The sequence below is a fragment of the Sus scrofa genome, chromosome 1 (assembly GCF_000003025.6).
Source record: "Sus scrofa isolate TJ Tabasco breed Duroc chromosome 1, Sscrofa11.1, whole genome shotgun sequence".
Taxonomy (NCBI): Eukaryota; Metazoa; Chordata; class Mammalia; order Artiodactyla; family Suidae; genus Sus; species Sus scrofa.
Genome location: NC_010443.5, coordinates 74,771,248 through 74,915,426, shown reverse-complemented (window position 1 = coordinate 74,915,426; position 144,179 = coordinate 74,771,248). Strand labels below are relative to the sequence as shown.

The 144,179-nt window shown below is 44.4% G+C and overlaps 1 long non-coding RNA gene across 2 annotated transcripts; it reads right to left on the bottom strand.

Annotated features, from left to right (window-relative positions):
- On the bottom strand, window positions 79,327–143,660 carry LOC106508915. 2 transcript variants are annotated; one of them, XR_001306053.2, is made up of 6 exons: window positions 142,114–143,660; window positions 127,050–127,200; window positions 125,883–126,079; window positions 121,403–121,560; window positions 80,405–80,613; window positions 79,327–80,132 (listed from the first exon to the last, which is right to left on the bottom strand). It is a non-coding gene; the product is annotated as an uncharacterized LOC106508915 (long non-coding RNA). The 2 variants fall into 2 exon arrangements; XR_001306052.2 differs by lacking the exon at window positions 125,883–126,079.

Genomic DNA, 144,179 nt, shown 5'->3' with positions numbered 1-144,179 from the left:
GGTTAGACCTTTTGGAGGTGGCTCAGTTGCAAGAGCCAGATGATGAGGTCCAAGATATGGCCTGGCTGGCTGGCCACTGCCCTCGAGAAAGTCAGGGTGGTTGGAGGCCTCAGGGGGCCAGAGGAAGTACAGTTGAGGAGGGAGAGGGGGAGAAGAAGTGACCTGTCAAGTTGTTTGTTCCTCAAACCCTTGTGCTGTGCCAGTGACACCTGTGTACAGGTGTCTCCCCACAGAACCTGGCAGCCCAGAGAAGGCTGTGACCCTGGGGCTTGAGGCTCTAGGAGAGAGAGAGAGGCTTCTCAGCTTTCTTGGGTGATGACAGCAGTGAGTTCTTCTGAGTCTGGAGACCCATGGCTTAGAGGGGGTCACCCAGGAGGCTTTGCCACTTCTCGAGGCTCTCACATCAGTTTGTTTGATTTTCAAAACAGTGTACTTCTGTACTATTGAGTTATCAGCCTAAGGATATATTACCTTGGCAGTATAAGAAACAAGTTAAATAGAAGAAAAGAAAGTTTAATTTAGCTATGAGAATTCAAGTGTTCAAGGAAATGTAGAGTCCAGCTTTAGGTTTCAGTATTCAGACAGAATCCTAGCAGGTCCCAAATCTAGCTGACAGTATCTGCTCTTCTAATAGCAATATCTTGAAGAGCTAAAGATGCTAAGCTCCTCGGTTCATTGAGATGAGAAGAGTCATACAATGCTTTATGCTCTTCACATAAAAGATATGACATAAATAGGGTTCACAGCATTATCTACCAAGGCCACAAGCAATGGAAACTTTAGAATAATCATGGTGCACTTACAAAGCACTTTGCGTTAGAGCCCCAAACACTTTACATTTCATAGAGCTAAATACACACATAATAAGCACACAGCACAGTGCCTATGAAACAAGAAGTCTGATGATGATGGCTGGTGTCAGTGTCACTGTCCTGGCTGTGATGTCGTGCATAGTCCTGCAAGATGTTATCGCTGGGCAACTGAGCAAAGGACACATAGGGCCTCTCAGGACTTCTCTCATTTCTTACAACTGCATATGAATCTCTAGGACCTTAAAATCAAAAGTTTAAAATAAACCACTTCACTTTCTCACTTCCTACTTCATCTCTGCCTGGTTCATAGAATGAAAAGCTATGATGAGAGTACAGAGGAAATACAAATTCGGAAACAAACAGGATGATTATCCTGTGATGCAATGTGGATAAGACACTTTCGTCTGAAACTTGAAAACCAGTGGACCAGCCTTGACTGATAAGAAATGTGAAGTTTCAGCACTGAAAATCACAATGAAATTATTCTTCCTGGATGTTTTCTAAGTTCATACCCAGAGATTATCGCAATAAATGGTGTGTCAATCAGGGTTGTTTTTTTTTTGTTTGTTTGTTTTTAAACTTCATTGTGACAGTTCTTATTAGGGTATGGTTAGAAACAGCAGCTTTTCAATTTTTGAACCATTTTGATTTTGAGAGGTCAAATGCAAATGAAGAGAAGAAATTTTAGGCAGAGATGGCTATGTCTGCCTGAAGGAGCGGAGATCCCCTGGCTTCTCCAGGCCCCTGCTACTCTCAGCTGCAGCTGCTTCAGAAGCCCCACAGGTCCTACCTCCCCTGCCCTCTAATTAAGCTGCAGGAGCCAAGCCCCCAGCCTACCACTGCTCACCATACAATATGGCACCTCATTTCAGCCTAGCACCCGACCCTATAGATCTGCCAGGCTTTGCACTAAGTGGCTTAAGTTCTTTGGAAGCCATGTGATTGCATCTGGTACCAGCTGGTTTCCTAGGACAACTCCAGGCAGAGTGCACTGTAGTTCTCCAGCTGGGCCCCACCCTGAAGTCATGATTTGCCACAAGGAAAGCTTATCCCACATGGAACAGCATCATTTCATGTTCCCTGAACCCAGATAGTCCTTGCTCTCAAGAATTTCATCAAAAAGATTAATGCCTCTGTAAAAAGTTTTTAGAGATGCTCCAAACCATTTTTTTTTTTTTTTTTTTTGTCTTTTTGCCTTTTGCAATTTCCTTGGGCCGCTCCGCGGCACGTGGAGGTTCCCAGGCTAGGGGTCAAATTGGAGTTGTAGCCGCCGGCCTACACCAGAGCCACAGCATCATGAGATCCAAGCCTCGTCTGCAACCTACACCACAGCTCACGGCAACGCTGGATCCTTAACCCACTGAGCAAGGCCAGGGATCGAATCCACAGCCTCATGGTTCCTAGTCGGATTCGTTAACCACTGAGCCACGACGGGAACTCCAAACTATCTCTTTTTGATTATAGTTTTTCTTGCTCACTTTATATTACATTTCTTGTTCATTTGGGTCCCAGAGAGGAGAACCCTGAGAAGAGCTTGGAATTGTGTAGCTAAATGGGACGGCAAGCTGCTTGTGAACAGAGGGCTTGTCTCCCTTGCACACTTTGGGTGTACAAGATACACCTTTTCCATATAAGCATAGTAGCCAGTCAGTGGGTTACCAACCCAACTAGTATCCACGAGGATGCACTTTCAATCCCTGGCCTCACTCAGCAGGTTAAGGATCCAGCGTTGCTGTCAGCTGTGGTATAGGTTGCAGTCACAGCTCAGATCTGGTGTTGCTGTGACTGTGGTGTAGGCTGACAGCTGTAGCTCCGATTCCACGATTCCTCTGCTAGCCTGGGAACGTCCATATGCCACAGGTGCAGCCCTAAAAAGCAAAAAAAAAAAAAAAAAAAAAAAAAGAATAGTAGCCAGAACATATAGATCTTCAACAAATATTTGTCGAATAAATGAATGAGGGCTTGAGAACACGATGTTCAGGGTCAGTGTCACCATGTGTCACCCATATGTACCAGGGTATCCATCCCCTGACAGGCACTTCCAGCCCCCTCTAGTCCTGCCCACCACCAGTCTCTTGCCAGCTGTGTCTGGGAGTTCTTGCAGCTGTGCTGCTATCTCACCCGTGCTCAGGAACAAGTCCCATCATCGCCCTCCTGGCTCCTGCCATCTCAAGGGCCCTTCGCTGTCCTAGCCTCAGAGCCCTTCCTCTGGGAGAGTGTAGTCTGCCCTCCCACCCACTGGTGCCACCCGGAGTGGGAGTGCTGGGGTGGGCACTGCTTCCGCCCAGAGTCTCACACAGCCATTCATCCTCGCGTCTCACTTGCTCCTCCCTCGGGGCCTCAAAACCAGCCCACAGGCCTAAGGGGCAGATTCCCCTCCATCCTTCCCATTTCCTTCTTTCCACCACTTTTGGCACAAACCACCTGAGCCAAAAGTTCTCCTGCAAATCAGCTCCTGCAGACAGGCATCAGCAGGGGTCACCACCCTCCCAGATCCAGGCAGCAGAGGCTCCACGTGAACTACCCAGGAAAGAGCCCTCGGCTTAGGGCCTCGAGTCTGAGGTCAAGCCTCACATCTTTCTCTGAGCGCTTTGTAAGGTGGGAAAAAGCAATCATGGGAGCTCCTTGGACCTCCTTTTCTGGGTCTGTGAAGGAATGTGGGTTCTAGCGGTCTATGGTACCATGAGATATTTGAGGGAGAAGAAAGTGAGGATAAGAGGCCCAGGAAGGAGACGGAGGCTTGGGAAGTCAATGGAAAGGCCCCTAAGGGGGTGTTCCTCTGGGCCCTGGGAGGAGATAGCCCATCCCCGGAGCTAACAGGGGTAGCTTCTGTAGCAAGTGTGGAAATAAAAGATACCTCTTAGGTAGGGTCACCTCTTAGGTTCTAGGAGCTTCTGCAAGATAAAGAACAGATGTGGCCCTTTTGTGCAGTCATACAGGATGGCTGGCCACACTCCTCCTAGCCAAGACTTTTCCTTCTTTCTTTTGTTGCTTGTGCTTTTGGTGTCATAGCGAAGAATCCATTGCCAAATCCAAGGTCATGAAGATTTTATCCTGTTTTCTTCTAAGCATTTCATAGTTTTACCTCATATTTCAAAGTCCTCAACCCATTTTGAGTTATTTCTTGGATGGTGTTGGTAAGAGCCAAGCTTCATTCTTCGGCATGTTGAAGAGGGGTGAGAGACTTTGGTGAGTCAGCACCGCATGGTGTTACTTAAATGTCCTTTGATCTAGGGTCAGGGGGACCTGTAGTTTCTCAGGAAAAGGGGCTATAAGATCCTGAGGGTATGAGCTTATCAGAGAGTGACTGCATGGTACTTGCCATAATGGGTTGAGGAAACAAATCCCTCTTCTCTGCAGAACAGCTTCTGCAGAACAGCTTCAGCAGACACCTGAGGCTGGCTTGAAGGTGCAGGCAGGGACAAAGGGCAAGTAGCTTTGGGGCAGTCACAAAGTCAGACTATGTGGAGGCAGCAGCAATGGTAGCCCTGGGCCACCAGGGGGCAGAGCAGAGGAGGGTACCAAGTGGGAGCACATGAAATGGCTACTCTGACGCTGGTGTTACCCAGAGGGTCATCTGCCAGGGGAAGAAAAGAACTCAGAGGACCTGGATTTCAGCCTTTCCATTGGTGGGCACTTGGAGCCAAAAACTATTTTTGTTAGGTTTTGCTTTTCCTCCCCCAGGATGGCACATCCTGGAAAAGCAAGAGTTACAATTAATTTCCCTTTTCAAAATGGAATTCAAAAAAGAACACGCTATTTTCCAGGACCCCAGCTTTCTGCAAGAAATTCTAACCAGCATTCAGAATTAAGCAATGTTTGCCAAAATGTAAATTTCTTTTAAGGACTAATTTTTTTTTAAAGTTACTTAATGTTCGCAGCAGAGAAAATAAGAGAAAAAGAGGACTCATTTATCTAAAAAAGAGCAGTTTTATTTGGGGGATGGGATGCTCACAGAGAACCAATGTAATTCTGTAATATTAATCTATTTCAATTTTTTTCAAAGGTCAAAAACACAGTTTACATTTACTGTCACAAATTCAGTGAACATTTTTCATTATGCACCAAGCAAAAATTTGAAATGAAATGTTCAGCAGTGTTCAAACAAATGAAGAAATCCCCTCCCCCAGGCCATCCTTTGACATAACTAGGACAATCCAATATAATAACCCTCTAAAAGGATTAATTCTGCCTAAAACCAGCTCCTGCAAAAAACCACATGGCACTTTCTGAAACATTCTTAATAATATGCACCTCATTATTACATTTACAACCCGTGAGCCCGGTGCTGACTCTGTCTTGGAATATTCTATGATAATGCTGCACAAGGGAGTCCTCGCAATCAGAATTGTGGGAAAACCTCAATAATAATTAAAATATAGAAAATAAAAGAGCAATAAGGTTCCATGTTGCTTTAATCAAATTATTAAAATATTTAAAACTTACTCATTGCTAGCAATGATAGTGTAGCACAACAGGTCCACACTTACACGGCTGATGGCAACGCAAAACAGCAGTGCCAGGCAAAGCCGTGCAAAATGTTGATCTCATTCAGTGATTTGCATTATTCAGAGAAAGGGCAATGTTTTACACCTGCTTAATGCAACATTAATATAAGAACATGTGTAAGCTGGAAGCTTCCTGGGTATCTAGTGTGGGGGGGTGCTTGGTGGTTAAGTAAAATATGTGGTACCCACTTAATGAAAGACATTGAGACATGCAAATAAGACAATGTTAAGAGGCACAAAAGCTCTGTCAACGGCAGGGGGAGGGGCAGAATCGTAAGTGCAGTTTTACCGCCTGTTATTGAAAATTTCATTTCATTAATTTGTTTAATTAAAAAGTTAAATACATCACAGGGAGGGTTCATTACCTTTTAGTTATCTGTAAGAGGATATAGAATCACGCATATACAGCATCTCATTTTTTTTTCTTTTCACCTTTTTATTTATGTTTGAAGTGACTTAGCTAGACCGGTCTGTGATTTCTTCCACACAGTATTAAGTTACACCTACCCATTAGGCTGGGGGTGGGAGGGTGTGATTCTCAGAGTATGAAGCCATTTGGAAATGCTACAAATGAGAGACAGTAAGAGCAGATTTCCAGGGAATGGTAGTAATCCTGGAGCCATCCCACGGAAGACAGGAGCAAAAGGAAGCCAAAGGTACATCTTCTGGGGCATCGTTGGCAGGTCACTCTCTGTAAGTGGGTGCAGCTCACAGAATCCAGACCCTGGTGTTCTGCAAGGCCGACCACCTACTGATTCCCTACTGCAGTAGACACCGCTTGGCCTCCCCAACAGCCATCCACTTCAGGAACTGAGTTCTTGGTAATGGGTAACAGCACCAACTCAAGCTAGTTTAAGCTAGAAAAGAGTTTATTTAAGGATACAGGCAGCTCACAGAATGCCCAGGAGGGCTAGAAAATCAGGCTTGAAGGCTATCTAACCTGGAACCATATCCAAGTTATACCACTAAACAGCTCCAGTGGAGACCCGTGACACAGCCCCCTGCAACACAGATGCAACGCACGGGATGTTACCATTCAGCTGTTTCTAAAAACCACACCATCTTTCTGAAATGCTCCTCCAGCTTCACTGGAAAAAAGAATCTGCCTGGCCCCTAATTCCTCATTTTGCTCAGTTCTAAATTCAAGTTGTGTGCAAGTGTATCTGATGGATGGAGTCCAGGTAACTTACCTGATCCCAAACTCACCTGCTGACTGGGAAGGTGAATTTTGCTTCCATCTTGGGGATCATAATGTGGGCAATTTCTCAAAAACAGGGAGCCACAAAGGTGGCAGATGTCTACAAAATGACACCCAATTCTGTCCAGTTGTCCTCTTTACTCTTTGTGGCCATGAGCTTTCAGGAAGCCTGGCCCAGTCCCCAGCTATCTTGATTAAGCCAGTTGTGGAAATGCCATTTTCTGTCATGGTAACTGGCCCCAAAAGGCATGTGAGACCAATGATGCATGAAAAGACATCTGCTGAGGGACTTCTGAGAAAAGTTTCTTAGCTCTTAAAGAGAGACACAAGGACACAATAATCCCTTTGTTCTGCCTCTGGATGGTGGTGTGTGGGGATTTGAACCTTGGAGCTGCCAAAGCCATCCAGTGACTGGCGCACTGAAAACGGCAGAGCAGAAAGATGGAATTTTTCTGGATCCTTGATAACATTACTTAGCCACTGCCTCAACCGACCCATCCTATTTCAGGATCACTTGCTGTGTGAAACAATACCTTTTGCAATATTTGAACTAGCCCAGTTGAGGTTTTCATGCAGCCCAAAGAATCCTGACCTCCCCACTCTGTGTCCAGTATTGCAAGGATGATTGAGAATAAGTAGAAACTTAAAGCATGGTCATCTGCTTGAACTGGAGGAGCCTGAGGATGTATCAGAGAAAATGAACTGGATGGGTAACGTGTGGCCATATTAGGAAAGTCCCTTCTAAACATCTTTCTTTGTCTGAAGTGGACCCATCCATCAAGGACACCCTATTTCCTTTTGTGAATTTCATTTCCTCCATTATGTTCAGTAATTGGAGACGCTCTGTCCTGCCACTGAAAAGGCTGAAGGAGTTCCTGGAGGTTCTTTCTGGCAGAAACTTCCTGTCACCACCCCTTACCCCTAACCCCCATAACCCCCAGCAGCCAGGGGCAGGCTCAAGACCTAAGTTCGGTCAATCAGACTCTTTCAAGATTAACCTCTCCAACCAAATGACTCCACGACAGGAAATAGGAGTAGGTGTTCATTCATTCCAGAAATTCTCACTCCAGCCCTACGACCTGGCCAGGACTGCTGAGTCATTCCTGCTGTCTGGTTGCCCAAACCTGCCCTGGAGAAATACCTGTTCTGTTTCTTAAACCACCATGCCCCCAGGAAACCGTGATTTCAAAACCACCCCAGCAGCCTAGCCAGAGACATTGCAGTGTGAAGAAAATCCAATTAAAACATTAAGAGGAATTCCTGTTGTGGCTCAGCGGAAACAAATCGGACTAGTATCCATGAGGATGCAGGTTTGATCCCTGGTCTCGCTCGGTGGGTTAAGGATCCAGAGTTTCCATGAGCTGTGGTGTAGGTTGCAGATGCAGCTCGGATCCCACGTCACTATGGCTGTGGTATAGGCCAGTGGCTACGGCTCTGATTCAACCCCTAACCTGGGAACTGTGGGTGCAGCCCTAAAACTAAAAAAAAAAAAGTCTGTTCTACAATCCACCTCTTTCTCTAAGGACTGCTTCAGTGAATTTATTCTGAAATATTCTTTATAAGAAAGCCATGCTCTTTCTTCTTCGTCTGGACCCTCACCCCAAAATGGGGGTTTTAAATTGTGAAATACAAAGGCTGATATAAAACAAGCTGCTAAAATTAAACTCATCAAGAAGTTTATAGATGAAGAATGTCTATATATGTATGACTGGATCATTTTGATGTACAGCAGAAATTGGCCCAACATTGTAAATTACCTATCCTTTAGTTTAAAAAAGGAAGTTTATAGATGAAGACACGGTTCATGAAGAATTTATGCTTATTAATTTCAGGGGCTATTGGTATCCTGGATCTTTGCTTGTTGGAAACTTGAGGACAATTATTAGAAGTACTTTTTAAAGTATTTTATTTCCAGGAACTATAATAATGAGTACTATGCGACATGCAAAAGCCAGAGAAATACATATTGAGTATGTGGAAGAAAAGGAAAACCATTTCATCTCTTCATTTGGCACTTGTTTGCTTATATAAATGTTTTAAATTGAAGTAAAATACACATAACATCCCATTTTTAAGTGTAGAGGTCAGTGGAATTTAAAAAATTAGACAATTTAGGGAGTCCCATTGTGGGGCAGCAGAAACAAATCCGGCTAGTATCCATGAGGAGGCAGATTCGATCCCTGGCCTTGCTCAGTGGGTCTGGGATCCTGTGTTTCTGTGAGCTGTGGTGTAGGTCACAGACGAGGCTCAGATCTAGAGTTGCTGTGGCTCTGGCATAGGCTGGCAGCTGTAGCTCCAATTCGACCTCTAGCCTGGGAACTTCCATAGGCCACAGGTGTGGCCCTAAAAAGCAAAAAAAAAAAAAAAAAAAAAAAAAGGCAATTTAAAGTTTTAGGTTTATCAAATATATTCCTGTACAATTTGCTAACATGAATGCTTGCAAATTTTCTAATAAAATTAGTATTCTTTAGTCTGTTATCTGAGGAAATGTTAGTTATAAAGTTTAATACTGAGAGCACATTACAGCAATGACCTCCCCTCTATTTTTGAACTTTGAAGCAAATGAAAATGATCTAAGAAATAAAGAGAAACACATTCATGAGGGAAGCCACTTAATTTTTCATTTTAAACCTCCAGCTAATTAAAAATACTAGATAATGTTCAGTGGGCCTTGCTATAGTCAAACGGAATTATATATTAACAATTATATTTTAAAAACTTTTATCATGGAAAATTTCCAATGCATACAAAATGAACCCCTGTGCACCCACACTCCTGCTTCAACAGTTATTAATATTCTGCCATTCTTGTTTCATCTGTATCTCCACTCCCCACACACATACTCAATTATAATTGCCATCATTAGTTCTTTTAGTTAATTTCTACACATTAAAATACTCAAATCTTAACTGTACACCTTTGACAAATGAATACTTCCATGAAACCTGCACCCCTCGCACAAAATAGAACATTTCCATCTCCCCAGAGTGTTCCCTCCTGCCTCCTCTTACTCATCCCCCAGTCAAAGATAAGCCATTGTTTTTGAGGGGTTTTGGGGTTGTTTTTTGCTTTTTAGGCCTGCACCTGTGGCACATGGGAGTCACATCAGAGCTATAGCTGCCGGCCTGCGCCACAGCCATAGCCACTCAGAATCTGGGCCACATTTGGGACCTACACCACAGCTCCTGGCAACGCCGGATCCTTAACCCACTGAGTGAGGCCAAGGATTGAACCCGAGTCCTCATGAATACTAGTCCAGTTCATTACCCACTGATCCACGACGGGAACTCCTCTTTCAGCTTTTGGCTGATCTTCAGTGCTTGCTCGCTTTCTCTTTTTACTTTTTCTTTCTTTCTTTCTTTTGCTTTTTAGGACTTGACTTGTAGCTTATGGAAGTTCCCAGGCTAGGGGTCAAATCAGAGCTGCAGCTGCTGCCTGCACCACAGCCACAGCAACTCAGGGTCCGAGCCGTGCCTGGCAACCTATCCTTAACCCACTGAATGGGGCCAGATCCTTAACAATGGCAATGCCGGATCCTTAACCCACTGAATGGGGCCAGGGATAGAACCCATGTCCTTAAGGATACTAGTCAGGTTCGTTACCACTGAACCACAATGGGAACTCCATCAATGCTTTCTAATAGTCATTTTTATTTAAAAAATTTCCCCAAATATCATAGTTAGTATTTGGGAAGGCTTATCTAACCAAAGTACTCTGTCACTATTGGCTATTCTTTTTTATTTATTTATTTATTTTGTCTTTTTGCCTTTTCTAGGGCCACTCCTGAGGCATATGAAGGTTCCAAGGCTAGGGGTCAAATTGGAGCTGTAGCCGCCAGCCTATGCCAGAACCACAGCAACGCGGGATCCAAGCCGCATCTGTGACCCACACCACAGCTCACGGCAACACCGGATCCTCAACCCACTGAGCAAGGCCAGGGATGGAACCCGAAATCTTCATGGTTCCTAGTTGGATTCGTTAACCACTGAGCCGCCACGATGGGAACTCCTTGGCTATTCTTTTAAAATGTGTTCCAAATATAGGAACTTGTTTATTGAGAAGCTCAAAATTACCCAAGTACCCATATCTGGAACCTAGCTATACATTGGGCAAGTAGAGCACAGTTTGTGTCTCAGTACAAAAAACTGCACCAAATGAACATATGATATGTATCCACAAGGTGCTGTCCTTTGATGATCACTGCTGACAATTCCGCTCCCACTGGCAACAGATGCAGGACAACGCCGTTTGGGGTACGTGGTGAGCAGTGAGTCTTCCACATCTAATCCCTTGGCACAACTAGCCAACCATCAGGCTTATAGCCTTGATGAGGAGACCACACCAATAGGAAAGATTTCTGTGGAAGTTGGACAGTGGAATGAAGATACATGAGCAGAGCCAGTATATTGTCAGGAAATAGCAACTTCAGGCAGGGTGGGAAGAACAGTGCTTTTGAGGACATAGAATTTCAAGCATGAAACCAGGTGTTTACCAGGTTTACATCTGACAAAAGAGTGAAGGAGGGAGGCTGAGTGATAGGAAAGAAGGAATAGAAAGTACTTCTATTTCTTTCATGTCCAGATTCCCTAAAGCAACTTCCGTTACTATTCCCCCTTATAAATGAAGACTGAGGCATAGTGAGGTAACTACTTAAGTGACTCCAGTATGTTTCACATATCACTAGGGCAACAGGAGTAAATTTTTAGAAGTTGGAGGTCAAGTTGCTAAATCCTTTGCCTTTGATGGATGATGAAATGGTCACTAAAGGCATGCAAGACATACAAAGAAGGTGCCATTGTTTTAAAATCTCTAACTCGGCTCTACAGACATAATCTATTAATCAATCAACCCTCTAGTCAGTTAATTAGAGTTTTAAGTGGGTTTAAAAGCTACTCTTAAAAAATACAGTCTATTCCTGGATGGCCTATATATCAGTCATACACATCATTGTATTAATTATTTTACTTACATGGCTTTCCTCCTAATGGCTCTCCGTGAGAAATGTGTCATCTTTCTTTTTTCCCTTTGAAAAAGGAAGAGAGGCAACTCTGGAGCCAGGGCACTTGGCAGCGGACTCTGGGGAAAGCAGCCAGGGGTCTTAGGTGCCAGAGAATATCATGGCTTCCAGAGGGGCAAAAAGAGGAAAGATGTTTATTGTCAAGAATATGTTAAAAAAAACTCTTTTGCCTCTTTGGACCTTTCTAGGGTCTTTTTGGAGGCAACTCTCATGACTGTGACCACTGCTGAAAACCCTGCTGTGATGTTGGTGTGGAAAATGAGTTCTCCTTCTGATCTGTCTCTCTCACAAAGCTGCCCTCATTGGGTTGACTCTTGTAAAGAATGGATGTTGTTCTTACAGATGGCTGGTCCACAAACTAAACCAAGGACCTCCCTCTCCAGCCTATGGTTTCAAACACATGAGGCTCATCATGGCAGACACCAGAGACACTAACCCAAGTGAGGATTCCACTGAGGGGCAGGGGGTACCGTGTCTGGCAGGCAGACAGTAAAGAACTAGGCTTTGATTTTAAACACACTGTGAAATTTGTAGTCACTAGTGTTCCATTCTTTGCTTTGGTCCCTGGGAAACTTAGATTCTAACTCAAAAGTTCCAGAATTTCTGACATACATTCCTTTTTTTTTTTTTTTTTTTTTTTTTTTGTCTTTTTGCCATTTTCTTGGGCCGCTCCCGTGACATATGGAGGTTCCCAGGCTAGGGGTCAAATTGGAGCTGTAGCCACCAGCCTACACCACAGCCACAGCAATGCAGGATCCAAGCCGTGTCTGCGACCTACATCACAGCTCACGGCAACACTGGATCCTTAACCCACTGAGCAAGGCCAAGGATCAAACCCACATCCTCATGGATCCAAGTCAGGTTCATTAACCACAGAGCCACAAAGGGAACTCCTCTTCATAATGTTCTTATGAAAAAATTCTGAGCTACTATCATCCAACATATATTTATCGAGTGTTAACTACATTCAAGATATTCTCAGCACCCCAGTATACAACAAAGATAAGTAACCCCAATTCTTGCCCTCTGAGATCCTATGACATGGGACTTGGGAGATGATGTGTGTAAAGAAACAGAAAGATAAGTAAATGCATATACTGCAAGACAAATTGAGAGCAATATCAGGACAAGGGAGAAGCATTGTGAATACAGAGGAGGAGAAAGTCTGGTTTGGGGGGCCAAGGTGGACACTGGCTTCATGGAAGTGTCCATGGAAGTGGTTGTTTCCATGTGGAGAGCAGCAAGAAGGAACAGTGAGGCCCACTGAGGGCCACCATGGAGATCCTGGAACTCAGGGTTGGGGTGTTGATCTTCAGTGTTGTAGTAAAAGGGACGGGGTGTGGGCACTGAAGAATTTGCAACTGGGGACTCTGACAGCAAGGACATGTTTATGTCATTTAATTTGGTTTTGTTTTTTTTAATTCCGTTGAAATTTACTTTTTGGCTCCTCTTCTTTGCAGGGAAGAGAAACATTCAACAGTTAGATTCTTCACCAGCTCAAAAACTGCTCAAGCTTCAGCCACAAGAACAACCAACAGCATATTGCTCTAAATCTTGTCAGTGACCTTATGAAGCTTTATAGCCACAAGGTCCTCTAGAGGAGAGAAATGGGAAGAGTGGCCCAGTGCTCAACAACTGGATGGCAGGCTGAGCTATGACATTTGCCCGTTGCCTTTGAAGATAACTGGCTGATGGTGAAGCACTTTGACTTTTTTATTTCATGTAATTTGAATACCTCCTACCTCCTGATTAGATTTTGTAATGACGAAAACATAAAACTTTTTTTTTTTTTTTTTTGTCTTTTTGCCTTATCTAGGGCCGCTCCTGTGGCATATGGAGGTTCCCAGGCTAGGGGTTGAATCGGAGATGTAGCCGCTGGCTTACACCAGAGCCACAGCAATGCAGGATCCAAGCCGTGTCTGCGACCTACACCACAGCTCATGGCATCGATGGATCCTTAACCCACTGAGCAAGGCCAGGGATCGAACCCACAACCTCATGGTTCTTAGTCGGATTCATTAACCACTGAGCCATGATGGGAACTCCTAAAACTATTTTGTTTAAAAAAGAAGTGGAATGAAAAAGCCCCCACTTACACTCCTGCACACTGATAACAAACCAGCCAGTTCTTGAGTTTCCATGGCCTCTTTTGGATTCTACAAGGTGCATATATAACTTGAAGTGTGGAGAGAAGAAACCAGAAGTCAAACAACATGTTTGGGAGGGCAGTTCCCCGTAGCTCAGCAACCTGACATTTTAACCTGTCTGCTCTCCTTTCAATTGCCTGGGTTTAGCTCCAAGAGGAGTGAAGACATTTTAATAGTGTGGTTGCACAACAAACTTCCTCTGATTTTACCACCTCTTCTGACCTGCAGCTTTCCTGACACAACCAAATCCCCCATCAGAAAGAGCCCTCCAATTAAACTGCTTCCTTCATTTCTCCAGTTTCTGAAGTTAAGGAAACAGTATGTTCCTAACTTCTCTTTTGGGTTCTTATTCTCACGTCAACCCTCCTGCTCTAGTTATATTATTGATATGGCATTTTATGTCCCCAACATGCCTCAAGGCTTTCCTATAAAATAATACCTTTATTAGCAAAAAGAATGTGGTTCAAATGACATTTTTTGGACAGACTTTTTTTTTTTTTTTTTTTGTCTTTCTGCCTTTTCTAGGGCTGCACCCAAGGAATATGGAGGTTCCCAGGCTAGGGGATCTAGGAGCCGCGTCTGCAACCTACACCACAGCTCACGGCAACGCCGGATCCCTCACCCACTGAGTGAGACCAGGGATCGAACCCACAACCCCATGGTTCCTTGTCGGACAGACATTTTATTAATAGAGGGGAAACTAAATTAGGAGGAGAGGGGAGGTAAGGTACAGGAAGATTGATACAAAGAAATCATTAACTATGATCTAAAATGCTGTCATTTTATGATAATGTATGTATCTAGGAGCCTTGGGGTCAAAGCTGGAGAGGAAGGGGTAGATGTGAGGAGACAGGAGGAAGTAGGCTTGTCTTGAGATAGGAAAGTGACCATGAGAGGCTCACACAAGGAGGCTCAGTTTCCCCTTGCATTGGCTCTCTTGGCATCAGGCTCCATCCTGTTGGACCCCCTTAGTTGGAGGAAGCAGAGGCCTCTTAGGCTCTGGCTCACAACCCAGGGTTCCCTAAGGATAAACCTACCACCGCAAGGCCTGGGCCCATTCCAAAACACCTATGGGCCTAGGGCCACCACACTGAGAATGGAACATCTCCTCCCTTAGCTATAATTCTGAAACTCTGTTAAGGAGAGAAAAAGCCTTTCATTCCTGTTGATGACAGAAGGCTTGAAATGCAAAGTCTGGAAGGGTTAACACTTTTTTGTGAAAAACCTGGTTACCTTACATTTCCCTACAGCCAAAAGCAGTGACAAGGAACCCCAGTTCTATCAACAGAGAGGAAGGAGCTTGGAAAATGAAGAGTTTGCGACACAAGAGGGACCTGGGAGTTACCCTGTTAGTGTCAGAGGACCCAAGACAGAATATGCTGTGCCTGAGGTTGGCACAAGGAAGCAGTGCTGGGTCACATGATCCTTCTTTTCTTATTTATGTAAATTCACCCATTCATTACAGTTGGTGATGTTTCCAGTGGGGGAGAGTCTACTGGTCCTTCCATCCCTTCAGGTGTCTGATGGCTGACTTTATAGTGGAAGGGATGGTGTTGGTCCAGGCACCACAGTGCCAGAGCCCAGGCAGCTCATCTCTTCATTTCATTTTTGCCACAGAAAGAGCACATGTACTTACTTGGCGTGCAGGTTGATCTCAAATTTCTTCACCATTTTCCTGAGAGAGACTCCATAACCAGTTCTGTATTTGCTGACATTGATGTGAACCTGCCTGGTGCATTCAGCCATGCCTCCACACACTGCCTCTGAGCCCAGAAAGGAAGCAACCCCCTTCCCTGGAATGTCAACAGATCATTGTACACATCGACTTCATCCCCAGTAGAGGTGATGATTGAGGGAATATGAAATTTTCTATTTTAAAAATGACTTATTGGCCAAATCCAAGGGTGGTATTTCAGTCACTGAAACATTAATTGGCACATGCTGCATGGGGATGGGGCAAGGTCACGAGGAGAATTCTTCGGGGGGAGTCCTATCACCCCCCTGCTTCTCTAGCAGAGGATACTTCTTTCCTCTATAACACTAGTTTTCCTGCCTCAAAAAGGAATTGCATGGTGGAAAGATACACCATATTCTTAGACTGGAAGAATCAAAATTGTCAGAATGACTATACTAGCCAAGGCATGCTGCTCCCTATCAAATTATCAATGACATGTTTCACAGAACTAGAACAAAAATTTTTAAACTTGTATGGAAATATGAAAGACTCGCAATAGCCAAAGCAGTCTTAAGAAAGAGAAACAGAGCTAGAAGAATCAGGTTCCCTGACTTCAGACTATACCACAAAGGCCCAGGCATCAAAACGGTATGGTACTGGCAAAAAAAAAACCCCATAAATTTAGATCAATGGAACAGGATAGCCCAGAAGTAAACCCAGGCACCTATGGTCAAGTATTCTACGATAAAGAAGGCAAGAAAACATGATGGAGAAAAGAGAATCTCTTCAATAAGTGGTGCTGTGAAAACTAGACAGCTGCATGTAAAAGAATGAAATTAGGACTTCCTGCCATGGTAAAGTGGGTTAAGAATCTGATTACAGTGGTTTGGATTGCTGCAGAGGTGCCAGTTCAATCCCTGGCCTGGTGAGGTAGGTTCAAGGATCCAGCATTTCTGCAGCTGTGGCTCAGATTCAATCCCTGGCCTAAGAACTTGCACATGCTGTGGGTGTGGCCATAAAAATGAAGAATGAAATTAGAACATTCTCTAACACAATGCACAAAAATTAACTTAAAATAGATTAAAGACCTAAATGTAAGACCCAATACAGAAAACTCTTAGAGGAAAACATAGGAGAACACTCTTTGACATAAGTCACAGCAATATCTTTTTTGCTCCACCTTCAAGAATAGTGAAAATAAAAATAAACAAATGGAACCTAATTAAACTTAAAAGATTTTGCACATCAAAAGGCAACCATCAACAAAACAAAAAGACAACTTAAATGGAAGAAAATATTTGCAAATGATAGGAACAACAAGGGACTGATCTTCAAAACATACAAACAGCTTATACAGCTCCATATCAAAAATTTAAACAACCCAATAAAAAAAATGGGCAGAAGATTTAAATAGACATTTCTCCAAAGAAGATGAAAAGCACATGAAAAGATGCTAACATCACTAATTATTAGAGAAATTCAAATCAAAACTACAGTCAGAATGATCATTATCAAAAAGTCTACAAACACTAAATGCTGGAGAGGGTGTGGAGGAAAGGGAACCCTCCTACACTATTGGTGGGAATGTAGGTTGATACAAGCACTATAGAGAACAGTATGTAGGTTCCTTAAAAAACTAAATATAAAGTTACTATATGATCCAGTAATCCTACTCCTGGGCATATATCCAGAGAAAACTATAATTTGAAAAAATACATGCACCCCAGTGTTCTTAACAGTACTATTTACAATAGCCAAGACATGGAAGCAACATAAATGTCCTTCAACAGATGAATGGATAAAGAAGATGTGGTACATATATACAATGGAATATTACTCAGCTATAAAAAAGAATGAAATAATGCCATATGCAGCAACATGGATGGACCTAGAGATTATCACACTATGCAAAGTCAGTCAAAGAAAAACATCATATGCTATTACTTATATGTGGAATCTTAAAAAAATAACACAAATGAACTTACTTATAAAACAGACAAGATTCATAGGCTTAGAAAACAAACTTATGGGGGAAGTTGGTGGGAGGGATAAATTAGGAGTCTGGTATTAGCACATATACACTACTATATCTCAAATAGATAACCAACAAGGACCTACTGAAGAACACAGGGAACTCTATTCAATATTCTGTAATAACCTATATGGGAAAAGAATCTGGAAATATATATCATTGTATCACTGAATCACTTTGCTATGTACCTGAAACTAATACAACATTGTAAATAAACTCTACTCCAATATAAAATAAAATTAATTTTTAAAAAAGGAGCTGTTTGCTTTATAGAAAATCTCATTGACTATCACTACATCCTACAAGGTGTATATCCTTCTCCTGGTTAGGCAGCAGTCAAGGCTCTGGCCTGAAGCCACATCACTGCTAAGTGAAAGCTGGGGCTGGGAATTCCTGTTGTGGCACAGTAGGTTGAGAACCCGACTAGTATCCATGAGGATTTGGGTTCGATCCCTGGCCTTGCCGAGTGGGTTAAGGATCCATTGTTGCCATGAGCTGTGGTGTAGGTGGCAGATGCAGCTTAGATTCTGAGTTGTCATGGCTGTGGTACGGGCTGGCAATTGGACCCCTAGCCTGGAAACTTCCATATGCTGCAGGTGCGGCCCTAAAAAGACAAACAAAACAACAACAAAAAAAAACCACCTGGGGCTGTGAGACTGTGGAACCCGCACTCCTGGCCCTGGTGCACACCCCCGGGACCTCGCCTGTTCCCCCAGGGCCTGAGGAGGCAGTACGCCATCTCCAAGGCAAGTCTACTGTCTTACCCTACCTCCAAGATGTTTAGGGCACAGGCAGAGAGAGGGTCTAGCTTGCATTTGGAGCACCCTTCTGCCCCTGCCCACACCCTGCTCCCTGAACAAGGACACCTGTCAGGGCTTGTCTGAGGCTGGGGACAAAGTAACCCTGCAGCCCAGGCTGTGGGTGGTAGCCTGGCCAGGGTCTGGGGGAAAGGGTGGCAGTGATGACAGGGAGAGGCCAGAGGACCCCAGATGAGCTGAGAATGAACACACCAGCAATTTATAGGCAGCTGAGACCAGTAAAACACCAAACCAGCCTGACCACAGCTTAGTGATCACAGAGAGTGTTCACACATGTGGACCAGCGTGAGCACAGGGGGCCCTTCCCACCCCCAGCTGCCATGACCTCTGGAAGGCCTCTGCTGCTCCTCCACTGGGCAGCTTCTAAGAGGTGGGTAGAGGAAAGCAGGAAGGAGCTTGGAAGATGGAGCTGCATGGAGACCCCAGTCACCCTAAAGACAGAGGGGTAATCATTGCACAGAAGTCTTAAATTGACCGGACCCCATCTGGCTTCTCTTATCACCATCCGGTGGGGAGGAGCCTCATGAGGACTAGAACAGATGTCATCTTTGCACGTGTAAGGCAGCGAGGCCATCAGAAGCCCCGCCCCTCATTGCCGTCACTCACCAGGCACCACCAAGGCTACACTTGGCCACCTCGGCTTGTTTATCTTTTCCATTATTTTTTAAAATTTTTGTCTTTTTAGGGCTGCACCTGCAGCATATGGAAGTTCCCAGGCTAGGGGTAGAAGCCATCAGCCTATACCACAGCCACAGCAATGTGGGATCCAAGCTGCATCTGCGACCTACACCATAGTTCGGGGCAATGCTGGATCCTTTAGCCCACTGAGCAAGGCCAGGGATCAAACCTGCATCCTCATGGATCCTAGTTATGTTCCTTAGCACTTAGCCATGACAGGAACTCCTCAGCTTGTTTATTTTGCATGAAGTATGTCACATGCCTCTGCTAGAGGATGCTTGGCTGACACCTGGGATCCAGGCAGGTTAGCAGGTCTCTCCAGGTGCCCTCTTCAGGATGGGGGCGTTGGGGGCAGCAGCAGGGGTGGGGGATGCTGGACTCTCCCAGGGTCCTAAGGCCCCCCACTTAGCAAGTTATATTTTCAACATGCACTCCCGCCTTGAGGCAGAGGGGCCCTGTGTGTCCCCTGGGCTTGATAGGCCAAGGGTAGAGGGTGTGGGATCTCCGGGTTGCAAGGTAGCTGGTTGTTGGAGGCCCAAAGCACCAAGAACTCCAGGCCTGGGAGGCTCATCCACTCCAACCCCATCACTTGCATAGACTGGGAAACTGAAGCTGACTAAAGTGTAAAGCCAAGACCGAAAGCATGTGTGGGGACGCCCTGACCTTTGCAGCATCCCCCCCACCCCCAGGGGCCCAGACAGGGTGTGCTTGGAGGCCTCACAGAATAGCTGGTGAGGCAGACCAGTTCTGCTCATCTTTCCTTTTCCTTCAGCCCAGCCTTGACCATGAGCCACACATACAGTTCCAGTTTGTTCTTGTTTTCTTAAACAAAAGTTTAAATGAACTTTCCAATATTAATTAACCTTTTCCACTGTTTGGCACCATCCCGGTCTCTGGGCTCTGTATCCCCCCAGCAACAAATCATACTGTTTGCCGATCGATCGGCTGTAAGTCAAACCTTTTACAGCCTATTAAATCAACGGGATCGACTGGGTCTTTTTTGCAAAGTCAGTGGTTTGGACAAGCAAGGTTATTCCTTCTTCTCTCCCAGCCTCAGAGATGGGGGAGAGTTCTCTCTCGGGGGTATAGGGAGCTGTTGGCTTCAGAGCTGACCAGTGTTTAAGGTTCCAAGCTAAATTTAGCAGGAACCTCCCAGCTGGTTGTTATTCCAGCAGCTAAGTGTGGGCTTGCCCAGCTGGATTTTAAGCCGAGCCCCATGTTTCCCTCTGTTTGCTTTTATTATGTTCTGCAAGAGTTTGGTTTAGTTACCAAAAATATAAAGGGTTTTCTTGTGGGCTTTGACAGTGAATAAGTTCACCATAGAGAGCAAGAACAAGCCAGTGTGGCACTGACATGGGAGGTTGTGATTTAAAGGGACGTGTCCAGCTGGTGTCGAAGATTCTTCGACCCTGCTCCCCTCACCTCTTCAAGTTAATTGTCTGAGGCCAGGCAAGAAGGAAGAGCATGATTGCTAAGTTGCATATGCAGAAAACTTACTGGTTTTTATGTCAATTATACCTCAATAAAACTGAAATTGAAAAAAAAAAAAAAAGAAATCTTACTGGTAAGATGCACTTCCAAAATGTTCAAAACCCCCTGCTTAAGTACCAAACTGTATACATAGTATGCTACCATCTGTGTAGGAAAATAGAAAATGGATGTTTGCATATGCAAATACTATTTCTGGAAACATTCACAAGGAACTGGCAATGCTGGTTGTGTCTGGAGAGAAAAATTGAAGGACTATAGGCCAGAAGGGTTGAGTTAGAATTTTTTCCTGTGTGTACAGATTACTTACAGTTTTGATGTTTAAAAATGTATTATTTGGAGTTCCGTTCGTGGCTCCATGGAAATGGATCTGACCAGCACCTCCATGAGGATGCAAGTTCGATCCCTAGCCTTGCTCAGTGGGTTGAGGACCCGGCGTCGCTGTGAGCTGTGGTGTAGGTCGCAAACACGGCTCAGATCTGGCGTTGGTGTGGCTGTGGCGTAGTAGGCCAGCATCTGTAGCTCTGATTCAACCCCTAGCCTGGGAACCTCCATACGCCACGGGGGGCGGCCCTAAAAAGACACAGGCAAAAAAGAATGTATTCTTTGGCTAGTGCGCTCTGTACACTGAGAAGTACAGTCACAGCTTCATGATTCCATTACTGCCAAAGCAGAATCTGTAACACACAACTTCCAACTCAGAAACTCCACGAAAGAGCAAGACAAAGCCACACATGTATGAGCAAGTTATGTACATGTGAGTTCACAAAGCGCACACACACACACACACACACTGACATATGTCATTTTTCAGCATGCAATTGCACAGTGTAGGTTTTAAAAACAGAGCACTGAATGAAAAATATCTGAGAATAAACAGGCCCAGTGTGAACAGTCCTTAATTCTGTCTGGCGGGAACATAGGTCATTGCTATTTTCTTCTATGTGTGTGCTCTTAAAAAATTTCAACCCAAAGTTTTTACACAAAAATAAATCTTGGTCCTTTGTCTCTAAAAAGCAGCATCATATATAAAGGAGTCCCCAGAGCTGCAAATCTCCAAGTGTAAATACTCAGTCTCTTATAAGAAGTATCAGGATTTCTTCTCATTTCACTTATTTGACTTCGTTCGGGGTGACTCATATTTGCTCATGTCTTATTTCTGCTCAACAAATGCTTATCGGACAGGTATGACGGACCAGGAGGTAGGAGTGTACAAACCTCTGCCACTTTTCCCATCTTAAAAAAGCAGAAAAAGAAAGAAAATACTTTCTTGGGCTCATCTCTCTCTCTAGCTCCTTGCCTCACCGCTTGCCTTTGCAAGAAAAATTTCTCAAACAGTTGTTTAAACTGCCTCAGATTCTTCTCTTTGAATTCTCTCTTGCACTTTCTTCAGTCACCTTACATCCACCCCCACTCCACCACGATGCTCCAGGTCACCTCCGGCTGGAAACACTCGGGGACACAGTTCTCTGCTTTTCCTCCTCTCCTGCCCACCACTCATTCATTCTCCTTTTTCTCCCCTGCTCTAAAGGGTTGGGGGAGGAGGAGCTCCAGAGCTCAGTCCCCAGATGCCTTTTCTCTCTGCATTTTTTCCTAGGTGATCTCATCCATTCTCACAATCAAATACTACTGATCTGCCAAGAACTCTCTCTTGTGTGTATTCAGCCTGGATCACTCCCCTGAACTCTAGGCTCACATAGCCAACCACCTGCTCGCCATTTCCACTTGGACATCTAAGGGCATCTCAAAGCGATCATGTCTAACACCCACCTTCTAAATTCCTACCCCAAACTGCTCTCCATGACGTCCTCCCCTTTCAGCAGCGCCATTCTTCCTGTCGCTCCTGCTAAAAGCCACGGAGTTATCCTTGTTTCCTTCTTTGTCTCATATGCCACATCAAATCCATGGGCATACTGTGTTGGCTGCCCTTGCAAAATATATCCAGGATCTGGCCTCTTCTCATGTCCTCCACTGCCTCCACCCCAGCCCAAGCTCCCATCACTGTTACGGCAATAACTTCCTTAATGTTCTCCCAGCTTCTCCCTTGCCCTTTAACCATCCATTATGAATGGAGGAAACAGACAGTCAGTTTAAAACACAAATCAGGAGTTCCCGTTGTGGCGCAGTAGTTAACGAATCCGACTAGGGACCATGAGACTACAGGTTTGATCCCTGGCCTTGCTCATTGGGTTGAGAATCTGGCATTGCCATGAGCTGTGGTGAGGTTGCCGACGCTGCTCAGTTTTGGCGTTGCTGTGGCTCTGGCATAGGCTGGCAGCTGTAGCTCTGATTAGACCCATAGCCTGGGAACCTCCATATGCTGCAGGAGCGGCCCTAGAAAAGGCAAAAAGACAAAAAACAAACAAACAGGCCCCCCCCCACACACACAGATCAGAGTATATTACTTACTCCTTTAAACAAACTTCAGGAGTTTCCCAAGTCACTTAGAATAAAAGTCAAAGTTCCTCCAATGGTCTGCTGATGAGATCTTATGTGATCTGTCCACCACCTCCCTCCTACCTCTCATTACCTCTCTGACCTCTTCTACCACTGACCCCCTCACTCGTCCCGCCACACTGACCTCGTTACTGCTCCTCTGAACACAAGTATGGTCCCACCTCAAGGCCTCTGCCCTTTCTGTTCCCTCCATCTGGATGGTTCCCCCCGAGGAGTCACAGTCATCTGGAGCCTCCCGAAGGTCCTTTGCTCAAATATTAGGTCCTCAGCAAGGCCTACCTTGACTTACTCCTGTTGTGAAAATTGGAACACCCAGCATTCCCTCTCCCCTTCCATGTTTTTCCTCTCAATCACCACAGGGCACACTCGATATATGACATTTGTTTCACTCTTGATTCTTGTCTACCTCTCACCATGAAACATAAACTGCTTGAGGGCAGAGACGTTTGAACATTTCTTGTTCAGTCCTGTACCATTAGTGCCTTGTATGGGGTAGGTATTCAATAAATAGTTGTGGAATGAGTGTTGCTGAAAAGGACTTGGACTTGGTCTTGCAGGGATGAGAGGGGACCAGAAGGAACCCAAAAGCTCAGGCTCCCACTCTTTGCCCACCTATGTGGCTAACCACCTCTATCTGGATGAGCTTCACATCTACATAGTGATCTGATCTCCAAATGCGTTTCCCCAGCGCCCAATTAACACATCGATGAGAAACTCGGAGGCACATACTGTGAGTTCATACTCCATGCATTATGTACTTTTTGGCGTTTCTCCTCTCAGAAATAGTAGATTATTACCTGCCATCTGCCCAGCTATCCAGATGAGGAACAGTGACAAATTGCATTTGTGTAAATGTGTCTTGAGCACCTATCTTGTGCCACCTGCTAGGCCAGACTGGAGTCACACATGTCAGTTCTTGTAGGTAGCCTTTCCTCGAAGAAGCCAGTTTTGCTGCAATAATCACTGTGACAGAAAAATGTACAGAGCCCTGTTTTTTCATTTTTTCAAAGTGGAAATATCTATTTTTATTTGTGGAGTTTTTTTTTTGTTTGTTTTTTGGTCTTTTTAAGGCTGCACCCATGGCATGTGGAGGTTCCCAGGCTAGGGGTCAAATTCTAGCTGAAGCCACCAGCCTACCCCACAGCCATAGTGACGGGGGATCTGAGCTGAGTCTGTGACCTACACTGCAGCTCATAGCAATGCTGGATCCTTAACCCACTGAGTGAGGCCAGGGATCGAACCCGCATATTCATGGATACTAGCCGGGTTCATTGACCACTGTGCCATGACAGGAACTCCTCTATCTTTATGACTACTAAAATAACATATGCTCATTATAAATAATTAAATAAGTGAAATAAAAAAATGAACGGCACCTGTAATCTCAGATTCAAGAGAGAACTGTTGTTAATAGTTTGGGGCATATACCTCCAGACATTTTTTTCTCTACATATTTAAAGGTAACTAACACTAAATTCTTATTATGAACTAAATACCACACAATGTGCTTTAAAATTAACTTAACCTTGATGCACTAAGGTAGGTGTATTATTATTCCCATTTTATAGACAGGGAAACCGAGGTTTAAAGAGGCTAATAAGATCCCATTGATTGTCAGGTGCCTATCAGTTGACCCAGACTGAGTAAGGCCATAGTCACAGCATCTCAGACATTCCAGTGGCCAGCACTATCGAAGGTTTGTTTCTTGCTTATGCTAATGGGCCACGCTGACCGTGGTTGGCCCTGTTCCATGTTGTCTTCATTCCAGGACCCAGGCTGAAGCCCGAGCAGCACCTCTGTGTGGGGCGCCGCTGATTATCAGACTACAGAGAAATGAGAACACAACGGAAGCAACTGAGGGTCTTAAAGTGTCTGCTCAGGAGGCCCATACCTCCCTCTGCTCTCATCTCATTAGCCAAGGCAGGTCACAGGACTAGCCTGGGACCAATGAGCAACAGAGAATAACCTTCCCCCGGGGAGGGAGAGAAAATATTCTCAACTATAACACAATCCACTGAAAGTACTGAGCTTCATGTGTAATCTAATCTGCACTTAGAGTTTCCTATGCATATGCACATACATATATACATATATATACACACATATATATTCATATATATATATACATGTATACTCTAATTGTACACACACTGAACTTAGAGCTTCAAAGCTCAACACCCATGCATATATGTTTGTGTGTGTATATATATATATATACAGTCCAATTGCACACACGTTGCTGAGCGGCTTCCTTTTACATGGTCCATATTGGACAGTGTGCTCTATTCATTCATATAGACTCGGAGTATGAAGTATTCTTTATTGAAGGCTGCAGGGTTTCACATATGCTATCCACCATCCTGCCTGTTGAAATCCTCCTCATCCTTAAAGGCTCACTCAGAGGCCTCACCCCTGGAGTGAATCATTGCTTCTTCAGCTCTCTTGTTGCACGTGGCTTATGCTTTACTTTGGTCAATGTATGCGCTTGTCTTCCAGTTATTTGTATACCATGTCTGTTTCCTTCACTAGCTTTCAAGCACCTGGAAGCAGGAATTGTGTTTATCTAAAGATTTTTATCTCTCTGTGCCTGGGCATGCTTGACAGAGATGAGATATTATCTGTCGATTTTGCAATATCGTGGAATTATGTTCTTTTCTATGTCCCATATCTATACTGGATCTTTTGTAACATCATTTAAATGCATGACCTCTTCAGAGTTCATGCAGAATTTGTTGGTTAAAGGGGTCCTCAAATAGTTTGCCTTCCCATAAATGTTAAAATTACAGCAGCAATAACAACATTAGAGAAACCAAATGGCAAATAGATGTTAATACCTCCCAGCTTACTCCTTAAAGGAAGAGCATTGTAGGAGAAACCCAAAGCAAATATAATAATTGCTCTAAATTCATATTATCACAAAGTTTTCCCCTCCCCTCTCTACAGCAAAAGTTACTACATGAATGGTGGTTAATCTTTAAGAACAGAGCTGTGGGAACAACGCTGGGGACGGAAGCATGGAATAAAGCCGAAGTGCCAGGAGCACTTGCTAATTATCTAAGAGAGGGTCTTGCCATATGTACTCAAACATGCAGAACGCTCTCAGGGTTGAAAAGCTCCTTTTCTTGTGCCAAGAATGTTTATTTTGTAAGAGTGGCAAGTAAAAATGGATCCCTGATCTGCATTGTAACTGCGGAGCACCAGACTTTGAAGGAAAGCCCTTCCCTGACACAAAGGCCATGGCCATCTGGAAGAAAAGCCACCCTCCTAAGCAGATCAGCTGGAGGTCCCATCACACTGGGCAGATTTGCCCGGAAACAGACATCTTGCCGTTATTAACTTACCCCATCATTAGCAGTAATCAGTGTGTCCTCTGCATCAAATTCTTATCGAGCACCTGTGTAAGTGGCATTGTGAGGCCCCTCCCTCCCTGAGAGACCCTAAGGAAAAATGTGCCCTCTTGTCCCCAAGCCAGCATTGTCTACAGGAGGTGCTTTGGAAAAAGTAGGAGTGACCAGGGCCCAGAACAGCTAAAACCGACACAATTTTAAAACATGATGTGTGTATAGTGGATTGTCAAGTCCTGGCTGATAAGATGGTGCTTTCAGGGGCCTCACCCTCCTTCTCAAGGCCTGTACCCTGCTCAGGCCCCCTAGGGCATGGCCAGATTTCCGAACGAGCCTCCCAGGCTCCTGATGCCCCTGGGGGCTCAGGCTGGGGTGTGAAACCAGCCCCCGCCTGGCCCCGAGGAGCTGTTATCACCACTCACCACGCAGTTTCCGTCGTGTATCCTGTGCCAGCCGCTGTCAGGCCCATCTTACATTTTTCAAAATGTCTTTAGCATCATTTCCTGAGCTTGAACAATTTTGCTCCGGCTGCAAAACAGCATCTAAGCTGAGCACCCTTTTTGCAAGTTTCACGCAGGCTTATTGGGACCACAGACTTCCAGACTTCTCTTATCAGCAAGTGAGAGTCAGCCCAGCTTTCCCAATGTAAATCCCCAGCAACTTGCAAACCAGAGCTGGTTTGTGTGTTTTTATCTATGTAGAGACCAGTTCTTCTAGTTTAAACAAAAAAAAAATCGTGTAAGAATTAAATTCTTCCCATATCATTTAGCATCCCGAGGCTGGGAGGAGAGAGCTCGGAGGCACTAGGAGTTTGGCTCAAAGCACAGGTGGTGGGTGTGTTAGAGTCTCTGCTTAGACTGCTTAGGCTCAGCCCAGCTCTCTGTAAATAATGCAGCCTGACAAGATTTCTCCTTTCCTTTAGCCTTTCTCCTAACCCTTTCAGCCCCGCTTGCTGACATCATCCTGGTTGGATTTAAATAGCAAACTGTGCCATGTTCTCCTGGATACAAACCGCCCGATTGGCCACCTCCCCAGCTGGCCTCTACCTACTGAAAGGCAGGAGGTAGAGCTTTGGGGCCAATGGCTGCCAGAGCTCAGCTGCTGCTGGAGTCCAATGGGTTTTCTGTCACTAAGGGAGGAAGAAATGCAGAAACGCAAGAGGACTGTCCTGTGCCTGGCAATACTTGCATGCCTGGGCAATGAATTGTATTCTGCTATTCTTGCTGCGTCCTGGGCATAAAGTGAAAAGATGGTGCACGTCCTTTGCTCCCTCTTGTTGAACTGCAAACAGATAATAAAATCAAATTCAGTGGTTCACTGAAGAAATCATTTCAGTTCGGAGAGAAAGAGAAAGAAAAACTGGATAGGAAATCTCATGAAACGGCAGCCTTTCCCTTCTAATTTTGAGGATAAGTTAGCTACATCCTTGGGATGGAGAGATGTTGCATAAATACCAAGCTGAATTTAACCCCATTGTGCTTAACAACGGATGCTTTTAATTCCTTTAGTGGTTTGTGTTTTTTTAAGTAATGAATTATGAGTTAAGCAGTCTGCTAAGCTGTAGTTGTCTCCAACGATTCTTGCAAAGAAAAAGGCTAGAAGAGAAAACTGACTGAGGAAGGTAAGAGAGTAAGACTAACGCAACCTGCTGGAATCATATCATTCTAGAATTTTAATTAACTAAATGTAAAGGCACTAGAGAGCCATTCACACAAATAATGGGCTGTATTGAATACCACAATCGTTGTTCAAAGGAAAACTGAAAAATCTTAACCCTACACATGCAACAAAGAAAGTGAATATGACAAGAGCAGGGGATGGGGCACAGAGAAAAACCTGGCTTCCTCGTCGGAAAAGCATTATTAAAATCCCTGCAGACTGGATGAGGCCTAAGATAAAGTCTAATGGAAATTATTCATACACATATACACACATATGCCTTTACAAAGAGATTAAGCCACGATCAATTTAAAAGATAAGAATAAAATGGAAATTTCATTCCATTGTATAAGGAATAAAATTAATCCCTGTAAAGTCACTTACTCGTATGGCTGGATGCAGGGGGTGGACTCCGCGTGGTGCCAGCCATCACCTTTGAGCTAAGTCAGATCTCTTGCCAGCCCCCGCTCCTTATCAGGCCATGCCTCTGTCCTCTCACTAATTAGGGGCGAGGGCATGGAAGAATTTTATTCAGGAACCCAGGCGATGGGTTAGTAAAACAATCCACTTTGGACATTGGTGAGGCCACTAGATGGAACACATTTACAATCCTAGCAGCATTTGAATTCAGATCATATGGCTTCTAGATCACAAAGCAAAATCAGATAACCTCCTTATTCTAAATCACTAATACATAACCCATTAATTAGCGACTTTACACTCCACTACTCCCCAAAGGAAATGTGATTTTCCTTGTTGAGATGTCATAACGTTGGGTAGCATGTTAGCTACATTATTCTTTATTCTTTTTGTATATTTAGATTAGTTCATTGCTTTGAAAGCATATGTATCATTTGACCCCATAATTCTACTTATAGGAATTTATTCTACAGATATGCTTATATCTAAACATTGTTTAAAAACAAAAGATGGCCAACAATCTAAAAGTTCTTTAAGAAGAACCGATATGGTGGTGTTGCCGTGAGCTGCGGTGTAGGTTGCAGACGCGGCTTGGATCCCGCGTTGCTGTGGCTGTGGTGTAGGCCGGCAGCTACAGCTCCAATTTGACCCCTAGCCTGGGAACCTCCATACGCCGTGGGAGCAGCCCTAGAAAAGGCAAAAAGACAAAAAAAAAAAAAAAAAAAAAAAAAAAAAAAGAAGAAGAAGAGAAGAACCAATATGGATACTGTGCTATGTCCACACAGGGCAAACTGGGGAAAACTATTCTGCCCATCAAAATAATGAGGTCGGACCCACTGTAGTGACATGGAATCTTCTCCACAACACTATTAAGAGACAAAAACAAGACCCCCTCTGTTCTTGGACAAATGCTGCCACATGGATTTTTTTTCCTTTAACATTATTTTTATTTTTTGCTTTTTAGGGCTATACCTGTGGCATATGGAGGTTCCCAGGCTAGGAGTCGAATCAGAGCTATAGCTGCCAGCATACACAGCACCCTCAGCAATGCAGGATCCAAGCCGCATCTACAACATACACCACAGCTCACAGCAATGCCAGATCCTTAAGCTACTGAACAAGGCCAGGGATTGAACCCTCAACCTCATGGTTCCCAGTCGAATTTGTTTCTGCTGAGCCACAAAGGGAACTCCTGGAATTTTTTTTCTTAAAGATGACAAGGGCATGCAGGAAATCATGTCTGGAAGACTCTCTAGCCCCCTCCCTAACAGCAGGGGCCTCCAGGGAGCGTTAGGGTGGCTCGGGACAGGAAAGGGAGAGGAACTGGCTTTTAATATCATAACCAGTCCCCCTCCCCCCATTTTAAGTCAGCTTTATTGGGATATACCATTTAATGAGTTTTGAAGAACAAATCCTCTTTTGTATGCTTTGATTTTGCATATGCATTACAAAAATTAATTTTAAGGTAAGGGTTTGACCTGGATTCTTTACAAGTTCTAGGGAATAAGTATTTACACAAGATATCTTCTTTGGTCTGTGAGCTAGTGGTAGAAGGCAGCCACTTTGGGAAGATCAGTTATTCTGACCTTACAGGTAAGGGTCCCACATGGTAGCCAATCACCTGGGAAATGTGTGAAGGTCCAGCCCACTGTTCGGGGGCAGGGGCTAGGAGGTCAGAGGAGAAGGGAGGTGACCAGGAGAAAAGAGAGCGTGGGGGGAGTTCCTGTCATGGCTCAGTGGTTAACGAACCCGACTTGTATTCATGAGCACGCAGGTTCAATCCCTGGCCTCACTGGGTGGGTTGAGGATCTGGCGTTGCTGTGAGCTGTGGTGTATGTGGCTGTGGTGTAGGCAACTGTAGCTCCGATTTGACCCCTAGCCTGGGAACTTCCATATGTAGCAGGTACAGTCCTAAAAAGACAAAAGCCAAAAAAGAGAGAGAGAGAGAATGAGCCTGGGGGCTGCTCTTATTTTGAAGAGCTAAAAGCACCTCAACCTATGTTATAATCTGAACACTGAGTAACTGCTCCCACCCCCACCCCAGCAACCAAGATTCATATATTGAAGCCCAAACCCTTAATGTGATGGTATTAGGAGGCGGGGTCTTTGGCGAGTGATTAGGTTGAGATGAGGGCATGGGGTGGTAGCCTCAGGATGGGATTAGTGGCCTTGTAAGAAGAGGAGGAGATCCAGTGAGAACTTGGCCAAGTGCAAGCCAGGAGGAGGACTCTCACCAGGACCCAATGATGCTGGCACCCTGGTCTCAGACTTCCCAGCCTTTGACACCATGAGAAACATGTTTCTGTTGTTTAAGACACCATTCTATGGTATTTTATTGTGGCAGCCCAGACTGACTGACACCACCTAGTACAGGGTATGAGACTTGAAATCTACTTTATAATCATGATATCAAAATTTAAGGAGGTCCTTCTCAAATGCCAGCTTATAGCCCAGAGTTTCCAGAAATACCAAAATTATTCTGTGTGCTAACTCCAGTTTGATGGGTGTTTTTGTTTATTCCCTTTACATCTGCACCTGCGGTGTATGGAAGTTCCCAGGGTAGGGGTCAAATTGGAGTTTCAGCTGCCGGCCTACCCCACAGCCACAGCAATGCTGGATCCTTAACCCCCTGAACGAGGCCAGGGATCAAACCTGCATCTACACGGACACTACATTGGGGTCTTAACTTCCTGAACCACAATGGGAACTCCCAATTTAATGTTCTAATTGGATCTTCCATCAGCTTAGGAGGTGGAAGTCCATTTTACTTCAAGTGGTTTGAAATTTATAGTGTCAAAACATGGATGGGTATTTTGGCTCCTGCTTTATCAAGAAGGCCCTGTGAGGTACCAGCAGCAAAGTAGGGGACAAGCAGAGTCAAGGCCATGTGCTGGGAAGGCCATAACACAGGAACTTGGTGCGGGAACTCTACCAAATGCATGTGAGGATGAGGCTGGAGATACTGAGAAGGTCCTACCTGTGCTGCCTATGGTGTCATCAGCTTATGGCCACACTGTCATGTCCTTCTCTAGTTGTTTCATGTTTGTGCAGCTGGTTTCCTGACCTAGCACACAAGCTTCCCAAGCAGAATTTTCCCCCTCCTCTTCCTTTCCTTTTTTTTTTTTTTTTTTTTTTTTTTTTGTCTTTTTCCCTTTTCTAGGGCCGCCCCCGTGGTATATGGAGGTTCCCAGGCTAGGGGTCTAATCAGAGCTGTAGCCGCTGGCCTACACCAGAGCCATAGCAACACGGGATCTGAGCCACATCTTCGACCTACACCACAGGTCATGGCAACGCCGGATTGTTAACCCCCTGAGCAAAGCCAGGGATTGAACCCGCAACCTCATGGTTCCTAGTCAGATTCGTTAACCACTGCACCATGACGGGAACTCCCTTCTTTTGCTTTTTATGCCTGAGCCCTTAGCAAACATGAAGAAAAAAAAGGAAGGAAGGAAGGAAGGGCAGAGTGAGAAGAACTATTGCCTAAATGCCAGTGGAGTTAAGGCAAATAAAAAGTAAGGTAAGTATATAATTTAAACTAGGCAGAGCTAAAATTTCTGAATTTCCATTTTTTGACAGTATATGTGGAGGTGTTACATGGTTCAGAAGCAAGGCTTGTGCTCATCAGCTGAGCCCAGGAACCACTGAGCTAAGAGACGGCAACTCTGCACCTTCGAATCTCACCATATTCACATGGTGAAGGTAAGATGACCTTCTTGGTGCCTGCAGCTCCATTGCTGCCTAAACATGCAAGCTTGAGCATCTAACTCTGGGCTTTATTTTTCTCATCTATAAAATGGGGCTAATTGTACCTTCCTCACAGAGTTACGATGAAGACTAAATATAACATATATTCTATACATACGAATACATATTAATATATGTGTGAGCTCAACATAATATCAGGCACACAAGACCAAATAATAAATATTGACTCTTATAATTATCATTATTTTTTCTTTTTATACCCATACAGAATTCTGCCACAACGAGAATGGAGATGCTCGTGGAATTTTTTAGTATCTTTGGCACTAAAAGTAGTGGTGGTTTTTTGTTTTTGTTTTCTTTAAAAGCCACAGGTGCAGCATATAGAAGTTCCCAGGCTAGGGGTCAAATTGGAGCTGCAGCCGCCAGCCTTCACCACAGCCACAGCAACACCAGATCCGAGCTGCATTTGCAACCTATGCCACAGCTCACAGCAACACCGGATCCTTAACCCACTGAGCAAGGCCAGGAATCAAACTGGCATCCTCACAGACACTATGTCAGCTTCTTAACCCATTGGGCCACAATGAGAACTCCAACTATTACAATTACTAGCATCACTAAAGTAGGTTTTCCCCACCTTAAATAGTTTCATGCCCTTAACAGTAGGATCACCATTTGGCCAGTGGCTCAAGCATTCCCTGAGCTCTGAGTAATGATGACATGTGGATTAGTGGGTTGCAGATAATAGGGTAATTGATGTTGTTTAGTAAAGATGAGATTTATTCTACATTCCAGTAGCTGTACAATCAAGGTCCATGAAAGGAACTGAATATACTACACATAGAGGGATGTTAGTCACTAAAAAGTGATTATAGGAAAAATCCCATTTCCTGTCATAATTACGGCTAGAGAAAGAATTCCATAGAATAGCCTCATGAAAGCAATATTTGCCACTGCACCCTGAGTGCAAGGCAGCCTCACCTTTTGGAGACACCGAGTACCCCCACCAAAGGCAGAGTAATTCCTGCATCAATATATAATATTCGTCAAATGGACTCATCTATCTAATGTGAATTCAATTTAGAGGACACTGCCAGACAGAATTAAACATATTAGCTTGAAAAATTACAGGAAAGTGTGTATATAGCAGTTCCATTTTGATTGAATCAATTTTCTAAGTGTTTATCGTTTAAGAGTCCTAGAAATCTTGCTTATAGAGTGTGCTTCCAAGATAGACTTTACATTACATCACCTGCTGCAAGAAAGGATCCCAGAATGTTTTATTTTTGGCCTTCAATAGCTGTCCAAGGGGATTGCTGCAGGAGAAAAGTACGTGAAATATCACTTACCAGAGACATTTCCACAAGCAATTATTTCATTCCTTACCTAGATTAATTATTAATCTGAGTATTTTAGGGAGATCAAAGTTACAGCAAAGGGGTTATGACAGGACATGACTAATGAGAAGATCTCAGATACTAAATGGAAATAATTCACATCATGGCACCAGTTCTGATTAAGATTTTTATGAAAGAAATAATACAATCCTTTATGAAGCACCTGCCATTGGCCAGACCTTGCACAAAGCACTTCACATACACCTTATCATTGGCTCCTCATGTCAGTGCTGAATGTTTACTTTATAGATGATGAGATTAGGATTCGGAGAGCCTCAGTAAGGCTACGATAAGTTGCCCAAGTTCCATAACTAGTTAATGGCAAAGCTGGCATTGGAACACAAGTCTGATTGACCCCAAAGTGTATGCTCCCTTACAACCTATGATCTGTCAGATTCAACAAGTAAAAGCATGAAATATGTGCTCTTCCCTACCAATGTTTTCAGAGATATTTCCTTAACATAAATCCAATCATTTAACAAATATTGATGTTTTTAAAATCGTAGCCACCTTAGGACAGACAGTTCTCTATAGGGTATGATTGGAGAAGGCATAGAGTCTTCTTTATGGAAAAATTTCCCCCCTCAGACGAAACTCTAGTCCTCCTTTTAAGATGTAATATTCTTTTTTTTTTTTTTTAGATGTAATATTCTTTTTGAGGAGAATTTACTCCTTTGGTTTGTATTAAATAAGAAATAATACAGAGAACCAGAATATAGATCTGAGAAGTATTCAAAATACAATTTGGAGTGAGATTTTTCATAACGAAAATAAAGACAATGGAGAATAAAATGAGAAAATATATTTGAGTTGATAATAGCTGAAAATATTCTTGAATTAATTTAAAAACCAAAAATCCTCACACTGAAGAAGCACAGCAAACATTGAATAGAATAAATAAGTAAAATAAACCTCACTTAGATACACAGAGTAAAAATATGGAACGTCAAAAAAACCTTAGAAAAACTTAAAACAACCACTAAAAAGGGCACGTTGTCTGGCAAAGAACAACAATTCAACTGGGATTTGACATATCAGCAGGAAAAATTGAGGCAAAAATAAAATAGGAAAATATTTTAAGAACTGCTGCTCTAAAATTCTATACCCAGTTAAATTATTATCTAAGACTGAGGGTGAAAAAAAAAATAATGCCCTTTGCAGCAACATGAATGGAAACAGAGACTCTCATACTAAGTGAAGTAAGTCAGAAAGAGAAAGACAAATATCATATGATATCACTTATATCTGGAATCTAATATATGGCACAAATGGACTTTTCCACAGAAAAGAAAATCATGGACTTGGAGAATGGACTTGTGGTTGCCGAGGGGGAGGGGGAGGGAGTGGACTAGACTGGGAATTTGGGGTTCACAGATGCAAACTATTGCCTTTGGAATGGATAAGCAATGAGATCCTGTGTATAGCACTGGGAACTATATCTATTCACTTACAATGGAGCATGATAATGTGAGAAAAAAGAATGCATATCTGTATGTGTAACTGGGTCACCTTACTGTACAGTAGAAAATTGACAGAACATTGTAAACCAGCTATAATGGAAAAAATAAAAATCATTATTTAAAAAAAAGAGTGAGGGTGAAATAAAGACATTTTCACAAAGGGACTCAGTTTTCCATTCACAGACTCTTTATGAAAGAACTACATTAAAATGTACATCAGTGAACAGGAAAAATGAACCAAAGAGAAAGGATTCAAGAAGCACTAAGTAAGCAATGAACAACCTGAAAACAACATTAAGAAACAATTCCATTTATACTGGCATCAAAAAGAATAAACCACTTAGGGAGTTCCCTTCCTGGCTCAGCAGTTAATGAACCCAACTAGGATCCATGAGGATGCAGGTTAGATCCTTGGCCTTGCTCAGTGGTTTAAGAATCTGGCGTTGCTGTGAGCTGTGGTGTAGGTCGGTGGCTGCAGCCCCAATTCAACCCCTAGCCTGGGAACTTTCATATGCAGTGGGTGCAGCCAAAAAAAAAAAAAAAGAGAGAGAGAGAAAAAGAAGAAGAATAAACCACTTAGGAATAAATTTTTAAAGAGTACAAAAAAGTGTAAAAGTTGTACTCTGAAAAATATGTAACATTTTTAAAGGAAAGTCCTAAATAAATGGAAAGACATCTTATGTTTATGGATTGAAAGATTTATAATTGTTAAGATGACAATATTTCCATAGTCATCTATAGATTCATTGCAATACCTATCAAAACACCAGCTAGCTTTTTGTGCAAAAATTGAGAAAATGGTACTAAAATTCATATGTAAATCCAAGGGATCCAGAATAGCAATCTCAAACAAGAAGAATAAAGTTGGAGGACTCATACTCTCAGATTTCAAAACTTATTACATAGTTACAGGAATAAACAGGGTGTGATCCTAGATTAAGATTAGACATTGAAGGAATTCCCACTGTTGCACAGTGGGTTAAGGATCCGGCATTGTCTCTGAGGTGGCACAGTTTGTTTGATCTCTGGACTGAAGCAGTGGGTTAAAGGATCTGGTGTTGCCTCATCTGTGGCATAGACTGCAGCTGAGGCTCGGATTTGATTCCTGGCCTGGGAACTTCTAAATGCCACAGGTGCAGCCAAAAAAGAAAGAAAGAAAGAAAGAAAAAAAAAAAGAATAAATATGTAGATCAATGGCAAAGAGTCCAAAAATAAACCCTAAATTTATAGTCAACTGATTTCTGACAAGGATACCAGACATTTAATGGGGAAAGAATAATCTTTTTCAACAAACAGTACTTGGATAACTGGTTAGCTACCTGCAAAAGAAAGAAGCTGGACCTCTTCCTCACTCGATACATAAAAATTTAATTCAAAATTATCATAGGAGTTCCCGTTGTGGCTTAGCAGTAACAAACCTGTCTAGTATCCATGAGGATGCAGGTTTGATCCCTGGCCTCACTCAGTGGGTTAAGGATCTGGCATTGCTGTGAGCTGTGGTGTAGGTCACAGACGTTGTTCGGACCCCATGTTGCTGTGGCTGTGGTGTAGGCTGGCAGCTGCAGCTTTGATTTGACCCCTAGCTTAGGAACTTCCATATGCTGTGGTGTGGCCCTAAAAAAGACAAAAAACAAACAAATAAACAAAACCACAAAATTATCATAGACCTAAATGTAAGAGCTAAAACTATAAAATTCTTAGAAGAAACATAGGGATAAATCTTCATGACCTTCTTAGACGTAATAACAACAAAAACAAAATATATAAATTGGGTTATCCAAATTAAAAACTTTTGGGCTTCAAAGAATACTATCAAGAAATTGAAAAGACAACCCACAGAATGGGAAAAAATATTGTAAATCATAGATAAGAGATTTATATCTATATTATATGAAGAATTCTCACAACTTAATGATAATAGCCCAGTTTTAAAATGGACTAAGGATCTGAATCTCCAAAAGAAAAATACAAACAGCCAAAAATATATTGAGCTGCTTAACATTAGGGAAATGCAAATCAAAACCATGGGATACCACTTGAAAACATGATGTTAAATCAAAGATGCCAGTCACAAAGGACCATATACTATATAATGCCATTTCAATGACTGTCAAGAGTAGGCAAATCTAGGGATGCAGAAAGCAGATTAGTGATGGCTTAGGGCTTGGAGGGTTGGAAGAAAATGAGATGTGACTGCTCATGGGTATGAGGTTTCTTTTGGAGGTCATGAAAGTGTTCCACAGTTGATTCTGCTGGTTGTCGTGCAACTCTGTGAATGCACTAAAAACCCCTGAGATGTAAACTTTAAGTGGGTGAATAATCTCTCAAGTAAAGGTGTTTTAAAAAGAAACAACAGAGAGTAAAAAAAAACAAAAAAAAAACAAAAAACAAAAAAAAAAACTTGATAGGTATATAATATGTGAGGAGAGGAAGAAAGAGATGAAACATCCTAAGGTCAATATTTTGTTTGAAAGGAAAGTGAGGTGTATTGACTGACCTACACGATTGTTTATCGGTATGCTTGCTAAATTTAAAAGTAAATAGGAATAAAATATACAAACAGTTTATACTACTTAATAACAAAAAAAAACCTCCAAACAATCCAAACGAAAAATGGGCAGAAGATCTAAATAGATTTTTCTCCAAAGGAGACATGCAGATGGTCAACAGGCACAGGAAAAAATGCTAAACATCACAAATTGTTAGAGAAATGCAAACCAAAACCACAATGAGGTACCACCTCACACCAGTCAGAATGGCTATCATTAAAAAGTCTACAAATAACAAATGCTAGAGAAGGTGTGGAGAAAAGGGAACCTTCCTACAGTGTTGGTGGGAATGTAAATTGGTACAACTCCACTACGGAGAACAGTATGGAGTTTCCTTAAAAAACTAAAAATAGAGTCACTATATCATCTAGCAATCTCACTCCTGGGCATACACCCAGAGAAAAGTCTAATTCAGAAAGATACATGCACCCCTATGTTCACAGCAGCACAGTTTACAATAGCCAATACATGGAAACAACATAAGTATTCATTGACAAATGAATAGATAAAGAAGATGTGTGTGTGTGTGTGTGTACACATGTGATGTGTATATATATATGATGCGGTATTGCTCAGCCATAATAAAGAATGAAAAAAATGCCATCTGTAGCAACATGGAGATTATCATATTAGGCAAAGTAAGAGAGAAAGACAAATACTATATAATATCACTTATATGTGGAATCTTAAAAAAAGTACAAATGAACTTATTTATAAAACAGAAACAGGAGTTCCCGTTGTGGTGCAGTGGTTAACGAATCCGACTAGGAACCAGGAGGTTGCAGGTTCGATCCCTGGCCTTGCCCAGTGGGTTAAGGATCTGGCATTGCCATGAGCTGTGTTTTAGGTTGCAGACGTGGCTCAGATTCCGCGTTGCTGTGGCCCTGGCGTAGGCCGGTGGTTACAGCTCCAATCCAACTCCTGGCCTGGGAACCTCCATATGCCGCAGAAGCAGCCCTAGAAAAGGCAAAAAGACAACAACAACAACAACAAAAAAAAAAAAAAAAAAAAAAGAAACAGGCCCATAGGCATAGAAAACAAACTTATGGTTACCAAAGAGAAAGGTTGGGAGGGATAAATTGGGAGTATGGGAATAACAGATGTACACCACCATACATAAAACAGATAAAGACAAGGATTTACTGTAAGGCACAGGGAAGTATATTCAATATCTTTTACTAAAATATAGTAGAAAAGAATTTAAAAAAGAATATATATATATAAACTGAATCAATTCGCTGTACACCTGAAACTAACACAATATTGTACATCAATTATACTTCAAGAAAAAAGAAAAAAGTAAATAGGAAAAAGTAGAAATATCATCACTTGAAAGAAAAAAAGGATCACCTCTACAGAAGTACGAAAAAGATAAAAAGAACAACATGGTGAATGGAAAGCCCCAAATAAGATTAAAGAATAAATTCATTACAGCATATAATCATAATAATGTAATAGAGTGCTTAAAAACTGAAGTTCAGATTTCATTTGAATAGATCCAACTATATGTAGTGATTTTTTTAAAAATTGCATTTCTGCTTGTTTCTGGTAATTACGATGAGATTGCATCTGAATATGTTTTCTTGTCTTGTTCCTGACTTTAAGTAGGATGCTCTTAGCATTTTGCCATAAAGAATAATATTTGTTTAGGATTATGGTAGATACTTTTCTCCAGGTTAAGGAATTTTTCTTCTATTCCTAGTTCACCAAGAGAAATTATATTCAGAATGTTGAGAGAAAATACCTGCCAATTTAGAATTCCACACACAGTTAAACTGTCATTCAAGAAGGAGGGTAAAATAAAAGGGTATACCATTTACAACACTATTAAAAAACTATCAGGTACAAGGGAGTACATCTTTAGAAAGATGTGAAAATCTTTTATGGAGAACACTAAAGCTTTATCGAAATACAATGAATAAATGGAGCGATATAGTATATTCATGTATGGGAAGACAAGATCCTGTCAGTAGTAGTTCTCCTAAATTTACACTACAACTTAATAAACTCTATTATAAGTCCAGGGAAATGTTTGTTTAGGGACCTATATAAGCAGATCATAAAACCCACTCAGAAGCGTAAAGGGCCAAGAACAGCCAAAACAATGTTGAAACAGACAAAGGACTCACCCTAGCAGATAAACAAGATTTATCATTAAGTTATAGTAATTAAAGTACTCTGATATCAGCATTTGGATAAAAAGACCAATGGAAGAGCTTTTCTGAAAAACCTAGAAACACTAACATATACATAGAAATGTGAAATATGACAGAGGTGACGTTACAGATCAGTGAGGAAAGGATGATTATTTCATAAATGACACTGGGACTATTTGGTAATAGTATTTTCAAGGAGAAAAATTAGATTCATACTTCAGAGTATGCACAAAAGTAGTAAATTTCCGATATGTTACAGAGAGAGCTGTAAACATTTAGACAGACTATAGGAAAATACATACAACATCCGAGAAGGTCACAGAGCAAAAATCATTACGGAAAAGTGAGAAATTGAACTACAAAATTTTTTAAAATGAGCCCATGACAAATGACATCAATAACAAAGTAAAAAGACAAGCACAGACTCTGGGAAAATATTAACAATCTACCTTTCCGATCAGAGATAACTATCCAAACTATAAAATAAGTTCTTTGAAAGAAGCAAGAAAAAAAAAGGGAAACCACCAAACAGCAAAAAGACAAAGAATATGAAGGAACAATTAGCAGCACAGGACATTTTATGGTCAATAGACTCATGAAAATACTTTGACATCACTAGCAGTCAAGAAGATGCAAATTGAAAACAGAAGATATTATTGCATTCCTATTAGTGAAAAAATTTAAAACTCTGACAATAGCAACAATACCAGTTGTGAGAATGGAGAAATGAAAACTTTCATCCACTGCTAGTGGAAATATAATATGATCTAACCACTGCAGAAAGCAATCAGCCAATGCCTGGTAAAGTTAATGCATAACCTATGACCAACGATTCCATCTTTATGGGCCTAGAAGTTCTTGAGCGATACATGGGCCCAAGCAAATACAAACAAAAGAGTGTTCTTTTCAGCATTCCATGTAGTAGTTAAAAAGTGGAAACAAGCTACCTGATCTTTAGGAGTCAAATTGGCAAATAAAACGGGAATTATTTATACAATGCAACACTGCACAGCAGATAACATGAGTGAATTAGATCTGTATCATCCACATGGATAAGTCTAAAATACGTAAAGCTAAGCTAAAAAGATGCAAGGTAAATATTTATAGGTGATATCTATACAAAATGTTGAATAAATGAAACAATTGTACGTATTTTTCACCAATACACTAAAGATACCAAATTCTTCCTGGTTATGATTCACATCTATAAAGCAGAGAGGGATGTGCCTCCTAATCCAGGGGTCCTAATACTACAAAGTCTAGACAGATCCTTGCCTTTACACATCATGAAATGTAACAAGAATGACTAAGCCATTGCTGAGAATTTAGCACTATGTATGCGCTTATGTACAAAGAACACTAAAGGACATCACTTGGTTTTGGTATCAATAGCCAGTTTCTCTTTCCTAAGGAACTGATGATAATAACCCTCAACAGGTGGGGCTAAGAGAGTGGTTCTGGTCCAGATTCTTGTCTTCCTCTGCAGGTCCTGGGCTGTTCTCCCTCACCTAGCCTGGTGTGCGCTGGGAAGTCTCTTTCCTGCTTCAGATGGATTCACTCATTCCTGTGTTTCCTTAGGCACTCACCAGAAGTATAGACCTGACACCTCGGGTCACTTTCACCTGCTGACTTCTGTGGACATTCTATAGCCTACCTCTGTCTCTCTGATCCATCCCCAGGGCCTGAACTTGAGCCTACTCAGGGGTTGCTGCTCCTCCTGGTGGGCTTAGCTTTTCTTCAGGAGCTGCAATGCTGTGCATCAGGCCTTTAAATCCCCTTTGGCTTGGAGTTACAGAACTATATTCCCTCCCGAGTTATTCCATTAAATACACATGCACTTTCATATATACACAAACATGTTTCTATACACACGCATAAACTCATATACGCAAAGAAACACACACCTATACCACTCCCTTCTCTGCATCAGAGGTCAGGTTATGTTCCATCAGTCAAAATCCAACATTGTAGGAGTTCTCATCGTGGTGCAGTGGAAACGAATCTGACTAGAAACCAGGAGGTTGCGTGTTTGATCCCTGGCCTCTCTCAGTGGGTTAAGGATCCGGTGTTGCTGCAGCTGTGGCGTAGGCTGGCAGGTATAGCTCCAATTAGATCCCTAGCCTGGGAACCTCATATGCTGTGGGTACGGCCCTGAAAAGGAAAAAAAAAAAAAAAAAAAAAAAAAAATCCAACATTGTGTATGTATTGTACAACAAATCTGATTTTACAATGGCATGGGAACAATATAATCTGCTATTCATGGACCATCAAATATCAAAAGACCACTGGAACCACTATAACACAGTAGATCCCCCCTCATACAAGCTCAAATTTTGTTAATTTTTTCTTTCTCACAAGGGGTGCAGAGTTGATTCAATTATACTCTTCCATTCTAATCCCATCACCATTACCACGGGGGAGGCCCCTTCTACTTTTATTTCACTTCATCATCTCCTTTGTGCCCCATTCCACTCTCCTTTCGGCACCCTCTGTAATGTGTTTGATATTTGCCCAATGGTTCTTATCCTATGGCTTTTCTGCTGGGATGGCACATCAAGACGATGCTTGTCTCAGATTCATTGTGCCGATTCATTTTTATTAAGCAGCCATAAATTTTTAGGTGTTGTGCGGGAGTCATGTCTGCTGTGGCACCGGGCAGCCAAAGGATGTGAACAGCTATTTCATGTAGGGGTGCATCCAGACGCGTCTATTATTTTCTTTACACCCAGAACTCAGCTCGCGAGATCAGGTTCTTGAGGGGAGAGAAAAAAAGAAGTGTTCTTTAAATCAGGAAAACGCTTGTTTGTTGTGAATGAGCTGAGAGTGTTTTTGTCTGTGAGCCGAGGGTGCAGCGACTGAGTGTTCCCCGAAAACGCCTCTGTGTGGAGTTTTCCACTCTCCCGCCAAACCCCATGTGTGGGCTCCCCTGGAAGCTGGCCCATAGGTGGCAGTCTCTCGTCATCATTCCTGGACCGCGGACCTCTGGAGGGGAGGGCACACTCCCCTACCAGGCTCTTTTGCTTTTTCCTTCGGGTTTCCCACTGTTTAACGATCCCTCTGCTCACCCTGCCCTCCTCCCCACACAAAGGGTAGAGACTAGATGATAGCAGTGGAACTGATAGCAAAAGAAATTGCATCAGGAACCAGCCACAGTCAGAAGACCTGGCTGATGCCTCGTTCTTGGCAGGTGTTTTGGAGTTGCCTTGAAGCCCTTTTGCAGAACTGCTCTGTAAATGACAAGAAGGAGGGCCTTTTGCTCTAGACACAGAGTAACGCCTTCGCAAATTATCATTTCTTAAAAAGCAGTCGTGTTGATGCAACTCTTCATCCTCTCTGTCTTGCTCCACCTCTCCACCGACACACACACACCAATTTGGGCTTCATCTTTCAGAGTGGGGCACAATCAGACATTCTCCCCCAGATATGCCCCAGCCTTGGCCCAGCGCCTCCCAGAGCCTCTGTGACATAGTCACAGGCAGAGATGTGGAGTGTGCCTGCGTGAATCCTCTTCCCCTCCTGCTCAGAGAATTCTGGACGGAGAGTTAGAAGAAAACACAGAGACCGAGAAAATGCACCTTCTCATTCTCCTACCACAGCAATCACCCTGCACCCAAGAACACAGGCAGGTGGAGAACCACACCAGTCCCAGGCCCTTTGGGGGAAGCCTGCCCAAGGGGCTTCTAATCAGCCAGCACTGCCAGGTCTGGCCCCACTGTTTATGGAGCCAAAGGGAAATTTCAATCATTAGCAAGTGTCAAATCGCCTGAGGATTGTGTCTGTCTCCCTTGCCAAATGGAGTGGTTCATTAGCATTTGTAAAAACTGCCTCAACAAAAAATGTAGAACCCAGTGCTGGGGTGGGTTTTGTGAATTCCACTTGAATTAGCAAGAAGAATACCTTTTTCATCATATCAACACCTGGGTTCTGAAAAAGATGCCTGCTCAGGAAAGAGTTCTTTTTTCTTTTTCTTTTTTTTTAAATGATTTTTTTCCATTATAGTTGATTTACAGTGTGCTGTCAATTTCGACTATACAGCAAAGTGACCCAGTCATACACACATATATATCATTCTTTTTCTCACATTATTTTCCATCATGTTCCATCACAAATGACTGGATATAGTTCCCTGTGCTATACAGCAGGATCTCATTGCTTATCCACACCAAATGCAATAGTTTGCATCTATTAACCCCAGACTCCCAGTCCATTCCCCTCACTCTCCCTCCCCCTCGGCAACCACAAGTCTATTCTCCAAGTCCATGAGTTTCTTTTCTGTGGAAAGGTTCATTTGTGCCTATATTAGCTTCCAGATATAAGTGATATCATATGATATTTGTCTTTCCCTTTCTGACTTACTTCACTTAGTATGAGAGTCTCTAGTTCCATCCATGTTGCTGCAAGTGGTATTATTTTGTTCTTTTTATGGCTGAGTAGTATTCCACTGTGTATATATATAACATCTTAATCCCTTCATCCGCCAATGGACACTTAGGTTGTTTCCGTGTCTTGGCTATTGTGAATAGCGCTTCAATGAATGTACAGGTGCATGTATCTCTTTCTTTTTCTTTCTTTTTTTTTTTTTTTGTTTTACAAAAAGACTGGAAACTGCATACATTTATTCAACAAATTGAGTGCTTACTATGTATTGAGCTCTGTTCTCTTGCTGGGGATATAGCAGTGAATACATCAGTCTTTTCCTTCCTGGAGCTTTTATTTTAGTAAAGGGAAAAGGACAATACACTAACATGCAAGTACTGGGTCATATGTTATAAATAGGGAGACAAAATATGGAAGAAAAGTAGACTATGTAAGCAACAGAAATTGTTGATACTTTGTAGAGTCAATGGGGAAGGCTTCATTGGTAAGGAGACTTCAGCAGAGACTGAAAAGGGCAAAGGAGAAAACCATGTGGACACTGAAGAAAAAAGTTTTCCAAGAAGATGAAACGGTGAGTGCAAGTACTCTGAAAAAGGGAGGATGCCTGCATGTTCAAAAACAGCCAGATGGCCAGTGTGAAGCAAAGACATGAGAGAAAGCCTCACAGGAGACAAAGTCAGAGACCTAAGAAGGGGCTGACTCAGATAGGACTATATTGGCTATTGCAGGATTTGGGTTTTTACTCCAAGTAAGGTTGGAAGCCATTGGATGATTTCAAGTGGAGGAGTGCCTTGATCTGATTTTTTCTTACCACCATCAGTTTGGCTGCTACTTCAGAATAGACTTCAGGGAGAGATATTAGTTATCTATTGCTGCGTAGCAGATTGTCTTAAAATGTAGCAACTTAAAACACACATTTGTTATCACAGATTCTGTGGGTCAGGAATTCCGGCCCATCTTAGCTGGGGCCTCTGCTTCAGGGTCTCCTAATGCTTTCAGTCAAGGTGTTGTTTGGGACCTCAGTGATCTCAAGGTCAACTGAGTCAGCATCTGTCTCCAAACTCACTCAGTGGTTATGGAGAGAGTTCAGTTCCGTAAGTGAGTGAAATGAGTGCCTTGGTTACTTGCTGGCTGATGGCCAGAGGCCATCCTCAGTTCCTTGCCAGGTAGTCCTCTCCAGCAGAGCAAGCAAGCATGAATCCACATGTATCTTTTTCAGTGAAAGTTTTGTCCAGATATATGCCCAAGGGTGGGACAGTTGGGTCATAATGGTAGTCCTATATTTAGTTTTCTGAGGTACCTCCATACTGTTTTCCATAGTGGTTGTACCAATTTACATTCCCACCAGCAGTGAAGGAGGGTTCCCTTTTCTCCATACCCTCTCCAGCATTTGTTATTTGTTGACTTGTTATTGATGGCCATTTTGACAGGTGTGGGGTGCCAGGCACCTCATAGTAGTTTTGATTTGCATTTCTCTAATAATTAGTAATGTTGAGCATTTTTTCATGTGCTTGTTGGCCACCTGTATATCTTTGCAGAAATGTCTGTTCAGGTCTTTGCCCATTTTTCAATATGGTTGTTGGTTTTTTTGCTGTTGAGTTGTATAAGTCGTATATTTTAGAGATCAAGCCCTTGTCAGTTGCATCATTTGAAACTATTTTCTCCCATTCCATAGGTTTTTTGTTTTTTTTTTAATTTTTTTTTTATTTTTCATTTTTATGGCTTCCTTTGCTGTGCAAAAGCTTGTCAGTTCGATTAGGACCCAATAGTTTATTTTTGCTTTTGTTTCTGTTGCCTTGGGAGACTGACCTAAGAAAACATTTGTATGGTTGATGCCAGAGAATATTTTGCCTATCTGTATTCTCTTCTAGTAGTTTGATGGTTTCTTGTCTTATGTTTAAGTCTTTAAGCCATTTTGAGTTTATTTTTGTGCGTGGTGTGAGGGTGTGTTCCAGTTTCATTGATTTAAATGTGACTGTCCTGTTTCCCCAAGCACCCCTTGCTGAAAAGACCCATTTTATATTCTTGCCTCCTTTGTTGAAGATTAATTGACTGTAGGTGTCTGGGTTTATTTCTGGGTTCTCTATTCTGTTCCATTAGTCTGTATGTCTGTTTTGGTACCAGTACCACACTGTCTTGATGACTGTGTCTTTGCAGTATTGCCTGAAGTCTGGGAGAGTTATGCCTCCTGCTTGGTTTTTGTTCCTCAGGATTGCTTTGGAAATTCTGGGTCTTTTATGGTTCCATATAAATTTTTGGATTGTTTGTTGTAGTTCTGTGAAAAAATCTCATGGGTAATTTGATAGGGATTGCATTGAATCTGTAGATTTCTTTGGGTAGTATGGCCATTTTTACAATATTAATTCCTCCAACCCAGGAGCAGGGAATATCTTTCTACTTCTTTGAATCCTCTTTAATTTCCTTGATTAATGTTTTATAGTTCTCTTTATATAAGTCTTTCACCTCCTTGATAAGGTTTATTCCCAGGTATTTAATTTTGGGAGGTGTGATTTTAAAAGGTATTGTATTTTTATATTCAAATCAATCAGCATCATATACCACATTAACAAAAGAAAGGTCAAAAACCACATGATCATATCAACAGATGCATAAAAAGCTTTTGACAAAATCCAACACCCATTCATGACAAAAACTCTCACCAAAGTGGGTATAGAAGGAACATACCTTAACATAAATAAGCCATTTATGACAAACCCACAGCAAATATAATACTCAATGGAGCAAAGCTGAAAGTCTTCCCACTAAAATCTGGAACAAGACAGAGTGTCCATGCTCATCACTTTTATTCAACATAGTGTTGGAAGTCCTAGCCACAGCAGTCAGACAAACAAAAGAAATACAAGGTATCCAAATTGGAAGAGAAGAGGTAAAACTGTCACTGTATCAGATGACATGGTACTATGTATAGAAAACCCTAAGGACTCCACACAAAAACTATTCAAACTGATCGATGAATTCAGCAAAGTAGCAGAATACAAGATTAACATTCAGAAATCGGTTGCATTTCTGTATATTAACAATTAAATATTAGAAAAGGAAAGGGCTTTCTTGTCTATGCTGAAAGGAGGATTTCCCTGCTTCTAGGTGCTTCTCTGCCCTAGTCTCGAGACCTAGTTAGATGTGCTGTCCACTCCTTCCCCAGAGGCAAGTAGGGCTGAGAGACTGTTGCTTAGGCTTTGGGATAATGAAGATGCAGGAAGTCTTGAGTGTTAGAGGCAGCTTTCCTGAATCAGAGGCAGCTAGTTGTTGGCCTAGTCCAAAAGGGGCCAAATTCATGTTCCTCCAAAGGATTAGATCCTAGTGCAGGTGGGGTGGCAGGGTTGGTGGAGGGGGTGGAGGTTGAGGGCAGAGGGGCTGGTTGGTGTAGGAGTGGTAGAGGGGTTGGAGGAGGGGTAGAAGCCAGCTCAAGCTGGAACTTGACTGAGCAGTGGTCATGACAGGCAAGCCTCTGCCATCACAAGGAGCCTTCTTTTGTGACACTATCTTAGATGTTTGGCCAATCTGCAGTATGTACCTAGACTCACTGGGTATGTTTCTAGGGGACTAAGCCAGTCTCTTCTTGCCAGGCTGACTTCAAGGGAGCCAGTCCTCCAGGCTAGCTGGATGGTGTTCAGATGTGCCTGCTGGCTGGGAGCTTGCGAGGGGGCCAGCCTGTCAGGGGTGTTGTCCCCTGGGTACATATCCAAAGGGAGCTGAGGCCACCTCACTTCCAGCCCTAGTTATTTTTGAGGTAGAAAGATCTGGTCATTTAAGAAACAGAACCATTGGAAAGGTCCATTGTCTCAGCAACCACATTCATTTGTGACACAGGATGTCATTAGTTGAAACCAATTTGTAAAGATGCTGTGGATGAAAGTATTGTAAAGAAACAGAATTTCAGATGAATTTCAGGTTAATTTCTTCTATCTGAATCAGACTTTAGTTGATTATAATTCCACGTTGCTCTATCATTCTGCATCTGCCGCTGACCTTGGGGGTACCTACCAACATGGGAAATGAATGCAGAAGATCTGAGAACATACAATCTTTCCTCTCCTTAGACCCTTTCCCTTGAAAATTTAGCTCTGTGAATTCAGATTTTCTTTTCTCATATGAAAAAAGAACAGCTTAACAGCTCCATCGATCCTCAAAGTCTATAAAAATAAAGCCTTAGCAATTTAAATTCTGCTGGAACCTGAGCCCAGCAGCCCTTCCCACTTCATATCCCACCACTGATATTTTATCAGATTCACCCCAGTTCTCCCAGAAATACCAGGAGTGTTTCCACACCTCAATTGCCCCTTCCCGTCTCTCAGCCCAGGTGCCTCTCTCATCCTGCTGCACTTGATGGGATTCTACTTATTCCTACTTATTCTTCTAGGCTTGTCTCAAATCTGACTTCCTTCATGACACCTGGTCTATCTGGAGTAAGTTAACCAGACCCACTCTGCACTCTCATGAGCCTTTGGAACCTCCATCCCACCTGTGCAACAGCCTGGCAGGTCAGCAGGCTGGCACATGCCCAGTGCTCTCCTTCCCAAGCCTGAGCCTCCCATGACTGTCTCCCTGTATCTCCTCTAGTACCCAGCCCAACACCACCCAAGGAGTAAAACTTGACAATTGTTGGTGCAACCTGCAGTCAAACCAGGTTATCTTGTAAAAATAAACATCAATGTCAGGCTTAATCCTACCCCATTCAAGCTAAGACGCCCCATGGATTCACTTTTAACAGAAAAAAAAATGAGTCATTTAAAACTAGAAATGAATTAGCTCATGAAGAAAGAGACAAAGGATGCTCAGCCTCTCTGGGATTCCAAGACTTGTTTGTGAAAATGAGGAAAGGCCAAATTTGGCCAATCCAATTAATAAATTTAGAAGAAACTACAATGGTCATTGTTGCCAGGATTGCAGTAAAACATACACTTCAGGGCTGCTGGTGATGCAGTGAGTACAATCATTTTAGGAAATGGCTCAAGAGCCTTAAAAATCTTCATTCATTTTGGACCAGTGGCTCCAACAGGGATGCACCTTAAGGTGACAAGCTGTGATGCAGATGAAAAGCTGTGTTTATTAAAAGTTCATTGCAGCCAGCATGATTTATATACTTGGAAGTTAATAATACCCTAAATATCTATAGTATGTAAATGGTTCAATAAATAATACTGTGCAACAGTATGCTCTGCATTAAGATGATTTTTAAAAATATTTACTACCATGGGAAAATGCATGTGATAAAAATGTTAACTGAAAAAATAAGACATGAAAGTGAATATGCATTAAGATCTCAAGTGTGATGATATATGTGTATATATGTGTGTGTGTGTCTGTAACCTGTCCTATCTAACACAATAGACCTTAGCCACACATGCGCATTGAGCATTTGAAATGTAGCTGGTCCAAAAGGAGATGTATTCTAAGTGTGAAATACATATGGGATTTCAAAGACTTTGTGATAAAAAATAATGTGAACTACCTCATTAATAATTTTTATATTGATCACAGATGGAATGATAGTATTTTAGACATATTAGGTTAAATAAACTATATTATTAAAGTTAATCACACCCATGTCTTTTTACTTATTTTATTTTGTTATTTTATTTTTTTTATTTTTTTAGAAAGTGGCTTCTGGAAAATTTAAAATTATACATGTGACTCACATTCTATTTCTATTGGGCAATGCTGTGTTTTGCAACTGCATTTTAAAAAAAGATGAAGAAAATTGCTGGTTGAGATGATCTCTGGGTTTTAGAATTATAGGTGATTTTTAGTTCTGCTCTTTAAACTCTTCTGTACTGTTTTCTCCATGAGCATAAACTTGCAGTGTCTCACTTTGGGGGAACCTTCTCCAGTCTTCTAGACTGGTGTTTAATGCATGCACAGCTCTCTACGCTTTCTCTATAGGACTTATCAGAGTTTGAAATGATATGCTGTCTGTCCATAAACCATTTGATGCACGTCAGCCTGTTTAGCAGACTAGAAGGTCCGCAAGTCTGAGACCCATGTCTGTTTAGTTCATCTCTGTGTCCCAGGCTCAAATGCATAGTATATATGAAGTATTTAATAAATACTGGTTGGATGAATGAATGAATGAATGAGTGAATGATTCAAGAAGAAAAATGTTAGTATTTATAAACAGCAAAGTCCAAATCATTACAATTGTAAAATCAAAGTAAATCATCATAGAAGAGAAGTATCTACAAATGTCAGTAAAGAAACGGTCAGAACAGATTCTGGAGTTGCTGCAGCCAGGAGAGATCTGCTGCCAGGAGGGCAGCTGATCAAGGGCCCCATATGCTGCGCTCTGAGTCCATTAAGAGTTCTGAGGTGGCCTTTCCAGTCATGACTATGTAGGTCAGGGAGACTAAGGCACACCCATTCCTGTGGGAGGTGGGACTCTTCCCACTGGTGGTTTTGGCTCAAGTACTCCCACTGGCCTTGTCAGAACTTCCTTCCTTCTCTCTCTCTCTCGTCTCAGGGGTCAGACCTTCATCACCAACTAAGGGCTTTCATTGCTGCCTCCTGCTTTCTCCCCGTTTTTTCCAATAAGCCACTTGCTTGTGTGATCTCATCTTGCACTTTTGTTTCTCAGAGGACCCAAATAATGCATTTACTTCCAAAATTTAAAAATATATATTAATTACTTTTTTCCCAATGGGCAATGCATGCACACTGTACAAAATTCAAGGAGCCCAAAATTTAAAAAGTGGGTATTTTATAAAAGGAATTTTTTTTTCACATCCTTTTCCCTCTGGCCACCTGTTTACCTTCTAAATTCCCATTCAAAAGTCAGTCTGCTTTTCCATGCATTTGTTAAAAACAAAGCAACATTCCCCAAATGGAGGCACTTAAGCTAAGCTACATGTCACCAAACCTAGACTTAACAGTTTCAGCCTCTCCTGGAAATGGAATCTTAAACCAGTCCACCAGGAATCACCTGAAAAGCAGTAGTGAAGTCGTCTGCCTGAGAGACCCCTGCAATCCCCTAAAGAAGTGACCTTGCCACAACTAATCGGATTTTTGCTAGTATAACTTCCTTGTTCCTGCCTCTTTCTACCTATAAAATCTTCACATTTTGTACAGTTCCGCAGAGCTCCTTTCTATCTGCTAGACTTGACGCTGCCCAATTCATGAATCACTGAATAAAGACAACAGATCTTGGAGTTCCTGTTGTGGCTCAGTGGTTAACGAATCCAAGTACCATGAGATTGCAGGTTCAATCCCTGGCCTCACTCCGTGGGTTAAGGATCGGGCGTTGCTGTGACCTGTGGTGTAGGTTGCAGATGCAGCTCAGATCCCGCGTTGCTGTGCCTGTGGTGTAGGCTGGTGGCTACATCTCTGATTAGACCCCTAGCCTGGGAACCTCCATATGCCACAGGTGCGGCCTTGAAAAGGACAAAGGACAAAAAAAAAAAAAAAAAAAAAGACAACAGATCTTTAAAATATACTTGGATGTGGGCGTTCCCATCATGGATCAGCGCTTAACGAACCCGACTAGCATCCATGAGGATGCAGGTTAGATCCCTGGCTTCTCTCAGTGGGTTGAGGATCTGGCGTTGCTGTGAGCTATGGTGTAGGTTGCAGACAAGGCTCAGACCCCATGTTGCTGTGGCTCTGGCTCTGGCACAGGCTGGTGGCCACAGCTCTGATTGGACCCCTAGCCTAGGAACCTCCATATGCCATGGGTGTGGCCCTAAAAAAAATAAAATAAAATTTACTTGAATGAATTTTGGTTTTTTTTAACACTTTTGTTGCTTAAGAGTATACCTTGACTAGTTTTCCATGACTCTATGTATTACTCCTCAGTTTTTATGGCTCCAGGGTGCTCCATTGTATTTCCCCACTGATGAACAGGTATCTCCCATCTTTTTACCATGACTATTGTACTATTGTATATCTACTGTCTTTTCAATCATGTAGAAATATCTGTACATAAATTCCTATAGATAAATTCCTAGAAGTAGACTTACTGGATCAAAGGGTAAAGATAGGCTGAATTTCACTGCTGAATTGCTCTCTAGAGAGATTAGACCAATCTATGTGCCCACCAGTGTGACTTCATGTGTTTGCCAACCCAATGTGTTAGCCATCTTTTCTTTTTTTTTTTTTTTTTTTCTTTTGCTTTTGAGTGCCACACACAAGCCATACAGAGATTCTCAGGCTAGGGGTCCAATAGGAGCTACAGCTGCCAGCCTGTGCCACAGCTATGGCAACGCCAGATCCTCAACCCACTGAGCAAGGCCAGGGATTGAAACTGCATCCTCATGTATCCTAGTTGGGTTCATTAACCGCTGAGCCATGATAGGAACTCTGTTATCCATCTTTTCATCTTTGGCAATCTGATGGGTTAAAAATGTAGCTTTGCATTACTCTTATGATATAAATGAGGTCAAGAATCTTTTCATACTTTTAAGTACCATTTTATTCCTTTTCTGTGAACTGTCTGCATCCTTTCTCATTATTCTATTGGGTGTTTTCACTCTTTTAATACATTTTGGTTGAGATACCAGCATGCTAGATTTTTCCCAATTAGAATTTGACTTGTCTTTCCTTTATTGTGGTTTGTTTTGTCAGGAAGAATGTTTTAAATTTTAAAATTAGTTAAATTTGTCATTCTTTTATAGCTGCTACATGTTGAATCATATTTAGAAAGGCCTTCTTTCTGAAATGTTTAAATAATTTTTCTGAAAATAATTTTTAAAACTTAAAAATATTATCCTGTATTTTCTTCTTTCCCTCCTTCTCTTCTTTTAACTATTTTACTCTTTCATTCCTCTGTGATTAATTCTGGTGTAAGGTGTGAGTTAGGGATTTGTGGAAGAGACACCTAGTTGTTAACCGAATCTATTTCCTTATCCTCTTGGGCACACCACTAGGCTACCTTTCTCCTCTTCCCTTGACTTAGGCTTGGACAGAGGACAGAGTTCTATCCAAAGGAATGTGAGGAGAAGTCGTGTGACCCTCCTACCTTCTCTCTTTCTCTCTTTGCCACGTTTATTCACTGTGGAGAAGGCTTTGACGCTGGAGGGGGCTATGTGGCCAGGAATATGGGAGGCTTCCAGGAACTAATAGCTCCTGGATGACAGCCAGGGAGGAAGTGGGGTCCTCAATCCTACAACCACAAGGAACTAAATTTGGCCAACAACCTGAATGAGATTGGAGACAGGTTCTTCCCCAGTCCATCCTCTAGAAGGAAATGCAGCCTGGTCAACACCTGAATTTCAGTTTCCCTAGACCCTGAGCTGAGAACCCTGTCATGCTGTGCCTGGATATCTGACCTATAGAACTGTGAGCTAGTGATTAGTTTAAGCCACTAAATATGTGGTCATTTGTTAGGTGACAATAGAAAACTAATATACCCCTTATATCTATTTATGATTTCTTTCTGGTTGCTAATTACCTATTTTTTTCAAATAAACTATATAATTAGCTTATCTAATTCTAAAAGAACATTCTGAGAGTAATTTTATTGTCATTGTTTCACATTTATAGATTAACTTGGGGAGCGCTGACATTGAATGTTCTTATCCAAGAATATGTCTTTCCTTTTTTCAGAGTCCTCATTTGCATGTGAAAGTTTTCTCTGCATAGTCCTTGAACAAGTTCCTTTGAAATTTGTTCTGAACAATTAAATTTTTTGTTCCTATTGTACATGAGGTCTTTCTTCCATCACATTTTTATGTTATTGTTTCTACATAATTAGATTTTTAATTTCCTCATGTTAACTTTGTACCAAGCTTTCTAAATAAATATTATTTCTAAATAAATTTCATTATTTTTATAATAGATTTTGAGTTGAATCTCTTGGATTTTTCAGGTAAACAATACTTCAAGGAATGATAATTTTACCTCCTACTTCCAAAATTTCATACCTCTATTTTTTTCTGTTGCTTAATTACGTTGGCTAGTGTTTCCAATACATCATAAAATAATCATGGTAAAAATACAATTGTTATCTATTTCCTGACTTTAATAAAATTGTTTCTATTATTCTAGATTTTGATATCTTATTCATAGGTGAGATCGAGCTATGATTTTGTTTATTTTTTGTGTTTTGGGTTTTTCTTTTAACATCAATATTACAGTAGTTTCATAAAAGGAATTTGCACCTCTGGTTCTCTTCTTTCACTGTGAAACAGTTTAATTAAATGGCATTTAAGTTACTGGTCTCTTAAAAACTTCATAGAATTTGCCTGAGAAAACATACAGGCCCAATGCTATTTGGGGATTAGATCATTAAATAACATTTTCTAATTACTTCATGTTAATTGGTATGTTTAAATTTTCTTTCTAATTTTAGCAATTTATATTTCCTAGGAAAACATCCATTTAACCACTTATTTGCATGATTAAGCAAATCAGCCACTTATGATTCAAATTTATTTTTTAAATATTTGTGTTTTCTTCCCTTTTCCTGATTACACTACCTAACGTCTCTGTTTATTTTATTATTTTCCCCCTGAAGAGCCAGATAATGGTTTGATTTATTCGCTGGCATTATCATCTTTCTGTTTTCTAATGTAATAAGGTTTATCTTTAAACCTTTAGTCTTTCTACCAGCTTGCCTTAGTTTTATTGTTCTTTTACTGACTTCCAGAATTGGATTCTTCATGTATTTTTATTGTCTTATTTATTGATATAAATTTTTAGGACTTTGAATTTCTTTCTGAGCATTGTTTTAGCTACCTACCATAGGTTCTGACATGTAGCACATGTGTTACCATTACTCCATAGATTTTTTTTTATACTTTCTTAGTTCCTCTTTGATCAAAGAGTTAATGGAGAGCTTAAATTCTGCAAACGATAAGGTGGTTTTTTGTTGTTTTTATTTTTGTTTTGCTTTTTAGGGCTGTATGGAAGTTCCCAGGCTAGGGGTTGAATTCGAGCTACAGCTGCTGGCCTACACCACAGCCACAACAATGTTGGACCCAAGACACGTTTACAACCTACACAACAGCTCACAGCAACACCGGTTCCTTAACTCACACAGCCAGGCCAGAGATCAAATCCACATCCTCATGGATCCTAGTCAGGTTTGTTAACCACTGAGCCAGGAAGGGAACTCCAATGAAGTATTCTTTAGTCTAATACAGAGTCACATTTTGTGACTATTGTATGAGTACCTTAAAGAAGATGCATTCACTGATACAATATTTGGATACATATTCATAGGATCTTATTAACTATGTTATTAAGATCTTTAATATTATTTTTATACCTGCCTGGGCTCAGATAAAAGGATTCAAATGTTCTACCATTAATATTTTCTTTCTGTTTCTCTTTGTATATATCTATAGCCTTTGCTTCATAAATTTGTTGCTATGTCATTTACTATATATCTATTTATAATTGCTAGGTCTTTGTTGTGATTTTACTTTTATCATCCTAAGACATATGCTTTGTCTTTCTTAATGCTTCTTGTCTTAAATTCAATCTTATTTAATTTTAGGAATGCTAGTTTCTTTCTATTTTTTTCTTCCTCCCTCTCTCCCTCTCTCCCTTCCTTCTTTCCTTGTTATTTGCTTTGCTTTGTATGATTTTGCCTATCCTTTTATTTCCAAACTTTCAAAAACACATTGTTTTACATGTGTGTCATATATAACTTAAGGACATTTTACTCTGAGATCTAGTTTGAGTTTCTTACTTAATCTGAGTAGAAAATATGGCCATTTCTAACCAGTTTTCTGGAATGTTCTTCCTGCCTTCTGCCCCTTGCCTCTAGGGCCTCTATAGCTCCCCTATATTCATTTTTTCTAGTCATTTCTGTTCTGCCTTTGGGTGAACTAGCTAGCATGTTAGCCTCCCTCAATACAAGCCTCATGCTAGACAACAACAAACAACTTCTGAGCCTAAATCAAAATATGGAACACTTTCTAGATAACTGACTATGAAGGGGTTATATGTATGCTCCTACTTCAGCCTCATGAGTAATATTTACATAAATTCTATAAGACAGGAGTTCCCGTCGTGGCGCAGTGGTTAACGAATCTGACTAGGAACCATGAGGTTGCGGGTTCGGTCCCTGCCCTTGCTCAGTGGGTTAACGATCCGGCGTTGCCATGAGCTGTGGTGTAGGTTGCAGACGCGGCTCGGATCCCTCGTTGCTGTGGCTCTGGCGTAGGCCGGTGGCTACGGCTCCGATTCAACCCCTAGCCTGGGAACCTCCATATGCCTCGGGAGCGGCCCAAGAAATAGCAAACAACAACAACAACAAAAAGACAAAAGACAAAAGACAAAAAAAAATTCTATAAGACAAAGGGACACATATTTGTCTATTTTAGGTGGAAGGCCTGGAAGCAACATTGCATTCTGGTAGGAGATTTTAATTTGCAGAATCCACTAAAATTTATATCCTTTTCCTTAGGGTAAATAAAAATTATTAGAGGTTAAATAGACCTGTATTTGAAATATAAAAGCCCCTGTTTATGCATGAGCTGCGTTCGGATGGAAGTGCATCGTGACTGTCTCAAATATCTATTTTTGTGTAACAAACTACCCAAAAATTTAGAATAAAAGACAATAACTGGTTCAAAGATTCTGTGGGTCAGGAACTGGGAAAGGCCAGCTTTTCTCTGCTTCAAAGTGTCAGTCTTAGCTAGAAAGGTTTGGAAACAGAGGAACACAGTGGCTGGAACAGAAATTACCTAGAGGCATCCTTATTCAGGTGTTTGGTGGCTGATGGCAACTGTTGGCTGGGACCTCAAATGGACCTGTTAACCAGCATACCTGCACCTGGGCTCTCTGTGGGACTTCACAGCTAATGACCTTGGACTTCTTACATGGCAGCTCAGGGACCCAAAGGCAGGAATACCAAGAGAACCAGGCAGATTCTATACCGCCTTCTGTAATCTAGCACCAGAAGGTAGAGAGTGCCATTTTGGCCTTACTCTATTTGCCAGTCAGTCACTAAAGTTGGTCAATCAGTCACTATGGCCCAGATTCAAGGAGAAGCAGCAAAGAATTTTCAGACTTTTTTTTTTTTAGGACTGCACTTGTAGTATACGGAGGTTTCCAGGCTAGGGGTCAAATCAGAGATACAGCTGCCAACCTATACCACAAGCACAGCAACACAAGATCTAAACCACATCTGTGACCTATACCATGGCTCACGGCAACACCAGATCCTTAACCCACTGAGCGAGGCCAGGGATCGAACCTGCAGCCTCATGGCTCCCAGTAGGACTCATTTCCGCTGTGCCACAATGGGAACTCCTCAGACATGTTTTAAACCCACTACATCCTCACTGCTTATCGCTGGGGTCTTTCTCTATATCTCTGTCTCTCATTCTCATTTCTTTTCTCTCTCACATACACACACAACATCACATACAATCACATCCATACTCAAATGTCTATATGGTTGTTTGTTAATGCTAGCTATCAGTATGGGAACTAAACTGCAGTGATAGTTGTGGTACTTTGTAAGCAGTAACAGCAAAAATGGGGTTGGAGTAAAATATATCAGTTATTGACTAATAGCAAATATAAGGTTATTCCATTTCCCAAAATATCTACAAATCACAAGGACTAAAGTTTTTGAATGAAATTACACAAGATAAAGCCCAGAATCATAAGGAGACTAATAACTTGTCTCCTGTTTAATTTTCCACGTGCTAGACTGGCTTCTGAGCTTCCCTGGCTTCTCTTATGTTATTAGCCATTTCCTCAAACCTCCCATGGTTTCTTTCTTGCTTAACATAAGGATTGTGTATTTTTTGCTAAAATTTACTCTCAAAGGATGCAATGTTTTCTCTCTCCCTGATGCCATGACTGCTACCTTTGCTCTACCCACACTGATTCCCCATTCTTTATTATTGCTTTGTTTCCCCCACTCAGGACTTCATTTGGAGAGCCAGGACCCATGAGCTGAGAGCCATTTCATCCAGGTCTGGAAGTGATGGGAGGAGCCAGAATCTACACTATGTTGCCATTGACACAACGGTGTGGTGGCAGCCAAAGAGAAGGGTCTGGCATAATTGCTCGAGTGCAAGAAAATTCAGTCATCTGGTGGTGACCCCCCATTTGGAGCAGAAAACGTGATTGAGGGTCCAACAAACAGTGGTGCCAAGTGAATGGGAGAAGGTGTGCAACTTGCGTGTCTTCTCTGTCTGGTAACTCCCACATCTTTCTCTGCTTTCGTTTCTCTCCTCACCCTAGACTTGTATCTCCAATAGGAAGTCTCATTAGCAGTTCAAAATCAAGGTGTTCCAATCCTAATGATTTTATCCTTCTACCAAAACATGCTTTCGTACCATGTCCCTTGACCCATTGAAGGGTATCCCCATCCACTCATAACCAAGCCACAAACATGAAACAGCTATGCTTTTCTTTCGCCTTCACTCTTTAGTCATTGAATACTCCATATTTTATCTCCTTAAGAACTCTCAAAGTGATACCACTGTTCCCATTCCTTTTGCCAACATATAGGTCATATATTTATAGCATGTAAAGTGACACCAGGCACCTAGAAAGGGCTGTCATCTCTCAACTGTATCCCAGAAATAGATTTCTAACTGCTCTCTGCCTCTCTGCTTTCTCTTTCTGAGCCACTTCCCATACTCCAAAGTTCATCTTTCTAAAATATAAATCTTATCATATCACTCTCTTTAATTAATAAGTGTTTGGTGGCTCCCCACTGAGGTTTTGGCTGGAGTTCAACTTCTTCAGGAGGACTTATAATCATCTTCACAGGCTGGCCTTTCCCTATGGCTCAAGCCTCAGCTTTTTCCAATCCCCCACTCCATGCCTCGGGCGAACTAAATTTTTGTGATTCTCTACAAGTGTCATCTCCACTTTCACCTTTTCTCACTCTTCTCTCCTGCTTGGAGAACCTTCTCTCTGCCACTGGTTACACCTGTTCATACTTACATAGCTCAGCTTAGACAATAGCTCTCGGGGAGGCCTTCCCTGACTCCCTGTCCTCACCTGCCACGCAATCAGTGTGTCCATCACCTGTAAATAACTGAATCCTGGCTGACAGCAATATAAGCAAGTTGGGGACTGTTTATCTTCCACAAGAGGTGAGAAGGTAAGTGGTTGCTGATGTTGGTTTAGCATCTCGATGATGACATCAGAGACCCAGGATCCACCTATCTTTCATGCTGTCATCCCTACACATTAGTCTCCTACTCCAGATGTGTGGCCTCATGGTGTCAAGATGGCTCCTGACATTGCATCTATATTAAAGGAGGGAATAAAAGAGGGGGAAGCAAAAACGATACCAAAATCTCCACAGTAGGAGTTCCCATCGTGGCTCAGGGGAAAGGAATCTGACTAGTATCCATGAGGATGCAGGTTCGATCCCTGGCCTCGCTCAGTGGGTTAAGGGTCTGGCATTGCTGTGAACTGTGGCATAGGTCACAGATGCATCTCAGATCTGGCATTGCTGTGGCTGTAGCATAGGCCAGTGGCTAGAGCTCCAATTCAACCCCTAGCCTGGGAACCGCATATGCCATGGGTGCAGCCCTTAAAAAAAAAAAAAAAAAAAAAAAAAAAACACCAAAAAACTCCACGGTAGACTTGTTTATCTCCCATTGGGCATGGCTATGTCACATGGCCATTCAACTGCCAGGAAAGTGGAGAAAGGGAATATTTAGAATTCCTTAGCCTCCACAGTAGAGGATAGCCAGCAAGGAGCTCAGCCGTGAGCGGTATGATCTATCATAGTCTATCACATCCCAGAGTGGGTAGACACCCCAGATCTGTGCTTTTGTGGGAGCTTCATCATTCCCCTCATCATGCCATATGATAATCACTCATTTCCTAGCTTGTCTCCTCACTAGACTATAAGTTCTTTAAGGCATAAACTGTAGCTTAGTCATTTTAGTATCTTCAGCATCTAACAAAGCATCATAGCACGTTGCAAATTCGGATATTTTTTATTGAAAAGACCAGCTTTTCCCCACTGCATTGCAGTGGCACTTTTGTTGAAAATAAGAATGCCTGTATATTTCTGGGTCTAGAAGTTTTACTTTGTTTCATTGGTCTATTTGTCTGTACTTGAGATTTTGTGGTATTAAAAAATGTTTTTTCTTCTTCAAGATAGTTTTTGCTTTCTTGCCTTTTGCTTTTCCATATAAATTTTAAAATTAGCTTGTCAATTTCCACAAAAATCTGGACTGTTGATTGGAATTGTATTTCATTCTCTCAGAGATAATCCCCTCCAATTCTGGCTGCTTTGATGTTTCTCCAAGTTGTCAGACAGCGGTGTTTTGAAGTACAGATCTTATGGTTTTTCTTAACAGGAGGATAGAATGATATCAGCCACTTCCTTGGAGTCAGAAGCAGAAGCCCTTTGTAAACCGTTCCAACATAATTCTATGAAAAAAAGAAGTTCCTTTGTAGGAAACTTCTATGACACACCTTTACCCTGCTGATAGTTTATGTAAACCTAAAATCTTATTTAATGAAACTGGATCCATTTGACTGCAATTGAGAGAAGACATGACCCAAATTGGATTAAACAAAACCAAACAAAGTACTGACTCATAACTGAAAATTTCGAGAGGAAGAGCATTATATGCAAGATTTCAAATGAAATTTATCAGGATCCAATTTTATCTCCATCTGCCTGCTTCACTTCATGGTGGATGGTGACGTCATTCTGAAACAGGCTTAGGCCCATACGGTGTCTGTCAGCAATTCCCAGAACCACACACTTCCAGGTCCACACCCAGCAGAAACTGAGGCTTTGTCCCAGAATAGCTGGGGAAACCTCATTGGCTCTAACTGGATGGCTGCTCATTCCTAAATGGATCTCTTTGCCTAAAGAAATCTGACAGAATGATTAGCTGGGGCTCAGGTGAGGTTTTTAATTCCTGGGCCAGGAGTAGAGTCAGCTCCTCTAGAAACCCACCAATTGAAAACAGGGTTAGTGGGAGCTCCCAAAGAGGATTTCGGGATGTGGTTACCAGGAGAAAAGTGAGCAGATGCTGGACAACTAAAAGGACAAATATCTATGGCCAAATCCAGTCTCTAAATCCACTTGGCCTGAAGGAAGATCACTGTCTTCCGGCTCTGGTCTCCCAGGGCCATTTGCATGATCCTGCACCTGGGACCATGACCCCACTCTGTCTACACTGCCACTTGCTTTACACCCTTCCTCCCCAAACACACAATCAGCTCTTCCATCCCTCTTCATGGCTCCTCTTCTTCCTGTGATTGTGAAGTCTTAGCAAGAGTCGGGGTAGGGGGAGCCAGAGGATGAGATGTTCTGTTCCCTCGTTGTCACTCTTTCCCTTTTCTCTAGCTCCTCAACAGGACAAAAGCAGGATGATCAGATTTAGCTTTCTAACGCTATCATTTACCACTGTGATTCTAAAAAAGTCACTTCGCTCCTCTCTCAATTTCCACAACTGCAGGTGGAGCTAATGATATCCATTTTGCCTCTTTCCAGGCAACAGCTCTAAAAAAGAATAGAAGAAATGAGGGTGAGTAAGAGGGTAACAGGTCTGAGGACTGCATCCTTTGAAATGGCTATTGAGATTGCTGGTGATGCTTCTGCTAGAGAAATCTCAAAACGTGGGTGGTTTTTGTTCTTGTTTTTCTCATGTCAATGATTGTGAAACAAGCAAAATATTTTGAACATGTTTATAGACTCTGAAGCTCTTAAGAGATGTTGAATTGTATTATGGGCCCCAGACAGATGATTATAAAGCTCTTGTCCCACCCCAAGTATTGTCTGTGCGTATCACTTGTCGAGGGTTTCCACTTCGGGAACAAAAGCACAAAGGTTTCATTGAAGTCCTCTGGCCTAATCCTCTTAAGAGTCATTGAAGCCTCTCTGAATTGACCCAGAGGTATTCAAGTACCTCCTTAAAACTGGAGGCTCCTTCAGATTTTCTGACTGTTCCTGGTGCTGACAAAGCCAGTCGAGTGTTCCCTGCTATCCACCACCATTGCCTATATGCCACCTGGACCCAGATTTTGCCCAAGGTAATAGTGCCAGGAAATGGCTGAACAGAGATCTGTCCAGAATTCAGCCTCCCTCCATATGACAGGAGGGAGCACAGGGATACAGGCTACAGAAGCCTCTGAGAAACAGATTCTGGCTGCACCCTGCGGGAAGAAGAAGACAGTGTCTAAGCAAGATTGTGTGTGTAGGAAGGAGTGGCAGGTCTGGAGGTGGATTCAGGATGATCCGCTCTTAGACTGAGGCAGGTTCATAACCCAGGACTGAAGTCGTACGACCAAATGCCTTAGTGATCTTTGCGTATGCAGAGCCTAGCACAGCCCCTGACTTCATGGATGTTCAGCTGGGCTGATGGTCAGGGTGGAAAGGAACAGAAAGACTTAAGAGATGGTCTGGAGAAGAGGCAGATAAAATCTTTTTTTTTTTTTCCTTTATTTTTTTGCCTTTTTCTGCAGCATAGGTAGTTTCCTAGACTAGGGGTCGAATGGGAGCTATAGCTGCCGGCCTACACCACAGCCACAGCAACTCAGGATCCGAGCCTCATCCGTGACATATACCACAGGTCATGGCAACGCCAGATCCTTAATCCACTGAGTGAGGCCAGGGATCAAACCCAAAACCTCATGGTTCCTAGTGGCATTCGTTAACCACTGAGCCCTGTGATATAGTTTCTTAATGAAAAATTTATATAAAATTCAAACAGGTCCTAACTATAAAATGTTAAGCCAATAGAATGTGTCTTAAAAAACTTTTCCTTTAGACGTTGAGCATAGGTCACTAGACAGCCCTGACCTCTTCCTAACTAAGAGAACTCCACTTTTGTCTGAGGCAACAATAACTCTCAGTATTTTCATTTTACAGCATCCTTGCTAGACGACCATGGAACTAAACTGGCCAATGAGACAAAAGCAGAAGCTCTTGGCGTGTACATTTTGCTCTTGGACTTTTCCCTTTTCCTGCCTACAGTGTAGACCTGCTGGCTAGAGCTCCAGCCGTCATCTGATGACCAGAAGGATGGAAGCCACATGCTAAAGACGGCAGATGGAAGGAACCTGGGCCCTTTGTGGCATTGTGAACCCATGATACCAAGCCCTGGAGGCCACCCCAAGAATCCTATTTAACATGAGAAATAAAGCCTCTAATTTGTCTCCCTTTTTCAGGTCTCTGTCACTACTGGCCAAATGCAATTCCTTATTAATACACCATTGTCTTAAATATTATGAAAGACCTTTAATTTCAAAATGAGTTTAGTGTTTTGCAAAAGTAATAACAAGAATAAAGCATTAGTCCTTGATTCAAAATAATAAGCATATCTATCATTTACAAAATCTGAAAGGAAGCTTTCCGGAGCCACCCTATGAAAACAATCACTAACAGAGCCCATGGCCTACTTGTACCTCTGGTCTAAAAGACTGAGAGAAAGAGCATGTCTCAAATACTATACACATCAAGATTAAAACCTCTGCTCATGACTACCGCTTTGAACTTAAAACAGCCACTACTCTGGAGTTCCCACTGTGGCTCAGCATGTTAAGTACCTGATGACATAGTATCCATGAAGATGTGGGTTCGATCCTTGGCCTGGCTCAGTGAGCTAAGGATCCAGTAAAATTGCCGCAAAATGCAGTATAGGTCACAGATATGGCTCAGATCTGGCATTGCTGTGGCTGGCAGCTGCAGCTCCATTGGACCCCTAGCCCTGGATCTTCCATATGCTGCATCTGTGACTGTTAAATAACAAAAAACACAAAACACCACTACTCTTAGTGCCAAAGACACTGATAAAGTCCAAGAGCATCTCCATTCTTGCTGCAGTGGAATTCTGTAAAAACAAGCTCACTGTGAGCAATCACATCCTAGGTGCTGTGGGAAAGAGCAAGGCACCAGGCAACCACATTCACATCAGGGTCCCTCTTAGCTCTTAAAACTGAATAGGAGGTTTTTGTTTGATTGAAAGCACGTGTCAGAAAGTGGCTCCTGGAGTTCCCATCATGGCGCAGTGGTTAACTATTCTGGCTAGGAACCATGAGGTTGCGGGTTGGATCCCTGGCCTTGCTCGGTGGGTTAAGGATCCGACATTGCCGTGAGCTGTGGTGTAGGTTGCAGACGTGGCTCGGATCCCTCACTGCTGTGGCTCTGGCGTAGGCTGGTGGCTACAGCTCCGATTAGACGCCTAGTCTGGGAACCTCCATATGCCACAGGAGCGGCCCTGGAAAAGGCAAAAAGACAAAGAAAAAAAAAAGAAAAAGAAAGAAAGTGGCTCCTTTCACCCTGCCTCTGCCTCATGCCCTGCTCCAGGCAGCCACTGACCGCCTGACCAGCCCAGTGTGTGAAAGGGAGGCACCCAGGGCAAGATTGGAGGCAAGGCCTTTTGATAGAAACCTGGCTTTGGAGCACGCCCTGTGGATTCCGTCAGGGGCAGTAGTGATTCTTTAAGATGCTTTAAGGGGGATGGGATGAGGGTGGGGAGGTCGTCCAGATGAAACCTATCTGTGGTAAGACCCAAACAGCACAGGTGTGCATGTCACAGACATTTTTTTTCTGCCAAAATGCAAATCTACCCTTCGGGAAGGTACCTCAGTCAGAAGCCTTTCTGGTTTCAGAGTTCCCGTCATGACTCAGTGGTTAATGACCCTAACCCTAACCCTAACCCTGTGTAGGTTGCAGACAGGGCTTGGATCCCACATTGCTGCAGCTGTGGAGTAGGCCGGCGGCTACAGCTCCTATTCGACTCCTAGCCTGGGAACCTCCATATGCTGAGGGTGTAGCCCTGAAAAGCAAAAAAATAAAGATATTCCAATAAAACTAGGCTCACAGAGCTTCCGGTTCCCTTGACTTGCTTAGAACACACTCCACTCAAGGACAAGCCCTTTCAGGAGCTGTTCCCGAATTTCTCCCACTCCTTGGAGTCTTTGCTACTTCAGGGGCCTCAGCTGTGAGATGGAAACAAAACACACTCAGAAGTCTTGGCAAAGCAACATTCTAGTCTCCAGGCCTACTCAGAGGGAGGGGGCAGTGCTAGAGACGACTCTAGACTTCGTGAAGAGTGAGTGTAGACACACTGCTACCGGCTACCTGGGAAGGCAGGGAGCGCATGCTGATGAGGGAAGGCCTGGGCAGCCTCCCCAGCTCCTCTTGCAAAGGGCAGCCTTAGGCTCACAGAGCACTTAAGTGTTTGCATCATGCGCATTCTCTCATTTGCTAGCTCCAACCCCACATGGCTCAGGAAACCACCCCCCTCCCCGCCACCCCGCCCCAGTCAAGAGGCCAGGCTGCTGCACAGGGGATGAGCAAGAACTCACCACCTTGCAAGGCCTCCCGCTCCTAGTTTTACATCTAAATGCTGAAGGCCTCCAGTTTCCATTTGCCGGCGTAGTTCCCACTCCTCAGCTCTCCTCTTGGATTATGCTCATCCTCAGCCTCCCAATCACGTAATGATGGGACGAGCACCACCATGTCACCCCAAGAGTATTCTCCTTTACAGGCCAGGCGCCCCTGACACAGATCACATGTTCCCCACCACCTCCTCGGCTCCAGTTTGTCAAGGACTCTCTTCAAGAGCATTGTTACCTGGAGACCAGTGTCCACATGGCTGTGCATCTGAGTTCCACGTGAGTCCTTCTAGGCCCTGCACCTTGGTCAGTAGAGCCTGTGGTTGCACCATCTTGGTCAAACCCAGTCACATTGCGCTTCCAGTCAACTAAAACTCATAAACCTTTCCCAGTCCAAACATGGGTCTTTTATTTTCCCAAAGCTGTTCTAAAGAGCAGGAAAGATCTGGATCAACAACGAGTGCTCCCCCTGGTGCAATTATTGTTAAACCCAAGTACAATCTGGTCCATTTACCTTAGAGGTTCCATCCTGATGTTCCAACCAGTCCTAAGATCTTCTAGCAAACCAATCTGTCACTTGTCATCATTAGCTACACTTTTCAGCTTTGTGACATTCATAAATGCAATAGGCCTACTTTGTATCGCTTTCTTTTTTTCTTTCTTTCTTTCTTTTTTTTTTCCTGTCTTTTTAGGGCCACACCCACAGCACATGGAAGTTCCAAGGTCAGGGATTGAATCAGAGCTGTAGCTGCCAGCCTATACCATGGCCACAGCAACTCGAGATCCAAGCCTCATCTATGACCTACACCACAGCTCACGGCAACGCCGAATCCTTAACCCATCGAGTGAGGCCAGGGATCGAACCCACATCCTCACGGATACTAGCTGGGTTTGTTAACGCTGAGCCACGATGGGAATTCCCCTGCTTTGTATGTCTTTACTCCAGCCATTGATACATCACAACATAAGCTGGCTGTCTCCACCAGGGGGTGAGCCGAGGTGACCGAATCTGTCTTATGAGGGGTTTGCTCAAGGTCACACAATAGATTTATGCCCTGTAGAGCTGGCACCGGAACTCCAGTCTCCTGAAGCCCAGGATGGAGATTTTCCTAGACTGCCATGGGGCTGCTTCATGGGATCCTTGCCTGCCCCAGGCCCTGCTATACCTGAGTGGATGCTTATCCGTTCTTAGAGGGATAAACTCTGTTTCCTATCTTATAGTGGCTGACGTGGAAGGGAAGGCCATATCTGCCCACATAGTTGCTTTCTACTTGTGTTCAATTCTAGATTTCCAGAGTCTCTGACCAAACCCGTCTAGATCCCTCCCCTCCAAAGATCTGCCTGTACCACCCAGCTCCTCAACGTGGTGTGGACATGCTCTGACCTGGATGCTATGAGACTTGGGCCCAGAGTTCCCATTGTGGCACAGCAGAAACAAATCCAACTAGGAACCATGTGGTTGCGGGTTCGATTCCCTGGCCTTGCTAAGTGGGTTAAGCATCCAGCGTTGCCGTGAGCTGTTGTGTAGGTCGAAGACATGGCTCAGATTCTGTATTGCTATGGTTCTGGCATAGGTCGGCGGCTACAGCTCCGATTAGACCCCTGGCCTGGGAACCTCCATATGCCACAGTTGCGGCCCTGAAAAGACAAAAAAAAAAAAAAAAAAGAGAGAGAGAGATAGAGAGACAGAGACTTGGGCCCTAATGCTCATTCCCTCATGTTTAATTCTTTAATTTTGTTTGACACAAGACACTTCATTTCCCGGAGGCTCAGTTTTCTGGCCTAAAATAGAGGACACACCACTCTTCCTTATAGGGTAAATTTGAACATTAAAAGTGAGAAAGAATATAAAGTTTTTTTGAAAACTATCCAATGCTTTTGCAAAGCATACTGTTATTATCAAACAGGTACAGAGAACTCCAAAATGAATCAGAACCACTTAAAATTCTTTTTTAAAGCAGTTCATTGTATGCTAACCTACTTATTCCTTTCTTTTCCCTCTTTTCTCTTAAAGTTGCAACAAAAACTGAATATTAAGAACACATGCAAGGAGAGCACAAAATACAAATTAACGACACAATGTTCTTTAGTCACTTTGGCAGGGAAGCGATACTCCTATTAAAATACCCCAGGCAGAGCTGGCACGTACTCTGCTGATAACCCCAGCAGGCAACGACCTTGGCACCATTACAAGGGCAATATTTTCAAATGGATGAACTATTCCTGAACAAAGTGTCCCGTGTACTAGGAATAAACAGGCTTTTCATCAATAAAGCTGTGTGTTTTCTGCTTCCAACAACCTTTTCCACAGACAGGGTCAGAGAGTGGGGAGGACCAGGAAGAAGCACCTGCTAGCAGCCTGCCCAGTCTGGCTCATCTTTCCTCAAGAATCCTGTGATTGGGAGTTTCCATCGTGGCTCAGTGGTACCGAGCCCGACTAGTATCCATGAGGATGTGGGTTCGAACCCCAGCCTCCCTCCATGGGTTAAGGATCCAGCATTTGCCATGAGCTGTGGTGTAGGTCGCAGATGTGGCTGTGGCTGTGGTGTAGGCTGGCAGCTGTAGCTCCGTTTTGACCCCTAGCCTGGGAAATTCCACATGCCACAGGTGCAGCCCTAAAAAGACAAAAGAAAAAAAAAAGAAAAAAAGAAAAAAAAAAAGAAAAGAAAAGAAAATCCTGTGACTGAAAAGGCCTTCAAACCTCGCCACTCCTCTCTTCTAAAGTTTTCATGAATAGTGGGCTGCACTTTTTCAAAAGTAGACCCCAATCTCAGGACATGTCTGCAAGGAGAGCAGGTGGGAGAACTGGCCCTCCCCGCAGCGTCAAACAGGGGCCTGGAGCCTCACAAGCAAACATCTGTGCTGGAGACTCGACTACAATGTCACCAAGAGTGTGCAAGCCCAACTTTCAGAGGAAGAGACAGGCCTCCCAGGATGGCCCAACAGACCAAAACAGGGTACACAAGAGGCTCTGAAGACAAGATCCTTGAGACAGAATTCACTGGGAGAGCAAGACAGGGCTCTGGAGCCGCTAGAAAGGAAGCATGTGCAAAACTCAGCTGCTGAGACCTCCCTCCTTCCCTGGGCCAGTGAGGCTGCAGCTGGCCCTCTTAGCCATTCATGCTTTCACTCCTGCCTCAAATGTTTATTGAGCACCTACTGTGTGCCTAATATGGTCCTATGTTCTGGGGCCGCAGAATAAACAAGACAAAGGCCCTGTTCACCTTAATTCTGGTGGGAGTAGGCAAACAATAAACGAATAAGTAAATAGATGTCCAGTGTGCCAGGTGGTGATAAGTGCAGAGAGGCACAGGGGTGTAGGGATGGGTGGGCATGAGTTTATACCAGGGAAGGCCAGGCTTTTGGGTAAATTTGATCAGAGGTCTGAAGGCAGTGTGAGAGTGGGCTATGATCACCTGGGCAGGACTATGCTGGTAACAGCAGAGAAGATACCGGGGCAGAGCCAGCCAAGGAGAGAGTCAGAAGAGATAAAGTCAGAGGGGTAACGGGGAACCAGTGCATGTAGGGCCTGAGAGCCACTTTTAGGATTTTTGTTTTGACTCTGAGCGATCCAGGAAAACACTGGGGGTGAGGGGGAAATAGAAAAGTGAGATGATCTGATTTCTAAAGGTCACCCTGGCTTTTCTACTGAGAACAGCATGGAGACAAGAAAGACTATGAGGAGTTCCCATCGTGGCTCAGTGGTTAATGAATCCAATTAGGAACCGTGAGGTTGCAGGTTCGATCCCTGGCCTTGTTCAGTGGGTTAAGGATCCGACTTTGCTATGAGCTGTGGGGTAGGTTGCAGACGTGGCTCAGATCCTGCATTGCTGTGGCTGTGATGTAGGCTGGTGGCTACAGCTCCGACTAGACCCCTAGCCTGGGAACCTCCATATACTGTGGGAGTGGCCCTAGAAAAGGCAAAAAAGACAAAAAAAAAAAAAAAAGACAATGAGCAGGATGAGTATTAGGAGGATGGTGCGAGGGCATAAGCAAGAGAAGATGGCAGTGCCTCAAACCCTGACAGCGCCTGTGCAAAGGGAGAGGAGGCTCGGGATGTTTTTAAGGTAAGAGCTATAGGAATTGGTAATAATGGATATAGGAAAGGAGAGCCAGAGTTAAGAATTAATCCATTGTTTTGACTTAAGCAACTGGGCAGACGGAGACAGCGTTTTGTCAAGAAGGTGAGGACGATGAGTGAAGCTGTACTAGAGGCATCGGGAGTCCACGTTGGGCTGGAGGGGTCTGGCAGACACTGAGTGGACACATCTCATAGGCAGTTGGGTAAGCCAGTCTTGGGTCCAGGCTAAGATGTAAATGTGGGCATCACGGTTGTAGAGAGAAGGTATTTAAAGCCAAACGCGAGGATGACATTAACAGAGGAATGAACAGAGGAGAGTTCCAAGTTTTGAGTGCTGGGGGCAGTTAACACAAAGGAGAATTAGCAAAGGATGTTAGAATGGGTTACGGATTATTTAATGATTTTAAAAAAAAAGAGGTCTCAAGAATATGTGAAGAAAACTTCTAGAGAAAGGGAACCATGGATCAGCTTTGCCAAATGCTGCTATTTGGTCACATGTGATAATAACGGAGAATTCACTACTGGATTTAGAAATTAGGTGGTCACTGGTAATTTTATTAGGCCGGGCTTACTTCTGTAACAAATAACCTCCAAATCAAGAAACACAAGGAAAAGCAGAGTTCTGGTCGTGGTGCAGCAAAAACGAATCTGACTAGGAACCATGAGGTTGTAGGTTCAATCCCTGACCTCGCTCAGGGGGTTAAGGATCCAGCGTTGCTGTGAGCTGCGTGAGCTGTGGTGTAGGTCAAAGACTTGGCTTGGATCCCACGTTGCTGTGGCTGTGGTGTAGGCCGGTGGCTGCAGCTCCAATTAGACCCCTAGCCTGGGAACCTCCATATGCCATGGGTGTAGCCCTAAAAAGCCAAGAAAAGAAACACAAGGAAAAGCTTATTTCTCACTCATGTCACAGTCCAGTCAGGTGCTTGGTGGATGGCCTTCCGTGTGGTGACTCAGGTACTCAGCCTCTTTCCAGCTTCAGTGTGTGGCCTCTGTGGTTCCCTTGGAAAGGGAAGGGGCGGTCCATATTGGCGGAGCACACCTGTGCTCAAATGCCCCAGCCTGAAGGTTCAGGTGCCCATGCCCAGAACTAGTCACCTGGGTTCATTTACAGGTAAAGAAATTGGGAAACATCATTAAGTTGTGTCTCCAGAAAGAGGAAAACAGTCGGGTGACCATCTCGACAAATTCTGCCAAAATGGCCTTAACTAGTTCAGTTTGGGGGGACGGTGGGAGCAAAAGACTGCTTAAGGACATTTTGAGAGAAAGAGAGAAGCAGAGAAATGGGGTGGTAGCTAAAGTGGATTTTGAATCATGACAGTTTGCATGTTTTGTCTCCAGGTTTTTTATAGGATGGAATGGAAGATGATCCAGTAGAGAGGAAAAAGTTACAATGATGCAAAAGAGTGAGGGGACCACCTCTGGAGAGACTATCCCTACGGAGGTGAGAGAGAAAGGGATCTGGCTCTGCACTTCTTAAACTTTGTGGTGCCTAAGAATCCCTTGGAGAGCAGCTGAAACACGGATTCCCAGGTCTCACCCCAGAAACTGATTCAACAGGTCTGGAGCAGGGCTGGGACTTGGTACTTCTGACAATCTCCCATGTGATGCAGATGCTGCCAGTCAGCACTGAGGACCACACTCTGAGGATCGTTGATAGAAGCTTGGGAAATTCATCCTGATACTGGGAGGGGAAGCAGAGTGGACAGGCACTGATGAGGGTGGGCAGGTAGGTGTGGGGGTGGAAAGGTGGAATTTGTCAGCTCATTGTTCTATTATCTCAGTGAACCAGAAAGCAAGGTCATCAACTGAGAGTCAGGGTGGGGGAGGAAGATGAAGTGTTTGAGGAGGGAGGAAGAAAAGGGAGATCATTGTCTTAAGAGAGGGCGAGAAGACCAGTGTAGGGAAATGGAATCAGGGTGCCCGGCCAGCACCAAGAACCCGCCTGCAGCTGTAATGAGGAACTTAAAGTAAGACCAGGTAGCCACACCTAGCAGGTGCAATGCAGTGGGGCAGAGCTAGGTTCAGCCAGGGTCATGATCTTGTCAAGAAGGTGCAATGAAAGGTGGCATGGGGGAGGTCGAAGGGTGTTGATTGGGTCTTACTGGGCAGGGTGAAGATAAGGAACCACAGAATCTAAGCAGGTAAGGCAGGCAGTGAGATTTGTGGGCAATAGTGGGGTGGTGAGAACACTGAGAAGGTGGTAGAGCCATCTACCTAGATCTCAAGGTTGGAAGAATCATTGGAGAGGATAGAAGACTGAGCTGGAAGGAGATATTGTGATGGGAAAGTGGAATATTTGAGATGGAGATTATGAAAGGAGCTTTATTGTTGGTAATGGCAAGGGCAAGGGCATGGCCATGGGTGTAAGTGGCCAAGATGCCATAAAAGACAAGATCTCTGGGAGGAGAGGAGGCTGAGGAAATGGGAGGCTGAGTTTGAGAAGGACCATGTTTGCGGGTATTGAAATTACCAATGATTTTTTTATCAAGAGTATTATTGGGGGAGCACTGAGAGCTATTGTTTTCAAACCCTCCTTACAGAATCTGGTGTTCTAATGAGGAGAAGTTCTTAAATATAAAATCTGGACCCCCCCACCCACCCAAGCAAAAATGTCCTCATGAGTGTCCTTCTAGTGTTAATTGCAGAATAAATGGATGAGCTGGCAGGGGCGGACAAGGAAAGGCGGAGCCAGCTGAAAGGAGCATCACTTTGGCTGGTGCTGGCCTCAAAAAAGCCCAGCCCTCCCCAGCTCTTTCCCTGCTTAATTTGAAGAATTAAGAGTGATGGCAAGATGCTGAGAACCTGAGGTGATTCATCACAGCCTTGAAGGCTTCTGATGACTCCCCACACATTTTACATGTGATAGAAGGTGGGCTGCTGGTGTGTGACGTCTTAGATTTCATATTTAACTATTGTGCATGTTCCAGTGCAGAAAAGACTAAATATAGACTTCAAATTAGGAAATCTAAAAGGAATACCAAAGCAGCATGGACAGTGAGCTGAGGAGCCATGAGTTTAAAAGGGGCTGACACTTGGCCAAGAGGGTGAAGTCCCCCCACTGAAGACCCTGCCCCACGACAGAGGTGTCCCAGGAGAAAAACCAGCAGCTCAGAACACTACAGAGAAAGGAGATCCGCACGTCTTAGAGTCCTTGCTGTGTGGAACACACTGAATTCTAGCCACAACTGTGGAGCGGGTTCCTCTCTCCCCTGCCCCTTGCCCCTCAGCAGATCCATCCATCCCTGAGACAGAAAGGGGGCCCCACTCCACGCTATCCTCTCCATTTATCCACAACACAACCTGGCCCCTTCTGCCATGCAGACCACTGCAGCAAATCAATGCAGGGTTGGGAGACGGGAAGGGAAGAATAGGGGCCACTTCTCTGGCCACATCTGACCCCCAAATGGGACCTTCTGCAGGTGTCTGCCGCTGCCTAAGAAACTGGAGCTAGAGAGAGCATGGGAGGGTAGAAGGATTCACATCTGAAGGTGACTGCCCTCATCTCTGGGTGATAGGATTCTGGCTAACTTTTTTCTCATTGGTACTTTGAAAGTTATCTGAAAGGAGTATGTTACTAATGTACTTGGGAAACTCCTACTAAACATGTCTCCTTGCTTATAAAATGCTTAATTGGATAGGTTTGCCTTGATGAGAAGCACGCCGACCTTGCAAGCCCAGTCCTGGTCAACAGCTAAGGACTTGCCAGGTGCACACCCAGGATCCAGGGCAGCTTATGGTACATGACAGGGGCAAGAGTAAGAGTTGGTGATTCAGTGTTAGTGTCGCCTGGCAGGGGCCCTAAAACCCGAGATGATGGAAATGACAAAGAAGCGTGGGAGGTGGTGCTATTCTCGGGAGGGAGAGGACACTGTCCCTCCAGTTGGTTATCTCCATACGGCCAGCTTGTGGGGACCGGAGCACCCCCCTGTAGTTTAGCTGCCTCATGAGCCAAAAACGAGGCTACATTGTGCTGACAAAGCAGGACCCTGGTCTCCCAGCTGGATATATGTTTCATTTTACCCACCTGGTCAGGGCTAAATTCAAGTGAAATAGCCCAGATGCTGAGCTGGCTTTGTCCTGAAGGCTGAGGTCAGGTTCAAAGACCTCTGGTCTAATATAAACACACCAGAACCTCGGATCAAGGGCAGACCTTAGATAAAATTGTTAAATGAATAAAGTGCACCTTTGGACAAGCCCCTAAAAGGGAAAGAGCGACTACTTCTCACCAGGGCGCCTCACCGTCTTGTGTCCCATGCAGGTATCCACTGCAGCACGTCCCTATCTTGAGTCTCCGTCCCACAGGAACCCTGACCTGGACAGCTCACTCAGATGAGCCACCTGTGCTCAGGCGCAGGTGCTATGGCCCCACGTGTCACATCTCCTGCCATATGCAAAGTGTATCTGAACTCATGCCTCTTTCTAGAAAGACATGGCCTTACACAAATACAAAAAATGCTAATGATCAAAAGGGCAGGTTAACTTTATAGATGTAAAGTAAGGAGAATTGGGGGATTGGGTGAAGGGCGAGGAGCCCCACTCAAATGCCATTTTGCTTAGACTTAAATATGTCCCTATCAACAAGAATGTTAACTTATTGGAATAGTAAGCTACCTTGAATCCTCTATGGAGCAACAATGAATTTTTTAATGGAAAGAAAAAGGAGGAAAGAGAAAATAATAAAGAAAAAGGGATGATTAGGAGTTAGTAGAATGAGGGATCAAATTTTTTTTTTTTTTTTTAGGGCCATACCCACTACATATGGAGGTTCCCAGGCCAGGAGTTGAATCGGGGCCACAGCTTCTGGCCTATGCCACAGCCACAGCCACGCCAGATCCTTAACCCATTAAGCGAGGCCAGGGATCGAACCCAAAACTTTATGGTTCCTAGTGGGATTCGTTTCCACTGCGGCATGATGGGAACGGGAACGATTTTTAAAACACATCCGTATTCTTTCCTTTGCTTTTCTCCTTGTCCTTTGCAAGGGCAAAATGATATTAAGCCCCATGGTAATATGCTTCAAGTCTTATTTTTAATATATTACTGTCTAGGACATCAGTTCTCAGCATGTGTTCCAGGGAACCTGGGGAGGGGGTTGTCTTTGAGTCAAAACTGTTTTCCATTTTAGAGGATTCTTGAGGTCAAAACTATTTTCATAACAATAAGACTCAATTTGCCTATTTTTACTTCACTGAGTTTTCCAGAAGTTACGTGGTGTGTAATGACATTATTGCATCAAAAAATGTTCTATGATCCAAAATGGTTAGGAAATGCTTTTAGACAGTCTTAGAGAATTCACAATGACCATTAGCATATTAAAGGCTCTGAGAAGTTCTGTGGTAAAAATAATTCTGTTTAGCCTAATTTGATAAAACATTGAGAATTTATTTGACCATGGAATTTATTTCTGCTTTGTTTTAGTTTTGGGTGATTGGTGTAGCACCTCTTGCTCAATGTTTTGGGAAATGTTTCTCCGGGGTTAAGATAATAAGTTAAGAATCCTCTGGCCAAGGAACAGAAGCGAATAAACACTGGGCACAAGCAGGCCAGGAGAAGTGCTGCGGTCAAGAGCAGAGCCGACTGACTGCCTGAGTTCAAATCCTCATTCTGCCACTTACTAGCTGCGACTCCGGGCAAGTTACTTAACCTCTCTGTGCTTTAGATTCTTTATGCATAAAATGGCAAAGATCATACCTCTCTCTATGTGTATACACACACCACCAGACATACCTTACAACAGGTCCTCGCACACAGAAAACACTAGGTAAAAGCTGGCTCTCATCTATTACTGCGCCAAACATGCTGGCCTAGGGGCCCGACCTAAAGCCAGGCCACTAATGAGTGATGTGATCCGAGACAACTCCTCTCTCTGCCGTTTCCCCCGTACGTCGAATCAGAAAGTGAAGTGAGGTAGTCTCTGGAGCCCCTTCCGGTGCTGATACCCAGACTCCACACCTTCCTGGCAGAACGTGGCACTCACCTGGAGCCCATCGGGAGAAGGAACGTAGAGGGAGAGGGAGGGCTGGGAGCCCCCAGGTCCTGGGCAGTTTCCACAGTGGATGAAGGGATCCCCAAGACGGGATGGTTGGCCCTTGAGGATGGCGTCCATGAGTTCCAGAGTTCTGCCTCCCAGCAAACCAGCTTCTCACCCTGCCCAGGTGTGAAGGAGAAATAAGACAGGGTCCGGTGCTCCTACCACCGCCACTGCCTCTATGGCACCACCACCATTTATAATTGGCTCCTGCAGAGGAGGGGCTGGCTGCAGAGAGGACTGGGCTCTTTATAAGGAGTTAACTGGACACAGGGTTTCCAGCTTTGAGGCAGCTTTTTCTGTTCTCTTCTAAGGACAGCCCCAGCCCCAGGGAAACCTTTTGGACACTTATCACTGGTCAGACACAACAACGTCTGCCCCTGTAAAAATTCCTCCAGTATGACTTCACCACCACCAGGAATGAGGAGAATACACAGACTCAAAAAAAGAAAAAAAAAAATTAAAATGACTCTATAAGATTTTGAATTGCTGGCAGCTGTGGGCCAAGGTAGAGGCACCCAACATCAGGCTTAAGTAGCTAAATTGGGAACATTTGAATGCTGGGTTTTACTTGTGCTTAAAAAAGCCAGTAGCAGCTCAGCTGCCAGATGTTGGGGAACTTCAACATGTAGCTCACGGGGACATGGTATCAGCAACGCTTTTGCAGGTGACCACATGTCAAAGGGTGCTGACAACTTGCTTTCCGAAAACTGCTTCTAGGAAGGGAGGCTTGTGGCTTTCATGTTTCACTTTCACTGAAGAAGTTAAATTTGGGAACCCCAAAAAGGATCTCATTTAACTCAGAGAAGACTGGTGCTAGAGCTTGTCAGCAAAGGAAGAATTTCTGAGAACTGTGGCTTTGTAAGAGCTCAGTTTCCTATACCTAAGGCCTTTGAGCAGTCATTGAAATACCCTCTCTCTGATTCATTGTATCAATTAGGAATTGCTTTCAGTGGCTAATAATAGAACTGACTACAGTGGCTTGAACACATAATTTTTTTAGGTCATGAGCAATGCAGGTGTGGGTAATTACTGGCATTGGTTTAGTGGCTCGAGAGTCAATTAAAATCAAGAAAATCAGGGCTGAAAGAAGACATAGATCATTTGAACAGACCCACTACTAGAAATTAAATTGAATATGTCATAAAACACTCCCTACAAACTAAAGTCCAGGACCAGATGGCTTCATAGGCAAATTCTACCAAACATACAAATAAGAGCTTATACCCATCCTTCTTAAATTTTTCTAAAAGGTTGAGGAAAAAACAAACACTCCCAAAGACATTCTATGAAGCCACCATCACCCTAATACCAAAACCAGACAAAGATACTCCCCTAAAAGAAAATTATAGACAAATACCTTTGATGAAATAGATGCAAAAATTCTCAACAAAATTTTAGCCAACCAAATCTAACAACACGTAAAAAAGATCACACACTGTGACCAAGTGGGATTCATCCCAAGTTCACAAGAATGGTTCAACATAAGCAAATCAATCAATGTCATACACCACATTAACAAAAGTAAAAAACCACATGATCATCTCAATAGATGCATAAAAAGCATTTGACAAAATCCAACATGCATTCATGATAAAAATTTTATTAAAGTAGGTATAGAGGGAACATACCTTAACATAATAAAAGCTATTTATGACAAACCCACAGCCAATACTCAACAGAGAAAAGCTGAAAGCTTTCCCACTAAAATCTGGAACACCACTTTTATTCAACATAGTATTGGAAGTTCTTGCCACAGGAGTCAGACAAACAAAAGAAATAAAATGTATCCGAATTGGCAAAGAAGAGGTAAAATTGTTACTGTATGCAGATGACATGATACAGTATACAGAAAACCCTAAGGACTCTACACAAATACTACTCAAACTGATCAATGAATTCAGCAAAGTAGCAGGATACAAAATTAACATTCAGAAATTGGTTGCATTTCTGTATATTAACAATGAAATATTAGGAAAGGAATATAAAAATGCAATACCTTTTAAAATCACACCCCCCAAAATTAATTACCTGGGAATAAACCTGACCAAAGAGGTAAAAGACTGAGAACTACAAAGCATTAATCAAGGAAATTACAGAGGATTCAAAGAAATGGAAAGATATTCCATGCTCCTACATAGGAAGAATTAATATCATTTATGATATAAATGGTATTAATGGCCATACTATCCAAAGAAATCTACAGATTTATTGCAATCCCTATCAAATTACTCATGACATTTTTCACAGAACTACAACAAACAATCCAAAAATTTATATGGAACCATAATAGACCCAGAATTGCCACAGCAATCCTGAGGAAAAAAAACAAGGAGGAGGCAAACTTCTCCCAGACTTCAGACAATATTACAAAGCTACAGTAATCAAGACAGTGTGGTACTGGTAACAAAACAGACATATGAATCAATGGAACAAAATAGCCCAGAAATAAACCCAGACACCTATGATCAATTAATCTTTGACAAAGGACGCAAGAATATAAATTGTGAAAAAGACAGTCTCTTCAGCAAGTGGTGCTGGAAAAACTGGACAGCTGCATGTAAATCAATGAATTTAGAAGACACCCTCACACCATGCACAAAAATAAACTCAAAATGGCTTAAAGACTTAAACATAAAACTCCTAGAAGAGAACATAGGCAAAACACTCTCTGATATCAACTCTACAAATGTTTTCTTAGGTCAGTCTCCCAAGGCAATAGAAATAAAAACAAAAATAAACAAATAGGACCTAATCAAATTGATAAGCTTTTACACAGCAAAGGAAATAATTAAAAAAAAAAAAAGACAACTTACAGAATTGGAGAAAATAGCTGCAAATGATACAATTGACAAGGGCTTAATCTCTAAAACATACAAACAACTCATACAACTCAACAGCAAAAAAAAACACCAAACTACCCAATCAAAAAAATGGGCAGAAGGGAGTTCCCCTCGTGGCTGAGTGGAAACAAATCTGACTAGTACTCATGAGGACACAGGTTCGACCCCTGGCCTTACTCTGTGGGTTAAGCATCCATCGTTGCCATGAGCTGTGGTGTAGATCACAGATGTGGCTCCGATCCTGCATTGCTGTGGCTGTGGCGCAGGCCAGCAGCTGTGGCTCCAATTCGACCTCTAGCCTAAGAACTTCCATATGCCATAGGTGCAGCTCTAAAAAGCAGAACAAAACAAAACAAAAAATAAATGGGCAGAAGACCTAAGTAGACATTTCACCAAAGAAGACATACAGATGGCCAACAGGCACATGAAAAAATCCTCAACACCATTAATTAAAAGAGAAATGCAAATCAAAACTACAGTGAGGTACCACCTCACACCAGTCAAAATAGCCATCATTAATAAGTCTACAAATAACAAATGCTGGAGAGGGTGTGGAGAAAAGGGAACCCTCCTACACTGTCAGTGGGAATGTAAATTGGTTCAGCCACTATGGAGAACAGTATGTAGGTTCCTCAGAAAACTAAATATAGAACTACCATATGATCCAGCAATCCCACTCCTGGGCATATATCCAGACAAAACTTTCATTGAAAAAGATACATGCACCCCTATGTTCATTGCAGTGCTATTCACAATAGCCAAGACATGGAAACAACCTAAATGTCCATCGACAGATGAATGGATTAAGATGCAACACATATAGACAATAGAATACTACTTAACCATAAAAAAAGAACAAAATCATGCTATTTGCAGCAACATGGATGTTCTCATACGAAGCGAAGTCAGAGAAAGACAAATACCATATGATATCACTTACATGTGGAATCTAAAACATGACACAGATGAACCTACCTACAGAATTGAAATAGACTTACAGACATAGAGCAAATTTATGGTTGCCAAAGGGCCGAGGGAGTGGGATGGACTGGGAGTCTGGGGTTAGTAGATGCAAACTATTACATTTAAAATGTATAAGCAATGGGGTCCTACTATAAAGAACAGGGAACTATATCCAATTGTGATAGAATATGATGGAAGATAATATGAGAAAAGAGTGTATGTGTGTGTGTGTGTATATATATATATATATATATATATATATATATATATATATATGTATATGGTTGGGTCATTGTGAGCAGAAGTGGACAGCACATTGTACATCAACTATAATAATAAAAAATTTTTTTTTTAAGAAAATCAGGGCTGAATCTCTGTGATTCTTTTAGTCTTTTTGTGTGTATGTCTGGCCTTAATCTGGCTATTGCAGCTCCAGCCATTCCAAACAGCAGAAGGCAGGTAGGATGAAAAGGCAAAAAATCTTATCCAGAAATTCTATCCAACAATTTCTGCCTTCATCTTCTCCAAGAGAGGCAGGGCATCATAGATTTTTACCAGATACACGCCACCTGGAAAAACACTGTGTCTCTGCTGCTAAAAGAGAAGGAGGAGATTACATAGGAAACTAGCACCCTCCTCATGGGGCTTTCTAGAGAGATGTGTTTAGCTAGGAGTTGCTGTCTGGACTGGTTTTTCTGGGAGAGCTTGTTATGTGAAAGAGCAGGTGTCCGGGGGAGCCTCCGGTTACTCATGAGACTGACTCCAGACCTCTCTCACTTGGAAAGGAGGGGAAGTCAGTTCCCCTAGTTCCCAAGGCAACTGGGTTAGGAAAGAAGAGGAATCTCTGAAAAGCGGAGGACGCATTCCTGGTTAAATGGAGGATTCATTCCTTCATGAGAATCTCTAGTTGTGTCCATGTTGCTGCAATAGCATTCATTCCTTGATGGAGGATTCATTCCTTCACTCCTTGATGGAGTTATTCATTAACTTGGGCACAGCAGGCAACAGCACCACTTGCTGATGGAGTGAGACAGGCAGGGGATGAAGAAAACATAGTTCACATCCTCCAGGATCTTACTGTTTGGAAGAGAGAGACAAAATAAGTAAACTGGACAGTCAGAGAGGCTGTCGTAGGCTGAATATTTGTGCCCCCCCATCCCTCACCAAAATTCATGTGTTGAAACCTATCCCCCCACCCCCAGCACCAAGGTGGGCCTTAGGAGTGATCAGGTTATGAATGGCACTGGTGCCCTCATAAAAAAGACCCAAGGCAGCTCCCTCAGGCCTCTGCCACGTGAGGACACAGCAAGAAGACACAGCCATCTATGAACCAGGAAGCGGGCCCTCACCAGACAGTGAATCTGCCAGCACCTTGATCTTGGACTTCCTGGCCTCCAAAACTATGTGAAACAAATTTCTGTTGTCTATAAGTCACCTAGTCTGTGATACTTTTGTTACAGCAGCTTAAACAGACTAAGACAGAGGCTAAGTAGAGTCAGCACCAGGCACCGAGGGAGGGAGTGGACATCACCACCCGTCTGCAGCTTTCCAGCCAGCCCTGTAAAACAAAGAAGGGGAATTTAAGATCCAGCCCAAACTGGGAAAGGGCATGATAGAAATGCATAGCCAAGAACCAAGACCAAGATGCTAACTTTTTTTTTTTTTTGGCTTTTGGCTTTTGGCTTTTGGCTTTTTAGGGCCGCACCTGCAGCATATGGAGGTTCCCAGGCAAGGGATAAAATCAGAGCTGTAGCTGGCACAGCCACAGCAACTCGGGATCCAAGCCGCCTCTGTGACCTACACCACAGCTCATGGCAACGCTGGATCCTTAACCCACTGAGCGAGGCCACACATCGAACCTGCGACCTCATAGTTCCTAGTCAGATTCGTTTCCGCTGAGCCATGATGGAAACTCCCAAGATACTTCTTTTACAGGCGAGGAGAAACTCTCACACTGATGTTTGGGCATGGATTGAAGAAAAGGAGATAGCTTTCCTCCCCCGCTTTTGTGGCCACCCGATGGCACATGGAGTTCCCAGGCCAGGGATCACATCAGAGACATAGTTGCGACCTAAGCCGACAGCCATGGCAACGCCAGATCCTTAACCCACTGGGCCAGGCCAGATGGAACCTGAGTCCCAGTGTCCCAGAGATGACAATCTCCAAAAAGGAGATATCTTGTCCTGAACTTTCTTTAGATTTGGTAGTGAAAATGGGTTGTGGGAAAAGGAAATGCAAAGTGAAGAAGTAGTGCAAGAGAAAGACAAATACTATACGTTATCACTTATATGTGGAATCTGAAAAATAAAACGAATGAATAAATATAACAAAACAGGCTCCCAGAGTAGAGAACTAACCAGTGGTTACCAGTAGGGAGAGGGAAAAGGGAGGGGCCAAATGGGGACAGGGGATTAAGAGATAGACTACTACACATAAAATAAATAAACTAGAAGGATATATTATATAGCACAGAGAATAGAGCCTATATATATATGTGTATATATATGTGTGTGTGTATATATGTGTGTGTGTGTGTGTGTATATATACTTTTTTTTTTTTTTTTGGTCTTTTTGCCTTTTCTACGGCCCCTCTGGCAGCATATGGAGGTTCCCAGGCTAGGAGTTTAATCGGAGCTGGAGCCACTGGCCTACACCAGAGCCACAGCAACACGGAATCCAAGCCGCATCTGCAACCTACACCACAGCTCATGGCAATGCCAGATCCTTAACCCACTGAGTGAGGCCAGGGATCGAACCCACAACCTCATGGTTCCTAGCCGGATTCATTAACCACTACGCCATGACGGGAACTCCTAGAGTCAATATTTTATAATAACTTTAAATGGAGAATAATCTGTAAAACTATTGAATCTTCACCTAAAGCTAATATAATATTGTAAATCAACTATACCTCAATAAAAAAATATATATATATCATGTTTAGAAAAAAAAGGAGTTCCCATCGTGGCTCAGCGGAAACGAATCTGACTAGCATTCATGAGGATGCAGCTTCGATCCCTGGCCTCGCTCAGTGGGTTAAGGATCTGGTGTTGCCGTGAGCTGTGGTGTAGGTCGCAGACGCAGCTCAGATCTGGCATTGCTGTGGCTGTGATGTAGGCCAGCAGCTGTAGCTCTAATTCAAACCTTAGCCTGAGAATCTCCATATGCCATGGGTGTGGCCTTAAAAAGACAAAAAAAAAAAAAAAAAAAAAGAAAAGAGTATCTGGTTTATCCCTTAGGTCTACATGTTTCCAACTGCTATTCCATGCTTCCAGCAGTTACCATATGTTCACAGATTTTTAAATCACAATAAACGTCAGGGTGAGCTGTGGTGCAATAATTCTCACTTTTGTTCACTTTCTAGCACCCCCATCAGTCACCTGCTTAAATAATAACCAGCCCTCCCTTCCCCTGCACATCAAGGTCATGGCTCCTCTCTAATGGCAGAGAGATCAGCCAGTTTTACTCTTGTGGGACTTTAGCAGAATTGCAAACCGACCTCTGAGCTTTGGATGGGTCATGAAACTTTCTGTTGCTAAAACTTGCTTTCCAATGGTTAGACTTTAAAAATATTTCTTCTCTCTAGTAGCATCATTTAAATTATCCCAGCAGACAAGAACAAAGGCTGATCTGCCCTGTCCTCCAGGTTTAATTTGCATAAAAAGAGGCTGATAACGTGGGAGGCACTGGAGGCAGGCTGTCTGGGTTCAAATGTTGGCCCTGCCACTTATTCCCTGGGTGAAATCGGGCAAGGTATTTAACCAGTCTGTGCCTCAATTTCCTCATGTGTAAAATGGGACTGATCTAAGTGTCTACCTCATAGCATGTGAAGATTAAATGAACTGACAAACATAAGCTATTTAGAACCTTGCTGGGAGCAGATGCCCGTTATTATTAAGTAACTAGCCGCGAATATAATCATGTACTTGTTTACCTTGGTGGCTTCTTATGGGCTCTTTTTTTTTTTTTTAGGGCCACACCTGCAACATATGGACGTTCCCAGGCTAGGGATCAAATCAGAACTGTAGCTGAGGCCAGCACCACGGCTACAGCAATGCTGGATCTGAGCCGCATCTGCGACAAACACCACAGTCTGCAGCAACACTGTCTCCTCAACCCACTGAGCCAGGCCAGGGATCGAACCCACAACCTCACAGACACCATGTTGGTTCTTACCCCACTGAGTCACAACAGGAGCTCCCCTGTAGGTTAATTCTTAAGGCTCAAGTCCCACAGGGGCCTGCAATGGGTTTGCCCACTTAGATTCCGGGCAAGGAAGGGGCCTGGTCCCCTGCACACCTCCCCTCCCTCTGCCCCTTGCCCGTCCCACCCTGAGCATCTTCCACAGTGCACGGAGCCGGCTTACTGGCCAGAGGTGAGTCACTGGCTCCCCATGTCCCACAGCAAAGGAGGATGGTAGGGAGATAGAGGATGGCACAGACCCAAGGGGACAGAAGTGTCCTCAGCTTGGAGGTGTTCTTTTTCTTTTCTACAAGCCTGGTGGAGAGGCTCCTTTATACTACATGGTCTATCCAAGGCATCCAATTATCCATACATCTGTGTGAGGAGCAGCCTGCACACGGGGGCAGAGGCCAGCAGGCCTGGCCCAGCATCTCCCGACGCCAAACAGGCTAGCACTGCTCCTGGGAGCCTTGCCCAGTGGCCTGGCCTTGGAGGCGCTGCCAGCTCCCCGGAGAGAGCTGGACCTTTTCCATGTAATGAGACTGACTCAAAAAGAACAAAGTTCCTCTCAACACCTGCTCACCCTCTCACAGCTCCACAGGCCACGAGGGGAGCGGGTAATTGCAGACCACAGGCAAGGAAGGAAAAAGAAGAAAAAGAAACCAGCTGCCTTTCATCCAGCATCTTCCCCACTGTCCCTTCTGGGGAGGCAGATCAGTCCCTCCCTGTGTCTGTTTCTGGGTGGAGGGCCCGGAAACAGCAGAGTGGCTCAAAGGGCAGCAGGGGGTAAGGACAGAGGGATCCAGAAAAGCAGCCTTAGAGTAACCTCCTTTCTGGTTGAAGTGAGCTTGAAATGGGTTCCTGTCACCTGCACCTGCTCTCATTTGTAAGACATTTTGTGAGAAATGCGACATGGACCCCGGGCATAAGCAGAACAGCCCGGTCTCCATGTCAGAGGTGCAGCAGCGAGGTTTCAGGGCTCCTGAGGCACCCCACAGACCCAGCCTCACTCACTGATGGGCCTCCAGCCAGGACCAGCCTCCACAGAGCTCACAGGACAGGTCCCGCCACAGACAGCAGAGATGGGGGGTGCTAGGAGAGGAGGTTCTTAAAATCGAATCTCATTCATCCACTGACTATTGTAATCAGACCACTAGATGTTGCCATAGTGTTTGTAGAGGCAGCTCTCCTGGTACCTGCCCAGCTCATTCCAAGAGGGATGGACGAAGGATGGCCAAGTTTATCTGTATGACCCCTGCCCACACTCACAGCTCATCTGAACAGGAGTGGACCCCTAATCCAGGTTGACCCAATGTGACTGAGGACCCGATAGAAAAGGCTGGGCTCGTGGCTTGAATGGAAGCCGTGTAATCACAGATGCTCTAGGGCGACCCTATTTGGCCCCACAAGCCAGACCAGCAGAGGCCAATGTGCAGAGAAGAGAGGAGAGTCAAGACAAGTGGATACCCAGGAGTGAGCTGCCTGTGGTCCATCCCAGCTCTCCAGACCCCAGATCTGGAGCAAGACTCATTCCCTGCCTGTGGTTTCTGGGAGTTTTCCCAGTATCCAGTATCCAGTGCCTTCTCTTGTTTGGCTTATTTATTGAGTTGCTATTATGTGCATCCAGAATAACTTCCAGGAAAGCGATGATTCACAGTTTACACTCACTTGTAATCTTGTTTCTCATGCTCTGGGGAGAAGGCATGGGAGAGATCATCATGGGCTTTTTATGGCCAAAGAAGCCCAGGCAATGCAGAGTCCCATCTTGGCTCAGTGGAAACAAATCTGACTAGGAACCATGAGGTTGCGGGTTCGATCCCTGGCCTCGCTCAGTGGGTTAAGCACCTGGTGTTGCCGTGAGCTGTGGTGTAGGTCGCAGATGTAGCTCGGATCTGGCATTGCTATGGCTGTGGTGTAGGCTGGCAGCTGTAGCTCTGATTAGACCCCTAGCCTGGGAACTGCCATATGCTGCAGGTGTATCCCTAAAAAAAAAAAAAAAAAAAAAAAAAAAAGAAAAGAAAAAAAGAAGCCCAGGCAACAACTGACTGTCCAAGGCCAAGCAGGGCGGCAGCCTTTGACCTAGACCCAGCATCCCTCCACCACACCCCCTTGACCTTGAAGGTGTGCCTCCAGGAACCCTAGCTCCAAGGCATAATCAAGAGAGATGCACTGCGTTCTTAAGCACAGCCAGGTATTTCATCGGAACATAGGAATCCTGGCTCTGTCATTAGTTGCCACACCTTCACCAGTCTCTGCAGGCCGAGCTGGCCATGCCCCTGAAAACAAACTATGTAGGGAAAGCAAAGAATCCTTCATCTTTAAAAGTACGCAAAACCTGGAGTTCCCGTCATGGCGCAGTAGTTAACAAATCCGACTGGGAACCATGAGGTTGTGGGTTCAATCCTTGACATTGCTCAGTGTGTTAACCATCCGGTGTTGCTGTGAGCTGTGGTGTAGGTTGCAGATGTGGCTCAGATCCGCGTAGCTGTGGCTCTGGTGTAGGCCGGCGGCTACAGCTCCGATTATACACCTAGACTGGGAACCTTCATATGCTGCGGGAGCGACCCTAGAAAAGGCAAAAAACACAAAAATAAATAAATAAATAAAAGCATGTGAAGACTGTACTATTAGGATATGATTTTAGCATCCGTCATACTTTATATCTTCCTCCCCATCTCTAGAGCACCTGTAAACAAAGGACAGACAAGTTACATTTCTCCTCCCTACCTCTGTCTAGTCCTCACTCTGGTGTTTCCACCCAAAGTAGATTGATTCAGAAGCTGGTGATCTCTCCTGCTAGCCTGTGTCCGTGCTTGCATATATATGTGCACGTGCTGGCATGTGCGCAAACACACACACAGCTCACGGATAACAAATTTTTAAAAAACAGATTTACTGAGATATAAATTCAGATACCATACAATTCACCGTTTAAGACGTACAATTCAGGAGTTTCCACTGTGGCTCAGCAGTAATGAACCTGACAAATATCCATGAGGACACGGATTCGATCCCTGGCCCCACTCAGTGGGTTAAGGATCTGGTGTTGCCGTGAGATCTGGCATTGGCGGTTGGCTACAGCTCATAGTCAACCCTTAGCCTAGGAACTTCCATATGCTGCACGTGTGACTCTAAAAAGACAACAAACAAACAAACAAAAAACCCCATACAAATCAGAGTTCTTGTTGTGGCTCGGTGGGTTAAGAACCCAGCATAGGGTCAGTGAGAATGTGGGTTCGATCCCTGACATCGCTCAGTGGGTTAAGGATCCTGTGTTGCCCGCTAGCTGCAGCATAGGTTGCAGATACAGCTCAGATCCCATGTTGCTGTGGTGGTGGCATAGGCCAGCAGCTGCGGCTCCAATTCGACCCCTAGCCTGGGAATTTCCATATGCCAGATTCCTTGTGATAGTCTTCTGGGTAATTAAATGTGCTAGCCTGACAGCCCCCAAAATAAGAAGTACTATCCCCTGGACGTAAAATGGCTTTTCTCTAATCCTGAGTGATGCATGCTATTGCTAGGTGCCTATTTTTCTGCCTTTCAAATATAAAGTGACTAATGGGGTTTATTTCATAACACATCTGCAAGTACGTAGTTATTCTTATACTTCAGTGCCCTTTAAGATATTACTATCTGCCAAGACTTGGACTATGTGCTAGTATGCAAATTAGATATAATAAAGAAAGAAAGGAGACTTTTTTTGCTCTTGAAAAATCAGATTTATAAGGTTAACAAGATTTATATATTACATCAGGGAACTAGGGTTAGAATGCAAGGCTTTTTAAATGTAATAGTTGGCAACAATAAAGACTCTCTGGTGTTTTTTTTCCTGCACAAGATCAAAACTTTTCATCTCTGCTGAGGTTTAATGAGATGAAAAAAAAAAAAAAAAACCTCCCACAAAAATCAAAACACACAGAATCCAACTTCAGGAACAAGGCAGACATTCTGAGTTGAATGTTTTTGATTGGCAGTGCCAAGAACAGGAGCCAAGTTCTAAAAACACATAACTTTACATTTTTAAAGAAAATCAACTTAAATATTTCAATGAGTTTATTCATTTAAACCAGGAAAGTGGGCACTTTTATTATTTGGATAAAAGCAAAAATACCAGGAAAATTCAATCTAATAAAAGAAAATACACACGCAAAAAAGAAAATTTACATGTACATATGCACCCTTCAAGGAATTAGGAAGTACTCTATAAACAGACAGGAAAACGTCCTGAATGCAGTCTGGTCAAATAATGGGATGTTACAATTTAGCAAATATTCTGATTATAGGGGACTGTCTCTATCTTAGAGCCTATGTCTAGGATTAAAATAGAAACATAAACTCATGGACATGGAGAACAGACTTGTGGTTGCCAAGGGGGTGGGGGAGGGAGTGGGATGGATTGGGAATCTGGGGTTCATAGATGCAGACTATTGCCTTTGGAGTGGATAAGCAATGAGATCCTGCTGTGTAGCACTGGGAACTATATCTGGTCACTTATGGAGGAACATGATAATGTCAGAAAAAAGAATGTACACATGTATGTGTGACTGGGTCACCTTGCTGTACCGTAGAAAATTGACAGAACACTGTAAACTAGTTATCATGGGAAAAACAAAAAACATAACTAAGTCTGTACTTGCTAAAGAATCGGAGATCAGCGAAACATACTCAACACTAAAACAATTCTGATAGTGGAGTTATCAGTGAGGACTCTAAAGGTCCTTTAGGATCTTACAGCAGTTGTGACCATTATTACAAATGTGAAGTTACAACTGTCTTTGGAGACATCATGTACCAGTGCTGAATAACAGAATTCCAGTTGATAGGATTTGGATTGAGCAAATGTAAATGTTATGGAAAGGCGGCAAGAGGCCAGAATTGGTGGGTCCACCTGGTACACCCAGGCGGGAGCAGGGCCAGGCAAGTTTTGCTCCTCATTGGGTACCCATGGGCATAGTCCTGGGTGCATGGTACACACGGAATGAGTGTTGCTGAATAAAGACTGTGGATGAATGAATTAGTGCAAAACAGAAAGTTAAATTGGAATCTTTCTGTTGTTGGCGAACTTCTGCTGATGCCCAAAGCTGATCTGGGTAACAAGTGGCCCCATGTTCCAAAGAGAGATGCAGCTTCCATTGATGTAAGACTTGTTGGGAGTTGGCCAAACCAGAGTTATAGATGATATAGATTCATAGATACAATTTTAGACCAACTGTAAAGGAGTCGTAGTAAGAGGTATCATGCATGTATTTATTTTCCTTTTCTTCCCACTAGAGGAAGGGAGGGTGTGCTTCCCCAGTCCTTGAGCCCAGTGAGGATGGTTCTAAGAGGACCATTCAGAGAGTGGGGGTATCAGCCAGGAGCAAAGATAAAATCTCCCCTCTGGTGGAGTTCCCGTCGTGGCACAGCAGAAATGAATCCAACTAGGAACCATGAGGTTGCAGATTAGATACCTGGCCTCGCTCAGTGGGTTAAGGATCTGGCATTGCCATGAACTGTGGTGTAAGTGGCAGAAGCGGCTCGGATCTGGCATTGCTGTGGCTGTGGCATAGGCTGGCAGCTGTAGCTCCAGTTTGACCCTTAGCCTGGGAACTTCCATATGCCACGGGTGTGGCCCTAAAAAGCAAAAAAAAAAAAATAATCTCCCTTCTGGGTGGATGCTTGCTTCATCACAGGGTCTTGACACCACAGGTGAAAATTTCTTTCTTCTTTTTGCTTTTTAGGGCTGCACCTGCGGCAGATGGAAGTTCCCAGGCTAGGGATCGAATCGGAGCTGCAGCTGCCAGCCTACACCACAGCCACAACACCACCAGATCCTCAACCACTGAGTGAGGCCAAGGAGCAAACCCATATCCCCATGGATACTAATTGGGTTCTTAACCCACTGAGCCACAACAGGAACTCCAATAGGCGAAAATTTTTCTGGGGACCATGTGGACCCTGAGGATGGCAACTGGGCTAGGTTCTTCTTGCTAGGAGCAGCCAAGGGCTTTGACTGCCATGGAGAGGTAAAGCAGACATTAGATGGCCATGTGGGATACCCCCATTGGCTCTGGAGCTCAAGGGGAGTCCTAGGAGTCAGCCAGAGAGGGCACCATCCCATGGCCAGGGACTGCAGGGCACAGTCCCTAGGGGGAAGGGTGCAGGGGGGGAAGGTCCACAGGACCCACTAAAATGCCTTCTAAGAGAAAGAACCAGTACCTGAACCCCTGCATTCAGAGGACACAGTGGCTGTACCACAGCCAACCAAAAAGACATTTTTTTTTTTTTTTTTGTCTTTTTGCTATTTCTTTGGGCCGCTCCCGCGGCATATGGAGGTTCCCAGGCTAGGGATTGAATCGGAGCTGTAGACACTGGCCTATGCCAGAGCCACAGCAACGCTGGATCCGAGCCGCATCTGCAACCTACACCACGGCTCACGGCAACGCCGGATCGTTAACCCACTGAGCAAGTCCAGGGACCGAACCCGCAACCTCATGGTTCCTAATCGGATTTGTTAACCACTGCGCCACGACGGGAACTCCTAAAAAGACACTTTTGCTTCTTTCCTTCTTCTTCCTGTTCTCACTTTACCTTCGTGTCAGAAGCAGCTAGTGAAAGGCCAGAGACAAGGCAACAATAAAAGACTGTGCAATCTTTTTGAGCAAAAAACCTGAGCTGAGGGAAGAGGAAATAGCTTTGAATTTGGCAGGGAACTGTTGCAAATGTATAATACCTTAAAGGGACTGTATGGTCCTGGGATCTGCCTGAGTTGTTGACCAGTGAAAGAAGATTTGACAGCAGTTTGGAAAAGCAGTGGGTGGTGTGTGTGTGTGTGTGTGTGAGAGAGAGAGAGAGAGAGGGAGAGAGGGAGAGAGGGAGAGAGAGAGAAAGAGAAGCAATTCCCTGGTTATATCCCACCAAATATAGCCCATTTGATAAACTAGTTTTAGTGGAAGAATGAATGAATGAAATCATTTCTGCATAATTTAGTTGACACTTCGGCCACCTGTCCAGTGCTCTACTCACCCTACCTGCATCCAGCTGATATCCTCCCCTCAGCTGTAGGTGGAGGATGGGATGGGACCTCTCCATGGGCTTCAGGGTGTGGTGGGGAAAAGTCACCAGTGAGTCAGGGAAGGCTGACCTCTTGCACTGCTGACTCCTCTCTCATGTGCTGTGATGGCTGGATCACTCATCACCTTATCAAACACTGTGACGCGAAGTGTTCCTTTGGCCCCAATAAGAAATATTTTCAGCGGGCACAAAGCGCTGGGTGTGACATCACCTATGTTTGGTACAGGACATCTCCATGCCACGCCACTCAGGACACTCCCCAAACAGTAGGTCTAGGAACTGGGTAAGAAGTGTGGCAAGCTCTCTCTCCTGGGTCTATGCATGTTGCAGGGACCAACCCTGTGCAAGAAGGCTGAATGCTTCCCGCTTCCACCATCTTTTCCTAGATGAGCACAGCACACGTTCTTTTGTAGAGGCAGCTACGAAATTATGCTGGTAAGATGGTTCCTTCCTGCCCTGCTCTTTAAGGGCTGGGCTCACGGCCACCTGCATGGCCTCATGCCCAGTTTTCTCTTGTAACCTAATTGCACTGCCCAGAACCAAGTGATCCCTTGTCCGTCTCTCCTCCTAGAGCTGGAGTTTCCTTTTATTCATGATTCTACCTTAGGGTACAGAGTCGAGCCTCAATCAGTTCAGTGAATGAATTGATGTGTTCTGATTGGTCTCCTGGAGACAGGTAGAGTTAGGGAGCAGACTCACCTTCCAGAGGGGGTAGCAGAGGCATCAATGTGATGTGCGGGGGAGGATCTGGCCAAGGTCCCAGGTGACGCAGAAAAACATCCGTGAAGCCAAACGTCTGGGTAAACATACGTCAAAAGCTAGCCGTCTGGAGGTCAGGGCACCTTCTCAGAGTAAGGACTCTTGGCACGGAGCCCCAGACAGTCATGATGCCACCACCTCTGTTTAGGGGCATTTTGCAGGTTATCAAATGGTTACCTAACCATCAACTCCCCTGCTTTTCACAGCAACCCAGAGGAAAGAGAAGCAGATATTATTCTTCACATTTTACAGGCCCAGAGAGATTAAGTGACTTTCCTGAGGCCTCTCAGCTCCTAAAGGAGGGTGTGTGATGACCGCAGGCCCTGGGATCCCAAATCTGTGAGCATCCCACCAAACCTGATCAAACCCAAATCTTCAAAAGCATATGGAACATTTCGGGGCCCGCCAGGTGTCCCTTTTAGCTGCAGGGCAGTGCTAGGAGAGCCATCTCTCTCTTTTTGTGTCTCCTTTAGAGGTTCCTCCAACTCTGCCCCAGGAGGGCCCGCAGGGCCACACAGTGCTCTCATCCCGGGGAAGAGCCCCACAAGGTCCCTCTTCCTGGTTCCCCAGTTGCAGCCCAGGTGTCTGTTTGCAGAATCAGGCTCCAGGCGGGGTCCACAGCTTGTGCTGGTCCTGGACAGGACAGATTGCCGGGATACAGAAACGGCTCAGCAGCCAACACGCTTGCCGTATGTGAGAGGCTGCCTCGCCAAGGCTGTCTGTCATTCTCTGCTCCAAAATGCTGGGCAAAAAGCGAGGCCAGCAGCATCCTGCCCTCCGTGCTTCAGATGGGCAAGCTTTTGTTTCCACTGGCAACACCCAGTGTAGTTCATTCCCTTTGGAGAAGCGTCTCGGCATCAAGACGAAAGAGTTCCTGAAATGTGGCAGATTCAGGGGCCTGATTTACAAAGTTGGGACCAGAAGGTGGAACGGCTTTCGAGGTTTTGTTTCAGATTGTTAAAAGAGATGCCAAAAGATGTCTTTTTTATGTTCCGTTGGCTGCCTCTTTTAATGTCAATACCAGCTTAATGCTGAAGGTAACAAATGACACACTGTGAAATCTTGCCCAGTTCATTTTTAAAAGGAAATTTGAGGGGTGGGGGTGGGAGGACTGAAATGAATCTTTGCTTTTTAAGGACAAAGCATATTTAGACAGGCTAAAATGTGGCAAAATAAATAAACAAGTAAATATCAGTTCGGTGACTTCGATTTCCCGAAACTCCTTTTAAAAGCGAGGGGAGATGTGAAAAGCAAAAATTCTACTCAAATTCAAAAAGTTTCCAAGGAAAATTCCTGTAACCTTGAAGAATAATAAAGGCTCCCGGATATATTTGGAATTTCTGAATGGTAGCACTGTTTCCCGAGAGCATTTTCAACATCCCAAGTGAAACATGAGAACAAGGCCTAAATTGTTGGGTAAAGAGCAAAGAACTCTTTGGTTTGAGAAAAAGAGGGAGACTATAAGAGTCAAAAAGGCTGCAAGGGGCTGGAGGTTCACATGAAATATGAATGATGGTAGCTTTTTGCCAGAAAAACCTTTTACTAGGTGCCATATGCAAAAATGAATATCATCATCACATTACATAAAACAAAAAGATGGGAGCTCCTGTTGTGGCACAGCAGAAACGAACCCGCTTAGTATCCATAAGGTTGTGTGTTCAATCCCTGGCCTTGCTCAGTGGGTTAAGGATCCAGTGTTGCCATGAGCTGTGGTATAGTTTGCAGACACAGCTCAGATCTTGCATTGCTGTGGCTGTAGTGTAGGCCGGCAGCTACAGCTCCGATTCAACCGCTAGCATGGGAACCTCCATATGCCACGAGTGTGGTCCTAAAAAGACAAAAATTAAAAAATAAATAAATAGTCCATTTCATGCCCTCTTGCATTCCATGAGCTTTGCCTTTGCCTTTTAGCTGCATATAAGGTGTCCGGGTCTGGGGGTCTTTGGGGAAAGACCAGGCATACAGTCAAGCTTTCTCATAATCTTTGCCAGACCCTAGGCATCTGTTGTTTGCAGCCCCATCCCTGTCCAGACCCCTGTTCGTCTTGAGGCCGTAGAGCTTCTTTGCCATTATCATTTATTATCCCCAGCCATTTCTAAGCCCCTCAGACCTCCAAATTGGACATGATACTGGACCCTGAGGGGGATCCATGGTTGAGTGACCTACGTGGCTGCCCCCATTCAGCTTCTAATCCATGGGTATAGACAGCGTTCCGTGACACACATAGGCAGTGAAATAACAGCCAGCATCATCTGATAACTGTAATACAGCCTACACACTTTGAAAATGCTCATGAGGGAGCAATTACCTCTAGGGGAATGGCCGGGGAAGACCTCATTCACACAGCATCAGGGCAAAGGAGCCCTGAAGGGTGAACTGGGCTTTGACAGAGAGAAGTGGGCAGAGAGGGGACAGGAGGAACACAGGCCTGGAGCCTGGACCTGCCTGGCACCTGCAGGGAATCTCCAACTCCTCTGTGCCTGGTACAGACGTGCGGCAGCAGATGGGGCTGTGGGGGGAGGCTGGGCTGCGCCTTGGGAGGTTTGAGCATGTGATAAGGACTCAGAGTTGATTCTGGAAGTAAAAGAGGCAAACTATTGGGAGCAAAGGAATTACAAAGCTCAGGGGATCTGGGATGCCTCTGAAACTGCCTATTTTCCTGTGCTCCTGCCTGGTACGTATGGTGAGCAGGAAGCTTTCTCTAGTTTCTCACAAGGCCTCACTGTTCTGAGGCCAAGTTTTGGGGCCAGTCTGGGCAAGAGTCTCACTGCCATCCTTTTCCCCAGCTCCCCAGCTCCAGCCCAGACCCGGGCACAAAAGATGCCTCCCGTGTACCCTCCTTGGACACGAATGGCATTAAAATAGAGACCTGGGGAGGGGGCAGGGCCCAGAGGCAGGTGCCCCACTGGGGCTCCCCTGGGACCTCCCTGTGGTGTCACGTTTCCAAACTATCTAAGGGAGTTTTCTTTACACCACGTTTTCATGTCAGATCAATGAAGAACCCTGCAATAACTTCAGCTAAGAGGTATGGATTTCAACCTTTGGCAACATTATCTCAAATGTTTAAAACAAAGCAGCAAACTCTGTCCAGGCTTTCCCTACTCCTCTGGAAGCTCAAAACCAGGCCCCAGGTTCTCCCCTGTCTCTGCCCATCACCTCTGCCACCAGCTAGCCACCACAGAACCCTGCCGGCCTTTTCGATATTTTATTTAGTGAGCAGAAACGTGGCTCTCGCCCCTTCACCCCACTCTTCTCATGCTTTTGCATGGCAGGCCAGGCTGCAATTCTTGTCCTTGGAGCCCTTTGCTCAAAAGACCAACAGTAGCGATGGAGTTTTCCAGAACAAAGCCCATGCTCTACCTGAGATGAGTTTCCGCTCTTTTACTACAACCACTAATCCCTGCGCCAGGCTGCTCATTAGAAGCCTTCCACCTCGAGAGCTGTGGGCTGTGGGAAATAGGGAAGAGGTGTCACAGACTCTGGGCCAGGGAGGGAGCCATTTGTTAGATCGAAATCAAAGCCCCTGTGAAGACCGGAGACAGAAGGGCCTCACCAAAGGGCGGCTTCCAGAATGCTCTGATGGACTTTATTTTCATTTTTTTGTCTTTTTAGGGCCACACCCGCAGCATATGGAGGTTCCCAGGGGTTCCCACAGCCACAGCAGCAAGGGATCCAAGCCAAGTCTGCTACTTACACCACAGCTCACAGCAAAGCTGGATCCTTAACCCACTGAGCGAGGCCAGGGATCGAACCTGTGTCCTCACAGATACTAGTCAGGTTCATTACCCCTGAGCCATGACAGGAACTCCATTCTCTGGCTGATTTTAGAACTATGGAAGCTGGGAGCCCAAAACACCACTCAGAAATGAGTATGCCTGCATTTAAAGCACGCGAACTTAACCAACAAGAATATCCTGCAACGTGCCAAGCACTCGGTTGGACTTAGAGACTCAGGAGTGTGTCTTCACCCCCTTCCTTTCCCCCCCTGTCACTTTGCAAGGTGCAGGTGCCCAACCCACCTGTGAGGCCCCCTCCCTCCCAGGCCTGGGAGGTTCTTACATGTGGTAGGTGTCAGTGACTGTGGGCTAAAAAGAATTGGCCGGTTCACATGTTTGTTGAAACCTCATTACAGACCAGAAGCTGTATCAAGCCTGAAGACAGACTGAGATAAATAAAGCCCAGTCCCTTTTCTCCTGAGGCTAAATGACCATGGTGGACACGCAGAGAAGAGTGAACATTTAGGTACAATGACCTAAGTCCTAAACGAAGGACGAAGTAAACATAGAAACAGGCCTAGACCGGCAAAACTTTGCTTTGATTGGCAGAACAAAACTGCTCCCATTACCTGGATCCAGAGCAAGGAGCTGGACTACCTACTTCCCCCACTTCTGAGGGAGCCAAAAGGAAAGGGGACCACATTCTTGCCCCAGCAGGAGGAGAACGTGCCTGCACACACACCCCTTCCTCTCTCCCATCCCAGCTCCATGGCTCTGGCAGCCAGGACACTCAGAAACACAGAAGATGGGACACACATTGCCATGGTCTTGCCCTGAAATACAGAAAGGTCAGGACACCCCAGTGTCCTGGGGACAAATCCATTGGGAAGAATAAGATAGAAAGACATTGGAGTTCCCGTCGTGGCGCAGTGGTTAACGAATCTGACTAGGAACCATGAGGTTGCGGGTTCAATCCCTGGCCTTGCTCAGGGGGTTAAGGATCCAGCCTTGCTGTGAGCTATGGTGTAGGTTGCAGACCTGGCTTGGATCTTGCGTTGCTGTGGCTCTGGCGTAGGCCGGTGCTACAGCTCCAATTAGCCCTCTAGCCTGGGAACCTCCATATGCCGTGGGAGTGGCTCAAGAAAACGCAAAAAGACCAAAAAAAATAAAAGATAGAAAGACATTGATTTGCAGGGAACGTTTGGAGGTAGAACTGCAAGTTTTCAGAATTTTCCCAAAGATAAACGCACCAGAACACACACAAACACACACACACACCTATCTATCCATCCATTGCCCATCCGCTTTGCTTTTAGAAGTAAAAATGACAAAAATAGAGGACTAGAGTATTTATGGGGTGAAAGGAACTGGGGCCAGGAGGGAGTGGGGCTGCCTGGGGTTATTTGGGCAGTGATGACGCAGGATCCTTAGCCGGCTGAGCCACCAGGGAACTCTGGGTCTTCCTGTTTTGATATAAACTCTAAACCAAGGACCACAGCTCTCGTCTCACCCTCTTTCTGGAAGCACACCCCGCACGCCACCCTCTTCTTTGCTCTTCTTGTAAAACCCCCCTGCTTTTCGTGAGAAAAATAAAACAAAACCCGTATTACAAAATCTGTAAAGTCCCATCTAATTCAGTTTCTGAGTAACTACCGTCATTCCTACACCCACTGCCCTCCTCCCACCCAGGACTTTCTAATTTTAGAGTTAAGAGCATGGAACTTGACACTGGATATGTTTCCATTTACCATGAAAGGCATGTTTCTCCACAAACAACTGGAGGGCAGGCTTGGAAAACAGGTTTAAAGACCAGACTTGTAGAATTTTGGCACAGCAATTCTCTGGAAATGTCCACCATCCCAGCAAGAGGCAGGAAGCATTGAGAACGAATATGTGCTCTGGCTTCTTTCAAGTGAAATGATTTCATTTTAAGAGTTTTGATTCATAAAATAGCCCCAGCTAATTTTCCAAGGAAAACGAGTATATTTTGTTTTTCTTCATTCTTCAAAGTCTGTTTGGGCCATGAAAAGAATTATCCTGAATTTATTAAAAAGATTTAACTGGGGAAATGCCCCCAGTGCTTTATGAAGGAATATAGAAGAGGGACAGGAGCAAATTTGATAGGGATAGAAATTGTTTTTGCGATTTAGAAATTAGGGATCAGTTTAGCGTTTTGACTGTTACCAATCAAAAATAAACTGGAAGAAACCCTTTGGCATGCTATTGTCCATTTCTGTAGGTTTGTAGATTTATAGATTTAGAAGTAGAAATAGCTTTTATTTCTACAGAAGGAAAGGCCAAGTCTTAATTGGGAAGCTGACATTTTTACACCTACATTGATTCTCTCTCTCTCTCTCTCTCTCTCTCTCTCTCTCTCTCTCTCTGGCTGTGCTTGTGGCAGGTGGACGTTCCCCAGCCCCAGGGATCAAACCTGTGCCACAGCCACAACCAGAGCCACAGCGGTGACAATGCTGGATCCTTAACCCACTGGGCTACTAGGGAGCTCCTGGATGTTGTCTTTACATAAACTGTAGGTCAACTCTTTTTATTGCCACTTATATCATCAAATTATCCATATTTTCCTTAATCATCATTTTATAAGAGGAAAAGTCAGAAAACATTCTCAATGCAGTTTTAAAAAAAAATCACACAGGCCTCCTGCCTGTTCAGTGTCCATGTCTCCTTCCTCTCACCTGTTTGCCCCCTCCTTCACCCACTCTCCCAGGTGGGCAGCACAGCTCTTGGAACACAGGCCCGAGTGTTTGCTCTGCTTTTCTTTTCTTTTCTTTTTTCTTTTCTGTCTTTTGTCCTTTTAGGGCCACACCAGCGGCATATGGCGTTTCCCAGGCTAGGGGTCCAATTGGAGCTGTAGCTGCCACCCTACACCACAGACACAGCAAAGTGGGATCTGAGCCGCATCTGCGACCTACACCACAGGTCATGGCAACACTGGATCCTTAACCCACTGAATGAGGCCAGGGATCGAACCCACAACCTCATGGTTCCTAGTTGGATTTGCTTCCACTGTACCACGGGAACTCCTGATCTGCTTTTCTTTCCACTCCAGAGTTGCCACCCCAACAAAGAGCACTTTCTTGCCCCAGGACCAGCTCCTGGGCAAAGCACAGTCTTTCCAGCTCCTTCCTTCCATCTCATTCCTCAAGACAAACAAGGCAGCAGCCAGTTTCCCTTTTATGTAAAAAGAACTTACTGCTAATCCCTCGGTGGAAATGGATGGCAAGCACTGAAAGTAACAAGAACAAGGAAGCTACCAAAGCTTAAGGAATCTCCTCAGCTCTCCAAGGCATGTCCCCGATTACAGCCTGAATTTTTCCTTCTTACGTGGCCTGCAGGAGCTTCTTTTAGTTGGTGTTGGATGTCGGGAAAACCTAGAGAGATTGGCGGCACATGTAAATTTGATCTGGCTTCCTTGCTGGAAGAATAGATCAACAGAATTCTTGACTCTTGCCTAAGGCTCCTGCCCAAGATGCCAAACATGGCCGCTTCTCCATCCTGTGCCCAAAGCAGACTCAGCTAAACAATCACAGATCTGTTTCCTGGTGAGCCGGGACACTGACCCAGAATCCTTCTTAACAAGGTGCTAGAGGCGGCCATGAGCAGCTCTGTGAATTTGGCAGGTAAAATGAACTTATTTGTCATTTCTGTCGCACCCTGTCACATATTCTGGGCGCTCTGTGTAAGAAACAGTCATCAGCCTCTTACAAAGGCTGTATCCACCTTGCAAGAAAGCCTGGCTTCTTTGCCTCTTGTCTTAAGCAGGGTCATCCAGCAGACAGGCATTCACCTACTTGGCCTGCTCCCTGACAAGGGTTTGTCAGGCCTTAGGTTTTTAGCAAATCTTAACATTTACACTATTAGTTTGTGCACTTGAATTAGTCAAGGGCTAATGACCTGCCTAGAAATTTGGCTTTTGCATAGCAAAGGAAACCATAAAAAAAAAAACAAAAAGACAACTTACAGAATGGGAGAAAATAATTTCAAATGATGCAACTGACAAGGGCTTGATCTCTACAATATACAAACAACTTATACGACTCAACAGCAAAAAAACCAACAACCCAATTGAAAAATGGGCAAAAGACCTGAATGACATTTCTCCAAAGAGATATACAGATGGTCAACAAACACGTGAAAAAAATGTTCAACATCACTGAGTATTAGAGAAATGCAAATCAAAATTACTCTGAGGAACTACCTCACACCAGTCAGAATGGCCATCATTAATAAGTCCACAAGTGACAAATGCTGGAGAGGATCTTGAGAAAATGGAACCCTCCTTCACTCTTGGTGGGAATGTACAACCACTATGGAAAACAGTATGAAGATTCCTCAGAAAACTAAATATAGAACTACCATAAGATCAAGCAATCCCACTCTTGGGCATACATCTGGACAAAACTTTCCTTGAAAAAGACACACAAGCACCCATATGCTCATTGCAGCATTATCATAATAGCGAAGACATGGAAACAACCTAAATGCCCATTGACAGATGAATGGATTAGGAAGATGTAGTATATATAAACAGTGGAATACTACTCAGCCATAAAAAAGAACAAAACAATGCCATTTGCAGCAACATGGATGGAACTAGAGACTCTCATACTAAGTGAAGTCAGAAAGGGAAAGACAAATACCATATGATATCACTTATATCTGGACTCTAATATATGGCACAAATGGACCTTTCCACAGAAAAGAAACTCATGGACTTAGAGAACAGACTTGTGGTTGCCAAGGGGGTGTGGGAGGGAGGGGGGTGGACTGGGAATCTGGGGTTAATAGATGCAAACTATTGCCTTTGGAGTGGATAAGCAATGAGATCCTGTGTATAGCACGGGGAACTATATCTAGTCACTTACGATAAAGCATGATGGAGGATGATGTAAGAAAAAGAATGTATGTATGTATGCTTGACTGGATCACCTTGCTATACAGCAAAAAATTGATAGAACCCTGAAAACCATCTATAATGGGAAAAATAAAAATCATTAAATAAATAAAAATTTTTTAAAAAGAAAAGAAATTTGAAGGCGTTCCCATTGTGCCTCAGTGGGATAAGAACCAGACAGAGTGTCTGGGAGGATGTGGGTTCAAATCTGGCCTCACTCAGTGGGTTAAGGATCCTTCCTATGTTGCTGTGGCTGTGGTATAGGCCAGCAGCTAAAACTCCAATTCAGCCCCTTTCCTGGGAATTTCCATATGCTGCAGGTGTGGCCCTAAAATGAAAAGAAAGAAAAAGAAATTTGAGTCATTGGTCTAAACACAAAAAAGGGAATTTATTTGGTGCGGACGGAACAGTGTATTCAAGCTACTGGAGAGACAGGTGGGCCCATTTGCTATAGGTTATCATCAAAAGACTGGGGACTGGTAGCTCAGGCTCCTCTGGGGTGTGGCAGGGTAGAGGAAGTGACGAAGGCCACGATTTTCCTTCATGCTCACGCCCTCCCCTACGGGCCTCTGGGGCACTTGGAAGAAATTAAAGCCGAACGTGCACATCTAGCTTGTTTCAATGCAGGCAAGGGGCTGGGGTTTAGAAGCCTGCAGAGACTTCTAAGACTGCTAAGAAGCAGCTTCCTCAGATCCAGGTCCCTGCTAGCATTAGCTGTGCTCTGATGCGGCTCACATGGTTCTGCTTCAGATGATATAAACCATCCCATCACGTGGCATGGAGGCGCCTGGGAGGAAAACATTTCGAACGTGAACACAGAAGTACAGGCCTGCAGATTTATACAGGCACGTGGTTTCAAAAGGAAACAGAAACAGCTTTTCTTTCCCATTCTTGAGCTGCCTCGGGTGCCACAGAGTCACAGTTTGGAACCACTGCAGGACTGTTTGGAGGACGTGAAGTCACAGTTGAAGGGAAGAGTCAGAGATTCATTGCTGTGAATCACGCATACATTTCTCTGGCCGCCGCTGGAGTTCAAGCCTGTGCGTGTGGCTGAGATAGCAAGCATCTGCCCCTTAAGGGTGACTCAGTTTCTTTGAAGTGACTGCCTAGACGACATGATATTTCCAGAAGCTCAGAGATCCATCACAGGATCCAACCGGAATTGTCTGCAATGAGCCAAACTCTAGGCCTCACTTAAATCATAAATCATCTGGAATGAAGTTAAAAGCCATGACTAGTAATGTAAACTTACATCCAGAACTGAGACATGGTTCTGATTTAATATGTACCATAGTCCTGAGGTTGGTTCAGACTTCTAAACACCAGTGATCTCTAGGCTACATCTAATTAAAGACTAATTCTGGGCCTCTAACTGTATATGAGGATCTGAAAAAAGGGCCTTGGACTGCTTTTGTATTTCTGATAAATATCTACATGTTCAAATAGCTGAAACCATTTGCCATTTAAAAATGTCAGGCAGCAACATGTACCACATATGGATTTCTGACGGAATGGTTTACAAATGGGAAAAACCTAGACACAATCCTTTCTTAAGGAGGGTGGGCCTGGAGTTCCTGTCATGGCACAGTGGTTAACGAATCCTGACTGGGAACCATGAGGTTGTGGGTTCGATCCCTGGCCTCGCTCAGTGGGTTAAGGATTCAGCATTGCCGTGAGCTATGGTGTAGGTTGCAGACGTGGCTCGGATCCTGCATTGCTCTGGCTCTGGGTAGGCCAGTGGCTACAGCTCAAATTAGACCCTTAGCCTGGGAACCTCCATATGCCACCGGAAGCAGCCCTAGAAAAGGAAAAAAGACCAAACAAAACAAAACAAAAAACAACAACAACAAAAAAAGGAGGATGGGCCTAACTCGTCTGGATTCTACATATTCCAAAAATGTTTGGATCCTTCTAACCCACTCTTCTTTCAAAGCCCAGCAAAATATTTTTTACTTCAATTCAACATATCCTAAGGCTTAGCTTTCTGATTCCATTGTGAAAGAAAGTCCTTCTGGGTCCACTGCTATTTGCCAAGCTGGAATGATTGATACCTCCTCCAACAAAGGAGGGCCCCATCCTCCTTGTTTCAGAGCATCAGCACCCAGCCCTTTGGTTTTCTGCAATGACTCACTCCTCTTTTCCTCAAAGGCCCTCTCCCCTCCCTGCAAAGGATCCTTTGAAATTCCCATTTTGATGGGTACAAGAGAAGAAAAAAAAAAAAAGAACTTCTGCCAAGAGAAAGAGTCTTCTCAGTGTATCTTTAACACAACCACCTCAGCCTTCATCTTAAAGCTGCTGAGGACTTAGACCCATTCCAATGGAACATTGGAGGACATGGAACTGCTCCCTCTGACATCTTGCCCTCATTCCTGGACACCAGTGAGTCCTAACTGGCATCTCCCATCCTCCCAGGGCTCTCCGGATTTTCTGTGTGCTTCATTCTCTGCTAAGTGGGTCTTGAGCCTCCAGAAAAGCTGGCACCCATCCTGGTGTATAACAGGAAGAAGGGGGAAAAGAGAACTTATTTTAAAAGAATCTCAGAGTTTCCATGGCTCAGCAGAAACGAATCTGCTAGGAACCATGAGGTTGTGGGTTCAATCCCCGGTATCGCTCAGTGGGTTAAGGATCTGGTGCTGCCATGAGCTGTGGTGTAGGTCAGATACGGCTCAGATCCGGTGTTGCTGTGGCTCTGGCGTAGGCTGGCAGCCACATCTCTGATTAGACCCCTAGCCTGGGAACCTCCATGTGCCACAGGTATGGCCCTATAAAGACAAAAAGACAAAAAAAAAAAAAAAAAAAGAATCCCAGTTTATTCCTGGATCTGGCACTGACTCCCTGTGTGCCATTAAGAAGGTCAGGTCCAGTATCTCTGGTTTCACTTCCTCATCTCCCATGGGTGGGGTGAGACCAAAAGATGGCCAAGGCCCCTCCCAGGTCTAGCAAGATAGAACCTACCCTCCCTCAGGGAGCCCCGGAAGTGGCAAGTGGCCGCTGTGGAATTGACCCCTCTTGGCTGGGGTCAAGAGGCTGGTTCTGCCCTGAGAATGCAGTGGGAGGGGCAATGAGAGGGAAGAGCAGAATTACAGAAGTAGGTGGAGCAGCCAGCTAGCACTTAGAAAAAGAACAGCTAGAACAACAAGGAGGGAGAAAAACAAACACTGCATAATCTCATTATATGTGGAATCTAAAAATACCAAACAGAGAACAGATTGGTGGTTGCCAAGGGCAAGGAATGGGGTGGTGGGGGGAAGGTGGTCAAAAGGTACAAATTTTCAGTTATAAGATGAAGTATCTCTGCAGATGTCTTACAAAGCATGATGACTGTAACTAACAATGCTGTAGAGTATATATGAAAGTTGATAAGAGTAGATTTTAAAAGTGATCAGCGGAGTTCCCGTCGTGGTGCAGCAGAAACGAATCCGACTGGGAACCATGAGGTTGCAGGTTCGATCCCTGGCCTCGCTCAGTGGGTTAAGGATCTGGCGTTACCATGAGCTGTGGTGTAGATCGAAGATGCCGCTCGGATCTGATATTGCTGTGGCTGTGATGTAGGCTGGCAGCTAGCTATGGCTCCAAGGGGACCCCTAGCCCGGGAACCTCTATATGCCAGGGGTGCGACCTTAAAAAGCAAATAATAATAATAAAAATAAAAGCACTCATCACACACACAAAAATGTAACTAGGTGAGGAGGTGGATGTGTTAACTAACCTTATTGTGGTGATCACTTGCCATATACACACATATAAAATCACTACCTTGCACACTTTAAACTTATACAATGTTATAAGTCAATTATATCTCGATAAAGTTGGGGGTAAAAAGAACAATAAGGACAGCCAACGGGCACAGGAAAAGATGTTCAACACTGTTAATCATAAGAAAAATGCAAATGAAAAATCATGATGAGATATCATCTCAACACCTGTCAGAATGGCTATCATCAAAAAAGAGTACATAGCAAATGCTGATGAAGATTGGAGAAAAGGGAACTTTTATACATTGTTGGTAGGAATGTAAATTAGTGCAGCCAATGGAAAACAATGAGCAGACTCCTTAAACGACTAAAATTACAACTACCCCATGACCAGCAATTCCTGGGTATATATCCAAAAGAAACAAAAACACTCATTTGAAAAGATACATGCACCCTAATATTCACTGCAGCACTATTTACGATAACCAAGACAAGGAAGCTACCTAAGAGTCCATCGACAGATGAATGGAAAAAAGATGTGGCACATAGACACAATGGAACAGTACTCAGTCATAAAAAAGAATGAAATTTTGCCATTTGCAACAACATGAATGAACTTGAGGGGCATTATGCTAAGTGAAATAAGTCAAAGAAAAAAATACTGTATACATCACTGTATATTTTATAAATCTAAAAAATAAAACAAACTAGTGAATATAACAAACAAACAGACTCAGATATAGAGAACAAACTAATGGTTAGCACCAGGGAAGGGTCAGGTGGGATTAAGAGGTACAAACTATTATGTATAAAATAAATGATACAAGGATTTATTGCACAGCACAGTGAATATAGCCAATTTTTATAATAATTATAAATGAAATGTAAACTTTAACATTTGTGAATCATTATGCTATACACCTGAAATTTATATAATATTATAAATCAACTATACCTCAATTTTAAAAATATACTATTTAAAAAAGAGAAACAGGAAAAAAAAAAACCCAATAATGACAAACATTTACATGGCACTTGGCAGTTTAGACAGGCTTTTCTTATATTAGCTCATTATTACATTATCTCATGAGCAGTGTTTCTTAAACATAAGAATATGTCTCTCTGTTCAAATAAAAAAAGAGAAACCCTCAAGCCACTTAGCATCGACTTAAATTATTTCACTATGTTTCATGACGACGTCCAAACTAAATACAAGCTAGATATGAAATTTAATTTAGAAACCCTTCAACTTTATGGCGCTTAGGTAAGTGTCTGGTTTTGCTGAAGCTGAATTTCTAACACCGAATTAAATGGTAGACTGAGTGTGGTCTGAGTGGACTTCTGCATTTGGCCTTGGGAAGACTACTGGCAGAGGTTGCCTGCCCACTGAGGACATGGTGGGAAACAGCAGTCATAAGTCCATGGCGTTTTTTGCTACTTCAGCTTCATCAGATTCCTATTTCACCAAAGTTCTGTCATAAGCGAGGCTTGAAACCAGCTCTAACCGTGGCCATCTGAGACCTCTGCCTCTTTCACTTGCAAATAAGGTTCACGGCTTGCCTACCAATCCTTGTAAGTTGTTTGATAAAAACAGGGTAAAGACACAGATGCATGCCCATGAACATGGGCTTTTGTGTCTGGCAGGCTTTTCCTGCCACATGCTCTGGGGAGGCCGCAGGTCTCCCACCTCAGCAGGGACAGTGCTTTCACAGATGCAGGCCCTGAAGAGCTAGGTGGCACTAAGGTCTTGGTGGTCACCCAGAGGACCCAGAAGAGGTTCAAATAATTTGGGGGATCATCACTGCAGAAATCTCAGCACGACACAGACCTGTTGAGAAGTGGTGGTCAGAGGTATAGGATGTCCCATCTTGTTTTAAAGTTCTACTACTGCTTTTTGATACTCTGTCACCCAATGACAAGTCACCAAACCTCCTTGCATATCAACCTCTTCATCTAAAAGATGGAAACATTAGGAGTTCCCATTGTGGCTCAGTGGTAACAAATCCAACTAGTATCCATGAGGATGCAGGTTTGATCCCTGGCCTCACTCAGTGGGTTAAGGATCTGGCAGTGAGCTGCAGTGTAGGTTGCAGACATGGCTCAGAGCCCACGTTGCTGTGGTTCTGGCGTAGGCCGGCAGCTGTAGCTCCGATTCAACCCCTAGCCTGGGAACCTCCATATGCCATGGCTGTGGCCCTAAAAAGACCAAAAAAAAAAAAAAAAAAAAAAAAAGAAGGAAACACTAATAATGCCTGCTCATCCAAACTTACAGGATTGCTACAATGCAATGGTTCTCACAGTCTGATCCCAGAACAGCAGCAGCATCACCTAGGGATGAAAAGGCAAATTCTTACGCACCACCCCAGACCTACAGAATTGGGAGCTCTGTGCTGTGGGCAAGCTGTGTGTGTGTGAACGAGCTCCCCCTTCCCCACCAGGGGATTCTGATGCCCTCTTGAGTCTGAGAAGCCCTGCTACAAAGAGATGAGATGATGAGGGCAAACATAGTCTGCAAATCGCAACGCCAACAACCTCACTTTGAGAACCGCAGCTCTCCAGAAATAATGGTGCTATTGGGTCACCCTGGCTCCCATTAAAACATAAATAGCCAGGAGTTCCCATCGTGGCTCAGTGGTTATCAAATCCGACTAGGAACCATGAGGTTGCGGGTTCCATCCCTGGGCCTACTCAGTGGGTTAAGGATCCGGCGTTGCCCTGAGCTGTGGTGTGGGTCGCAGACGCGGCTCGGATCCCGCGTTGCTGTGGCTGTGGCGTAGGCCAGTGGCTACAGCTCCGATCGGACCCCTAGCCTGGGAATCTCCATCTGCCGCGGGAGCGGCCCAAGAAATGGCAAAACGACAAAAAAACAAACAAACAAAAAAACATAAATACCCAGAAGGGGAGGAACACCTTATGCTTTAAGAGATGTCAGTCATCCTCAACAAGCATGGCGGGCAGTTTGCTGTGAATAAACCCTCTCCAGAGTAGAGAGTTAGAAAGCTGAGAATCTCTGTCAGGGCCAAGGGAGGGAGAAGGAGTTGGAGCCACGTAGACCAGTCGGTCGCATTCCAGCTCTGCTGCTTACCAGCTAAGCCACTTTAGGCAAGTTACTTAAAAGACATCCCAATAATGATAATGACCTCCGATTAAATGACACAAGACAGCCAAGCACTCAGCTCAGTGCATGGTTAACAGAGGTATTCAATGTGTGAACCCATCATTAGCAGCAGGGTATCCAGGCACCCAGAGGCTCCCACCCTGGACCACTCCTCTCCCACATGGCTCACGGCTCCTCCCAACCATCCCATTATTATTCCCATTATCACCATCCTCGGCCTTTCTGCCCCAGAGCCTCTTGATCTTGGGCTTGAGACCACCACCCTAAGACGGTCTGGAAAGCTCAGCCACCAAAGAAGAATAAGGGCATTGCCCAGAATGGTTCTGGGACCTCAAAGGCAGGCCAGGCTGGGCTCTGGTCCCCATTTTGAAGCCTGAAAGATAGCAGACAACCCAAGGAGCAAGTCCCTCCTCTATGTCCCTGCCCTTCTCTGGCTCGGGGGTGTGGCAGGTACAGCCTGAGGTGGGCAGAGGGGACCGGAGCCGACCCAGAGCCTTGGTCCACTGTTAATCACTGGCTGATCTGGCACACTCAGATTTTATCTCTCAGGTGGCTCTGGCCTCTGAGATGGGTCATGCGGGCTTGGCTTGTCTTTCCTGGGATGACTCAGGGCTGCTGGCTGAGAGGTGCCCTCAGCTCCCCTCCCAGTAATGACAGGAGGTCAGATACCTTCCAGGTTAGTAAGGCCACTCCTCGAGGCTGCCTTTTGTCACCCATCCATAGTGGGAATTCTCCTGTAAGGAGCAGAGAGCCACACCTTCTCCCCAGCATGGGGGCGGTGGGGTGGCCTTTCCAGGTGGCACACGAGCAGAGCCGATTTCACCACGGCCAGTCCACAGGCAAGGGACTGAGAGCAGGCCTGGCCCGAGAGTGGGACCTGGCTTCCTGGGCCTGCTTGGCCAGAAACTCCCCAACCTTCCCTCCCAGGCTGCACCTGCTTGCACCCCCACCTGCCTAAACAGCTGGAAGGAGAGGTCATGGCCGGCGTGGGAGATGGAAGAATGAAGGAAGAGCTGGGGTAACTGAGTACTTGATGGTAACGCCCAGAAACCACATGAAGCTGCAAACAGGGAAGGCGGTGCTGGACTGCTCCTGCTCCATCCATCACTGCACTGAGAGCCCTGGAGAAGCCATGCCTCCACGCGGTGCCCCCCAGTTTACATGCACGGTCATGCACTGCCTCACCTTTTATAAACCTACCAGCCGCAGGAAAGCTGCTTATCTGCAGCTCAAGATGGTCAAGAGACATGTCCAGCTCACAGGCTGGTAAGGGAAAGAATTTAGACCTGACCCTAGAACCAGTCTGTTTTCTACTATACCACTGGGGGTTTTTTTTGTTTTTTCTCCTTGGCCTCACCCAAGGCATGTGGAAGTTCCTGGGCCAGGGACCGAACCTGCACCACAGCAGTGACCTGAGTCACAGCAGTGACTGTGCTGGGTCCTTAACCTGCTGAGCCAAAGAGGAACTCCTCAAGCTTCTTATGAGATGAATTTTTTGAACACTGACAAAGAATATAAAACTCTCTATACCTCTCTATATGATCTTTGTAACTGCCTGTGAATCTACAATTATTTCAAAATTAAAAGTTAAAAAAAAACACCTGTTTCATACTCCACGTGTAGAATATATCTGTAAGATACTATTAGATGTCAGGAGGGGGTTCCCCTTTGGAAGGCAGCATTGAAAAGGAACACGGGGCTGGGAATGTTCTAGATCTGTGTTGGTTCCACATGTATGATAGATGCACTTTTCTATGTAAATGTTAAAGTTTGCAAGTAAAAAAATATATCAACGTGGAGGTGCTCTGGCTGAAAAGGAAGAGGGGTTGGGATTTGCTCAGCTTCTCCCACCGTCCCCTTAACCCCAGGATTCTGCAAAACAGTATGGAACCTGGGCTCTGATTGCTCCACATGAGTGCCCAGGGTCCAAGGACTGCAGCTCTCCAGGGCCTGAGCCAATGGTTTTGGTGCCATTTCCCATTATCCACTTATAAACCATAGTCTCCAGTTAAAAACCGTCACACCGGAGTTCCCATGGTGGCTCAGTGGTTAATGAATCTGACTAGGAACCATGAGGTTTTGTGTTTGATCCCTGGCCTTGCTCAGTGGGTTAAGGATCTGGCATTGCCGTGAGCTGTGGCGTAGGTTGCAGAGGTGGCTCGGATCCCGCGTTGCTGTGGCTCTGGCATAGGCTGGCGGCTATAGCTCTGATTAGACCCTTAGCCTGGGCACCTCCATATGCTGCGGGAGCGGCCCTAGAAAAGGCAAAAAGACAAAACAAAAAAACCATCATGCAAATGCATGTAAAGAAGAGCCTGAGACTGGGTGTGGAGGAGACCCCCAAAGGACACTGAGTGAAAAAGCTAACAGCAAGCTCTAGGGTTCCCGCTTGGAGAGGGCAGCCTCATGCTGAAACTATAAACTTAGAGTGAAGGATTTCCAAAGAAAACTGAGTTGTTTTTTAGAAGGGCTTTATGACTTGAAAGGAACTGGTTCAGACTTATAATCACAGGAGCTGAAAATAATGGCCATTCAAGGCGTTCTGCGAGTAAAAGGCAACTGACAAGGTAAAACAAACAAGCAAACCTCCCTCCCGTCGTCCTCGTAAGCTGGCCACGTACTTCATTTCCACCTGATTTGGCTTTTGTGAGGATTTCTGGGTGGACTGTGCCCTTGTGATCAGCTTGCCTTTGCAGGTTATTGTTCCCCTCACGCTTGGAGGACATGGGTAACATTTTTCCTTTTGATCCACTAAATTCGTTTCCACTGTTACCTGCCCACTGCTGTACCTGGAATCAGCAGTAGCTGCCAACGCAGAGCTGAGGGCAGAAGGGAGCCCAGGGTGAGGTTAATTGGGCAAAATTGAGGCCATTACAGTTTAACAGATCCTCCCAGGGGTCTATGGGAGGAAGGCTTAAGTGGGCTCCCCTGAGACGTAGGGAAGTTTGGAAGTGAACTTACTCTTGCGATTTACGGTAGCCAGAGTCCCAATTTTATGTGTCAAACAGTCACTCTCCAGGCTTCTGGGAGATGAAGTTGTTAGACAAAGGAGAATCTTTCAGGAGCTCCTGTTTCTAGACGAGGCTACTCCCTGAGGGCTTTAGGAAATGATAAAAATAATGAATCAGACTAATGACCCAAACGAGGGGTGGAGGTAGGGGAGAGGCATGAGGCATGCAGGTGTCAGAGTCTCCTACTTGGTGACATGGCTTTTCTGGGAAGGTCTTTCCAGCTCAATACCCCACTTAACCTCAAGGAAAGCAGGGTTTTGTTTTACTGAATTTTCAGGCTAAGCGGGAAATCACTTTTTAGTACATCCTTTGTCATTGGAACACCATTCTCTGTGATTTCTAGCCCAGAGCACTTGGCGCCTTGGGACCCCCTCCTCTGTGGAATAAAGGCAAGGAGTTTCCAGTTGGCCAAAGTGTGAGTGGCCAATGGCAGCACACAGTTCTTGTCATAAAAGCCAACCTCATAAAGACAGCCTTCACCAAAGGGCGCACCTATTTAGTCCAGGAAGGTGATGGCATGGTCCTTCTGTGCTCTCAGGACATCTGGTTTGTTGGGTATAATTGTGAGAGGCTTATTTCAATACTGACATGACAGAATCCTTCTAGAAAAGAGACCAGCTTGGTAGCATATCTCGGAGCTATGTCAGTTACAGAGAATGGGTTTGTGCAGCCCAGAGAAGAGAAGAATGATTTGGGGGTGGGGTAGTCCCCAGGGGAAGAGCTATGACCTCTGAGCGATGGTTCTAATGAGGGGTTGTTCGATACCAAACTCCTAGGTGGGTTTTCCCCACAGCCCAGTCACGGATCTCAACACTGCACGTACTATGGATTCACTTAAGGCTCACAAGAGTCTTCCGCCGTACTAACTCTTATTATCATCCTCATTTTACAGAGGTTAAAAACAAGTACAGAGAAGGTAAGTAACTTGTCCAAAGCCACACAGCTATAAATGATAGAACTGGAATTCAAAGCCAGCTTTCTTACTAGCCCAGGGTTCCTCAATCTTGGCACTATCAGCCTTTTCTGCTGGATGATTCTTTGTTATGGGTGACTGTCCTGGTGTCCCTGACTACTGTCCACCAGAAGCCAGTACTGTCGCTGAGTCATGACAACCAAATGTCTGCAGACATTGCCAGTGCTTCTTGGAAATCACCTCCAGTTGAGAACCTCTAAGCAAGAGTCTCCAGGACAGGACAGCTTGCTTCATGCAGGAGAGCCCCCCACCCCATGTCCCCTCAAGCTCAGCGTGGGGGCCCTGAGGACCCCTCCCACTCGAGACTTTATGATGCTCATCCTAACGGAACAGGGTGATTGCACTAAACCTTGCATCTAGAGATGTCCTGTTCCTAGAGGTTGATTTTTATTTCTTTTTATTATTATTATTTTTTAACAGCCACAGCCATGGCATATGGAAGTTCCTGGGCCAGAATTGAACCTGCGCCTCTACAGCAACCCAAGTTATTGTAGTCAGATTCTTAACCCACTGTGCCACAGCAGGGACTCCAAAGTTGATTTTTTTTAACATTTCCAATACTGATCATTTACATTTCTTAATGTCATTGTCATTTGCCTCCCATGTCTCAAAGGCCAGAAAGCAATTCTGATTCATTGGGGCAAAAGCTGAGGAAAGACCTACATTTTACAGAATAAAAAGGCCTAAGTCCTCACAATAACTATACAGTGGCAGATACTTTTATGCCCATTTTAGAGAGAGAAAACTGAGGCTCAGCAAGTTTAGTAACTTCCCCTAAGTCATGGCTAATAAGTAATGGACACAAGATTTGTAGTCAGATCTGTTGACACTGAAATCCACAGGGTTGCTGTTGTTGTTGTTGTTGTTGTTGTTGTTTTTTAAGGGGCACAGTTTGGGACATTCAGAGATAAGCTCAGATACTTGTTGCTCACAGTCACAAACTGGGACAGAAATAGCCTGAGCTGGAGGGCAGGGGTGGGGACAAGGGGCTGGAGAGCAGCTGCCTCCACCCTCCTGGGACAGAGCATAGTGTCACAGGCGACTGTGCCGGGGGCTGAGGCCAGGTGTGAGGAGCATACTTGAGAGGTTGTATGTGTGGCCCTCACCCCTCATCCAGCTCAGGCCCTGTCCTCTCTCTCCTGGGCCACCAGCCTCCTGTGCCTTCACCAGATTATAACCACCAATCTGCCCATGTCACTCCCCACTCTACTCTTCCATTGCTGCCCTCCTCTCAGAGCCAGAGTTCAAATCCCTCCCAACCCCTCACTTCTCCACCCTCTCCCTCCCACCAGGCCAGATGCATCCAGCCCTCGGGTCCCCTGAGCTCACATCCCCCACCCCCTGCACTCAGTCCTCGTAGCTGTTCCTGGAATTCCATGCTCTGCCTCAGATGCCAGGATCTTCATGCAAATCAAGCTTTCAAAGGAGGTATTTGTGAGTATGTCTGTTGCACTGCTTTTCTTTCTCCCTCAAGCTCCAAGTGGGCAGTCACCTCCTTCTGAGATCCATGTGTGCGGGGCCAGTAGAGCGCCTACCACACTGTAGCACTCAATAGATATTTGCTGTATGTATAGTTAACAAGCATATAATTTATGTTCTCATTTAAGTCAGTGAGGAAAATGCTGAGCAGAAGTGGGCCAAGGCGAGGGCAGGTAGCTGTCAGCAGATACCACCCTCCAGGTGAGGTCAGGCCCTTTATCTGCACATCTGGGTCATCCACCTGCATCTTCAGGAAGTCCATGCACCTCTACACCTCCAGGTCCTGTTCCCAGTCACTGGGAAATCACGTGAAATGCCTGCTAATGTCCCTTCAGCAGGTGCCTACACACTCCTTTGCTCTCCCAAGTCAAGAACCCTTTATGAAAGAAAATGAGTCTAATCTTGATGGAACTTCCTATAGGTGCTCCTTCTTCAAGTTCTCAAAAAATCTCTTGGTTATTTTACTACGTATGATCTGATCCTTAGGAAACCGGGAACAAGCTCTGAACAAATGGGCCAGGACATTATTTTTTCCAGATCTACTAAGGTAATTGACATTCAATAAACTGCAAAACCTAGAATTGTATAGTTGATGAGTTTGGGCAAATGTTTACCCCCATGAAACTATTACCATAATCAAGATAATGAATGTTTTCTTCCATAACCTCCAAAGGTTTCCATGTGCCCCGGTATAATCTATCCCTTTATCTACCTCCTTCCTGAGACAGCCACTGATCTGCTTTCAATCCTAATAGATTAGTGTGCACATTTAAAATTTTTAAATAAATGAAATCATACTGTATTTTTAGGGGGAAGCAACTGGCTTCTCTCAGTCAGTAGCATGGTTTTAAGGTTCATCCATGTTTGTGCATGTGGTAATGGTTCTTTTCTTGCTGAGAAGCATTCCATTATTTCTTTATCCATTTACCTATTACAGATATTTGGGTTGTTACCCACTTGGAACCATTTCAAATAAGGCTGCTATGAACGTTTGTGTACGAGCCTTCTGTGGACATATGTTTTCATTTCTCTTACATAAATACCTAGGAATAGAATGGCTGGGTCATTTGGTAGTCGGATATTTAACTTTTTAAGAGACTACCAAACTCTTTTGCAAAGTATTGCACAAAGCTGTCTTGATTAACAGTAGCTCCATAATGGCTTCAAATCAGATAGAGTAAGTCCTCCAGCCTTGTTCTTTTTTATGTTAGATTTGGTTATCGTACATCCTTTACATTTCCATATACATTTTAGAATAAGATTGTCAATCTTTACAAAAGATCTTCCTGGGATTTTGATTGCGAATATGTTGACTCTATAGGTCAGTTGGGGGAAATATTGAGTTTTCCAATCAATGAACACACTATAGCTTTCTGTCTAATTGTATCTTCTTTAATTTCTCTCAGTGCTGATTTGTAGTTCTCAGCACAGAAGATCTGAACATCTTTTATTAAATGTATTTCCAGCTATTTTATGTTTCGTGGTGTTATAAGTGGGATTGCTTTTTAAAAATTTCCTTTTCCCATTGTTTGCAGCTAATGCATAACCATATAATTGATTTTCTTATAATAATTTTGTATCCTAAATTCACTTATTTGTTCTATTCATTATGTTGGAGATTCTTGAGATTTTATGTATAAACAATCATAACATGTACAAATAGGGACAGTTTTATTTGCTCTTTCTTGACCTGTACTCCTTTCACTTCTTTTTCTTGCCTGATTGCAATGGCTAGGACCTCTAGTACAACAGTGAATAGAAGTGAAAGCAGGCATCCTTACCATCTGATCATAGGAAGGAAGTTTAATCTTTCACCTTTAAGTGTGATGTTTATTATTGGATTTTTTGGGGAGGGGGTTCTTTTTTTGTTGTTGTTTTTGTTTTGTTTTTGCTTTTTTTTAGGGCTGCACCCTCAGCATATGGAAGTTCCCAGACTAGGGGTCAAATTGGAGCTACAGCTGCCAGCCTATGCTATGGCCACAGCGATGCCAGATCTGAGTTGCTTCTATGACCTACACCACAGCTCATGGTAATGCTGGATCCCTAACCCACTAAGAGAGGCCAGGGATCAAACCCACATCCTCATGGATACTAGTCAGATTCCTTTCCACTGCACCACAATGGAATAATAGGAACTCCCTATTATTGGGCTTTTTATAGATGTCTTTTATAAACTTGAGGAAGTTTCTACTTGCTTAGAGTTTTAATCATGAATGTGTGCTGAATTTTATCAAATGCTTTCTGTGTGTTGATTGAAATGATCTTTTATTAAGGGTTAGTCCATTCAGGCTGCTATATCAAAATGCCAGTCCAGGTGGGTATTAATCAACATAAATAATTTCTCACAGTTCTGAAGGCTGGGAAATCCCAGATCAAGGCACTAGCAGATTCAATGTCTGGTAAGGGCTCTCTTCCTGGTTCAGAGATGGCTGGGTATTTGCTATGAACTCACATAGCAGAAGAGATGAGGGAAATCTCTGAGGGCTCTTTTATAAGGGTATGAATCCCATTCAGGAAGCCTCCACTGTAATGATCTCCTTCCCTCCCAGAGGCTCACCTCTTAATGTCATCACACTGGGGATTAGGATTCAACAAATGAATTTGGGAGAGACACAAACATTCAATCTACACCACTAAGACAGGTATAAATTTATGGAGGTTAAAAAAAAAAAAAAAGGCATGGAGTATGAGATCCTGCCACCATAGAATGCTCCAGACATCTTGGGGATGAGAAGTGAAGGTGATATAAGGATTAGAAAGAGCACGATCTTTTCAGTTATCTGACGTGGCCATTGATTCCCAGTTCTACATATTACTATAAGCCAGTTAACTTAATGACATTGAGTCGCAGTCTTCTCATCTCTAAAATGGAGGGGAAAATACCTACCTTTAAAAGTTGTGGTGAGGATTAAAGAGAAAAAAACATGCACAGTGGGTAGCATATATATAATACATACTCTTGCATATGCTGCTGGATGTGAAACTGGAGGCATTGGTCTCTGAGGGTAAAGATAAAGTGTACACACTGGAATGTCAAAGATAAAGATTCCAGTCCAATTTCAGCAGAAGGTGGTAAAAAAATATGTGACTATCTGGACAAAGATCTCTTCATTTCTTTCTTGTTTGTCTCAATGATCCTGAATAGCAGACATATGAGATAAAAAGCCATATACACTCTAAAATGACATTATTTTTTGATTAAACAAGATGTTGGATCCAGAAGATACAGAACCTATCTTTTGCAAGAAGTCCATCTTTTGTGATCACAGGTTAAAAAAATTCCCTAAACCTACCTAAAGAGGCAAAAGACCCATACTCTGAGAATTACAAGATGCTGATGAAAGAAATAAAAAATGATACAAACAGATGGAAAGATATACCATGTTTTTGGATTGGAATGGTCAATATTGTTAAAAGGGCCATACTACCCTAAGTAATCTAGAGATTCAAAATAATACCTATCAAATTACCAACAGCATTTTTCACAGATCTAGAACAACAACAACAACAAAAAAAAAATCTTAAAAATTTGTATGGAAACATAAAACCCCCAAATAACCAAAGCAACCTTGAGAAAGAAAAACAGAGGTAGAGGGATCAGGCTCCCTGACTTCAGACTATACTACAAAGCTACAGTCATCAAAACAGTATGGCACTGGCACAAAGACTTATAGATCAATGGAACAGGATAGAAAGCCCATAAATAAACCCACACACCTATGGTCAATTAATCTACAACAAAAGAGGCAATAACATACAATGGAGAAAAGAGAGTCTCTTCAATAAGAAGTGCTGGGAAAACTGGAGAGCTACATGTAAAAGAATGAAATTAGAATATTCTCTAACACCATACAGGAAAATAAACTCAAAATGCATTAAAGACCTAAATGTAAGATGGTATTCTACGAAACTCTTAGAGGAAAACATAGAACACTCTGATAAATCACAGCAATATCTTCTTGGATCCACCTCCTAAAGTAATAGAAATAAAAGCAAAAATAAGCAAATGGGATCTAACTAAACTTAAAAGCTTTTGCACAGCAAAAGAAATCATTAACAAAATGGAAAAACAACATACTGAATGGGAGAAAATATTTGCATGTCACTCCCTGCAAACTTCCAGTGGAAGGCAACACTTATTAGGCCATGACTAAGTAGAACTACACTATTATACTATATACTGTATTATATTTATTACATATTATGATATATAGTTAGGTTTTATTACCCCCATTTTATAAATAAGAAGAAAGCTAGCATAGATATACTAACCACTTTGTGTATTTCACCTAAGTTAATCATTTCAACACCCTGCAATGTAGGCATCATTATCTCCACTTGATAGCAATGGAAGGAAGGTGTCCTGTCTGGGGTCACATAACTAGTGACAGAGCAAGAAAAGGAGCTCAGTCTTCTGGTACTAGGGTGGAAGGTCACCATGGTTGCCTGCATCCACCTGAGGTGAGCTGGCCACTGGGACAAGAATGGACAGAGATCCAGATGTGAGTCACTGGGACAAGAATGGTCAGAGATGCAGGTGCAAGTTCCCCAGGAGGACGGTGGATACAGGTGCTACTGACTCACCCCCACTAAACTCCCTTCCAGGTGGGCCCCTAGGGGAAGAGAGAATGAATGTGGAAGGGTTAAAGGACCTCCCAAACAAAGGGGCTTTGTTTTCTGGAGACACCACAGAGTGCCAGGAGACAATCAGCCCTCATTTCTATGATTCTGGACTCTCAAACATGACAGCCTTCAGATCAGTACAGCCCTTGTTGACTTTGCTGCTTACATCTGACCGGTACACTTCGAAAGGAAGTAGGCAGAAGTGCTTCGCTCAGATGTTCACATGAATATTCTCACTACCCCTAGCCCTGCCCAGTTTGAAGCTGAATGAGAGGGAAAGGCGGGACAGCCCAAACCTTGAAACTTCAGGAAATCGCAGGTAGAGGAGAGTGAGGAAAATGTTACCCTGACATTCAAAATTAAAAGTTGTCATAAGGTGGTTACTGGATTGTATTAATTGCCAAGTTATTTGCTAGGGTGTGGGGATGAAAAGACCTCACGGCAGGAAGCTGAGTGTAATTTAGTAATCCCACGGAGACACTCGACAGACACTGTCCTCAGATGTTTGGAAACCTGACTTTAAATGTAATCTGTGGGTGGAGGGGGGAGCTCAGATTTGCGGAACGTTGCCACACTATTCCAGGTTTAGATTTGAATGTCTTCATGTTGGGTGGGGAGGGGAGACACAGGCAATGAGGTGTTTGTTAGCATCCCAGACAAATGATGCAGCTTCTTTCTCAGCAGCAAAAACAGTTTGATAAACCAGCCAGCAGCTTGCTTAGGTCCAACGGTCCATTCATAAAAGGCTACCCGGAGTAAGAGGATAAAAGCAGAGATCAAAATGAAAAATCAATCAGAGACTGTAGAAATGGGCCCGTAGGATAAATGACACCCCAAATCCAAGTTGGCAATTTTATTCTTTTTGTTTGTTTGTTTTGTTTTTTGTCTTTTTGTCTTTTTGTCTTTTCCAGGGCCACACCCACGGCATATGGAGGTTCCCAGGCTAGGGGTCTAATCAGAGCTGTAGCCACCAGCCTACACCATAGCCACAGCAACGTGGGATCCGAGCCACGTCTGCAACCTACACCACAGCTCATGGCAACGCCAGATCCTTAACTCACTGAACAAGGCCAGGGATCAAACCCACAACCTTGTGGTTCCTAGTCGTATTTGTTAACCACTGAGCCACTATGAGAACTCCCAGCAGTTTTATTCTCTGTTAGGTCCTGGATCCACTTGGGAACCTGAGGAACACAGAGATAAATCCATACAACTTTGTGTAAACCTAAGGTGCTCACTGTCCCACTGAGGCCTCACCATACACCTTATGGGCAGGCAGAGCCTATGTTTAGAAGCCCTAGTCTTGGCAGAAACCATCTTTGAACTAGCAAGTGGCATTATGGTTCTCTTCTTTTGAGATAATTAGCTGAGACAACTTTTAGAGCTACGTCTGGAAGTGCTCCAAGAAACCATTTCACTTAATCATCTGAGGTAGTCTATTAAATATCGGCTGTTCTGGAAAACTGGCCTGCAACCTGCCTGTACTGGTGACTCAATAGAATTGATAAAAGACCATCACCTACAGGATGGATTTGGATCCCATTAACCCCTCTCTGGCTGTCGTGCAAATATTGAACACAGCCGTCCGGTGGAACAAGGTGGGGTTGGGGATGCGATCTTCAAATGCCACCAACGATTGATTCCCAAGGAAGTGATTTTGTCCTTTGCAAAGCACACAGTGAGATAGGCCAATGTGAGGGACTGTCATCTTCTCCCATGCAGGAGGTCATTAGCAACCAGTGCGGGAGGGGGGCTCAGGCTCCAGGGGAATGTTCAAGGGAGGGTTCTCCACCCTGAACCAGTGCTGGTGTCCCCCACCACTCCTAGAGCACGGACCCACATGGACGCCCCGTCACGGCCAGGCTGGAAGGTGAACTGGCAAGCACTTACTCACAGCTCTTGGCTGCCTTCTGAGTTTGTTCAAGGAGTGCTGCAAAGGCAGATGATGCTACTGACCCATGACAGTCTCCCTCCCTACACCAAGCAAGGTAGGTACTTCCTAAATCTTTTCGACACTGCCGGGTCATTCCAGAACACCCTCCAAGATGTACGTGGGTCATGCTACCTAGAGCAGATTCCACTGCCTGGGACACTGTTGTTTTCCAAGGGCTGCTTGGTGTCCTGGGCTGGTGTGCAACAGTGTGCGTGGAGGGTCCCTACTGCCACACCTCACAGTGGCTCCCCCACTGCACCGGAATCTGAACGCACAGAGATGGTGCAGGGCAGTTGTTTGTGAGCTCCAGGCCAGGGATTGAATCAGATGGATCATCACAGCCACAGCAACACAAGTTCCAAGCCGCATCTGTGACCTACCCCACAGCGCACAGCCATGCCAGATCCTTAATCAATGGAGTGAGGCCAGGGATTGAACCTGTGTCCTCATGGGTACTAGTCAGGTTCTTAACCCACTGAACCACAACAGAAACTCCTGTGAGATTGCTCAAAGGCAGAATGACTGTAGTCCTGTCACTTCATGGAACATCTTCAATTATTCATAAGTAAACACACAGTAAATCAGGTTGCATTTCACACTAGAGCCTAGATTTGAGTCCAGATAAGGTGATTTTTAAGAAAAACTAAACTCAAAAATTCTTAAAATAGGGAAAAATCATACCTAATTTCCTACTCCCTACCCCCACCTAATACCCCATGAATTGGGAAAAGACCAGAATTCTTTGCCTTGGGAAGAAATCTAGCTTGCAATGCAAGAGCATCAGCTGGGAGACACTGGGTTACGAGGGGGGTTTTTTGTTTGTTCATTTGTTGGGTTTTTTTGTTTTTGTTTTTGTTTTTTTTTTTTGTCTTTTCTAGGGCTGTATGCAGCATATGGAGGTTCCCAGGCTAGGGGTCGAATCGGAGCTGTAGCCACCGGCCTACACCAGAGCCACAGCAACATCAGATCCGAGCTGCGTCTGTAACCTACACCACAGTAACGGCAACGCCAGATCCCCAACCCACTGAGCAAGGTCAGGGATCGAACCCGCAACCTCATGGTTCCTAGTCGGATTCGTTAACCACTGCGCCATGATGGGAACTCCTGGTTTAAGGTTTTAAAAGAGAAATGAAGGACAAAAACAGAGAGAGAGGGAGGAAGGGAGAGAGAAGGGGAGAATTATTTGTGTTACTATTAACTGAATTAAATCTCCATATTGTCTAATTATAGCAGGCATTTCCTTTTGGCCTGGCTTCTTGTTTCTCCAAAAAATCATAGTGTCTCACCCAGCTTTCCATTTAGCCTCACAATTTACATCTATTTCAAGCAGTCTGAATGGCAGTCTGATGTGGACGCTGAGATTTCTTTCTACTGAGATTTTCTGAAAAGACTTAAAATGAGAGTTTAAAAAGTTCTATTTATTCAGGGCTCCCTAGCAATGAGGAGGGGCCTGCCAGAGCCATCCTCACCCCAGAACTCCCTTTGCGCTGGCTTCCCACAGTGCATCAAATGTTTCCCACACGGTTGTGCAAGAAGTCTTTCCAGAAGACAGGAAGCATGTTAGAAAAGAGAAGCGACTTGGGAGCGAAACAAACTTAGACTCAAATCCCAGTCATTCTACCACTTGTTAGCTGGTAACCTTAGAAAATTATGTAGCCACTCTCTCAGTTGCCTCTCTATATTAAGGACTGTTATAAGTATGAGATCAAGTCTGAATATAAAACTGATGCTCTAGGAAATCAATGCATACATAATAGTGCTCAATGCATGTTGATTTCAGTGTGAGTCAGGAAAACAGAAACCAACATCTGAGGATAGAAAACAGGAGGGATTTTTTTTTTAGTCTTTTTGCCTTTTCTAGGGCCGCTCCCGCGGTATATGGAGGTTCCCAGGCTAGGGGTCAAATCGGAGCTGTAGCCACAGGCCTACACCAGAGCCACAGAAACACAGGATCGGAGCTGCGTCTGCAACCTACACCACGGCTCTTGGCAACGCCGGATCCTCAAGCCACTGAGCAAGGCCAGGGATCGAACCTGCAACCTCATGGTTCCTAGTAGGATTACATTAACCACTGGGCCACAATGGGAACTCAGAAAACAGGAGGAATTTAATGCAAGGAATTGACGACACAGGTGATGGAAAAGGTGAAGAAGTCAACCAGGGGAAATTGAGACAACTCAGCAATGAGTAGGAGTAGGAAGGGAAGCCACCACTGCCCAGGGCTGGAGGGGCACAGGGAAGACGTGGCTCTGCCAGATCAGGCACCGAGGTCATAGGAAGGAAACTGGGGCCACAGCAGGAATCGGGGGTCACAGGAGAAATGAAGCAGTGGCCAAAGATGACATCTAAGGCAGAGGAGGAGAAGGAACACCGGGTTTCCTCCCAGTCCCACCCATGCTCCAATCTCTTGCCAGAGCCTCCAGTTGGCAACAGCAATAGCCAACTGACCCAGTAGTCCAGGAAGCACAGCCTGCAGGGCCCGCTGCCTGCCCTGCAGAGCAGACGGGAGGCTGAACATCTGGCCTAGGGGAAAGCAGGCCCAGCCAGCCCTGGAGACCAGAAGTCCTGACATGCCCGGCCTCCCCACACTGGAGCCTATCCAGGCTCAGAGCTGCCGTCTCTCAGGCTTGCAGGTACTCCCCTGCACTCCATCTCTCCTTAGAGCTGTCACCAGCTTCTGTCACCTTCTAAATTGACCCTGGGGTACACTAATCTCCCTCTCTTTCTACGCAGGGCTTCTAGAAGGCAAACACACAGCCCTGCACTCTAAACCCATCATGTTGGGCAGAGTGGGCTGGGCAGCCACTAGAATGAAGGCACATGGAATTTCAAGGGCCAGCAGGCACGGTGCAGCCCTCAGGCCTGGGCTGAGGGTCCTTGCTCTGTACTTTACCTTTAAAAGGCTTGGATTCCAAGAGCCAAGGAGAACTGGCTACCACCCCCATGCTCTGGGTATCCAGGACACTCCAAATTCCATGCACGTTCCAGAACCTGTCCAGAGATTGGTAGCTGGGTCACATCTGGATCTGATCCTCTGGAAGACAGAGCATCCTGAAGGGAGGAGGGAGTCGTGAGCCTGATTCCTGCTAACTCACACAGACCTTATAGTCCACCAAACATTTTAAGTCCTTTTCACCCCATGTCATAGACTAAACCAAAGTCCAGAAGTTGTATTTATCCCAACTAAGCTTCATACTATTAGATCCTACCCACCATTTCAGTCTGCCTGGGTCCTATTTCTGCAACCAAACTTAATTTTCTCACCCACTGCAGCATCATCTGCCCTTGATGTTATTGATTTTAAAAATATCCAAGACAACAGGAGTTCCCATTGTGGTGCAGTGGAAACGAGTCCAACTAGGAACCATGAGGTTGCAGGTTCAATCCCTGGCCTCATTCAGAGGGTTAAGGATTCCTCGTTGTTGTGGCTGTGGTGCAGGCCGGCAGCTGTACCTCTGATTAGACCTCTAGCTTGGGAACCTCCATATGCCACGAGTGCGGCCCTAAAAAGCAATAATGTGTGTGTGTGTGTGTGTGTGTGTGTGTGTGTGTGTGTGTTTCCAGGACAACCATCTTGGGGCAGAGACTAGGTGTCCACTGCATACAGACTTCCTGATGTTACTGTCAGTCAGCATTTCTCAGGTTACGTAGTCAATTAGTTATGAGTGCTTCCCAGTAAAAGCATGTCTAGCTCAGAGTTCTCCAGTTTTTGTCCACAAGGATGTTGTGAGAGGCATTCTCAGCTGAGATCCAGATGTCCCATGTCATCGGCATCCCTGATCTACCAGCCCAGTGACCCCATGAGAGGAAGAAACAAGGTGAGACTGGCATTTGTTTCAGGTGGATCCCGTAGCTCTCTAGGGATCTGTGCTCCTATTTTTAAAGGGAACAAAACATCTGCCCAATGGCATGCGCTAGAGTTTTATTGGGGTTCCCTCATACTGTGGGTGTTTTCAGAATCTAAAGTATTCTCCCTTTTGATGGAATTCCCATTGTGTCTCAGCAGGTTAAGAACCTGACTAGTATCCATGAGGATGTGGGTTTCATCCCTTGCCTCGCTCAGTGGGTTAAGGATCTGGCGTTGCTGCAAGCTACAGCGTAGGTCACAGAGGCGGCTCAGATCTGGTGTTGCTGTGGCTGTGGCATGGGCCAGCAGGTGCAACTCCCATTCAACCCCTAGCCCTGGAACTTCCATATGCTGCAGATGCAGCCCTAAAAAGGAAAAAAAAAATTAAATAAAATAAAGTGTTCTCCCTTTGAAAACTAGGACTTTTGCCCACCCTGGAGGCTCTTTCCCAGTTGCTATGGGCTGTGAAAGATTAACAACAGCCATGGAGCAGGTTAGGGCTGGGTGCACTGGTTGGGGAAGTGGATCTGGACCCCCTTCCGACCCTGTCCTGTATCTCCTCACTAACCTTAGGTTCCAGTTCCAACTCAGTTGAGCTATTTTTTCCTTTGCAGACTGAAGATTATGCTTAAAAGAGAAAAGGGCAACAGGAATTTGGCATTTTGTCATACTTTCGCTGTGTAGTGCAGGCTAAAGAGTTTGAATTTGATCTGGTAAGTAGAGAAGTCACTGAAGACTTTTGAAAAAAGAAGTGATGTGATTCTATTTTAGGTGAGGAGTTTTAAGGATTTTGACGGTTTTGCATCATTAGTACATTGCCTTTAGCATCCACATTTAACACTAGCAATTGCCTATAAGTGTGGCAGGCAGTGCAAAATATACTAGCTAAGGTTGATCATTTTATGTTCAGTGGGAGGCAGAAAGAGGAAGGGGTGGTGGGTAGGGTTTAGAGGCTGACAGTCCTAGGTTTAAATTCCATCTCCATCATTTAAAGGCAGAGGACCTTTGGAGTTCCAGTCGTGGCTCAGTGGTTAATGAATCTGACTAGGAACCATGAGGTTGTAGGTTTAATCCTTGGCCTTGCTCAGTGGGTTAAGGATCTGGCATTGCCGTGAGCTGTGGTGCAGGTCGCAGATGCGGCTCGGATCCCGCGTTGCTGTGGCTGTGGTGTAGACCGGCAGCTACAGCTCCGATTCGACCCCTAGCCTGGGAACCTCCATATGCCGCAGGAGTGGCCCTAAAATTGGCAAAAAGACAAAAAAAAAAAAAAAAAAAAAAGGCAGAAGACCTTCAACAAGAACCTTACCACCTCCAAGCCTCAATTTTCCCATCTGTAAAGTGGAAGAACATAATTGTACCCACTTCACGGGGAGAGGAGGAGGATGGAGATGATGAGTGTGAAGTGCCTGGCTCTGCAGACAGAGTAAGTGCCCAGGAAGTGGTCCTTCCCCGGAATCCTCTATCTTCAGTGTTATAATCACACATGATCACCTTACAGCAGCCTGAGAAGAGTGGAGCTCTGTCGGGTTCTGTAGAAGCAGCCACCGCCCAGACGCAGAGGTGGTGCCTGCGTGCAGCGCGACTCTGAGCTGATGCTGCCAGGGCTTGCCAGGGCCCCAACCCCTGAGTGACTTGCAGGGGAGGCTGGCCCTAATTCCTAGAGTCCTGATCGCTGGTCCCACCCTAATTGGCTCTACCTGGGTGTGTATTTTGTCAGGCATTGAGGGGGTTAATGGCTGGAAGAACCGGTTTTAAAATGCACCCTCAGGAGTTGGTCCAGGTGACTCTTCAGAGGAGACTGCAGCCTGGATGGGAGGCACTGGGCCCCAGAAATGGCGTGCGTCCCAAGGCCCCACCCAAGGTACCCACAGCTTCCTGCACGTGTGGCCTATGGCTGCCCACCCACCAGTCTGGGTGTGTAGAGAAGGAAAATGAAATAGGCCTGGGGAGGCATTGCTGGGGAGGTGCCAGCCACTCCTCCATCCTACTGTCATTCCAAGCTCCCAGGCTGGCCTTCCAAACTGAGCCAAACAGCTTTGGACAGTGCACAAGGCTACTCTGGGAAGGGCCTGTTCAGGCCAGCAGCTTCTCCTGGCCAGAAGTAGCCAGGTTTTGGAGTTCCCATCATGGCTCAGTGGTTAACAAACCTGACTGGTATCCATGAGGATGCGGGTTCGATCCCTGGCCTCACTCAGTGGGTCAAGGATCCGGCATTGCCATGAGCTGTGGTGTAGGTCACAGATGCGGCTCGGATCCCAAGTTGCTGTGGCTGTGGCTACAGGTCCAATTCGATCTCTGGCCTGGAACCCCCATATACCATGGGTGTGGCCCTAAAAAGACAAAAAAGAAAAAAAAAAAAAAAGAGGAAGAAGTAGCCAGGTTTTCTTTTCACTGGACACGTTTCCAACCAGATGCCCCATTCTTTAACTATAGTATGAAGTCTCCCATACAGCTTCAACCCTGTCAAGAATCCCCAGATGTTCTAAACACTAACATAGTATGCTGGGCAAAACACCAAGGCCTTCCATAGGCTGACTCATTTAGTCCTCACCCCACACCCATAATGTGAGTATTATGACTGCCCTCATCTTACAGATGAGGGACCTTGCTCAAAGCCACGCAGCTGAGTGGCAGAGATGGAATTGGAATTCTTTTTTTTTTTTTTTTTTTTTTTTTCCTTTTAGGGCCAAACCCCTAGCACATGGAATTCCCAGGCTAAGAGTCAAATTGGAGCTGCAGCTGCCTGCTTCCACCACAGCCACAGCCACAGCTCAGATCCGATCTGAGCTGTGTCTGTAAACTACACTACAGCTGTGGCAACAATGGATCCTTAACCAACTGAGTGAGGCCAGGGATTGAACTTGCATCCTCATGAACCCTGTGTCGGGTTCTTAACCCGCTGAGCCACAATGGCAGCTCTGGGATTGAAACTCTTAAAAGCTTGCCTTGCACTGTATTCTATTTCCTCTTTTGTGATAGAAAGTTGGGGACTTGGAGACCTGGTAAGGACCACTGCCCGTCCGTGGGCCCCAATCCACTTCCTCCAGAGACGTCGTCCAAGCAAAAATAACCTGACTGTCCAGTGACCAGGTTAAGTTGGACTTCCAGACCTCTGGGGAAGGATGCAGGCAGAGCAGAACCCACACTCTCCCTGGCTCTCACTGCCCCCTACACACACACACACCCCTTCTCACTCCTCCCCTTGGGTCCAGGCAGCAGCCACAGCCTCTGGCCACTGGAGCATTAACTCTCCTTTTCTTACAATTGTGGGTTCTAACATATATATATATAACAAAATTTACCATCTTGACCACTTTTCAGTGGATAGTTGAGCAGTGTTAATATAGTCACGTTATTGCAAAACCAGCTCTCCAAAACATTTCTGATTTGCAAACCTGAAACTATCGCCATTCCATAGTAACCCTCCTTTTCCCTCCGCTTCCCCCCAGCCCCTAGAAACTACCATGCTTCTTTCTGTAACTATGAGTTTGACTATTTAAGATAACTCATATAAGTTGAATCATACCGTGTTTTGTCTTTTTGTGATGGGCTGATTTCACTTAGCATAAGGTCCTCCAGGCTCATTCCTGTTGTGTATGTGATGAGATTTCCTTCCTTTTTAAGGTTAAATTTGTATTGTCTGTATACGCCACCTTTTGTCTATTCTTTCATCTGTGATGGACACGTCGGGGGCTTCTGCCCTCTTGGCCAGTGTGAACAGTGCTGCGGTGAACATGAGTGCACAAATATGTCTTTGAGACCTTGCTTTCAATTCTTTTGGAAATACACCCACAAGTGGGGATTTCTGGATCATGCAGTAGCTCTCGTTTTAATTTTTTGGGAACCTCCATACTGTTTTGCAGAGAAGCTGCACGATTTCACATTCTCACAAACAGGGTACGAAGTTTCCTGTATCTCCACATCCATGCCAACGCTTGCTATTTTTGGTTTGTCTTTGTGTGTGTGTGTGTCCATCCTGATGGACGTGAGGTGTGGAGCCTTAACTCTTTTTTTTTTTTTCTTGTCTTTTTAGGGCCGCACCCACACCATATGGAGGATCGCAGGCTAGAGGTCAAATCGGAGCTGTAGCTGCCAGCCTACACCACAGCCACAGCAACGCGGGATCCAAGCCACATCTGCGACCTATACCACAGCTCACAGCAACGCCAGATCCTTAACCCACTGAGCAAGGCCAGGGATCAAACCTGCAACCTCATGGTTACCAGTCGGGTTTGTTAACCACTGAGCCACCACAGGAACTCGGAAACTTAACTCTTGTGTGGAGTCCTGCGCCCAGTGACTAGAGGATGCCAGGCTTGAGACTCACACATGATAGCAAGAGCTCCTGCTACATTCTCCCCGTGGCCAAAGAAGCCAAGAAATTCTTGCTGACTTGCTGAAAGCCTGGGGCATAGGTTAGTCATAGAGAATCCCTAAGGAACTGCTATGATTCAGTAAACCTTGGGGGGAGCAGTGTTTTCAGCAGGTGTTGGATAGACATTAATGATTGTGGAGGGTAAGCTCCATGCAGGCAGAGATGTTTGTTTGTCATTTCTGCATCCCCAGCACCTGGCACCTAGTAAGTGCTCAGAACACACCTGCCGAATACACAAAGATACAGGTAGCTTTCTAAAACTATGGAAAGCAGTCCCTCTGAGCTAAGTGGTACACAGAGGTGGCTTTTGCAGCTTACCTTTGGTGGCGCGCAGACCGTTTTTCATGCTAGTCCCAGCTGTCCCTCCTTCTGTGCGCTAAAGCATTAGGCACCTGGCTTCCAGCCACCAGCCCATTCCTGTCGCTCCTTTCTCTTGAGAATGACTCTGGACTTCGTCTTTCTGACAGGGCTGACAGGGAAAGAGTTTTAAAAGTTTGAGAAGGGATGCCTCAGAGGGAGGTTTTGGCAGGCGGTGATCAATTGTCAGCTTTGCTTTGAGAAAAACAAAGTATATCTGTCCTCGCTCCTTACAGGAAAGATTTTTTAAGGATCTCAGCACTTTTCTGTGCAAAGAGAGATTTAACTATCCACCAATCCCACCTCCAGACACTTGAGTGGGGAAGGAAAATGAGGGAGTTTTGAGCTAATACAGACACAGCAAAACTTGTTTCCTCCAGGATGGTATAAGAAAAGGGCAACAATTGTGAGGAGAGTTTATGCCAGCCCAGATGTCACAGTCTAAGGAATTCAGTGAGAGAACCCTAACTGTGTGCCTGGCCCTGGTCTGAGTGCCTTATACATACTAACTCATCTAGTCCTCCCATCAATCCTGAGGGATGTATGTTAATGCCACACCCATTGCACAGATGGGAAAACCAAGCTGCTGAGAAACTAGGCCACCTGCCCATGGTCCCACCGCTGGCTGGGATTTGGATCCAGATGTGCAGTTCCAGGGTCTGGGCTCTTAACTGTGACCGATGCTGGCTCTCTTCGGTCATTTATCAGTTCGTGTGTGAATTCAACAACCATTTACAGAACGCCTACTACGTGACAACCACCCCCCCCCCACCCCCGCTGCAGCAACCAAAACACAAGCTTCACCCTCCAAGTCTTTCATTCTAACAAGGACGTTCACTCCCCAGGTCTCTAGTCTGTCAAACACCAGGGTTAGTGGGAATCCAGACCCACAAAGCACCAAAACACATGCAAATTCATTTCGCCATCAAGAGAGTGATGACAAACTACCTTTTCAACCTTCTTTGAAGAAAAGGGCACTAATTATAGGTGTTTTAGGGTAGTGATTCTGGCCCTGACAGAGATGTGGAACATCCAAACCGATAGGGGGAGCTGATGACACCACTGCCATGCCCTTCAGGCCAGACCCACCAGCACAGCTAAGAACCAAGCAACGCCAAGATTTCCGAATGAAAGAGATAAATGAAGCCAGGAGAAATATCCACTGATATTAACATGAGCTGAATTCCTGCACTGGAGTAGAATGAAAGGAGCTTCTGGGGCTTCCCTTCAGCTTCTCTGGGGAGACCAGTGGAGTAGCATTGGGCCATCAATTCCAATAACCCATGGGTTGTGTGTGTGCGCAAATAGCAAAACAGAATGGCAAATGGAAAAAACCCTGAGTTCCACAGACATGCTGGTGGGGAGACTCCCACAGGGCTTCTGCGTCTCAGCTCGCAACACAGGGGGGCAGTTCAGAGCATAGGCCTGGGTTTCATCCTGGCTCTGCCACCCAAGTAGGCAAATCACCTTCTCTCCTTCAATGCTGCATCTGTACAACAGGACTAATTTCTGATCATACACCTTCTGCATGAGATGGATGTAAGGATGAGAGGAGAGAACTTCAGCAAGTACTGAGTAGCGGGCACAGCCAGAGAAAGGCACCGCAAGCGTTAGCTATTGTTATCCTATTATCTTATTATATGTTATCTGTAAATAATTACTCTGGTTTTGAAATTTGCTACATTTAAGAAATGTGCTATGGGAGTTCCCGTCGTGACGCAGCAGAAACGAATCCAATGAGGAAGCACGGGGTTGCGGGTTCCATCCCTGGCCTTGCTCAGTGGGTTAAGGATCCGGTGTTGCCATGAGCTGTGGTGCAGGTCGCAGATGCGGCTCAGGTCCCACATTGCTGTGGCTCTGGCATAAGCCGGTAGCTACAGCTCCGATTCAACCCCTGGCCTGGGAACCTCCATATGCTGTGGGTGTGGGCCTAAAAAGATTTAAAAAAAAAAAAAAGACCTAAATAAATGTGCTATGAACACTTTTGGAGAGTTATTTTTTCATAATGCTCAAAGTTAAAGCATTATCCCCATCAGACACGTGGTAAGGCTGGGGGCCCATATTTTTCCATTTCAATCAGCAGGACCCTCAACTTGCAGCTCAAGGTTCTATCCAGTTTCTCAAACTCCCTGGCTTTCATCCATTTCAAATATTCAAAATCAGAGCTCTTTGCTCACCCCACTCACCCTGACCTCCAGGTCTGTCTTAGGTTGGCTTCCCCAGAAAGCAGACTTTTTTGGGCACAAGTAATTTGTCAAGGAGGTGCTTCTAGAGGTAACCAGTAACGGGAGCAGAACAGGGAAGGAGAGAAAGGCCAGCCAGGGGGAGGTCTCAGCAGAGTCACAGAGAGCAGCTTTAGACCAACCCTGCTGGGGACCAGACCTGTGCACCCGAGGGGACAGGAACCGGAGATGCAGGTGAGGAAAGGCCAGGCAGTGGAAGTGGGAGGGACCCTGTTCACCATCTTTCCCAGCGACCTACATACATTCGAGGGAGTTGTGCTTCCCCTTGTTACACCTTTAGGTTCTGTGGTTCTAGGGAGCTTAATTCCCAGAAGGGAGATACTTCCAGCAGGGACACAAGAAGAGTCCATCCAACCTAAATCTAGGGCAACCATCTGGTCATTTGGGGGATTCTCACACTGTAGAGCATCAGGCAAAGAAAGGAGCTGCCGTGCTGGCAGGATGATGAATGCTGCTCCTTAGGAGGAGGCCCTCAACTTCCTACCATGGGCCAGGCAGGAGTAGGTACTGAACTCAGGGCTGCTTCAGTTTGCCCCCACACCCAGTGTCAACTATGACCCGGCAATCATAGCCGGCACGGCCCTGGTAACCAGGGTTCAGACTCCTCACAGATGAAGGCCTGGGTCACCCTGTCAAGGGAGCAACCAGTAGAGGTGCCAGCCGGCAAGGGTGCGGGGCGGAGGAGGGTTGCAGACATATCAGTTGCCTCCAGTCTCGCTGGAGCAGGCGAGGGCTGTCAATTGTCCAACTAACTCACCTCTTGTACATTTTCCCTAAAAATTGCAACCAATCTCCGCCACGAAAACTCCGTGATGAGAGGGGCTGAACCTGAAGGTGGGGTGCAGGGGAACAGGGTCTGTACAGCTCCTCTCAGATTCCTTTGGGTTTTTTGTTCCCTCCTGCCTTCCCCGTGTTTGGCTTCCCAGCCCTGCCCCTGAAAGAAAGTGCGGGGGGGGGGGGGGGGGGTAGGAGGGGAGGCTGGCTTCTCCAAAGCAGGCCCCAGATGGGGATTTGACAGGTGCTTGTGTGAGGGAGGGGCACAGGCCTGAGCTCACAGAGGGGGCTGGGCCTGACTGTAAGTCTGAGCTCTCTCTTCCTGCAGCCACCACAGCTCCAGAGCCCCCAGGGCCCATCTGCCAAACAACCACAGAGCTGGCTTGGGAAGAGAAAACCCATCCAGGCCTGGGGTGCACAAGAAGCGGCAAAAACGGACCAGGGGGAGTATGGGGGGCCGAGCGGGTGGGCACTGTTACCAGCTTTACTATAGAAATGCTTTGGGGGTTGCTTTACTTCCTGTAAGAATGAATTTGGCCCAAAACACAAGAAACCAGTCAGTCTGTTCCAACAGGACCGGAAGACCACGTGTGCCCCATCTGACCTTCCGGCCAAGCGTGCAGGGGAAGGCGGGTGCAGTCCTGCCTTCCAGAACGGTCCCTCCGGCCGCAGCAAGGGGAAGCCACCTGTGGACTTCTTAAACCACAGCCCAGCAAGCCCCCAGGCAGCCTCTCATTACGGGGCAGAAGGGAAATACGGGGGGGGGAAATACGTGTCCCCGTAGAGTCGAGACTGGCGAGGTCACTCTGAATCCGAGAAGTAAAAAAACAAATCAAAACAGAGAACTGGCACTGACAGGTTCAAGACACAATTTGCTGCTTCAAATTACACTTCCTAAGTTTTGCTTGGGCTTGGAGTTATTTTCAAGCCAGGCAGGTTTCCAAGAGTCAAAAGCTCTGTTGCGAGCAGCCACACTCATTGGTCCATTCCTTGTGTCTTTCTTTCCGTGCACGTTGATGGAACGCCTGCCCTGCAAACAACCACAGGGCTGGGGGAGAAAAAGAAACACTGGCCCTGCCCTTACAGAGTTTATGGTTTACTAGGGAGACAATCGCTCGATAAATAAGTCCACTCATAGATATGGAAAGACAAATTATGAGGGCATCTTGGCAGAAAAATAGAATGTCATGAGAGGGAAGAGCCGAGTGAACTAAATTAATTTCATCGGTCAGGAGAGATCCCTCTGAGGGAATGGCTTGTCCATGGAGGCCTGAGGATGAGTAGGAGTCAAACTATGAAGGAGAGGGAGGTTGGGCGTTCATGGACTGGCCTGCCTGGGCAGAAAGAACAGCCTGAAATTGGGAAAGACAAGTGTTGACCTAAGGCTCAGACAAACCAGAGCAGGCAAAGCCAAGCACCCCAGCTGCCCCAGAGACCCAAGGAAAAGCTTAAGCTTGTTTCTGTATGTGCGCAGTGGGAGTGGGGCTTCAGGAAGGGAAGGGCAGGGGATGGGCTGGTGTAGTGGTAAAACCTGCTCTGGGTCAGGTACTTAAAAAAAACCTTTTTTTTTTTTCCTTTGTCTTTTTAGGGCCGCACCCAAGGCCTTTGGAGGTTCCCAGGCTAGGGGTCCAATTGGAGCTGTAGCCACCGGCCTACACCACAGCCACAGCAACATGGGATCTGAGCTGCATCTGCGACCTACGCCACAGCTCAGGGCAATGCCAGATCCTTAACCCACTGAGCAAAGCCAGGGATCGAACCCGAGTCCTCACGGATCCTAGTCAGTTTCGTTACCCCTGAGCCATGACAGGAACTCCTCATATCCCCTCTTATTCATCTCCCAAAACAACCCTGTATGGGTGGTGGTAGCTTCCCCACGCACAAAGTTCAGATGGGTGGAGTGGCGTGCCCAACACCTGCTCTCTCACAGTGGGTGAGGGCAGATATGGAACTAAAAGCTGGGGACAATGAGGTCACCAGCTCCCAGATCATGTTAGGTTTTATGACCTTGACAGCTCCCACAGACAACCACATGGTCTTTAGCGATATTATTAACTGAGTAGTTGTGAGGCTGATGCTTGGATGCTCAGAGCCTGCATCTGGTAGCTGAGAAGCCTGTGCTTCTGAACCAGGGCTGCTTCCTCCTCATAACCTAGCAATGGCTACGCTGACTCAGACCCACAGTCCACCCACAGTGCAGGGACATGGCTGTCCTCATGGAGGTCAACGTTAAAGGCCAGAGCCATCCTGCTTCTCTTCAATAGCCAATTATTGATCTAACACCTTTGAATTTAACTAAAACTGTTTTGTTGTTGTTGTTGTTGTTTTTGTTTGTTTGTTTGTTTGCTTTTTTAGAGCTGTACCCTAGGCATATGGAGGTTCCCAGGCTAGGGGTTGAATTGGAGCTACAGCTGCCAGCCAACACCATAGCTCACAGCAATGCAGGATCTGAGTCTCATCTTCGACCTACACCACAGCTCATAGCAACGCTGGATCCTTAACCCACTGAGCGAGGCCAGGGATCAAATCCGCATTGTCATGGATCCTAGTCGAGTTCATTAACTGCTGAGCATGAAGGGAACTCCCCAATAGGTTTTTCTTTAAAAAAAAAAAAAAGTTTTAGGAGTCACCTTCATGGCTACAGGTGCTACAGGCCTCTTCTTGGCCAAATCTGTGCTGGCTGTAGTGGGAGAATGTAAAATACTCTCCCCGTAAGGATTTTGGTGGGTTTTTTTCAATATATAAATTTTTATGGAATTATATATTCAGAAAGGTCCACAAATCATACATTTTCATCAAATAACTATGCTTGTGTAACTACCACCCAGATCAATAATAGAACCTCATCAGCTCCAGAAAAGAGGCCTGTGCCCTCTTCCTGGCAACGCACCCCTCCTCTCCTTCCAAGAGGGAACTGGTGTTCTGACCATGTGTTTGTCTCCTATTGTTGTTGTAACAAATTACCATAAACTTAGTGGCTTCCAACAGCACATATTTATTCTCTTGTAGCTCTGGAGAACAGAAGTCCAAAATCAGTCTCATTGGGCCAAAATCAAGTTATCTGCAGGGCTGTTTCCTTCTAGAGGTTTCTAAGGGAGAATTTATTTTGATCCCTTTTCCACCAGTTTCTACAGACCACCTGCATTTCTTTTTTTGGGGGGTGGAGGGCGCAGTCATGGCATATGGAGGTTCCCAGGCTACAGGTCCAATCGAAGCTGTAGCCGCCAGCCTACATACAGCACAGCCACAGCAATGCAAGATCCAAGCCGCGTCTGCAACCTACACCACAGCTCATGGTAACGCTGGATCCTTAACCCACTGAGCGAGGTCAGGGAATCAAACCTGCAACCTCATGGTTCCTAGTTGGATTCGTTTCCACTTGGCCACGATGGGAACTCCCAACCACCTCCACTTCTTTACCTCCATGTGGCCCCCTACCTGTATCTTCAAAGCCAGCATCATAACATCTCCTGACTCTGATCCTCTTGTTCCGTCTTATTAGGACCCTTATAATTAGGTTGAGCTCATCTGGATAATCAAGGATAATCTTTCCATCTCAGAATCCTTTATTAAATCACATCTGCAAAATCTCTTTTACAAACTAAGGTAATATACTCACAGGTTAAGGGGACTAGGCCATGGATATCTTTGGGAGTTCACTATTTGGACCATAAAGGTTCAAAGGTTCATTTTGCTTCTTTTTAAACTTTTTATAAATGGAATCACATACTCCTTTAATGATGTCTTTAGATTTTAGAAAGTTTTAATTTTAGAGCAGTCTGGCTTATCAACGTTTTGCTTTAAGTTTAGTGCTTTTGTGTCTTTTTAAAAAGTAGCTACCTACCTCAAATGATGATGTTCTGTTTCTTCTGGCTGCTATTAATTTTTAACTATCACTTTTAAACCTACAGTCCACTTAGAGCTAGTTTTAGTAGGTGGCATGAGGTAGTTATTAAAATTCATTTTCTTTTTTTGGTGTGGATACCCAAATGACCCAGTATGATTTTGAAAAGATTGCCTTTCTCTCACTGATCTGCACTGCCACTTTCATCTTAATCCAACATCTGTTTAGCACCATAGCACACAGATAGTCTTAATTATTGTAGCTGTAAAATAAGTTCAAATAACTTTGGTGCAAGTTCTCCAATTTTGTTCTTCTTTGAGACAATTTGGCATTTCAGGCCTTTTGCATTGTCACATAAACTTTATACGAATTTCTCGGAGTTTAATTGGGGCCTCACTGACTGAATCTGTAGATTATTTGAGAGATTATCTGTACAATATTGAGCCCTCTAATGCCTGAATATTTATTTGGGTTTTCTTTAACTTACCTCAATGGTTTTTCTTTCTTTTTTTTTTTTTAACACAAAAGTGTTGCATGTCTTCCATTGGATTTATTCCTCTGGGGATATACTCTTTTATGCTATTATTACAATGCTATAACATTATTTTAAAATGTTATTTTCTGATTATTTTTGGCAGCTAGAAATACAGCTGATTTTTTATATTGATCCTACATCCAGCTAGCTTGCTAAATTCATTTACTAATTTATATAGTCTGGGTTCTTTTGGATCTTCTCTCCATAGCTATATCTTATATAAATAATTTGTCTATACACAAATATTCATATATATTTCTATATATTATCCATGATGCTGATGAATAATGGCAGTTTTATTTCTTCCTTTTTCCTATTCTTATTTCTTTTCTTGCCTTATTGCACTAGCTGTAAACCTTTAGTCCAATGTCAAATAGATGTGATAAAAGAAATCTTTGTCTTATTTCCAAATTAGGGAGATTATAATGTTTGCTGTAGGGTTATCCATGGGTTTTCTTTACAGGATCAAGAGAGTTCCTTACATTTCTAGTTTGCTAAGAATTTTTTTTTAAAATTATGAACATGTGTTGAGTTGTATTTAAATGTTTTTTTCTTTATCTACTAAGATGATCATAAGATCTCCCCCTTTATTCTGTTCATGTGGTAAATTTTAGTGATTAAAGTAGCCTTTTGTTTTTAAATAATTTTAGACTTACAGAAGAGTTGCAAATATAGTACAGAGCTTCTCCATACCCTGCACCTAGCTGCCCCTGATGCTCATTTTATATAACCATAGGACAATTATCGAAACTTAAATAATTAACACTGGTACAATAATTCTAATGATATTACATACTTTATTCAGATTTTACTAGTTTTTCAAATAATGTTCGCTCTCTGTGGGACCTCCAGGATTCCACATTGCATTTAGTTGTCACATCCCCTCTGTCTGCTCTAATCTGTGACAGTTTCTCATCTTGAGGTTTTGCATTTTTGAGAAACACTACAGAGATGTCATGCTTTTCCCAAAGAGGGTACATGATATCTCTTATTATTGGTAATGTTAGCCTTAATTACTTGGTTAAAGTGATATCTGCCCATATTGAGTTTTGAATGTTAAAACCTTATGTTTTAACCTTTTCCTTATATTCTTGGAGCAAACTCAAATTGGTTGTGACATTTTAAAATATGTTTTATGCCAATCTTTTGAATAGGATATTTTCATCTTTTTTTTTTTTTTTTTTTTTTTTTTTTTAAGGGCTGCATCCGTGGCATATGGAAATTCCCAGGTCAGGGGTCAAATTGGAGCTGCAGCTGCTGGCCTATGTCACAGCCACAGCAACACCAGATCCAAGCCACATCTATTACCTACACCACAGCCCACAGCAATGCTGGATCCTTAACCCACTGAAGGAGGCCAGGGATTGAACGTGCCTCCTCATGAATGCTCGTCAAATTCGTTTCCGCTGAGCCATGATGGGAACTCCCATCTATTGTTCATAAGAGAGTGTGGTTTGTTATTTTCCTTTACTGTAATATCTTTGTTAGGATTTGGTATTAAGGTTAAGCTGGCTTCATAAAACAAGGTAGTAATTATTCCCACTTTATTCTCTGGAAGAGTTTATGGTTTATGTAAGACTGCTAGACCTAAAGATTACAACATGCATCCCTGATTTTTTTTTTTTTTTTTTTTTTTAGGGCCACACTCATGGTATATGGAAGTTCCCGGGCTAGGGGTCAAATCAGAGCTGCAGCTGCCAACCTAGGCCACAGCCATAGCAACATGAGATCCAAGCCATGTCTGTGACCTACACCACAGCTCATGGCAACACTGGATCCTTAACCCACTGAGCAGGGCCAGGGACTGAACCCGCATCCTCATGGATACTGGTCGGTTTCGTCACTGCTTTGCCACGATGGGAACTCCCCTTGATTTATTAAATAGTACTTTTTTCAATTCCTGTATAATGTTAAGAACATGGGATACTCTAACTCCTTTTTTCTGTTTATATTTTGTGTATTGTTGCATATTTTAATTCTAAATATATTCTAACTCTCTCAAGATGTTATTTTATACAGTCAAGGTTAATTTAGATTTTCCCATATGTTTACTCTTTACATTGCTCTCCATTCCTTTCTGCATCTTCTTGATTCCATCTGGGATTCTTTTCCTTCTACCTGAAAAACTGTTCAGTTTTTCCTTTGGTGTCAGCTAGCCAGAAACCATCTCAGTTTTTGTTCGGCTGGAAATGTCTTAAATTTCACCTTTTTTTCCCTTGCTCTTTTAGGGTTCCAGGCTAAGGGTAAAATTGGAGCTGCAGCTGCTGGCCACAGCCATAGCCACACCAGATCCAAGCCTTGTCTGAGACCTACAGCACAGCTCACAGCAATGCCCCACTGAGTGAGGCCAGGGATTGAACCTGCATCCTTATATATACCAACCAGGTTCGTTTCTGCTGAGCCACATTGGGAATGCTACACTCTCATTTTTGAAAGGTACGTTCTCTGAGTATAGAATTTTAGGTTAATAGTCATTTTATTTTAACCTTTTAAAGACGTCATTTCATTATTTTTTGGTTTCCACTGTTTTTGTTGAAAATTGGCTTATTGTTGCCTTTAAGCTAATTTTGTAGGTTTTTTATTGCCGTTGTTTTGTTTGCTTTGTTTTTTAACATGGGCTGCTTTTACAGTTTTTTTCCTTCGGTTGTTTTCAGCTGTTTCACTATAATGTGCCTAGTTATAGCATTCTTTGTATTTGCCTTCTTGGGCTTTGTAGCACTTTCTGAATTTGTGGCTTTATGTTTGTCAGTTTTTAAATCCTCAGATTATTTTATCTTCAAATCTTTTTTTTTTTAATTTTCCCATCTCAATTTTTTAAATTAGCCTCATGATTGTCAAGTTTATTGCATTCACATCTTGTTACCATTTTCCCCACAGTTGTTTAGACTTTTATTTGGGGGGGTGCCCTACCTGCAGCATATGTAAGTGCCCAGGCTAGGTGTCAAATTGGAGCTGTAGTCCCTGGCCTACGCCATAGCCACAGCAACACAGGATCTGAGCCGTGTCTGCAACCTACACCACAGCTCACAGCAAGGCTGGATTCTTAACCCTTTGAGTGAGGCCAGGGATCGCACCCGCATCCTTACAGATACTAGTCGGGTTCGTTACCACTGAGCCACAATGGGAACTCGCATCTCTTCTAATCTTTTTGATGCTATGTTACCTCTCTCCTTTCCTTCAAGGACTCTAACTACACAAAGTTTACATTGGTTTCCATCCATCTCTTAGGCTCTTTTCTGTTATTTCATAAACTTTTAATACTATTGTACTTGTAGTGAAGTCTGCACATTTTCTTCTGGCTCATATTTAAGTTTTTAATATCAGGCCTAGAATTTTTATTTGATTCCTTTTAAAAGACTCAACATACATGTTTAAATTATTTCAATTTTTTTTCTCTTGGTTTTCAGTCATTTGGTCCTATCTTCTGGTATTCCCAGTATTTAAAAAAAAAAATTCATATACTGTGCATAAAAAAATTGTAGTGATGAATTGAGATTCTAGATGATGTTAGCTTCCTCCAGAAAGGATTTACTTTGTTTCTGGAAGGCAATTAGCTAGGAGAATATCTCCTTAATCTAATCTGAGATTGAATTAATTCAGATCTGAGTTTCAGTCTCTGTGAATACTAGTGCATTTTCAGGCTAGCTTTAATACCAGGGTATAGACCTTCAAGGTTTCCAGCTGAAAGACTAGGATTTTTACTAGAACTCCTCCTTTGGAAGGACCTAAATCCCAATTTTGTTTCCTCAGGCCTTTGGAATCAACAATCCTGCTCAGCTGCTCAGCATCTCTGTACTTATTCAGAATCACAAAAGCTTTGTGGAGAAAGCAGCTCTAGGTTAGGCCACTCACCTCTCTGTTTTTCCTTTTCCCCTACCACTTTAGACTCTGCCTTAGTAACTCTCCAATGCTTCCAAATAGATACTCCTCAGTTTTTTAAAAATCTAGGTTTTCTAGTTGTTCTCATATGGAGGACTGATCTGCTACAAGCTAGTCCATCATGTCTAGAAGCAGAAGTCTTCCCCTAAGGAGATTATAGCTAGTACTGCTCTATTATATCATCTGTGTTTCCTGCCCTTGAGGAAATTTTGCTTTAAAACACAATCCTGGATGCTATAACAAACAAATCTCAGGAAAACAAAAATAATTGGTGCCTTGGATATTGTAATTTTTCAAACAATGTTATAATGTCAACAATAATAATAACCAACAATTGTTGGGTACTTATGCTGGGTCAGAAAATGTCCTAGGACTTTACACACATTAACTCATTAAAGGAGAGACAGTGAAAAATCTAGTGCTGTCCATATTCCTCAGTCACAGAATATGACCAAGCATGGGTCATGAGTGAAAGATGACAGATAATTCAATAAACACAGCCAGGGCCCAGCTAAGAAAAAAGTTCAGACATTATCTAAGCTATCAGATCAATGGAACTGCACAGGCAAAAAGGTAATCTACAAGCCTCACACTACTTCCCCACTTGTCTTTTTCTAGTGGGAACTACTAACAAAATTAGTTGACAGCAAAAGACTAAAAATGAGCATGCTTTCCTTCCACTGTGTGCTTCCTGGGGGAGGTGATGAAATATCTAAAGGAAGTAGCAGAAAAGAGATAACAGGAGAAGAAGGAACAACTAAGAGCTTAAGTCAACTGCTGCTGGGTAGCAGGAATCAGCTTTACCTGCATTCAGCAGAGACCAAATACTTGCAGGTTTAGGTCACGGAAATGAGTTGGGTGACAGATATGAGACAAGAATGGAATGGAGGTGATGTGGTATCGATGGCCCAAGATGCTACCAAAGAGAAGTGAAGGGGATATTTAGGCGATTCGCCCAGAAAAGCAGAAATGTACCCCAAGTCCCAGGCACAGAGCACAGACCATGGCAACCCCATCCTAACTTCAGCTCTCAGCTAGCTGCTCTCCAGGGCCTCACTCTTCAGTATCCTCTAGCCTAGGTAATAAACAGTGTGGACCTCATCTTGCTGTTGGATGACATTCTATTTCGCTCCCTCTATGCCACAAAAAATTTTGTTTCCACCACGGGAAGCAGTCTGGAGTAGCTGAAGTATAGGCTGTAGAACAAGTCTTGGCCCTAACTGCTACCTGGGTTGACCATGAGCAAATTATTTAACCTCTCTGAGCTTCCATATCCTCATGGTGAAACGGGCCAATAACAATAGTTATCAAGATGGCATGAGGTAATGCTAGTGAAGTGCTTAAAAAAAAAAAAGGTGAAATAAATGTTGGCTAAGGCTATTACTGAACTTAATTTAGGGTCCTCTGGTGTGTAGGAAGGACTTATACCATTCTCACCTGTTGGGTTTCTCATTTAAGAGGCTGCCTCAGGAGTGTGGTGGGAGGCGAAGGAAGAGTTGGAAAACACAGGAGTTTCCATGTTTCATGGGGGAGCAGAAGTTTAATCCAAAAGTAAAGGTGCTCCTAAGACTGGTATCTTTTTGGAGAAATGTTGCAAAATGTCTGACTAGGGGTGGTCATTAGTTAGGTTTCCTGTTATCACTCCTCTGTGGGAGGAAACTGGTTCTATTTCAGAGACCCCACAGGTCTCAGCTTCCTCCCACCCATCCCCTCCAGAACCATGAAGGCTGGGATGGCCTTAGAAGAGATGCTGCCTCCCTACCCTGGTGGTCAGAAGTGCTCCTCCGTGGATCTCAAGGGCCTCTGCTCATCAAAATCTGTCTTCAGTAAAGTATTAAACATCAATTATTTAGCTCTTAATGTGAATTGAATTCATATGTCATTTCACCCCAACGCATGTGCATTTTATGCCTCACCTTCACTCTGGATTGAAAGGCGTGGGTCCCCATGAACCCCAAGGAACAAGAAGGGCATCTAATGGACAGCCCCTGTTCCCACTTCCCAGTCTCATTAGCTGGGTGGCTTTGGGTCATTTATTTTTCCTTTGTTGCCCTCAACATCTTCATTCAAGGGTTTCTAAAATCCCTTCCAGCTCTCAAAACTCTATCCATGAAAAGTTTTAATTGAAGGAACTGAAGCGAGCCCAGAAACCACCCTCAGGCGCATGCAAGTCATCCCATTCCCGACCTGACCGGGGAAGCTTTCAAGGCACCCAAGATGCCCCCTGCCCACCCCTCGCCCCCGGCCCCTGCGCGTCCCCCTCAGGGCAGGGCCCCTCCAGAGCCAGGCTCCCACCGCAGCCCGGCTGTCCCTCTCCTCCCCTCCCCGCCCGATCCCCGCTTCCTGTCTGGCAGATTTACGACGCAGTTCAAAGAAGGAAGGATGATATAACTTTCCTGCTCCCTCCCTCTCCCAACCGACTTCGTCTCCCTGGCCGGGGGCCAAGCAGTTTTGTTTTCCGCAGGCCCCTGTTTGTAAAAATCCTCCGCGCCTCAACACCCCCCCCCCGTGACATGGCGTCAGCTCCCAACCCACGGGTCAGGCTCTCACTCGTGGGCGGGGAAGGAGGCAGCCCCGCGCCGCGCTGGAGCCTAATTAAATGCTGAGGAAACAAACCACTGCTTCAATTTTCTCTCTCAAAATAGCGAGGACCCAGGATTCCTCTCTGGCCTGAGCCGTGACCTCCTGGGCCTGGGCTGTGGGGGGAGGACAGGGGTCCGAGGAGGCGGGGGACCCCCCAGGCTCAGGGGTACAGAAGCCCCGGGAGAAGCCGACTTTAGGGAGGGGGAGATTCGAGCCCTGGGAAATGAGCTCTTCTGTTCCCTCCATCCCTACTTGGCATCTCGGCCCCTGCCCCTTGGCTGCGCTGACTGCCGGCCTGTAGGACACCAAGATGTCCTGGGGCCGCTGGCGTCTCCCAGCCCCGCGTGGCTGAGGATGCCGAGCTCTGGCCAAGGCTGGGGTAACTCTCTAGGCAGATCATAGCGCACACATCACGTTTCGCGCATAATCAATCCTCCTGGGCAATGAGGTTGACAGAAAACATCAACAAGTGGATGCGTGGAAATAAAAGCTCCCACGAGTCAACCCAATGTGTTATTGGCTCAGTTTGCCTGGTTCCCCAGCGTCTGGCCTGCCCTGCCTGGAAGGAGAGAGACCAGGCTGCCAGGAGACAGGCAGGGGACAGCTGACCACAGCAGTCAACGTGAAGCAGAGGGGCAGGCCGTGGGAAGTAGGGCAGGTGCAGGGCTTTGCCATGGGCAGAACTCCTCAGTCATTCACCCCATCCTAGCCCTGCTCACATGCTCCCTCACTGACTGTCCATCCTCCTGATTGGACCATTGGGAAGGGGCAGGGATGGGGTGGGCTAAAGAGTGTCAGCCTGTCCCCCACTACCCAACGCATAGAGGTACCTGACTTCAATGCTTTTGTTCCCTTTCAACCTCCCCCCTGCAACAGGCAAGACTGAATTTGCTTTGTCCTGTCATGAGCACTGTTAGCATTCAAGGGGCAGGGTGTGTAGCCGCGATCAAGTACAAGCTTATGTGGTGCCTTCTTCACGTTTGGAGGACCCAGAGGGACAGCAGAACCGGGCCGGGGCCTCTTGTGCCAATGGCAGCCGTGGAAGACAAATGTCACATGTGCCTAACACTAAGCCAGTACCCACTGCTTCTGTGGAAGGGTTGGAATAAAAAGGAAGGAGAAACTCAAAGGAAATCACACTCAAAGAGTAGGAGTGAGGGCTCTTACCTGCCACTCTTTTGTGAGAGCTTTTCCATCAGGACAAAGATGCTGAGCGGGCGATTCCCTGGGCGAAAACCTCTTCAGCTCATTCTTGGTGGTATCTTCAAGTTTCCTCCTTCTCTTCAAATGCCATCCGTCACTCCAGAGGGATTGGAGCAGCTGCTCGTGACCAAGGCAGTGGGGGCACAGCCAGCCACATGAATCATTATGATATGGTGTGACAATTCCACTACCGTGTGACCAGTGCTGCGGGGAGGGGAGGACAGGGGCTGAGGGAGGACAGGGCAGGGGCACCTGTGACTGCCTGGCAGTCATGGAAAGCTTCCTGAAGCAGATGGTGGGTGCCTGGGCCTTGTCTCTCTGCTCCTCCAACCCAGGCAGCACTAACGACCTTATAACGGGGCCCTGTGCCAGCGAAGACAGTCAGGCAGTCAGAGGACACATTTCATTTTCCGGAGACCCGCTGGCACCCTGGTCTCCTGCTTCTCAGGAGCCTCCTCTGGGCACAATTGTTCCAAATACAGCCCCTTCTCTTGGTGGAGTTGAGGCCAGAGCACAGGCCTCACCGGGCAATAATAATAATAATAATAATGCCAAGGTGTGTGTGGGGGGGAATGGCAGAGGAGAAATGCCACTTTACCCTCAAGCCCCACCCTGCGGGTAACTGTCTCAACCCCCAACCATGCTCCGGGGAGACTGCAGCTCAGTGTCGTCAAACCACAGAGTCCTCATTTGGAAGATCCCGTTTCCTAACCACGTTGGCCCAACATCAATAGCAATATTGCCCCACAAGGAGCGGCAAGCCATTTACTGCGAAAACCACCAGCGCCAGGGCTCAAAAACCAAGTTCAGACACGAACAACTCCCCTCTGGAGTATAAAACTGAGTTCAGAATTAAGAAAAACAAAAATTTCAGCCTAAGTTTCCTCGGAGACACTCTCAGCGCCCCTCCTCACGGCTGCCCAGAGGTCCTTCCTGGCCTCCACCCCCCGCTTAGGAGCTAATGGTCCCCAGCTGTGCCAGCCTCTAGGCCTCCTCCTTAACCCCTTGGTTTCCTCCATCACTGCCAGAAGATAATTAGGATTCAGAAATCCCGTGCAAGGCTGAGAGCAGAGGGCACCCACTGCACAGGGTTAATGGTCGGCACGTTCTATGGTTTCTCCTAATAAATCAAATTAATATTAATTGCTGCCATTGTGGGGTGTACATCTTCCCACTTATTACCCCTTCTGAGACCTGTCATCTTTGCAACCACAGGAGGAGGTAGGAAATGGGAGATGGGAAATTGTTTTACCCATTTCATGGATGAGGTCATGGAGGCCACCAAGGAAACGTGACTTAAACTCACTCTGCCCACCCTATCACTTACTTTGAGCAAGAGTCGATTCTCCACTGTGCTGGTTAAAGAGATAATCACTGCTCTTACATTGTCCAACTGCAGAGGTTTTAAAATTTTAAAACAAAAAAACAGGAGTTCCTATCATGGCTCAGTGGTAACAAACCCGACTAGTATCCAAAAGGGTGCAGGTTCTATCCCTGGTCTCGCTCAGTGGGTTAAGGATCCTGCATTGCTGTGAGCTATGGTGTAAGTCACAGACATGGCTCAATGTCAGGTTGCTGTGGCTGTGGTGTAGGCTGGCAGCTGCCGCTCTGATTCAACCCCTAGCCTGGGAACCTCCATGTGCGGCACCTACAGCCCTAAAAAGACAAAAACAAAAAACAAAAAATACCCAACAAGACAAAACCAGAAAACACTGGCTTGAGGATTGGAGGAGCCAGGTTTTCTCCCCAACCAGTAGGGCCCTTGTTGACTTTGGACAGGTGCCAGGCTCCTTGAGCTCCCACAACCTTATCTTCAAAATAATACAAGTACAAATATCTGCCTTTCTTCCCTCTTGGGCTTGTTGGAAGATCAAATAGATCCAGTTGGGCAGAAGCATCGTAAACTGTAGGGAAGAAAGATGATGGCACTCGGAGAGACCCTCCCCCACCCCGGCCCCACCTCGAGGAACACAACACATTCTAAGAGAAGAGACGCTGGCTGCAATGGTTTCAGAGTGAGTTTGGGGGTC